The sequence below is a fragment of the Pararge aegeria genome, chromosome 1, assembly GCF_905163445.1.
Source record: "Pararge aegeria chromosome 1, ilParAegt1.1, whole genome shotgun sequence".
Classification (NCBI taxonomy): domain Eukaryota; kingdom Metazoa; phylum Arthropoda; class Insecta; order Lepidoptera; family Nymphalidae; genus Pararge; species Pararge aegeria.
Genome location: NC_053180.1, coordinates 19,384,507 through 19,528,685, shown reverse-complemented (window position 1 = coordinate 19,528,685; position 144,179 = coordinate 19,384,507). Strand labels below are relative to the sequence as shown.

The 144,179-nt window shown below is 36.4% G+C and overlaps 4 protein-coding genes across 7 annotated transcripts; 3 read left to right on the top strand and 1 right to left on the bottom strand.

The window, feature by feature from the left end:
* Positions 1-102,995: 102,995 nt before the first annotated feature.
* Positions 102,996-112,505, top strand: LOC120637249. 2 transcript variants are annotated; one of them, XM_039908984.1, is made up of 5 exons: positions 102,996-103,185; positions 104,292-104,415; positions 108,488-109,208; positions 111,053-111,372; positions 111,953-112,505. In XM_039908984.1, exons 2-5 carry the CDS (start codon positions 104,299-104,301, stop codon positions 112,067-112,069), a joined length of 1,275 nt encoding a protein of 424 aa, XP_039764918.1. In that variant the 5' UTR covers positions 102,996-103,185; positions 104,292-104,298; the 3' UTR covers positions 112,070-112,505. The 2 variants fall into 2 exon arrangements, with proteins under 2 accessions (XP_039764918.1, XP_039764928.1); XM_039908994.1 differs by lacking the exon at positions 102,996-103,185 and adding an exon at positions 103,528-103,586.
* A 3,865-nt stretch (positions 112,506-116,370) lies between these two features.
* Positions 116,371-126,288, top strand: LOC120637259. Of its 2 annotated transcripts, none has more exons than XM_039909006.1 (5): positions 116,371-116,581; positions 117,737-117,860; positions 120,385-121,093; positions 123,007-123,326; positions 124,053-126,288. In XM_039909006.1, exons 2-5 carry the CDS (start codon positions 117,744-117,746, stop codon positions 124,167-124,169), a joined length of 1,263 nt encoding a protein of 420 aa, XP_039764940.1. In that variant the 5' UTR covers positions 116,371-116,581; positions 117,737-117,743; the 3' UTR covers positions 124,170-126,288. The 2 variants fall into 2 exon arrangements, with proteins under 2 accessions (XP_039764940.1, XP_039764950.1); XM_039909016.1 differs by lacking the exon at positions 116,371-116,581 and adding an exon at positions 116,861-116,893.
* A 400-nt stretch (positions 126,289-126,688) lies between these two features.
* Positions 126,689-130,359, bottom strand: LOC120637557 (mediator of RNA polymerase II transcription subunit 20). 2 transcript variants are annotated; one of them, XM_039909395.1, is made up of 5 exons: positions 130,058-130,359; positions 129,734-129,876; positions 128,722-128,981; positions 128,056-128,181; positions 126,689-127,519 (listed from the first exon to the last, which is right to left on the bottom strand). In XM_039909395.1, exons 1-5 carry the CDS (start codon positions 130,069-130,071, stop codon positions 127,307-127,309), a joined length of 756 nt encoding a protein of 251 aa, XP_039765329.1. In that variant the 5' UTR covers positions 130,072-130,359; the 3' UTR covers positions 126,689-127,306. The 2 variants fall into 2 exon arrangements, with proteins under 2 accessions (XP_039765329.1, XP_039765334.1); XM_039909400.1 differs by lacking the exon at positions 128,056-128,181 and having other exon boundaries at positions 130,058-130,357.
* Positions 130,360-130,525: 166 nt separating this feature from the next.
* On the top strand, positions 130,526-143,844 carry LOC120637552 (homocysteine-responsive endoplasmic reticulum-resident ubiquitin-like domain member 2 protein). The gene is made up of 4 exons (XM_039909380.1): positions 130,526-131,182; positions 137,008-137,447; positions 138,946-139,167; positions 142,499-143,844. Exons 1-4 carry the CDS (start codon positions 131,048-131,050, stop codon positions 142,749-142,751), a joined length of 1,050 nt encoding a protein of 349 aa, XP_039765314.1. The 5' UTR covers positions 130,526-131,047; the 3' UTR covers positions 142,752-143,844.
* The last annotated feature ends 335 nt before the right edge of the window (positions 143,845-144,179 follow it).

Sequence of the window (144,179 nt, the reverse complement as noted above, 5' to 3'; positions counted from 1 at the left end):
AATTATTTCGGGAAGTTGGATATTTGTGTCGATTATCTCTCTGTTATTGATTTTAAACCGGATTCAAAATTGAGGACATTCATTTGATTGTTTGGTAATAAGGATTTTATTGTAATGACTGTATGCAGAAAAATCCAATATCTATCAAATTGAACCGTTATTGTTTTTACCTCTATATATTTTACCTTTCATCTCATTTCTGCTCGCACTTTCGTTTGCATGGACTTAATTGAATTAAGTGATAAATAAAGAGTATGACAGCGATATAAAAAATGGCTTGTAATTTTATCTACTCCCATGTTTTAAATCACCCAAATTGTACGTTCTACCTTATTGTGCTGTTGTATTTGTATCTCTGTAAATTTTCTCTGTGTTGTACAATAAAAGTGTGTTCATTCATTCACCCGTAAAAGATCCTGGAACATTAAGCTCATTGCCAATATTAAGACACCCAATGCAAATCCTAATAACCATTAAAACATCCAAGCAGATGATATAATGCTGCACTGTATTTCATACTATCACTCCTTTGTTTTTTTTTCAATTATTTCGGCGCAGAAGGTTTACTCAACAGACAGCCGAATTAATGTATAAATATCAAAAAAAGAACATTGCCGTTCACGCGCTTTTCAATACCAGAACGCCACGCTCCTTAAAAAAAAGTAGGTTATTCCATATTCGAATCCCCGCCATTTTTCTGTGATATACCTATTTGTTGTTTTCAGAATCTTTTATATAGGATTCATATTATGGGTGTAGATAATGTCTATATTTGATATGTGTTGATAATGAAGTATTAACAACACTCTCATTTGATAATATTCCCACATTCGTGTTTTAGTACACCTTGGTATACAATAGTTGCATGAATAACCATTATATATTAAAAGAACAGCCGTTTACAGCTCTGATACACTGTCGATTTAAAAAACGAGAGCTGAGATAGATCATACTTTACTAAGCGAACGAAAGAGTTTTCGTTCGTTCATTAAAGAAAAAAAAAAAAATTAGCACTCCACAAGCAAAGTCCACACGCAATGTCTTTAAAAATATTTAACCATCTGCCAGATTTTATGAGGAACACTAAAAATGACAATGAAATTAATAAAATATTTAATAATTTAAAAAAATAACTCACGAGCAATGCTTTTATTCCACAAATAATTTTCTGATTTTGAAGCATCCCCAATAAAATCGTTGTCCCTACTATACAATGTTTTATTAATGTTTTTAAAATTCATAACATTATTTAATTTAAAAAAAAATGGCTGATCCCAAACTGGGTGTACATACGTGACATTGTATAATTAGATTTATTTTAAATATTGTATTAAATGTAACATGTATTGTGCTGAAGAAATTGAATTTGAAAAAGGCAACAGTAAAATTCAATTTTCCGTTGACATTGAAAAGCAAAGTTTCCAAACTCTGCAGCACCTTTGGTTCAGTACAGTTCGCAAGTGCCATATTATCTGCGCACCCAGTTTCCGCGCTGGAATATTCATAATTTCCGAGCAAATAGAACCAATTATCAGAACAATGGCTCTATGAATGAATTATTTCAGTTTGGGCACTCCCGCCGCGCCCAACTTAGGTGCTATGTTATAATTATATTTGTGCTTACTCTTTGTTTTGTGAAAGTGTGCGAAAATGGCTGCATATAGGCAACAAAATGCATCACAAATGTCATACTGTGTTAAATGCGATTCCGAAAATTTTAACCGAAAAATGGAATCTGAAGTGGATCATTTTAAGTGTCATTTTAATTATTTATGTATTTCATATAAATTGAGGATGTTATATGTTATATATTTATATAGGTATTTATGTTATATATTTTTTTGTATTTATATGTAAAATATTTATATATATATATATATATTATGGTTATATTTATAAATATATTTTATTTATATATTTGTATAATTTTAAATCTTATTTATTGCACCACCTACCTCTTTTCTATGTTTTTTTTTCTTTTACGCCATTGGTTGCCTGGAAGAAATCACTATGTAGCGATAAGGCCACCAAATTGTACTCTCTTTTTATGTATTTATATCTTTGTAACTACTTTTTTTTCTTTGGTGTACAATAAAAGTGTATTCATTCATTCATTCATTCATCGAAAAATGGAATTCTCAAAGGATTCCCTTTTTGCCGGTCAGTTCGTCAGTCACAGCCTATTTGTATTTTGCATCGCCCTTTCTTTGCATTTTGACGGCCGACTGGCGCAGTGGGCGCGACCCTGCTTTCTGAGTCCATGGCCGTGGGTTCGATTCCCACAACTGGAACATGTTTGTGTGATGAACATGAATGTTTTTCAGTGTCTGGGTGTATATCTGTATGTTATAAGTATTTATGTACCCATATTATTCATAAAATTATTCATCAGTCATCTGCTGCACCCATAACACAAGCTACGCTTACTTTGGGGCTAGATGGCGATGTGTGTATTGTCGTAGTATCGTAGTATATTTTGCATTCCCTGCGAGGAGTGTCGTAAGTAAGGCGTGGCCCTCTGTGGTAGCGTAGCCCACAAATTAAGAAGAAACTTAGAAACTTTCTTACCGGCTCTTCTCGCTAGAATTTGCTTTCGAACCGGTGGTAGAGTCACTATAGGAAGACACACTTGTCGTTTCAAAAGTGCTTATAACGTAGGCCTACTTGAAATAAATGAATTTTTAAATTTTATTTTATTTTTTAAATCATCAACTCATTTTTTATTTTGCATAAGGGTCATACGTGAAGAAAATTGGGAGCAGCCAAAGCCTTAATGCCTAATTGTTAATGTTGATGTCGGAACAGATCAACTTCTGAGTTTATTGCCGGCTCTTCCCGGTTGAATCTGCGTTCCGAAGCGATGGTAGAGTTACTATAAAACAGACATACTTGACGATTCAAAAGTGCTTATAAAGTAGTCTTTTTGAAATAAATTCATTTAGAATATTTGAATTTTGGAGTATCGTACCGGTTGCTCAAGGCTACAGAATAATGACGTCATAACTCTGAAATACCTACTCTAAGCTATTCATAGCCTTTGTTTTTACGGCTCTCGGAGGAAGGAGGCCTCGTCGATATTTTGTGTGGTGCAATTTGTTAGAGTCTCAGAAGAACAAGGCGCTGAACAGCGGGGCTTGTAAATAGAATGTCCTGGGTAATATAATAGAATATTTCAAAACATTTCCTGAGGAGAAAGACAGGGAGGGGGGAATTTTCACTGACCTTAGTAGTAGGTAGTAATATATTTTAATCTGTGCTATGAAACTGGTAATTTTCCTTCAATGGATGCGCGGTAGGTAACGTTAATTTGAGCCGCTCTGCAATTATTAATTAGTCTGTGCGAACCGTTCCGCCCTTCAGTCAAGTCCACAGAGTAATGACGTCATAATTCTGAAATACCTGCTCTCAGCTATTCATGGCCTCTGTTTTACTGCTCTGTGTAGGTTTGTGAGAAGTATATATTGCCAGCTGGTATTTTATTATAAGAATATTTGAGAAGTAAGTACTTTTAAATCATAACGCATTTATATTTGATTTCACGTTTAATATTGACAGAGGTATTTTTAAAGTACCTATATTAAATTGCACAAACATTAGTTATGATTAGTAAAGTTTAAAGTTTCAAAAACACAGATGGCCAAACCTCAACAATCTAACGACTCAACTCCCGAAAATGTGGCAGCCGAACTAAGATGATAAAATTTAGTATAATATATAAATTTTAAGCTTAAAAAACCCCTGACTTTATTGTATTAGTTCTATTCTACTAAACAAATTCTAATTCAAATTTAAAAATGTTTTATTCATGTAGACATCACTGGCACACAGGAAGAGTAACACTAATGTTAGGTGATGGTGATAACTGCATAAAGCTAGGAGGGTTCCACACGTGCCCTGGTCTAAGAGCCCTTAACAAACACACAAACACACACCCACATACACAGCAGATATGCTAAATGATATGGAAATGAGCTGAACATGTCATAAGAAGGAAAAGTCAGATCGCCGAAGAGCGTTTTCCTGGAGCAGCAACTATTAAGGAACCTGCACAGCGGCTCATTGCAGCTAAAGATCTACCTTCTACGCCTTTGGTTGCCTGGAAGAGATCGCTACATACCAGCAATAAGGCCGCAAAATCATACCTTCTGATTTCCTTTATTTCTAATGCGCTATTATTATTTTCTCTGTGGTGCACAATAAAAGTGTTAATTCATTAATTCAATACCTACAATTAAGACCACAGCCACTCGAAAGTTGCTACCGAATTGTCGGTCAGTTTACGGCGTCAAGTGTCATTAAATACAACCACATACGCATTTTTTAGTTGGACAAAAAAGAGCTACCTTTATATAAATGCAGTGCAACAAAGAGGGACGAATACTCGTGTATCGTTCCTCTGTCGATTTGGGATTATAATTTAATTTATACGAATTTACTCTTTCTAGCTATTCAGGCTAGGAACAATTGTTAGCAAATCTGCCTTTGTATGTACACTTGGTTAAAGATAAAAAAGGTATCTTCGTTCAAACTGCTAAAAGTTTTGCATAATCTGTGGTCGGTATAAGTTGGAGTAGGAATTCAAAATGACAGGAACCCAGATCAAAAAGGAAGGTCGTATAAAATGGCAAGAAAATAGAGATACGGAGGAGTACAGATAGGAGTGTCAAGGGAAGATGGAAGAAGATAACTCTTTGTAGTTAATTAACAGTGTGCTATAAGTTAAGATAGAGTGATGCTTTAGTTTATAATGTGCTATGTTTTAATTAGAGATACTAAAACGATTAAACATTGTAATAAATTAATATGTGGTTTCTTTTAAAATTAATAAGATTTCAAGAGCCGTGACATTCTCCTAAGGCTAAGATAGTTGTGGCATGAAATCCAGCTGTTTATGCGATTAAAAAAAATCTCCTATAAATTAAGATCTCGATTCCGTACCTTAAATAACATATCTAAATCCGACATCCAGGCAAAAACCAGCTATACTAGACGAGAACCGAAAGCTTCCTCCAAGTATATATAAAACATTAGGATTTACTATGAAAGCTTAATTTGCTATACTCCGCTAAAAGCAGGAGAACCTTTATGGTTTAATTTATAATTTCTTCAATCCTTATACTTCACACCAAACAGATCTTCGGCAATGTACCCTCTACGCACGTTTCGCTTCAAAACCGGAGCATATCTATCCAATACTAGGAATAATATTTTAAAAACTGTTGCTATTAAGTAAGTGAAAAGATGTTGTTTTCCTGAAACATACTTTGAGTGCAAATTCATCTATTTCCCTCTGATTCCCGGAGCGTTTAGTAAAACGTTTTTATTTCGTCGAAGAGAGCGATGTCGTAATGTAACGGGCGGAGAGATTGGAAAGGAAATGACGCTAAAGAGCAACATTGTAACTGCCGTTTTACGTTTTATTGCTATACAAGATTCCAGCCCCCGTCTCACCGTAAAATTCTGACTTTTGTGTTATCCTTTATTAGTCCTTATATTTAGCACTACTAAATTACATGACGATATCGTTGCCTTCGTCGAAATAATACTAATTAATAATTAGGAAGGAAAATTCCTCATAGACATCCGCCTGGATAGTGTCGGACTCTAAATACCCTTCCTGCCTTTTTTGCTTTTTTTAAGCGTACCTGTTGTTTGACCTACCACTAACGCCGCTGTCCACGAAATGACATTCACTTACTTAGTTATAACAGTTTTTAATGGACTGTTGGCATATATCATAACACGTAAAAATACACATTTTATTTTTAAGCAATAAAAATATCACCTGCGTCTACGGTGATAAAAAACATATTGAGAAAACCTGCATGCCTCAGAGTTCTCGATAGTGTTCTCAATGGTGTATGGAGTCAACCAATCCGCATCGGGCCAGCGTGGTGGACTACGGCCTTAACCCCTTCTCATTGTGGGAGGACCCGTGCTCTGTAGTGTGCCGGTAATGGGTTGATATCATGATAATGAATACCATCATTATTACATTAGAATACATTAGAATTATAACACGTAAAAATACACCGTGTTAATTCATACTTCGTGTTTGGATGTTTGATGTCTTTTCTTCACTTCCTAAATTAACTTAACCTTCTTAATCTGATTGTTGGCATTTTAGGAATACATTTTATCTCAGCAAACGAACGGTTCCCTGGGATTTGTAAAAAACTGTAATAAACGCAAGCGAATAACGCAGGCTACAAAGCTAGTATTTTTATAATTTTGCAACTGAACTCAGAGTCATTTGCGTAAACGTTTTGTTAACTAATTATATCTCAAAATAAGTTCGACGGGAACTCTTTGTCAACTGTCAATACTTTACCCAATAATGAAATTCTTTGAACGAGCAAACTGTTTGATCGAGGGATCGACGTCAAAGGGTAATAATAAGGTAATAAGGTTTCTGTAACTTTTGCCTGCGACCAAAACTCGGGTGTAAGTTTGCGTAAACTAAGTAAACAAAATTCGTCATCGGGGGTTGTAATTAGATGAAAATAAAACCTCTGCGAAACATTACAAGATTTGATATTATACTACATCTTTCTTTTTATATAAAAATAATACTTGGAAAAACCTTAGTGACTGATATCAAACCTCCGTGGATTTTTCGATGCCTTTTTAAATACAGCATAATTTTGCGAAATTGATAAATACATAAAAAAAAACCCCACTTAACCGGGTGCGCCAAAGCCACGATGGTGACTGAGAGCTTGCGCAGGTTTGTCTGTCGAGCCTGTCGATTTTGCACAGGTTAAAACTGACGAGCACAACCTAGCGTGTGTGGCTAGCCTTATATATAATATACGTACCCCAGTAAATAGTAATTACGCTTAAACAAGCCGTCCCGTTGGAAGCACAATTGTTTTCACGTCAAAGTAAACACGCCTGTCTCAGCTTTGACAGTTCGCACCGCAAAATTCAGCGAATGAAACAGTTCAATATTTATTTAATAAATATTCCAGACGGCAATCAGACGGGGAGGCGACCGAGTGCGCCCGAACCTCGCGGAAACCAAATCAAATTGGATGTGGCTCTGTGTCGAACAATTTTAGATGTTACCTACCGTCTATTCCTGTAGATTTGTTTTATTTATTTATTCGTTTAATTTTTCCAATTTATGTGCGTTTTAAGCAATAAAAATATCACTTGCTTCAGGGGTGAAGGAAAATATCGTGAGAAAACCTGCATGCCTGAGAGTTCTCCATAATGCCAACATTTATATTTCATGAAAATACAATTCGATTTTTGATTTTTACAAGATTTATACCGATGGATCAAAGTGTAAATCTGGTGTGGGTGCCGCTATATACGATCCAAATCTTAATAATCATAAAATATTTAAAGTTAGTAATGAGCATATCTCAATATTGACAGCTGAATTAATAGCAATTTTAGAAGCCTTAAAATATATTTTAGGTATTTCCGTCAGAAAAGTAGTTATATTAACAGACAGTAAGAGTGCTCTTCAACATATTATAAGATGCACTACGGGTTGTAATGGGGTATCTGTAGCATATTCTATTTTGAGAATAATCAAAGATTATCAAGAAAAAGGAATTTCTTTAAAGTTTCAGTGGATTCCATCCCATATCGGTCTGAAAGGTAATGAGGAGGCGGATAGACTGGCAAACTTGGCGCACACAAACGGAAAAGATTTCAAGATTAAACCTCACTATACCGAAATGTTGCCCAAATACAAGAGTATTTGTTTCGAACATTGGAATGAATATTTTAATGAGAGATCGCTCGATAAAGGTATATGGTACAGGACCATTCAATCTGAGCCTCCTCATATACCCTGGTTTATGAATAGTAATATTAGTAGGAATAATTTAATTCTAGCATTTAGACTTAGATCTGGGCACATGCCTTTAGGCAAGTTCAAATACCTAATGAGGAAAGTTGATTCTCCCAATTGTGATTTATGTGGTGAGGTAGATGATCTTTTACACCTACTAATGGCGTGTGTTCGGAATCACAGCTTGAGAGAAACACTAACCTACGAACTGAATATTAATTTTATGAACATTGGCATTTTTAATTCTATTATTAGCGAACCGTTGAGCACTTCGGCAATGAAACTTTATAGATTCGTTGGTGATTCTCTCAAATTGTTGTAGTTTAAGATTTAAGTTTATTTAGGATTCATATTGTGTGTAACGATGGGGCTGACGTATAGGTAACCTATAAAAGTCCCTTAAAAAAATAGATTAAAAAAAAAAAAAAAAAAAAAAATACAATTCGTACAATCAATCATGTGTAAATGCATGTCTGTGGGTCTGTACATGCGTGCTTGAGTGCGTTTGAGTTAAAGTGGTTATTGGCTACCTCTTTAGTCTGGTGGTGAGCATGTTCGAATGAGCACAAGGTCCTAGGTTCGTTCCCCGGGTCGGGCCAATAAATATGTAGTTTTCGATAAATAAATTATTAGCTCCAACCCGGAATTTGGAATTTGAAACCCGTGCCTCGGAGAGAGCACGTTAAGCTGTCGATCCAGATCCTGATCTCTTTCCGGTCGTGTCGGGTCTGCCGTACCATCGGATTATGAGGGTGAGAAAATAGAGAGTGTGAGTTGTGAGTGTGACCTGTATTTGCGCACACACTCGTGCACTATAATATCTCCCGCGTAATAAGAAAATCTCTCCGGAGTTTGACCACCACGCTGGCCCAGTGCGGGCTGGTGGACTCCACAGATAATGGATATCTCTCAGGCAAGCAGCTTTCCTCAAATTATTTTTCTTCACCATTGACATTTGAGTTGTTTAAAATGCAAATACTTGCTGGGATTCGACCTCGGCTCTCCGTAAGTGTAGCCGACTTCCTAACCACGAGGCCGTCAGAATTACTTCTTAACAGTTGAAATTTTACAATGAAAAATACCGCATCCATCCAATAAAGCTTACGCAGTTCATACATCCCGTTAGAGGGGGGAGTGAAGTCAAATTAGCTGAATGCGAAATACTTGCTAAATCAACTGGCGCTTTGACGTCTTCCGTCTGCAAAGACCTTTGCCAAATTTTCCTTTTCCTCGCTACTTAATAAATATATTTGTTTTCGTCCCTTTTGCACCATTGCCAGTTGTACGAAGTTTCTCACAAATATTTTGCTGATACCAATAAACATTATACTATATGCAGTAAGTGAAGCTAAGTGTGTCAGGCATAGGCTCTCTTGTCTGGGGGACTGAGTTCAATTTCCGGTACGCAACTCTTACTTTTCAGAGTTTTGATATAATAATAAATATATATATATAATATATATAATAATAATAAATATACTACGACAATTCAAAATTCAAAATTCATTTATTTCAAGTAGGCCTAATATAAGCACTTTCGAAACGTAAAGTCTGTCTGTTTGTAGTGATTCTACCACCGGTTCGGAAGGTAGATTCTACCGAGAAGAAGCCGGCAAGAAACTCAGCAGTTGCTCTTTTCCAATATCTATATCATATCAATACACACATGGCTATCTTGCCCCAAAGTAAGCGTAGCTTGTGTTATAGGTACTAAGTTGACTGATGAATATTTTTTATTTTTTAATGAATAATAGTGGTACACTGAAAAACATTCATGTTCATCACACAAACATTTTCCAGTTGTGGGAATCTAACCCACGGCCTTGGATTCAGATAGTAGGGTCACTGCCCACTGCGTCAATTGGCCGTCAAACACAAAAAATTGTACAACAATGAAATACCAGGAACTTTACAATGAAATATAAACAATATCACAATTTATAACAAACAGGCAAAACTAGCGGCATTATCGTTAAAAAAGAATTCCGCCCGGCATCCCAACAAAGTTAAAGAAAAAACCGTTTATAGGGTAAGGTAATATGGAATACACAGATTAAATGATTATATCATAAAAGTATAAGCCAAACAAGGACGTCCGATTGGTGCAATTTGCAGCGATCCTGCTTTCTGAGACCAAGGCTGTGGGTTCGATTCCCACAACTGGAAAATGTAGCACAAGCTACGCTTACTGCGGGGCTATATGGCGATGTGTGTATTGTTGTAGTATATTTATTTATTTATTTTAATTGTAAAGCATTTACCGGCCCACTGCTGGGCTATTCCGACAATGAGGAGAGAGTTAATGCCTTAGTCCATTACGCTGGCACAGTGCGGATACGTGAACTTGACACGCCTTTGAGAAAAGTTTATCAGTGTCTGGGTGTGTATCTGTATATTAAAAGTATATATGTATATTAATCATGAAAATATTCATCAGTCGTCTTAGTACCTATAACACAAGCTTCGTTTTCTTTGGGGCTAGATGGCGATGTGTGTATTGTCGTAGAATATTTATTTTATTTATATTTACATTACATAAATACATATTTGCACCGGGCGGAGGATACACCCCGGCGGGGGAGACCGGGCAGTTTAATATTACTATATTATTTTCTATCATTCGACGTCCTTTTCCATTTTTTTTATGTTAAATTCTTAACAATGCTTAAAAATATATTTATAAAATAACATCCACCCTCCACTTGCGGGGCTCTTGAATGCCCAAGCAACCGGCGGTCGGGGCTCCAGAGTGAGGAACCTCCTCACAATACGCGCCGTTTCAAGCACGCACTGCCTTCTGTATGTATTACTATGTTATTATTATAACTCTTGTTTTGTACAACACAGCAAAAATATGTACAAGAAAAAAAAAAAGAAACGCGAAGAAGAAGTCAATTAATACAAAAAAAAAATTGCTTTGTGCTTTTTGAAAACTAGGACTAAGCTACACCTGATCTGGACAGCAAAAGACAACTAGTCCAGAGAGCCAGACCCAACTGTGAGGTATACATTTAATTATTAAAGTAATCAGCGCCGTTTTCATCTTCTAGAAGATTAAAAAAAATTATAACCTAAAATAAACTATTTAAAACTAAATAAAATCTAAAACGTCCTCGAAACCACGGCAGCGAGGCACAGTTCCTAAGATGCTGGCTGCATTGCCCTTTGTAACTGCCCGCTCTAGGATCACCGGTAGACTTTAGAACCCTTTCCGATAATTCTTTGAAAAGGGCTCTTGCCTCCGGACCCCACGGTCCCAAAGTCTCTACCCCAAAGGCACAAAAATGAAGCTGCTATCCAGGTTTGAAGATTAAAATATATTTATGTTAAACTGTCAAATGTTTATGTGATTGCAAATGATATGCAAATGATGATTTCTTGCCGGCCTCTACAAGGTATTGCTTATGAAATATTAATTTGATTTAAATAAGATAAAGATAAATACCGCCTTCTCGTGGGAACTCAAACGAAACCACTATAAACTATTGCTGGATAAAAAGAAACGAAAAAGATATCAGATTGGTGAAAATCCACGACTTAAAAACTCAGTTTTCGGCAACAAACGTACCAAAAAACGCATGTTTTTGTTATTTTTCCGTAATCAAAGCTAGATTTAGGAGCGATAAATACATTTTCCAATCTCCTTTGACCGCTTTGTTTAAGCCACTATTCACTTCGCACTGTTTTTCCGAAACGGTGGGTTGAATCGTGTATTCCCGTACCTAACTTTAGTATTCGATTTAGAACTTTATTAACAAACGAATAGGGGTGATGGTTTAAAAATAATTCTCAAATTTTTCTGTCGTGTAATAGGATCTCGGTCTAATGAATTTTTGATGAACAAAGGACTGGGCATTCGGTCTATTAAACAATATGTGTTTGAAAGAGATTGGGAAAATCTTTTCCCATAATAAACATCGGGAAAAATAAGGAAATAATAAACATACCCTTTTTTAAAATAGAATCAATTTGTTCTGCCGTCTTTCACCGTAATCATGGCCCAGTGCGGTAAACTTCCCACGCCTTCTAGAACTCTCTGGCACTCTCAAGTTACTTTACCATAAAGCCAAGAATTTCGCGTTGACGACGAGGGCCCGAAGTCCTAGCCAGTAGCCTATCACCACTCCACCATCATCGCTTCGCTTCAGACGTCGCTTGGCCAAAATTATTATCGTTAATCCATATTATTAATTCAGAGACACACAGCGGACGATGGAGAGAGCAATGTATGAGTATCTCTACGTGATTAAATAAGGAATTAGGAGATAACATGTTGCGGACATAGCTAGACGAGTCACGATACTGGGTGGGACACATAGCTCAGTGAACCGATGGACATCGGGCTCTCAAGGTGCTGGAATGGCGACCTCGCACCGGTAACCGCAGCGTAGATCCCCGACCAGTGGCGTGCATAGAGGGTATGCACAGGGTATGCAGATCATATAAAATGAAGAAATCTCCAGTAAGAGTTATAAAAAACTTATGCATATGCATATAACAAAAAGCATAATATAATAAAGCATATATTTATAACTCATACTTGTGATTTTCTTCATTTTATATCATCTGCATACCGTGCGCATACCCTCCATGCACGCCACTGCCCCCGACGATGTGGAAGGGCTAGCAGGGAGCCGCTGGATCCAAGCGCCACAAGACTGTGGTACTCACAAGAAAAAGACTTGGAAGTCCCTACGAAAGACATAGGTCTTTTAGGTACTACTGCAACTGCACTGGACGTGAATCGGTTGATATGACGAGGATGATATTATAAATTCTATCTAGTCATTCTATTGTATAGTTATGTGCGTTTTAAGTAATTAAAATATCACTTGCTTCAACGGTGAAGGAAAACATCGTGAGGAGGTATCCCCACATCAAAGGGAGTCCACCGATACGCACTGGGCCAGCGTGGTGGACTGAGGCCTTACCCCTTCTCACTGTGGGAGGCGATGTTGTTGATGATGATAATTCCACTGCCTTAGTACAGGATTCCTCCCTCGTATGAGTTGACAAGCTTAAAAAATATGCTTCCAAGGTTTTTACCAATACCTAAAACCTTACAAATACTTACTTGTATTATTAGTGAACAATGTATTTGGCGGCTTAATGTTTTAATAGTGAGAGTGATAACAATTAATTTAATTCAGCATGTTATTTTAGCACCGTCAGAATATTAAATTGCAGTATGTACTATTTTGTAATGGAAATAACATTCCGTATCATTTCAACGATGATGCTAAATTTAAATTGGATTATAGTTTTAGTTACTTGATACATCCTTATCTGGTAATAAATAAAACTTAAATGCCACCAAATTTAACGTTCACTCCGTTTATATGTGTTATCGCTACGAAAATGGGCTTGCTTATTCTACTAGAAAAAATTGATTCACCATTTTGTGTTGGCGGCCATCTTGGACTTGTTTACCATATGTAATCCGTAATTTTATGACATAGCAAAGAAACCTTCAAACTAATTCACCTTTCAAAAACACACTAACACGCACACACAGACCCGTTAAACTTACAACACCCGTCTTTTTTGCGTCGGGGGTTAAGAATAAAAGTAATCAATGTCTCAGGTTGACTTAAAAACTTTGTAATGCACTTAGAAATAAGAAATACAGCCACGCAGAATCACAGACAAACAAAAAAGCAGCTAAACATATAAAACTCCACTTATTTTCCGTGTGTCAAAAAGTTAGAAATAATTAAGTACATAAGTGTGATAACTTTTACAATATTGGAATGTTCTACCTTTGTTAGCTGTAAAATACAGCGGCTGTAATCTAGATGCTGTATTCTGTAAGTTATTGGCTCCGGGCCACGCGCTCCTAAATGCCGATATAGTTAAAATTCAATAGAGAGCAGCGAAATATGCGCAACCGTAACTAGGGGTTATTCTGACGTGCGATATTTTAACGCTAAGGCGAAAATAGTTTCGACTATTTATACATACAATGGTCAATATTATAAAAGCAAAAGCATGTATTTAAGTGTGTTGGTCATAAGCTCATAGGAAACTCCTCTTATAGTATAAAGGACTACGTAATCGATAAAAAAGCTTGGGTGTGAATTATTGCTCTAACCAGGCTGCTCTTCTAATAATTTTAAATAGCAATGTGATATGGTGATATAAAAAAAACCCCGGCTAAGTTTATTGTTGGCTTATTGTTTATTGTGGGCCAAACGCGTCCTGGTAAAGAAGACTTTACCAGGACGCGTTTGGAACCCACGTAGCTTTACGTAGCTTTAGCCACGTACGTAGGAATACAATGGAAAACGGGCAGAAGCATCCTCTGTACTACTACTACGCCAATCACCATCACGCCTGCCCAGCGTGGCGATTATGGGCAAACCCTCCCAGTGCAAGAGAAAGAGAGAGAGAGACAGAAGATGGGAGAGAGAGAGAGAGAGAGAGAGAGAGAGTCAAGCAGTGAACTGATGAGCTATAACTATAAGTTTAATTTGCTATAACAAACACAAGCTCACTTCCACTAAATCAAATTTATACTAGCTGCGTCCCGCGGTGTTACGCGTACCTACGGTGAATAAGTCCGTGCTAGGCTTAGGCCGTAGTCCAGCACGCAATATAGACTTTACACGCTAAAGAAAACCTTAAGAAGAACTCTGAGAGGTGCAGGTGTCCTCATAATTTCCCTTACCGTCTAAAATCAGACGAAACACACGAAACTAGCTGCCTGTATGAATACCTAACCTGTAATAACTGTGAAGAAGAACTTAGAAAGTCAAAAAAGTGTTAATGTACATTAGATTTTAAAATATCCTAATGGAAAAACTTTTAACTATTTTTGCATACTGAATTAAAAAGCTAATTACCGAATATTCATATTGTATATTTAATAGCGAATTTTTTAGGGTCGTTCACAGAATAGTGCCCGGTCATCAATATTCCTCGTGCAGTTTATGCAGAGCGCGGCCAGTCGGAGGCGCTCAAACTTTGCCGCCGTGATCAAGCTATTTAGTCTATCCCTTTTGTGCTGTCAGTATGTAAATACCTTCAAAACGTGATACCTTACTAGCCTTAACAGGTATAAAGGTAGTGTTGAGTGGAGTTTGCGAAAATCATGAAAGATAAATTTTACACTGCATTTTTATTGGCTGTTATCAAAATTGGACCAACCAGCACAACCAACCAAAAATGGTTGGTTGAGCTGGTTGGGTGATGATGATCAAAATTAACGTTGTAAATTCGACCTATGTACAGTCGCGGAATAAAAAGGTTCGTCACCTTAGTGTCGGTTTTCGCTTGCACTAGTACTGCTAGAGTACATTATGCCAACATACCAGTCCAAGAAACAGTGCTGCTAACATTTAAATAAATATTTCGTTTGCTATCCAAAAAGGTTTTGCTTTTTCTATCCCATCAATGCAATGTTAGAAAATGTATTAAAATGGCAAGTATAAATAACAAGCAAAAGTTAATGAAAACTACAAATAAGTTTAAGAGAAATTATGATATTTTGCAATGATGGACATTAACCGATTGACAATAGTTTAAACAAAAATAATAATTGTTGAATCAACAAGAAAGTTGTAGTTTATCAAACAATAATCTCGTTGACAATATAAATATTCAAACGATCTAAACAATTTTGAACTTTACTAACGAACAGTTAAACATTATCTTCTCTACTCGAGTCTATTCTGTAACATGGTTTCAAAAAGTAAAATGTGTACTTTCTAGCCCAAAAAAAGGTGTTTGGAACTCCCTCCAAAAGACCTATGTTCAGCAATGGCCGTCTATTCGTTTACGTTATGATGATAATGGTGATCAAAACTAACGTTTATTACGTTGAGAAATGAGACATTGTTTGTTACTTTTTACGGCGCAACAACTGCACCGATCTTAGTATTATGTTTCGCACAGCTTACATCCTGGAGGCAGACATAGGACACCTTCTAATAAAATCAGCCCAATAAAATAAACGATTTTGACAGTATTTTCAAAAACCCGTAACAATTTTTTTTATAGTAATAGGTAAAGGGCGACCAAGTTGATGGCCCACCAGATGCTAAGTTGAAAAACCGAGCAACAATACGTAGGGCATGCAATGAACTTTTTTTTTAGTAATAGGTAAATGGCGTACCAAGCTGATGGCCCACCTGATGCTAAGTTGAAAAACCGAGCAACAATACGTAGGGCATGCAATCAGTGGCGTGCATAGAGGGTATGCACAGGGTATGCAGATGATATAAAATGAAGAAAATCTCCCGTATGCGTTATAAATACTTCATGGTAGGCTTTTTATAACTCTTACAAAGCCTCTACTTAAGTTTTTTATAACACGTATTGGATATTTTCCTCATTTTATATCATCTGCATACCCTCTATGCACGCCACTGCATGCAATGAACTCGTCCTTCAACGTGTCCCGCTGTGTCCATCAACCTCTGGCGTAGGTGTAAAGCCTCATGTGCCCGTTATTACACCGGCGCCCACGCTTCAGACCGGAACCCAGCATTGGAACAATTCTGCTATGCGCCAGTAATAAACATGGTGGTAGTATTTTCTATTTACCAGTTATCTCCTACCGCAAGCAGCGCTCAAGATCTTTCTGGCAAAAATATAATATCTTTATAGGTACGTGGATATTAAATCAGCATTGCCTAAACTGACATGCTATGAGTAACATGGTGGTAGTACATTCTATTTACCAGTTATCTCCTACCGCAAGCAGCGCTAAAGATCTTGGTTGCAAAAATATAATATCTTTGTAGGTACGTGGATATAAATCGGTATTGCCTAAACTGACACGCCATAAGTAATGTGGTGGGAAATAAGTCGAAACTCGCATTTGTCAGAATACACGCGAGCCTCGCGGGCCGCTATGAGCTCGCCCAGTGGGTTTGAACTCGTTTCGCATAGTCGAAGAGCAAACCGTTAGTATCACATTTGTGCACCCAAAAGTGAGAATACCTTAAGTCTTCGAGCTTTTTTGAATTTTGAAATTCGAATGAATATACTTCTTATACACCAAGGAGAAGAAAAACAGTAAGAAAACATAGAACAAGTTAGATAGAGCGAACAGTTCGGTGATCTTAAAGTTACATAGTGATTCCTAATAATACCAATGAACAGAAACGATTTTATTCTTTGGTTGTACATATTTATAGTTTTTCATGTAAATTAGGTTGTACAGAATAAATAAATACAGATGAAAGAAAAGCAAATAAAATGAAATACTGTTAATATGGTAACAAAGTAATCGAGTTGAAAAACATATTCATTACGTGGAATTCTTAGAAGAACGATTCCTGTTTTGGAATAAAAATGATATATTTTCAGGTATTCTTTGTCAATCTTCGGGATTCATGCTACTAAACTGACAAATTTATACGATATATCAATAAAGTATCAATCAGTATATCAATAATCAATAGTTTAAATTAGGTAAGTATGAATATATCAAGTTTCAAAGAAATTAAAGTTACACACAAACTATTATAACAACCAAGTAGGCTCATTTATATTAATGTTATTCATATGAATAATATTATTAAGTTCTAGTCAATTCCGGGTTAATAATAATTTACATTTGGTTGTCCACATTGCTTTGTTTTGTTAGCTGAGTGTTTGAGTTCATTAGCTGCGTTCAATATTTGTTTAGGTCAAATTACCTTTAAAAATCAGGGTGATTACACTTATATATGATGACTTCTGAAACAATCAATGTTATTTTAAGCCAACACGATCGAATTAAACTGAATGATATAAATAGTTTCGTCGACGCCATGAATCATAATTCATTCTTCCGGAAACTATTTATGACTAACTGATAATGAACAAAGCCTAAACCGGTCGGAAACATGATTTTTTTCACATGAGTTCCGAGGAGAAATGCATCAAAGACTGTGAAATATACTATACACAGGTGATGTGGTCTACTTGCGACGGCTTAATTAAAAATGGTAACAAAATATATATTACATTTGAGTATGAGTAGAACCAAACGAAAGTTAAAAAAGAGTGCATGAACTTTATTAATCAGTTCGTTACAATACCTGAACCTAGTAGCTTTAAATAATTTTATGTTTATACTTTTAAAGGTTTATAGGGTTTATATTAACAGACTAATAATTAACTGTAAATCATTTATAGGAATGACTTTTTACATTTTAATGCATGCTGCGATAACCTTTACTATTGACAACTTTTACTATGTGACTCATTCCAAAAAAAGAGCATGTAATAATGTATCTACAGTTGGTTGTCCATAAATAAATAAATAAAAATAAATAAACTGCGTTTGAGTTTACGTTTTATTTCAGGACCCTAAAAATTTAAACAGACAGAATAGTCAAAGTCAAAGTCAAAAATATCTTTATTCAAGTAGGCCCATATGTGGCACTTTTGATGCGTACATAAGAATTACACGGTAGTGAGATGATGGCGATAACCACATTCGTAAACTTAAAACTAAAGCTACGAGGGTTCCAAACGCGTCCTGGTCTAAGAAGAAGCCCACAACAAACTTAGCCGGGTGTTTTTTTTTGTTATCACCATCTCACGTCATTTTAAATTATTAGAAGAGCAACCTGGTTAGAGCAATAATTTACACCCAAGCTTTCTTATCGATTACGTAGTCCTTTATAGGACTTTTCTATAAGCTTTCGTTTAATACAAACTTTTAAAATTTTTAAGAGACATCTCCAAGATGTCAATTGGTAGTTTATTGTATAGAAAGATAGAAAGAAGAAACAACAGTGACGCGAACATATAACTGCTTAGCTCTTAGCCTATATTCTCAAAGCTTTTCAACAGTAACAAATTGGTAAAAATTCTTACACATGCTCCTCTCAGTCGTTAAGTTGGCGGGGCGTAAGACTCGTACGGCTCGGTGGTCGGCATGATGTATTTCCACACATTCATCAGAATATATACATCGGAACAGTGCAGCTTTATATTTAAATATATTTATTTTCTTAACAAAACAAATGAATGAGCACAGTTACAGTAGTAGTAGAGTAGTAGTGTAGCAATAAGGCTGCAAATTATACATGCAGCCTTATTGCTACACTTGCAATTGATGTGCATTAATAAACGTGACGTTATGTCGGAATAGTTATTAGTAGTTTTTTGTGACTGAGAGCAACTATAAAATGTCAGAGCGTGATAAATAAAACACGGCGCGCGGCGTTACTATTCCGACGTTAATCCACGTTTATTAACAAGGCCTTAAACCTCTTACTAATAATCGCGACACAACGTTGGAACAGTTATGCAGTGCTATGTTACTAACGAGAGAGACTAACCCCTTTATTAATAAGTGGGGTTTACAGTTGTAATATTTATGCACACATTCAGTTGTTCGATAAAACTATTCCGACGTTACACCACTGCGTAAAAGTGCATTTATGTAGTACATATTTATATTATGTAGGATAAGATTGAATAGTTTAGAAATATTATGAAAATTAACAATGAATAATTGTTGACTTAACAATTATTCATTGTTAATTTAACATAGTAAGGTCAACATCTCCTTAGGATGCAACGGTTTCGGAGCGAAGCGTGCGTAGAGGGTACATTGCCGAAGATCTGTTTTGTGTGAAGAATGAGGATTGAAGAAATTATACATTCATACAGATTCTCCTGCTTTTCGAGGAGTATAGCAAATTCAGACTAATTTTCATAATATATCATGGATTTCCGCAACTCGCCTGGTTCTATTCAATATTTTAAAATAATGTTCTCGCACCACATCATATGGGGTATTTATTTAAAGAAGGTGTTTGTGAATATACCTTATCAAGGTATATTCTTCAATCAAATATTTAATCTGATTCAACACATGCTGAGATCTTTATTGAGGAATCCATATAATAAAAGCACAGAAGATATAAATCAATACAAGCCACCAATCAACCCAATGTTTCAGTCAACAACATATTGGCTGGTCAAATTTCGAGGCATCGTGTACTGATACAGTTTGACCTGCCTATTGTACGCACCGCCATGCACTATACAGGTCATTATAAAATGGGGCTGAGCAAACATACAGTTTGACCTGCCTTTTGTACACGCCGCTATACACTAAAGAGGTCATAATGAAATGGGCGACACGGCCCAACGGATATATTACTTGGTTGAACGATGCCCAGTTATAAATCAAATCGGCAGCTATACGCTATCTATGTCCCAATAATAAGCGATAACACTCGATGACATCTGCGAGTAGAATTTGGAACAATGGGAAAATGACGAAACCGCAATCTGTTATTGGAATGCTTTCATATCATGGTACAACCACTGATACTTAAACAGACAGCTTTCTGTCATAGGTGTCACCGACAGGCGACAGCCTTCTGTGAAGGAATGGATAGAGGTGGACGAAGCACCATCGTAGCTTTATATTTCTGGAAGTCCCTAGGAACCTGGACAGACTGCTAGTTCTCTGGAATGAGTTTGGATGGCTGGAGTAGGAAGTTCAGCTGGAAAAAGCTCGACTCTGCCCCAATTACTACACGTGTATATACTATTAGTAGTACACGTGAGATTGGCTGCAATCTCACGTGGGTGTAAGCGATGATGCAGTCTAAGATGGTACCGCGCTAACCTCTCGTATGGCAAATATATTAAATCTACACTTCTAATAGGTATCTAGGCAGCATCGTACCACAACGCTTAATCGCTTGGCCGCACGTCTTTAAACACTATACAACGTAAGAAGAATTGCTAAGTTTACTTGAATCACACTGTAAAAATATTAAATCAAAAAAAGCATATTTATTTTTCTATACAAACTAATTAAAAACATTCGCAGAGTTTACTTACGACAACGCTATTAAAAATAAAAGACCGACACGTGCATAGTACCTACGCTATACGACGCGTACCTAATAAAGTGACAGGAGTCACTTGATTTTACTTATGCATCTGATTTTTTCAGTAAAAATTATGGAAAAGGTTTACATAAAACTATTAGCGTTGCGGTTTCACAGATGAGTCTTGGAGACAGTAAATAATGCACCTAAAGCCGCTGAAGTATTATTTCGGTTTTCATTTACACGTTGTATACAACGGCCGAAGCCTCCCACCAGTCCAGATCAGAGGAAAACCAAGAACTCAAAACTTTTAAATTGCACCCCCTCTGGGATCGTATCTGGGACCTCCCACTCATAAAATCACAGCACTCACAACTGCGCTATGGAGTACATCTTTATTCCCCAATCCCCTTCATCTAAAACCGGTGTTACATTTCTGAACCAAGCTTTCACCTTTCACCCAACAAACGGTACCTATTAGAGTTCTTATATTACTAAATATCAAATTTCCTCACTGTTCGAACCTCTTACGAGGGGAAGCAAAAAGCAATTTTCCTACTTAATAGAAAAACAAAGGTGAACTTTGAGAAAATCTCTGTTTCCCTTTGTGCGGAAAAACATTATATTTCAAGTAATGTAATGTTAAGAAAGTAATTTGAATAGAATGGTCTGAATAGTTCTTATTGACTAAGGTAATTTTTATCTGATAAGATTTTTTTACAAATGTGGTAATCTCAGTTCAACCTAACCTATATTTTAATCGAATTTTATTGTTAGTAATATTATTAAACCAATGATAGTCGTCTTTGGGTAAGACTTTAGTCTTTCTTATGGTGAAAAAAAGCGTCGCATAAACCTGCGTGTCTGAGCGTATTGCATCAGCCATCATGGACTACGGCTTAAACTCTTCTTATTCTGTTTGTAGACTTATGCTCTGCAATTGGCTGGGAAATGCCGTAAAAATATACTACGATAACACACATCGCCATCTAGCCCCAAAGTAAGCGTAGCTTAAGTTATGCGTCCTAAGATAGCTGATGAATATTTTTATAATTATTTGTCAAAGTCAAAGTCATATATTCCTTTATTCAAATAGGCACATAGATGGCACTTTTGATGCGTACATTACATGTAAAATATGACATAGTAGTGAGTTGATGGCGATAACTAAATTCGTCAACTTAAAACTAAAGCTACAAGGGTTCCAAACGCGCCCTGGTCTAGGAAGAAGCCCACAACAAACTTAGCTGGTTGGCATATTGACATTTAAAACTATTAAAGAAGCAACCTGGTTGGATCAATAAATTACACCAAATCGTTGCGTTTTTATCGTTGACGTAGTCCTTAATGCTATAATAGGAATTTTCTACAAGCTTACGTTCAAAGTTTGAACTTTTTCAGAGACATCTCCAAGATATCAACTGGTAGCTTTTTGTAAAATTGTATACAATTTCCTTTAAGTTAATTACTTATTTTATGTAGTCCAGTATTTTGCACTTCATATATAAATACTTATAATATGCATATAAACAACATTCCCACAAACATTTCCAAGCTGTGGGAATCGAACCCACGGACTGGACTCCGAAAGCAGGGTCGCTGCCCACTGCGCCAATCGGCTGTCTTAGCTTATAATCTAGAAGGATTCATTTGAATGAATCCTTCTAGATTGATGAAACAACGATTGTGATAATTCAAAATACCTGATCCTCGAAATAGCAATGCTTCAAATGCAATTGGGACTGTCATCGATCCACGGCCTATTTTTGGGCAAACCCGTCGGCTTTGTATATCGGGATATGCACAAATATAATTACAAGCCGAGCAGCGAGTGCCCAGTGCCTTTGTTCGTATATGTGCCACAATAATTATATTAAGTCAACACGTTTGCCATTGTAAATAAGTATTTTATGGTAAAAACATTTGTTTTTTCGATAATGTTTGATCAGTATTCAGTTACTTTTTCGTTGTTGTAATATAATATTTTTTTATTATAGCTCTGCACTGTGGTACAGCGTATAATATTTTAAGTTAAAAATTCTATATTGCGCAGTCAATCATTTTTGGGTGAACAAAAATCATGGAACTCACATCATCGTCAACGAAAGCTTCCCATGAGCTATATGTATACAGTGTATAAACAATAATAAATAAATAAATATACTGCGGATTTTTCACACGTTATAGATATCTAACAGAGTGCTGTTACGACTTACGAGTTCATACAAGCAACCAATTCTTCAAAATGTAATATAGTCGTATGTTACAGTTACCTTTTAATGTCTTTTATAATGTCTTCTTCTAAACGAAAACATTTACCTACTTATAAGTAGGTAAAAGTTTTCGTTTTAGGTTCCGATGAGGGTCAATTTCGATTTTTAACCTATAAACACACCTATACATACACATATACACACACCTGAATATATCTTCTAACCTATCATATATATATACACACATTTCTTACACAATCACACGCCTGCACATATATACACACCTATCAAATACATATACACAACCATACATACACCAAACACATATTTAATTTAATTTTTATTATTTTATTTGATTGGGATAGAACACAATGACATATTAATCAACCGGTTCGAAAGGCAGATTCTACCGAGAAGAAGCCAGCAAGAAACTCAGCAGTTGCTCTTTTCCAACATAAACAATTTACATTTTACATTTTAACATTCATTTTTCTATCTTGTGAGAGATGAAAGCAACAACACTATCCACATAATATTGTAAGGAGCAGTATGGTTACGACACACACACACCGACACACAGTTTTTCATTGTACAACAAAAATAAACCATATTCAGCCTCACAAAAAAAGCATAAACGGTGCGGAAATGCTCTCAAAATGTTTCGACAGTACATAGCTTGATGCCATCAATCAATCAGGAATGCGCGGCGTGCGACCATCGTTCATACTAATACATCCGGATTGTGTTACTGAGGGTGACGACATTCCACCGGACACTACGTACACTGCCGATAGCGGTCGATTGATTTACAACAAGCACCAATCAAGTGCGTCTACCGTGATATTGTTGTGTCTATCGGATCGCTGTGCGCCGAATACAGGGTACTCTGCATAACGATGCAATGGATTATATTGCCTGTTTCCGTTGCACCTAAGGTTCCGTTATATAAATAACCTATAAAGTCCACAGCTGGAATAAAGCCCTCTCTAGTTTGCTCATAATCACCACGCTGGGCAGACGGGTTGGTGATCGCAGTAGGTGGTAGTAGTAGCTCGGAGGACGCTGCTGCCCGTTTCCCTTTATATTAACTTAGTCGCGTCATACTACACCTGTTGGAAAAATTTAGAAGGATTTAGTTTATTTTTAACCCCCCTACGGGGGGTAAAAAATTAACGTGTCTGTGTATAGTCCTATTACAAGATTAACGTGTCTGTGTGTGTATAGTCTGTGTCATCGTATTTCCCAAACGGATGAACCGATTTCGATTATTTTTTTTTGTTTGAAAGGATTGTATTTCAAAAAAAAAATTGTGAGTGTTATTATAGCTATGTTTGATAAAAGTCGGTATCGGATGGCCGCCGCCACAAAATGGCAGATTACATATTTTTTTACTGTATCAAATGCAAGTGCTTGAGTAGTAAAATACTACTAAGTAATGAGTAATTTTAGTAAAATTTAAAGTGTTCAGTATCGCTAAGCCTTAAATGAGGGGTATGCTGCTGTCCGCTGAGGAGTTCTGTCCTCTATCTCCAACCACAGTTTGGGCAAAATTAAACTCATATCATAACCTCTTTAGTACAAAAACAATTGCTTAAATCGGTTATAATTTGTCGGAGTGATGGTGTAAAATCGTCAAACACTTTCACGCGACGTGACGCGTACGCGACGCGTAGCCTAGTAAAGTGACACGAGTCACTTCATTTTAATTTTGCTTGTGATGTTAGCGGGTATCTGTGTATCGCGTGGCTTACTCAAAAAATGTTAGCGTTTCGGTTTCACATAATACAGTAAATAATACATCTCTAAAGCATGTGAAGTAATATTTCGTTGTATAATACACCATGCAGTTAATAATATATCACCAACTACGAGACCAGAACAAGATGAAACGCATTTCCTGTTGGTGACAGTCAATAAAGCAGCTCAATTTATCGTCCCTATCAACATGTAACCCCGCAACCGTGTTCACTGCCAGTGCACCTTACGTCACTACACCATTATATTATATGCAATTCTCTCACCCATTTATAGCCAAATACATATATATGTCATCATCGTCATATCATATCGACCCACATCCGGCCCACTACACGGCACGGGTCTCCTCCAACAATGAAAAGAAAAAGAAAAGAAAACTTTATTTGGATATACACACACTAGAATTAAAATACAACTTAATAGTATACACAACAGTTATAGGAACGGTGTGATCCCAGAATGGTCTCCACTCAGCATCTTTGCAGTGCCTGTTAAAGACACAGCGCTGATCTTCCGTGAAGCCAGATGTGATGTTTGGACGGTAGGAACTGTCAGAGCGACGCTTAAAAACTATGGGTAAAATGATACAATTTAAAAGTATTATATAATTAAAAAATAAGAGAAAAATGTGTAATAATAAATAAAAATAATATAAAAGATTTGTATACATATATAATATTTTGTTACGATCGAACCGATAAAAATAAAATAAAAAGAAAAAACACACGTAGGCACCCTTTTTCAAATGTTTTGTTGTTGGAAAAGATATTCTCTTAATTTCTTTTTAAAAGAGAGCTTAGACATGCTGATAATGAGAAGGGGTTAAGGCCGTAGTCCACCACGCTGGCCCAGTGCGGATTGGTGCAATCCATTCTGTTATTATCTGTCATTATCTTAACATCTTTAAATTTATCTCTCAAAGACTATTTACGTGTAAACACTTAATAGATCGCACGAACAGCCCTCTTCTGCAGCACGAATATAGTACCAATATCAACAACATTAACCTACAGTAAAATTCCATATGACATAATACTGTGAAAGTAACTAAAATACACTAGCCTAGCAGTTTCTATGTCCGTCATGTGGCGTATCTTCTTCACTGCATGAGTGGTAGTCTCGATATCAAGAAGCTTTGCCTCATAATAAGATCTAGTAGAACATCACACTATAAAAGTAAACAAAATAAACAACTAGGCTTGTTTATTTTGTGTACTTTCATAGTTCTATTTCTTCGCAGTAATCTCAACGAATCAATTCTTGACGAACTCAGAATCAAACAGCGCCTTTCTTCTGCAGTTCAAGTGCGAATTCTTAGTTTCTTCGGTCACGTGTCCAGGCGTAATGACGTGTCCATTGAGCGACTTGTGGTTCAAGGTAAAGTAGAAGGTACCAGAGCACGCGGAAGATCACCGATGAGATGGACGGACCAAGTGAAGGCCACAATCGAGGCTCCTCTACATGAATGCGCAAGAAAGGCAACCGTTAGAGTGGCGAAGTATTGTCAAGCGAGCCACAAAACCCAGATGACGACCACGACCAGTCTGTCAAGACTGAAACGACTAAGAAGAAGAATCTATCTAATTTTTCTGACTGGACACCCCACTGTAGCTTATTATTTAAGGTCATGCCCAGAAAAACTTTTCCAATCAAGAGCTAAATTGTAATGGAATAAAAAACAGGTCGAGGTCGAGTGACGAGTCTAGTCTTGAACTATATCATATTAGGTTCCAATATTTTATAATATTACCTACGCTACGACCTTTTACTATATATATAAAAGAAAGTTGTGCTAGTTACACCATTTATAACTTAAGAACGACTGGAACAGTTTTTATGATATTCGATTTTTTGATTCCTCTTAGACCGGAATAGGATATTAAGTATTAAAATAAAACATTCATCAAAAAAAAAATGATCCCCGGTACGAAGTTCGCCGGGACAGCTAGTAATACATAAAATATGGAATATTTTTACACATACAACATAGAAAAGTTAGAGGTGCATGCTGAAAATCGAACTCAGACCTTCGAAAGTGAAGTCGAGCTTATAACCACTGCGCTATCACAGCTTTGCTCAAACAATTAAAAATATCACTTGCTTCCACGGTGAAGGAAAACATCGTGAGGAAACCTGCATGCATGGGAGTTCTACATAATGTTTTCCAAGGTGTGTGGAGTCCGACAATCCGCACTGGGCCAGCGTGGTGGACTACGGCCTTAACCCTTTCTCATTGTGGGAGGAGACCCGTGTCCTGTAGTGGGCCAGTAATGCGTTAATATGATGATGATAATGACATAATACATGGAATAATGCAATATTATTTTACTTCTTAGTTTTAAATTAATTAATTCAATGGTATATAAAAGATTAAAGCAAACAATTACACTGTGTGGCTAATTGCTTAACCAAGCCCGACGTGGGTTGACATTGCTTAATCAGCCAAATAATTTAGTATTCACAGTACGTTAATCCGCTGTGTATAATAAACTTAAGTGCGGCTATTCAATACATAAAACTACATAGCCAGTCATATTTTTTATCTATCATCATCAACCCGTTACCGAAGAGAAGGGAAGGGTGGGAATGAGAAGGGTTTAGGCAGTAGCCCACCACGCTGGCCAAGTGCGGATTGGTGGACTCAACATACCTTTGAGAACATTATGTAGAACTCCCAGGCATGCAGGTTTCCTCACGATGTTTTCCTTCACCGTCGACGCAAGTGTTATTTTTAATTATTTAAGCGAAGCTGTGATAGCGCAGTGGGGGAAGCTCGACTTCACTTTCGAGGGGCCTTTGACTTTGACAACATTTTAGTATTAGATGTCAATTGTTTTAACGGTGAAAGAAAACATCGTAAGGAATCCTGCATCCCTGAAAGTGCTTTTACTCATATCTTATTTTTATCAAAAAAACAAACAAAAACCGGCACCCTGAAGCTATCTGTCAATTGTCAAAGTTGGTGATTTAACTGATTCAATTTTACAAAAAAATTTCAATTTTTTATGTTCAGTGAAACTAGATAATACGTTATAATAAAACTTTCAATGTATTTAATACCTTTTTTTCTATTGTTGGTATCGTTTTTTCTACAAACGTAGAATAAGGCGTAAAATAAAATTTTTGAAAAGACTTTTGTCTTGTTACGCCAATGAAGTATAACTTCTAATGCGTGGACATAAGTACACACACGCTTTTTGAAGTCCTCAACTATCATTAATTGAACCTAGTTACAGCACATAGCGTAAGGATGGCAGATAATATTTTAGTATCACAAAATACAGAATGTAGTGAGGCAAACAACAAAGTTAGTGTCAAAAGGCAGCAAGCAGGTCGTTAGCTCCCGCCCCCGGCTGTTGGCGTGCTTGTTACTCCGCAAACTATAAATGAAATGCGCCATTTTAATACGACTGAAACACACAAGTTCTCGGCTGGGTTTGCATAGGCGCTGTGTCATACATGATTGTGCGGTTTGCAACACCAACGAATTATTGAATACTAGCGTTTCCCAGCGACTTCGTTTTCGTAAAGCTTCTATTCTATTAGATTTCGCTATTATAAAATCGACAAACCGCGTCGCTTCATCATTGCCTCTTGGCTATTAAAAGCTACAATTTTCAATCAGTTTTAAAAATTTTACCTTTAAACAGAAGAAAAAGTTTGTAAGAAATTTTCACATTAAAAATATGTTATAAATATATAGATTCGTGGACTATAATTTATTTTTAATAAAATTGGAAATCCTTAAGAAAATTTCAATTAGGTAACACAAAGCAGCATAAGTTTTCCTATTTAATTCATTACTTGGCGTGCGCTGAGAAAACTATGTATGATACATTAAAATGATGTACTACATAATTGAAGTACTCATTATTACCTACAAAAAAGTGTCGGAGGGAACATATCTAACTATCATGGTTAAGTCGCAACAGCAGCTTTTGTGTTCTAAAATTTTAAAAAATCGCCGGTAGAAACAAAAACGGGTTACATTAGTATCGCAGTATTAATTCTTATTCATATCAATAGTTTTATCATCAAGGGCAAAATATATTGCAGTAAGATACTTCGGCGAACAGAAGCGGTGATAGCGCAGTGGGTTCGACCTTACTTTCGGGGGGTTCGAAGCCCAGCACGCACCTCTAACTTTTTTAAGTTATGTGCGTTTTAACTAATTAAAAATATCGCTTTCTTGGACGGTAAAGGAAAACATCGCGAGGAAACCTACGTGCCTGATAGTTCTAAATAATGTTCTCAAAGGTATGTGGAGTCCACTAATCCGCACTGGGCCAGCGTGGTGGGCTACGGCCTTAACCCCTTCTTATTGTGGGAGGAGACCCGTGCCCTGTAGTGGACCGGTAATGGGTCGATGTTATGAAGATACTTTATAATTTATTCATCTTTTTTATTCATTTAATGTAGAAGTTATCGCGAGTTTAAAATATTCAAGGGCTACGCCTAAACTAAACTTAATTTAAAAAGTTGTTTTTGAAAACACAACTTTAAAAAAATGCGGACGAAGTCGCGGGCAACAGCTAGCTATAATATAATAAAAGCATATTATACAGTTAACCCCACCACCACGAACTTTTCGTGTGCCAATGTCAGGAAATCGCCATTCGCCCCGCCTTTAAAAACACTCCACTGACATAAAATTTTTGCATACTTCCAGCATAACACAGAATACAAACACGGTTCATTAAAATGAAAACTTTTAGTTTGTTTTGCGCTGAAATTCAAAATACATTTGATTTAAAGTTGGAAACTAACAGCTAGATTCAAGTATACGCCCTGCCTGCGTGCGGTTTTGCTACAAATAATGCCCTGAAGATACTGAGCATAAACACAATTTTCATTTAAAACTTTTTTCAATTATTATAGCTTCACAAGTAGTGAAAAAAAATCCATAGAGCTGGAAGTGTTTTGACTCTTTGTGACGGAACTCTTCCTTAATAATTGATTATTTTTAATTTAACTAGCTGTCCCGCGCAACTTCGTCTGCACCTAGAAAAAAACCTAGAAACTGATTGCAGCCCTACCCACCAGGTGGCCCTGTTTTATTTCCAAACTATGTTATTCGCGGCCGTACGTGTTATTCGTTACCCGTCGCAACTTCTAAGCGATAGGTTCAACTTGAATATTTTAAAACTGAATTTGCAGGTATATAATCAAACTTAATATTCATATTACTTTATTCCTTTCGCATTTATAATATTAGTATTTAGTAGGATGATTCGATCGTTGTCCTATATCCCTCGCGAGTTGCTGTTATCTGTGTAGAGTTATGTCCTTTATCTCTGATAACATTTATCAGATCTTCATTAAAATTAGACAGAACATGTTTGATAGTATACACTTTCAAATAAATAAAGAATTATAAAAATTGGGCGAAATTTAACGGAGCTATGAAGTAAAATTGATAAAAAATTTCATCCCATTTCCCGGAGGAAAAATATTGTTTATCGGGATAAAATGTATTTTATATGTTGACCCGGTATATCAGCTACAACTATACCAAGTTTTATTTAAATCCGTTCATTAGTTTTCACGGGATGCCCGGACAGACAAAAATTAAATAAAAATCTATTTTGGACTCAGTGTCGATTATAAAGCATCCCCCGGTCAAAATTTTTAAAATATATTAAATGTACAGAAATCTTGCAGTTACAGTATTATTAAAAGCATAGATATTGGATAGAAGCAGGCGATACTTCGCGGGATTCCGTGATATATTTTGAAAATTAAGCTTAATTTGCTGTACTCCGCGAAAAGCAAGATAATGTGTATGATGTTATTTAAAATTTCTTCAATCCTTATACTGCACACCAAACAGACCTTTGGCAATATACCCTCTCCGCACGTTTCGCTCCGAAACCGTTGCATCCTCAGGACTAGGAGAGGTTGCCTTTATAATGAATAATTGTCAAGTCACAATTATTAATTGTAAAGTCGAAGCGTACGTAGATTAGTAAGTTTTTCAACCTTCTTTATTCGTTGCTTATATTCAACCTTAATTCCAATGTGTCAGGCGTAAAAGCAAGACGAACCGCGGTATCTAACCTGTTTACGCTGCGTAAGCAAGACTCTTGTTTTTTTTATTTGTAACAATTGACCGACTAAACAGGTATCTAACCTGATGTTAACTGGAAATAAGAAACACGTCCTACAAAGTGTGGAAAAAAAACCCCACTGTGGCTTTCAACCTGAGGCGTAAGTCTTCAGACCGGAAACAAGGCAATGCGGCTTAGCGGCAGAAATAAGCATGGAAGTAGTACTTCCTGGGACAAGCTCTGTCACAATAAGCTTTCTTCTAGCAAGCTTCCATTAATCTTGGGGTTGGACGCCTTGGTGTCTTCGTTTTAATACGAAAACCACACGTTTTTATGTTTGTAGGTTAAAAAAGCGATTTATCCAGATATTCATATAGCGAAACGTCCAGGGTGTGCCTACATGAGTAATGTAAGGGAGAATAATAAATCTCGCGCGACGTCACGGCGACGTCGACGAATATTGATGAGCTTGTACGGATAGCAAATAAGATGAGCAAAAATTGTTTTTATTTATTATTCAAATTAGCCCGCCCCGTGGTTTTATGGCGCTATCTTAGTGTGGTTTTAGCATAATATTATCAACTTTACTTAACGCAAACTCGCCTCCCATACGTATTAAATATTTTCATTATCGCCAAAGCTATGCTTTCAAATATTTAAAACATTCTGTTGAACTTCATCGAAAACCAAGCCTGGGACTCGAGGCTTAGCACTGCACCAAAAATGATCTCAAAATCTTACAAAGTTTGCCCATTTATGTAGTCCTGGTCTAAGAAGAAGCCCACAACAAACTTAGCCGGGTGTTTTTTTTTCTTATCACCATCTCACAATGTCATTTAAAATTTATTAGAAGAGCAACCTAGTTAGAGCAATAATTAATGTGAATGATAAAAATTGGGTTCCTTGGATAACCCCTCCACCGAAACGGGAACGGAGGAACCCAATTATTATCATACAAATAATTGGGTTCCTCCGACCACAATCTTACCACGAGGTGAGATTGCAGTCAAGGGCTAACTTGTAGTGGATTAATAAAAAAAAAATCACTACTGCCAGAGTCATACGCGGCAACTCGGCAACTAAGGGAATTAAACAGTGAGCGGGCAGCAGCGTACTCTGTGTGCTACCTCCTGCGATCACCAACCCGTCTACCCAGCGTGGTGGTTAAGGATAAGCCGCCTTGGGAGAAGCGTTCATTCCTGCAGGGCTAGCACGGGCAGGAGACAACGATTATACCCCCTGACAAGGGATATAAATAACGTGTCCACCTGATAAAACACGGGAACATAGAATAGAAGAATTCTACCTCCGTTTATTCCGTTTATTCGGCATCGACGGTAGGAGAGCCGTAGCTTAATTGGAGAAAGCGCTCAGGCCGCGATTGCCAGAGAGTCGCAGGTTCAAATCCTGTCGGTTCCGAAATTTTTTATATGCAGGGTAAACCTGAATTTTGGCGTGGCGACACAGGCCGTGGCGACGCATCGCCACGCTATATGATTGAATTTTTGTATTTCGTATGTAACAAAAAAGAATGAATATTAATTTGATAATAAAACAGTCTTAATAACCAACTTAGAAAAGGAGAGGTTATCCATTCAGTTGTATTTTTTTTATTTGTGGAAAAAATTTGTAATGCTTCATTTTGTACTTTTCATTATGCAATATCTGATTCCTGTCGTAACTTGTTCATATATCATATAGAAAACAATTTCGATGTTTCACATCTGCCACGCGTCCCGTGACGGCTCATACATTTTTTAACAGTGCTTTGCTGCACGGCTAGCATGGGAAGGTGACAATTATATCCCCGCGAAAGAATACAAATATATGTTCTCCCACAGCTTTATCAACTTTCAGAGCACTCGCGAACACATTTAACTAATATCCACATAATATATGGGAAATTTGAACCTGGCGGGCAGGACAGGATTTGAACCTGCGACTCTCTGGCAATCGCGGCCTGAGCGCTTTCTCCAATTAAGCTACGGCTCTCCTACCGTCGATGCCGAAATTAGTATATGCCTTTCACATCAGTCTTATAGCGACTGTAGCGTCATCTAGTACGAAACGTTGTAGTTTCGATCTACTCACTTCGCTCCTTCGCTTACCTCCTCCTATAGATGTTTCACATCAAAAACAGAGGTGGCTATGACGTTAACAGGCGGATTATATAACAAAATGGTATTGCTATTAAGTCCCATCGTTTTTGTCTGACGCTACAGCTCGCGAGCGGTATTAGGCAGACTTTTCCGTCCGCGACACTGATTAGTGCGACTCGATACCCACATCCCGGCACGTGCAGTCGGATGGACCGGTAATTGGCACGAGCAGAAGGGTACACGGTGTAACATTATGTTACTAAAGGAACAATGTTTTTCGATTGAACCACAGAATTAAGAACATCCAGAACGGAAAATACTTTGATTTGACGGCCGATTGGTGCAGTTTGCAGCGACCCTGCTGTCTGAGTCCAAGGCCGTGGGTTCGATTCCCACAACTGGAAAATGTTTGTGTAATGAGCATGAAATTTTTTCAGTGTCTGGGTGTTCATATGTATATAATAAGTATTAATGTATTATATTCATAAAAATATTCAACAGCTATCTTAGTACCCATAACACAAGCTACGCTTACTTTGGGGCGAGATGGCGACGTGTGTATTGTCGTAGTATATTTATTTATTAATATATTATACGAGATTTTGTCTGTCGAGAGGCTTTGGCGGTGGTAAATATATCACCTAGTGGTAAGTAATAATGCAGTATGATATGGTAGTGAGTTTTCACGATACTGAAAGTAGCGATTGACAGCCGAAGGCTTCGATTTCCACAACTGGAAAACGTTTGTGTGATGAACATGAATGTTTTTCAGTGTCTGGGTGTTTATCTGTATTTATGTAAATTATTCATTAAAAAATCATCAGTCATCTTAGTACCCATAAGCTACGCTTGCTTAAGGGCTAGATTGTATTGTTTTAGTCAATATATATATATATATATATATATATATATATATATATATATATATAGTGAAACGAAATGTAATTGGGGTCCCCGCTCTCCTCCGTATCTATCTTAACATAGAAAAACAAAGTACCTATAATCTAACATGCTACTAATGGTGTGTGTGTTTGTGTGTGTGTGTGTGTGTGTGGAGGTGTATAGTGGATAAGTTGTAGCACGTTTGTGCCTAAAATTACACCGGCTGATCACGCCCACGCCCTTCAGACTGGAAAACAGCATTGCAACAATGTCTCTGTTAAAAAATCTCTACTATTAATTTCTCTTCTGTTTAATGAAACTGATTAAAAAAGTGCATTTCACGTTAAAAACGTTCTAAGAAAATCGGATTTATATCGAGAACAATGACTCTCGTGCGCTACACCTGGCCCTCAGAGGCCCTTATAGGCTATTGTAGGGCAACGTACCGTCAAGGGCCTTTGGTCTACGGAGTAGCCCTGAAACTTAACTATGGAAGGAATAAAAAAAAAATGCAGAAATTGAATAACGTCCTTTGAACTTAACGGTTTCTTTTCATTTGAAAAGGTGTACCAGTTATTCCCATTTAAATTTTCTGTGGATTTATTTCAAATCTAAGGATAAGACCTTCACAATGTCTTGTAGTGATATTGTGATTTTTTAGTAGTTAAAAATTATTTTAGCTTGTATTTGTATGCTTTGTCTTAATAACTGCTTCAACGTTGATCGAAATCATAGTGAGGGAACCTGCATGCCTGAGAATTCTAGATAATGTTCTGATAGGTGTGAGTCCACCAATCCGCACTGGTGGTGGTGCGTGCGTAAGGGCCAGCGTGGTGGACTACGGCCTTAACCTTTTCTTGTTGTGGGAGGAGACCCGTGCCTTAGTGGGCCTTATAATTTCGGCATCGACGGTAGGAGAGCCATAGCTCAATTGGTTAAAACGCTCACGCCGTAATTGCCAGAGAGTCGCAGGTTCAAATCTTGTCAGTTCTGAAATGTTTTATATGCATTTTAAATTCTCAAAATTAATAATTATAACTAACCGCGATAAATGTAAAGCATTTATGATTAATGCATCGTATTACTCAGTCAGAATTTTCGGAATTCACCCAATTTCACGTGCATCAACTAATGGAGTTCATTTGAATTTAAATTCGCTCACGCCAATCGTATTGAGTTTGTATATTGGATAACAAACACGTTGCCAAAATGGTAATCGTGGAATGTAGTTCGGTTTATTATTGCATAGATAATATTGGCCGATCATAATGCCTAAAAGCGTTGATTGCATATTGGGTAAGACTAATTTGTCCTTTGCCCTTTGGGGCAGAAAAGAAATCCATACAAAATTAAAAAATAAAATTTGACAGAGGTATAATATTTAACCATCTGCCAGATTTTTTTAGGAACACTGAAAATGAAAATGAATTTAATAAAATATTTATAAACAACCTCATAGAGCAATGTTTTTATTCCGTAAGACATTTTTTTGATTTTGAGCATCCCCAATAATCGGTTTCCATACTATATGATGTGTTACTTATGTTTTGAAATTCATAACATTATTTATTTTAAAAAAATGGCTGCGCCCAAACTGGGTGTACATACATAACATTATATAATTAGATTTATTTTAAATATTGTATTACAAATGTAACATTATCTATTGTTCTGAATAAATTGAAATTGAAGTCAATCCCCCCGCACGCAGCTTTAACATCAACTTTAGGTTAATAAATTAAATACCACTTGAGTTAACGGTGAAGGATAACTGGATGCCTGATAGTTTTCCATAATGTTCTAAATGGAGTGTTAAATCTACAATTCCGCACTGAGGAGGCTTTAATCCTTAGTCCACCAAGCTGGCCAGCTTGGTGGACTAAGGATTAAAGCCTCCTCGTTCTGAGAGGAGACCCGTATCCGCCAGGGCTGGTAGTACGTTCATGATGAGGATAATATCGAAGACATTATGTACTATACAACTGCAAGGCATCGTAAGGAGTTACGTAGCTTCCGTCTTCCCCGATACCTATAATACGGGTTCCTTTGAATCTAAATTCAAGTTCAAATTCAATTTCATTTATTTGCTTAAAACATGACAAAATATTATACATGTTTAGTCGCAGTCTACGACATGCAAATCTAGAGTGAATAGGTATCTCCTAGGTAAGGTCGCTCCATCTTAGGCCGAATCATCACTTATTTACGGATGTGATTGCGGTCAAGCGCTAGTCTAGTCTATTATTTCTGATAAGCAAATCTACTTGGGGATATTCTTGGAGACATTGCCTTCTTACCCGAGACTCAGTGGCGTACATAGCGGGTATGCACAGGATATGCAGATGGTGTAAAATGAAGAAAATCTCCAGTACAAGTTATCAAAACTTTAAGGTTTATAACTCTTTCAATTTCTAATCTTTTGTTTTTCATAGCCTTTACTGAAGAATGTTTAATTTTATATCATCTTAGCTGGCTTAGTGCATACCCTGTGCATGTATGCACGACACTGCCGGGAAAAATGAATGAAGAATGCTAAATGCATGCACAGTCAATGACTAAAAAGCAATACTTTCCCGGTGATGTGTTTAGATAAAATTCGCGGCAAATCAATCCCAGAAATCCCGATTAATAAAATTAACTAGTGCTATCGACATCGCTATGACATATATTTGTCCAGAATTGGTTCAGAATATTTAAGGAAAAGAAGGAATCTCAATGAAGATCATCTATACCATCATAGATTTTTGTTACTTTCACAGCATTATATCCTAACGCATATGTACATGTTTATGGAGTAATAATGCTGCTGATATTGATTCTATTTTGTACTGCGGAAGGGGGCTGTTCGCGTGTATAAAATGGGTCCAAGAGATAAATTTAAAAAAGCTAAAATTATGACGGTGCATTATCAATAAATATTTGAAATTTTATTTATGTACATAAAAATGTAACATAATTTAAAAAGAAAGTGGACTGTAACAATAATAATATTAAAAGTAAAAATAAACTTGTATTGCAGTTCACTAGGCAGCGTAAAATTAGTAATTCATTCAAGAGTAATTGTATATCATTTTATAACAAATTACCAGATGGAATCCTTAAGATTTAGACGGCCGATTGGCGCAGTTTGCAGCGACCCTGCTTTCTAAGTCCAAGGCCGTGGGTTCGATTCCCACAACTGGAAAATGTATGTGTGATGAGCATGAATGTTTTTCAGTGTCTGGGTGTTTATATGTATATTATAAGTATTTATGTATTATATTCATAAAAGTATTCAACAGCTATCTTAGTACCCATAACACAAGCTACGCTTACTTTCGGGCTAGGTGGCGATGTGTGTATTGTCGTAGTATATTTATTTATTTATTTATTTATTTATTTAAGAGGCCTGTCAATAAGTTCAAAGTTTATATAAAACGTAAGCTTATAGAAAAATCCTATTATAATATTAAGGATAGATAACATGTATGATAAAAAAGATTGGGTATGAGTTGCTCTCACTTCATAGCTGAATATTAACTCTACTGTGTAATGGTGATAAGAAAAACCAACTTGGCTAAGTTTGTTGTGGGCTCTTCTTAGACATGGGCGCGTTTCGAACCCTCCTATCTATAGTTTGAAGTTAACGAATGCATATATCACCATCACTAACATTAGTGGTGACATGATAAATGTATGAACGCTTCATAAGTGCCTGTGATAAGGTCTACATGAATAAAACCTTTTAGAATTTTACAGTCTGCTGGACTGAATGCTTGGGAGGCAACGGTAGGGTTTGCCTATAATCACCACGTTGTCCAGATCGGTTGGTAAGCGCAGTAAATGATAAAAGTAACACAGAGGGCGCTGCTGTTCTCCGTTATATTCCCTTTAGTCGCCTCTTACAACAACCACGAGAAGAAGTGGGGTGGTGACAACTGTATTCTGATCTGCCGTCAGCACACAGCAGAAAATAATGAGTTGGTTTACAGTTTTGTGTGTAATTGGCAGTATCGAGTCGCGAAGTACGCATGTTCGCGTACAAATTAAAATAAATTCCGACTGGATTCACGTGAGAACGGCGAAATTCAAAATGTCGAGCGGACTGCCGCGATTAACTAACGAATTATGTAATAGGCTAAGAGCAAAGACAGCGTTTAGAGCTGGTCGTAGGTACTCCGAAAAAATCGCATTTTTTTTTGCGAGGTATTCCCAGTGTAGTAGTCCCTGTTCTGTGTAGTACTGCATTATTTGAGAATCAGGATAATAGTAGTAATCCTAATCCTAACTAATATTATAAATGCGACAGTGTGATTTTGACGTCCTATGATTCGATGGAGCCGACTGCACGCACGAAAAAACTTGACGTATGCGGCGTTACCTCGCTCTGAGGCGTTCCATGCAAGGCTTGAAGTGCAAGCGAGAGCGCGGAACGAGCGACAAAGAGGCACAGTCGGCCTCCGCGTTCGACATCTGTCTCTCTCCTACTTGAGTGAGCGATGCGTCCGCGTGGACAGCTTCTATACAATAATACATTTACATGTTTTCGGCAAGGATGAAGTGCAGTGAAAATCGAATGTGGTGTCTGTGTGTGTTGCGAATTGTTTATAGCAACGATAATATCTATCAAACAAATAAAATTAAAATTTTCTTTTGAAAAATGCAACCATTCCATCAGTATTTTCTTACGACGTTGTCACGTTAAACTATCGTCAGTAAGCCGACTTTACAGACAACCAATTTTTTGTTTGTTTATCCGTCCTTGGCCCCAAAGTAAGTAACCAATAGACTTGGTTGATATTTGGCATTGAGTTAGTTGGAAGGACGGAGAGTGACATAGGCTACTTTTGATCCTGAAAAAACACAAAATTTCCAACCATGGTTTGTAGGGATGTTCGCATTTTTACATTAACAACCTAATCCAGCGTTTTTTTTTGTGTGAACAAGGTCTACGTATACCTAATAATAGTGGATTGACTTCAAAGTTGTATACATCGTTACTGTTCAGTTTATTAGTTATTATACATTATCTTTATTGTTTATTTAAATTGTCTGTGACATTATATATACTATGTAGTTTATCTTTTATCTTTTCGCTGCCCACCATTTATAATCTTTATCATACCAACATAACAACAGCCAATCGGGTGTGAATAAAGTGCGCGCGAACTGTTACCGCGGCGATTACAAGTTTAAGTGACTAATACAATAATTACTATGTGAAGGGAAATATCTTCCTCACAATTTTAAATTCTTTAATACTCTTGTCTTTTTCAACCAAGACGATCTCCCTCGCGCTGTGAATTAAGGAGGAGACGTAGGAGATCCCAGGTTCGATTCCTGGTAGGGACAATTAGAGAATTTTTTATTTCTGAATTTTCGGTTGTCTAATCTGGTGGGAGACTTTGGTCGTGGCTTGTCATAGCCCTACCGACAAAAACGTGCCGCTAAGCAATTTAGTGTTCCGGTACGATGTCGCGCAAAAACTGATTAGGAGTATGACTAACATACTCCCTAACAGGTTAGCCCGCTATCATCTTAGACTGCAGCATCACTTACCACCAGGTAAGATTGCGGTCAAGGGACTAACTTGTAAAAAAAATGTGTGTCGTTTGTCTTTGTGAACAATTAATTAAAAGTAAGTGCCGTCATTTCTGTTAGTAAAATATTATTTATTAATCGAGTCTCTAACGTAAATAGGTCACTAGCTCTTGCATTAGTAACATGATTACACCTCGCTATGTAATTGGCAAATTACTATGTCGTTTTGGATCAAATTATGTTAAATTATTTATTAATGTGCCGTGAGTACCTTGTCATGTCGTATTGAGCTACGCAATTGGGATAGCGATAGCGATTGGCGTGCACAGAGGCTATGCGCAAATGGTATAAAATGAAGCAAATCTCTAGTACGAGATATAAATACTTTGGCAATAGGGCAGGCTTTTTATAACTTTTACAATGACTATTCTTAAGTTTTTTATAACTCTTACTATAACCACTTTTTGTTTTAAATGTTCCATCACATTGACAGCATGTCAGTACTCCTCCAAGCACGCTATCTATATATAAGTAAGTAAGTATGTATGTTTTTGAAAAGTATATTTCTTACATACTATCTATATATGAGTAAGTATGTAAGTAACATACTTTTCGAACACATACACACACACACACACACACACACCACAATTTAATATATAAAAAATAAAAAATACTCAAATCATTGTAATTACTTTAATATGTATATTTTTGTTTTATCTATTATTTATCGCGATTACTTTATTTTCCTAATTTCACGTTGTTGTCGAACTCATTAGTTTGAAGGAAGGTGGCGACACTCGTAACACAAGTTACCTTAGTGCGACTTTTTAAGCACTCCTTTGTGTACAAATCAATTGAGTATCACTGTGTTCATAAGGAGATTCCTGCTGTATACATTTTTCTATATGAAATAAATAAATTATTATTATGATTATTAAAAGGCAAAGCTGACTGACTGACTGACTGACTGACTGATCTATCAACGCACAGCTCTAACCACGGGCTGAAGTTTTGCACAAAGATAGTTACAACAACGTAGGCATCCGCTAAGAAAGGATTTCTGAAAATTCCAACCCTAAGCGGATAAAAGGGGAGATTAAAGATTGTATAAAATCATTCATTTGCCAATTTATTTTTAAAGTTACATCCACGAAACTTTGATTATAGGTTTTCGATTTAATGTAAAGAAATTCGTGTTTAAAAATTCCACCTCCAAAGACATTAAATAGGCGATGGAAATTTATATGAAAGTTTCTGATTTTATTAAGTAATTTTTATAATAATGTCAAATCTTGGTATATCTATACAGGCTGACTGACTCATCTATCAACCTAGGAGCCTGTAATTGTGATGAATATTGACCTGAGACTGGATGGTCCTTTTAAAGATTCCGTACCCAGAGGATAAAACGGGACCCTTTCACTAAGACTCTGTCTGTCTGTCTATCTGCCCGCCTGGCCACCCGCCAGCCTGGCCGCCTGCCTGCCCGCCTGTCTACCCGCCTACCTGCCCGCGTGGCTTTCCGCCTGCTTAACCGCCTGCCTCCCGCCTGCCCTCCTCTCTGCTCGCCTGTCTACCTGCCTGTCTGTCCGCCTGACTACCCGCCTTTCTACCCGCCTGTCTACCCGCCTGTCTACCCGCCTGCCTGCCCGCCTGGCCACCCGCCTACCTGCCCGCCTGCCTACCCGCCTGACTGCCAGCCTGTCTGTCCGCCTGTTTACCCGCCTGTCTACCCGCCTGCTTGCCCGCCTGACTGCCCGCCTGTCTACCTGCCTGCCTATTAACAAATATTAACGTTGTACTAGAATAACTTCTGTACAACGTTATATCGATTGGTTCTTCATCTGGGTAGAATGGTTCTTACGAACTGATGGTAGAGTCGCTCTAATTAACATTTAAAATAAATACTCAGAAAAAGAAATCTCACTTTGCCAATCCACTATCTACATAAATGATAACGCTAATGTAATTAGTGATTAACACGTCGATTTAGATCAAATTCTGCTAATTTATTATGATCTGTAATCGCTGGCATGTCCTTTGTCTCCGCTGCCGGCATGTCACGATACAAAAGCCTAATTAAATTAATTGCCTACTGATACGTTTGATGTCAATATCACCAGACTACAGAGTAAGGATTGTTATACTGAGGTCCTAAAAAGCTGTCTACACAGAGCAATCGTGCGGTAAGCTCGATGCGAGGAAAAGATTCCTACTACCATCAACATGCCGTCGTGACATTGTTTAAACAAAGTCGGCATTTACCACGAGATCAAAGGCGTCGAACTATTGTATCCTTTTTTTTATATCGTGTTATTACCACGTAAATGTTGTTTAGTTAAAGTGGTATTGACATAGTCTTTGGTAGTCTGAAATGGTGGTCACATAAATTGGCAGCATTTGTACACGGGTGGCAGCGGCGGACAGATTGAAGCGGCGAGAGTGTATTGGGTAGGAGCTCGCCTTCACTTTCGGGGGCCGAGTTCGAATTCTTGCACCTCTAATTTTTCAGTGTTATGTGCGTTTTAAATAATTAAAATATCACATACTTCAACGGTGAAGGAAAACATCGTGAGGAAACCTGCATACCTGAGAGTCCGACATAATGTTCTCAAAGGTGAGTGGTGTTTTTTTTTAGGTTGTTATACTTATGTTTCTTATAACTGAGCGTCAGTTTTAAGATTCAAAACACGGTGCGATGGGACCCAGATCGCATTGTCGGTGATTGTGAAAATTTACCAGACTTTTCGAGATTCCACTTCACGTGAATCTTCTTGAGTTAAACCTTCATCGTCTCCATGTAGACCGGAATCATCCTAAAGCGCACTAAAGACTCTACCAAATTGCTACTACCTCCCCTGTTTTCTGTCCGTACTATACGTCATAGAAACAAATTTCATCCCCACTTCCCGCCGTAGTCGGCTGATATTCCTTGATTGCGAACATATAAACAATAATATAAACAACATATAAACTATATATTAAAACACATTTAACAAATCGTGGTTACTACATGATTGATGAATTCCTTAACGACAAGGTTGCTTGGAAGCACTCCAACTCCTGCTACTCCGCTCTCATCTCTCAAAAAACACAATAATTCTAAAGATTGTTAAACAATAAAATGATGTTGGAAAAGAGCAATCTGCTGAGTATCTTGCTGGCTCAGTGGAATCTGCCTTCCAAACCGGTAGTAGAGTCGCAACAAACAGACTGACTTGACGTTTCAAAAGTGCTTATATAATAGGCCTACTTGAAATAAATGAATTTTTCTTTTTTGAGTATGTTTTCCACGCACATTTTTTTTTCCACAGATTATTTAAGGCGTTTTCGGTTCCTCTGAAAAGTATATAGGTCACGTTGATGACTTAGTATCAGGTGGCCCGCGTGCTGACTTGCTCGCTATATATTTATTTATAAAAAGGCCTAGCTGGGCTTATTATTTTAATTTAAAGTAAAGCTAATTTTACCTGCCTTTGTCCGAGTTGAATTCATCGAAATCGATTGTAAAATGATTACGGTATATTGTTTGAAATTCGGAGTAAATTTCTAACAAGAGCGACCCCTACCACTGTTCTGGAAACAAAAATATTTAAAAAATTAGTTCATGTCCAGTGACCGTAGGGGACTGAGCTTAAGTGCAAAACCTAGGCCAGTTCCGGAAATGCAGCACAGAAAATTGTGTTTTGAATTATTTCGTATTGATAACTGTCTTTTAGAATAACATTGTACCTGTTTTAGATAAAAATTGTAATTCATTATTTATTAATTAAACATTATTATTATAATTGTATAGAATTATTTCATTATTGTAATTAATATTAATGTAATTGCCAATATCTTAGTAGAAATGTCACTTATAATTGAAATACTACCCTGATAACAATTAGCATGCCAATTTGGCGTGGTACAGTTAAGATCAACATATTTTTTTCTGTAACACAAATAAATAAAAATTTTAGTTTGAAAATTTAACAATAATAAAAAAAATTAATACCTAAGAAAGTAGCAAGCTTTCGGCATTGGAGCCATGTTGCCCACCTGTGGGTAATTACTACTAACAGACCATAATGGTGTATTCTGTACTTATAAATAAATTAAAAAAGTAGATTATGACAAAATTACACTACACTCACTAAAAACTGCTTTTCCTAAATCTTATATCTTTAAACGAGCAATTCTTGTATATATAATATATATATATAATTGGAATCTCTGAATCAGCTCCAACGATTTTCATGAAATTTAGTATACAGGGGGTTTCGGGGGCGATAAATCGATCTAGCTAGGATTCATTTTTAGAAAATGTCATTTTATTTGTGTTTTCCGGAAATCGGTTATTGGTGCAACGAAGTTGCACGGGTCATCTAGTAAAACATTAAACGTAAAAAACTATCATTATATTTTTTGACTGTCTGTCTGTCTGCTAGTTCTGGCTAATCATCTAAACAGCTTCACCAATTTTGAAGAGGCGGGTAGACGGTTATACGAGTATTAGTACAAACACCCAATGTACATTACATTGGGCGTTTAAAAATTTAATAAAAGCTATACGTTTTTCGAGTTAGTGTTGTTTCTAAAATGTGCATACTTTTAAATTAAAATTAAGTTTAAAAGAGTTTCTTATGAATAAAGAGTAGGAAAAATATGGCAGAGATTGCTTTTTAGTGAAAAGGCTGAAATTACTTTTATTCAATGAGTATGTAGTTTTAAGTAATTATTGTATTTGCTTATTTGTGTGCAAATAATGTATTTTTTTTTATTTGACTACAGGCTAGCCCTTGACTGCAATCTAACCTGGTGGTAAGTGATGATGCAGTCTAAGATGTTAGCGGACTAACCTGTCAGGGAGTATGGTAGTCATAGATAAAAAAGCTTGGGTGTGAACAATTGCTCTAACCAGGTTGCTTCTTATATATTTTCTAATGACAATGTGAGTTGGTGATATCAAATAGAACGACCGGCTAAGTTTCTTGTGGGCTTCTTCTTAGACCAGGGCGCGTTTGGAACCCTCGTAGCTTTAGTTTTAAGTTTACGATTGTAGTTATCGCCATCACTACTCACTGCTATGTACACATTTTGTATTTAATCAACGCATCAAAAGTGCCATCTATGTGCCTATTTGAATAAAGAAATATTTGACTTTGACTATTTTATTTTATTTTATTGTGCAGGAAAACTTACAGCTTATAACAGAGATAAAATTTACATAGTAAGAAAGGGAAGTGAAAGGTAATGAAATGAAATGAAATTTATATAATATATAAATAGTGCAAAGTTAAAAGATTTATGAATAGTGTAATTCTAAAAGATTAGATAGAAATTACCAACAATGAGAAGTTATAGCTATTTAAAATATAAAATCACTTAATGAAAAATAATGTCAGGGTATTGTATTTGAGTATAATAAAATGGTGCCATAATGGTTAACTTGAAGTAATACGTTTTGAAGTAATGGCTAAATTGACAGTAATACGTAATACGTGATACACATAACAACGTGATACACATAGGTTCGCCACATCAAAGCCCGGAGATGGATATATTCAAATGTAAAAGTTATAAGTGTCAGACGCGTATATAATACCAATAAACCGAACAGTTATCGTACCAAAGCCATCCCTCTTGCGTTCGAACTTGTAGAAAAGAAAAAAAAATCTTGAATCTAAGGAATTACTATGCTTACAAGTAATTCTGATTGAATGCGTATAATAAACTATGTAGCTAAGGCAATATAAAAGTGACATACAAAAACAGTGTTATCTTAATACACTGCAATGAGAAGTTATAGTGAAAAAACAGTTTATTGCCTGCCTAAAGTTTGTACTTCAAAGGCCAAAACCAGACCAGACCAGACCAGAGAAAATTCTGAAATAATATCCCGTTCTCTTGCTGTAAGTCCTGTATCTAAAGGTTGCCTGTAAGAGATTGCTCGCAGCAATAAGGCCACCTTTGTCTACATTGTGTACTGTACACTCCTTACTGTTTCTTTGCCTGTATGTTATACGTGCAATAAAGTGTTTATTCTCCTTCTTTATTAATAATGCTTTATTTCTATCTTTTTTCTAATTCCCTCTGTCTAGTGCCTATTCTTCTTCTTCTTCTACTTTATAATAACACTTTATTTCTTTCTTTTTTTCTAATTCCCTCACTCTATTGCCTAGTAGCATGGTAATAATAGGATGAGAATTGTGATGATGAATAAAGCATTCCATCCTTACTCTCAAGCATCAATGCACGTGCACTATTCAAAACCCATTCGGTCAATACAAAAAATGGTAGGGGAATTAAACTGCGTTTAAGTTGGGAATTCTGAAAATTAGCTTTGATTTTCATCAAAAGCAACTGGGGCAGAATATTTTCATATTCCTATAATAAACACACATTGTATCTCCATTGTATCCGACTCCAATATTGGAATCGGGTCGAAGTGGCACTTTTTAAGCAGAGATTGTATATTTTTTGGAACTTATTTCACACAAAAGGCAAATGGAGTATCTGTTACTATCGATTTATGGACGATAATTGAAAGTGTAATTTGTAGGATATCTTACTGTAAGCCACATATCGTTACCTGAGAAATGAGAAATATAAAACGTAGAAAGAATTCGACGCTCTAAGTCCCTTGCGATTTTTAAAAGTCGTGTAAGGAGGCACTATTTGTCAATATTAATATGTGTATTTATTTATATATATAATATTATATTTTTATATATATTATTACATTTATTCTTTCATTTAATTAATTATGTATATTTTTAGTGTGTGAATCGATGTCATTAAATTTATAGAATTGCTATTTCCCGTCACTCATTCATTGCCTTATTCTTTTAGTTAAGGTAGCCTGGAAGAGATCACTTTTAGTGATAAGGCAGCCTTTTGCACATAATTATGTTTAAGTAAGTGTATATGTGTGTGTTTCCTATATTATGCAATAAGGTGATTTAAAAAAATAAAATAAAGAAATAATAAACAGCGGTATATATTGTCGTGTACAGTATATATATGTTGCATTTCGTAAAATTTTGTATTGATGGAAACAGAGAGACTCATCAGTAGAGTATAACAGTCCACTGCTGAACTGGAGGCCTCTCCCAACGGGAGAGGTTGCACATAATCACCACGCTGGGCAGACATGTTATCGCAGTATATTGTAGTAGTAGCACAGAGGATTTATTTCGGGTGCTGCTCGCTCTTCAAGAGTATTAGCCCACCATTCTTCTCGAATATAGTTTTGTAGGCTTAAATGATTATCAACAGAATATTTTAGTGATAATATTTGTGAGCAAAGACTAAAACTGCTGTATTCTCTGCTAAAAAGCTCTCAAGGGCACGGGAGGGGACAACGCACTGTACTTAGAATATTATCAACTGAACCACCCAATGTTAATTTTAGGGGCGACCCTTAAATCCCGGTAGGGCCTAGCATATGATATAGATAAATATCAACGTAACGTATTGTAACGTATGTTTTTAGAGTACTGAAGGAACAAATATGTAATGCTGATGTGTTACGCCTGGTAAGCCTGCGTGCGCCGGACCGGTATGTTTGGCTGAGGCACCGGCCATCGCTGCTGGCGGTGCCGAACGGGCGCACCAAGCTACTGAAGGAGGCGCCACTGACGCGCGCACTCCGTACCCTCAATGTGATAGCCGAGAAGACGGATTTATTTTGTTGCACTCTGAGTGAACTCACAAATATAGCGATTTGGATTTTATCATATACACTATAGTTATATATATTATTAAAATTTACATAACATGCTGCATTGTCATATTAGGATAACTTTTTCCTTTAATGACAAAAATGTAAGATGGGAATAAATAAATAAATAACTTTCTCGTGGTGCGCATACTAACCCTTCAAGACTTCGTGATACTTAATTTTATATGCTAACCACTATAGGCAGTCGGTCTAACAGTAATGTTATTAACGTTTACTCATATGAAAATATACTAAAATATATATATAGGAATTAATTCCTACAATTTCCAACAGAAGAACACAATTCAGTAGGTATGCGAGTAAGGATGATTACTTGGCCCGTATTCCATTGTATTATTAAAAAGCTGTTTAGACGTCACACACAGACCCAGCGACAGTTGTCTTGCCGATATAAAAGACTGCATTCACTGTAGTGGACCATGCGAGTACGGTTGGCAGGAAAACAAAATCCACATTCATCCATTTTAACCGCGTCGCAAATACGACGGACTATATGTTTGGCGTGTATGTGTGTGTGTGTGTGTGAGAGTGTGTGTCTGTATGTGGCATCGTAATTCCTAAACGGATGAATCAATTTTGATTCTGTTTTCTTTAATGGAGTGAGTGCAGTTAATCGGGAGTGTTCTTAGCTGTTTGATGAAAATAGTTCCAAAGTGGTTTCAAATCCAAGATCGGCCATCTTGGATTTGCAACCACTCCAACGCAAAATGTTGACTAGTATAACGATTCTATAAATTTGGGGTTTTCAAAATAAGATATTTTTAATTTAGGTATTTTTTTTTTGAATAATAGTTCTTAGGATTCCGTCTGGTTTTAAAACCAAATTAATAAAAACACTTTTTGCTATACGTTCAAGGATTCAAACGGTATCCCTGAATCCAGTTTAACGTGTAAACTGTTTTTTTATAATATTAATTTGACGGACCGGAAAAAGCAGATAGTTCACCTGATAATGGAAATGATGATAAGAGGACAACCATCGCCTATATACAAAGCAAACAATTCGCAGGGCATGCACCACCCTGTGCTGTACAACCCGAGGCGTAGGTGTTAAGCCTTTTGAACCTGAAACTTATCCGGCAACCACGCCCTTCAGACCGAAACACATTGCTCTTCTTATAATTTTATATGATAATGTGAGATGGTGATAACAAAATAAATAACACCCGGCTAAGTTTGTTGTTGGCTTCTTCTTAGACCAGAACGCGTTTGAAACCCTCATGGCTTTAGTTTTAAGTTTACGAATATGGTTACCGCCATCATCTCACCACTGCACCGTGTAATACTCATGTACGCATCAAAAGGGCCACCTATGCGACTGTTTGAATAAAGATATTTTTTACTTTGACTTTGACATAATGGTTGTTCTTCCCCGGACCATCTCTGCCAAAAAAAAAGCTCTTACTACCATACTACCTTATGCTTAACAGTTTCTTTAAATATTTTAAACTCCACATTGGCGTATCGTTCGTACCATATTTTTAAAGAGAGCACGAAGCCACTTATTTTTACAGAAATACACCTACTGGTAAAGTACTAGTAACTGCTTTCTGAGTCCAAGGTCGTGGGTTCGATTCCCACAACTGGAAAATGTTTGTTTGAAGAACATGAATGTTTTTCAGTGTCATGGTTGTTTATATGTATATTATAAGTATTTATGTATATTATTCATAAAAATATTCATCAGTTATCCTACCCATAACACAAGCTACGCTTACTTTGGGACTAGATGGCGGTGTGTGTATTTTCGTAGTATATTTATTTATTAATTATTTGTTGGTGTGCTCGTGTGGTATTGTGCTGAACTATCCCTTTTTGGTAAGTCTAAGTAATATTATATTATCTACACGTACGAGCGAATTCGACGAAGTTTGGACAGAATTTACAATAAAACCCAGCGACCTAAAATTCCTACATCCTATCTTAACGATATTCAACACTTATAATGCTGATAATTCAAGTTTTCATTGAATTATGTTGGGCATAATAAAATGAAAACTTACAATTAATTTATGAAGGCAAAAGAGAAATTCTAAGCTCATTGTATAATAAGCATATAATTCTTTTATTTCTTTATGCCAACCGTACAATGGAAAACTAGAAGAGTGCATGCGGACTCAATAAGCGTTTTCTAGTAAAATCATAATGCGACCGTAGAGAAACATGTGTGGTGTAAACCATAAGAGAAACTCATTGTGGGGTTCTGTGCTGTATAAACATCCACGACTCTTCCTATAGCGCAGTGTTCCCTATCAAGGTTACTGTAGATGAAATGAGGCTAAAACAGTGACTTTAAATATTTAATACATAAAATTAATAATATAATTCAAGGGCAATTGTATTTTATTTTTGTAAAATTACTGAATAAAATCTTTGAGATGTCTCTCAATATGTTCAAAGTTTATTTAAAACGCAAGCTATCATAAAAATCCTATTATAATGTTAAGGATTACCTAAACGATAAAAAAAGCTTGGGTGCGAATTGCTCTAACTTCATAGCTTAATATTAATTTACTGTGAGATGGTGATAACAAAAAAAACCCCGGCTATGTTTATTGTGGGCTCTTCTTAGGCCAGGGTGCTTTTGGAACCCTCGTAGCTTTAGGTTTAAGTTGGCGAACGAAGTTATCACCATCCCCTTATAATCATGTTAAAATATATATGTATGAACGTTTCATAAGTGCCTGTTTTAAACTATGGTTATTAAGATAGCTGATATACCCTTGGATTCAAAAAGTAAGGTGTGCAGTGGACGCGGCCCACTGCGCCAACTGGCTGTCATAATAATGCCTTTAAGAACATCATGCGGAATTCGCAGGCATGCAGGCAGAGCAAACGATATTCAAATGCTTAAAAAGCACATAACTCCGCAAAAAGTAAAAGGTGCGGATTGAACTTCTAGGCAATCACCCCTTTACCTCTAGGGAATAAATATTTAGTATATGAACAAGAAATTATCGTTCCGATCGCTTGTACCTTGTTCCATTACTCCGGGATATATTTTATAAGTGGTGATATCTAGACTATAGATAAGGTCAGGCTGGAGTTCAGTCGCATGCGTACGGCTAGTTGGGATCAAATCTGCATATAGTTTTAATAAAGAAAATAGATAGCATTATTATAGATGTCCACTTTGGACACTGATCTCTTGTCTTCTGCTATATATATGGATATCAGGACATAGAGGAACACAGTACTTCACTGCAGTTAAAGCCCACAAGGCTTCAATTTTGGCTATCATCAATAGCCTATAACAGTCCACAGCTGGACTAAAAGGTAGGTTTGCTCATTATCAGCACGATAGGTAGACGGGAGCACGTACTCTGTTAAATTGCGCCTCAAAGTGGCTATCAAATTCAAATTCAAAAATGTTTTATTCCTGTAACCCTTATCACAGGCACTTATAAAGCGTTCATACATTTTACATGTTACACTAATGTTAGTGATTGTGATAACTGCATTCGTTAACTCAAAACTCTACGAGGGTTCCAAACGCGCCCTGGCCTAAGAAGAGCCCACAACAGACTTAGCCAGGGGCAAGTTACCTTATGCCCGGTTCGTTTTCTGCGGACAAACAGAGGGACGGACACACAGACGATTTGAGCGGCTTAATAAAAGGTTTCTGTTGGCATCATCACAAAGGTACTCTAATAACCTAGTGGTTAGAAGTTCGACCTTTCTTGCGAGGGAACCGAGTTTATTCCCCGTTCTAAGCATTTCAACCTGAGAATTCTCTGAGCCAAATACGGATTGAGAGATAGAAAAAAAAAATTAAACAAAACAAAGGTAAATAAATAAATATGTAAGCGCAAATGCGGCCTTATCACTTGAGGCGATCTGCAACAGACTTTACATGCACTTGAGAACATTATGGAGACCTTGTGCAGATTGCCTTACGATGTTTTCCTTTACCTTTAAAGTATGTTATATTTAATTTGTTAAATAAAAACGCACATCACTCCGAAACGATGGATTTGTTTGCCGGGGATCGTACTTGGTCCCCTGGAAGGGCAGCCATAGGGTTACCCACCAGGCTGGCGCTACTTGAGACTACTGTAATTTACTGGTAATAGGTTGATAAAGATGACGATAAATGCGGGGTAAAGTAGTAATTTGTCCTACAGCGGTTTCTTTTCAGGAAAGCTTCCTAAAGGTTCTAGAAGTGTTATAACTACGGAAACTAATTGTACGCTTTACGCTTTTTATATTAAAAGCAACACCATTTAGTCTCCTCGTTTTCTCGGGCTCCATAATTGATTTTGTTTTAAGTGAAATGGGATATCCTGCGCGGTTATTTCGTCCTCATCAATAGTGATGAGCGAGTGCTTTGAATATATTTATCGATATTTATAACTTTGACGACCTTCCTGGCGCAACGGTGAGCGCCTTTAATTTAAGTAGGAGGTCCCGAGGTGGGAGGCTTTGGCCGTGGCTAGTTACCACCCTACCAACAAAGACGTGCCGCTAAGCGATTTAGTATTCCGTTGCGATGTCGCGTAGAAACCGATTAGGGGTATGTCAACCATAATCCCTAACAGATTAGCCCGCTACCATTTTAGACTGCACCATCAAGTGAGATTGCAGTCAAGGGCTAACTTGTAATGGAATAAAATTTAAAAACCTTGTGTGCACTTATGTACACGCGTTAGAAGTTTTACTTCTTGGGCGTAACAAGATAAAAATCTTCTTATATAGTCCTTAGAGTGTAATGGTGGAAATACATACAATAACAGTTCCTTTGTATAACTCAGAAAGTATTAAAGAAGTATTTAAAAGAGTACTTAAATCGCAAGACGGGAATACAATACAATTTGTTATACGTGCAAATCGAATGTATTGTAAAAAGTTCCTCTGAAGTCTGATAAGATGCGCAATATAAGTTGTTTTCGAATCCAATGCAATAGGAATTGAGTTTCCCCGAAGGCACGTACGTTATGTTTTCAATTCTATGCAAGGCTCTCCACACTATAAAGTTATGTCGCGTGGGTTTAAGGCACGGCTACACTCTCCTAGCATTTATCTGGAATATTAAAAAATGTACTACCTCTCCGGTTTCACCGTAGAATAGCTGTAGCCCAAAATGCTACTTAAGCTGGTAAATTAAGAGACTGACTTTTGCCTAATTTTCAGACTATCATTTTTAGAGTCCCAAAGGGTAAAACGAGACCATATTACTAAACCTCCGTTGTCCGTCCTCCTGTCTCTCTGTGCGTCTGTCGCCAGACTATATCTCATGAACTGTGATAATAAGACAGTTAAGATTTTAACAGATGGTGTCGAAAAAGAATAAAAAAATAATAAAGCTTCCATACAACAGACATGGCTTTTTTTCCCCGTTTTTATACATAATTGTACGGGATCATGTACTTGACCGGCACGGGTCTCCGCAATGAGAAGGGGTTAAGGCCTCAGTCCACCACGCTGGCCCAGTGCGTATTGGTGGACTTCACACACCTTTTTGAGAACTTGTTTTTTGAGACCTTGTTTTATGAAGAACTCTCGGGCATGCAGGTTTCCTCACGATGTTTTCCTTCACCGCAGCAAGTGATATTTTTTATTACTTAAAACGCACATAACTTAGAAAAGTTAGAGGTGCGTGCTGGGATTAGAACTCGGCCCTCTGAAAGAGCAGTCGAAGTCCTTCCCACTGGGCTATCACCGTTAGTAATGTCACATAATGTGATAAATTTTATTTTGACCATTGTGATGCTCTTTTCCTAAGGATTTAACTAAATCCACAGAAAATTTTAGCATGGGGGCAGAAATATTTCCCGGGGCGAGTTAGTTAGAGTTTTACAACTAATATAATTTAAATGCCCACAAAAATATTGCAATATGTTTCCTGTTATAAATTTTATATTGACGTAAACCGTGTAGACATGGCATTACTTGATAACACAGCAATATAAAGCCGTTCTTGCATTGAATTTGTTTAGGAAATTTCTCGAAGCTCCAGTTCTTCAAGATGCGAACTTATTTCAATATAACTAGAACATAACTATATTTCCTCTGACCATAATCAATATGAGGACTTCCCGATGCAGTTCCCAATCTCGGTCTCTTATAAATGTTAGCACCTTTTTTCATATCAATAATTGACGGATAGATTGACGGACGGACGATCTTAAAACAGAGCATTCGCTACGCAGGGTATGCGATGGACACGCTCAACTAAATATTCCCCTGTGACCATAAATCTGAGGATATATATATATATATATAGATATATATAGAAAAGTCTTATTATAATATTAAGGACTACGTCAACGATAAAAATCCTTGGGTGTAAATTATTGCTCTAACAAGGTTGCTTTTTAAATAGTTTTTAAATGACATGTGAGATGGTGATAACGAAAAAAAAAATAACAACCGGCTAAGTTTGTTGTGGGCTTCTTCTTAGACCAGGGCGCGTTTGGAACCCTCGTAGCTTTAGTTTTAAGTTGACGAATTTATTTATCGCCATCAACTCACTCCTGTGTCACATTTTAAATGTTATGTACGCATCAAAAGTGCCATCTATGTGCCTATTTGAATAAAGAAATATTTGACTTTGACTTTGACTTTGACTTATGAGGCGTAGGTGCCACTTTGCACCGACAACCTCGCCTTTCAGACCAGAACACAGCGATGCTGCTTGGCAACAGCAATGTTACTACAGAAATAATAAATCCTACCACCCACCGCGTCTCATCTTCGCAGCACGTAGCTTTTTACAAAAATTAGGCTACCCACCCAGAAGATTTTTTTAATTCGTGCAGTGGTTGCAAAGATGACAAAGAAATCGGCCAAGTGCGAGACGGACTCGTGCACAAAGGGTTCCGTATCATTATCTTTAAACACAGTATAAAAATCACGTTGGTTGTATGAAAGCCCCCTTGATTATTTCTTGTTTTTAATTTTATTTATTTATTTTTAAAGTGAACATCTTTATTATATATATTTATATATATATATATATATATATATATGCGTGTGTATGACACTGAACTCCTCCTTAACGGCTGGACCGATTTGAATGATTTTTTTGGAATGCGTTTGGGTGGCAGCCTGGATGGTTTAGTTTCACAAATTAGCCCGACAGATGTTACTGGGGTCCGCTAGTATAACAATATAATCTGTGCGTATTTCAAGCGTCTACCTGTTTCCGCTTTCAATATCGAGCAAAAACAAGCGAAAACATTCTCTTGCTGTATTTTTCGACATCATTTGTGAACATTTTAACTGTCTTACTATCACAGTTCATGAGAGACAGCCTAGTGACAGACGAAGAGACAAACAGACAGACGGATAGACAGCGGAGTCTTAGTAATGAGGTCCCGTTTTACCCTTTGGGGACGGAACCCTAAAAACAAACAATAACACAATTTCCAGCTTATAATCAGTAGGTACCTATAGATACAGACAGATGGATCTCTAGATAGGTAGGTAGATACATACGTTATGTAACTTGTTCAAAAGTTTAACATATGGGACTGAAAAAATCGATGTAAGCATGCCCTCGGCGAAACATCGTTAACGTCAACTATCGGATGCTTGCAGCCCTAATGACACGGGGCCAGGGATGTCACTCGTACTGCTTTCTCTTTTCTTGGAGCTTTACCCGACCGCGAACCGAACCCAGGACCGCGATGATTCGTAGTCAAACATGCTTACCACTAGATCAACACAATTGCAGTAAACAGTTGTATAGATGACATAAACGATAAAAAAGTTTGGCGATGAATTCATTATTCACTGTCATCATCATCAACATCAAAGCTCTACAGCCCTGGGTAGGCCTTGGCTTGGTCAAGCATATTTCGACATTTGAGGCGGTCAGAAGCAGCTTCTTTCCAGCTTCGAACTCCAAGAACCCTCATATCCCTCTCAACTCCATCACTCCACCGACCCCTAGGTCGTCCTCGGCTTCTACGCCCCTCCAAAGCGCCCTCCATCAACCTCTTTGGCGCTCTCGTGCCTTCCATGCGTTGCACATGCCCTGCCCATTGCATTCTTAACAGTTTGATAGTTTTGACGACATTCGGTTCTTTAAATAGTTCTTTAAATAGTCATTATTCACTGGGTTGCTCCTTAATTGCCGATTAGACTGCACGATAAATGGAGCACTAATTCAGTTATGGCCAGACTAGCCAATAAGTTAACTGTAATTACACTTCACTTTATTTTCATTAGCACTTTATTTTTTTGAATGAGGAATTTGTGAAATTCAGTTGCTTAGGTTCATCATCTATATATAAATTCAAAATTCAAATTCAAAAAGTAGCTTTATTCATGTAGACCTTATCACAAACACTTCTGAAGCGTTCATACATTTAACATGTTAACACTTATGTTAGTGTTGGTGTTAACTGCATTCGTTAGCTTAAAATTAAACCAGGGTGCGTTTGGGACCCTCCTAGGGTTCCAAACGCGCCCTGGTCTAAAACGAACCCAAAAAACTTAGCCAGGTTAAAGTAGTATATACATCTTCATCATCTATATACACATACCTATTTATATATGCATTTGCTTTTCTTCTCTATAGTTTATAGCTTATCATAATATATCTTAGTTTATTATTTTTATATTTATTTCATCTATTTCATCTATTTTTTTTAATTTGTGTAATTTTTGTTTATGTATTCGTATGTAGTTTTTTGAATGTAGGTATATTATAATTTTACACCACCTATTTGTTCTCGCTCTTGTTGTCCTAATCCTAAGATTGCCTGGCAGAGATCGCTTCTAAGCGATAAGGCCGCCTTTTGTATTCTACTCCAGTCTTTGTGTTTCTCTCTATTCGTCCTTCATATTCCTAACTGTGTGTAATTAATATGTGTAATAATAATAATAAATAAGTTAAAATGAATAAATAAAATAAATTATCAGTATCTCAACCACAGATGTCCACTACTAGACAAAGGTCTCTTGTGAGGATTTCCACAAGCTACAGTTTTCGAATTCAATTCAGATAAGCAGCGTTTGGTATCTTCGCGACATCTTCTGTCGTCCAAAGTCTTCGAACACAGCGTTTTCTCAGTGGCTGATGGCTCCGAATTGCTAAATCAGTGCCATCTACTAAGTTGCGCTTAGACTTATGCTGCTAATTAAAAAATTCTCTAACTTCTAGATTTGAGCTGAAGTTGACTATCCCATGCAACGGTGGACGTAACTGGGGCACGTCAACCGCGAGCATGTTCGACAAAGTATAACAAGTGAAAGTCAATAATTGACCTGTAGCAGCAATTTTCGAAAATCGTTAACGTTCTCTATCGGAAGCTTTCAGCCCTAATGACTCGGAACTGCAGGGTTGGCACTGATTGAGTGCGGGAACTCGATATACTTTCTCAGTACGTTGACTTAGTACTTATCTGTTTTTAATCTAAACAATTAAATATCACTTGCTTTAACTGTGAACATCGTGAGGAAACCTGCATGCCTGAGAGTTATTAGCTAGGAATTTGGTGAATCTGTGGAGGTTCTGGTACGAAAACCAAACCAACTATGTAAAGTGGGGCGACGCACACTCTAGTGAATACAGGTTAGAATGTGGTGTACGTCAAGGAGGGTTAACCTCTCCGGACTTGTTTAATCTTTATATCAATGGCCTTATTGGGAGGCTGAGAACCTCCAAAATCGGTTGTCATGTTGGTAAGGGGTGCGTTAACAATATAAGCTATGCGGATGATATGGTGCTTCTCAACCCCTCAATAAATGGACTCAGAAAACTGCTGAATATTTGTGAACAGTTCTCTAAAGAACATGGACTCAAATACAATGTGGCGAAAACTGAAATGCTTGTCTTTAGAGCCGGTAAAAGTCCGGAGGTGGTTCTGCAAACACCACATTTCGGGTTGTTAAAAGTTTTAAATACTTAGGACATATATTGACTGATAACTTGAAAGATAACGGAGATATGGAGAGGGAGCGCAGGGCTCTTGCTGTGAGAGCTAACATGATAGCACGCAGATTCACCCGCTGCACTGATGACGTGAAGGTGACCTTGTTTAAAGCATTTTGCCAATGTTTTTACACGTGTCAGCTATGGACAAGGTTTACCAAGCGAAGCTATAACGCGCTAAGGATACAATATAATAACGCTATCCGCATCCTAACGCAGCTGCCTCGTTTCTGTAGTGCTAAATCAATGTTTGCTGCAGCGAGGGTTCCCGATTTCTTTGCCATTCTCAGAACAAGAACGGCTTCCTTCTGAGAGAGACTTAGACGCACCACCATTATTTGCACTTTAAATGAGGACTTTAAAAATCCGTTTGTCAAGTATTGGTCTTGCGTGCGCCGGTGCGAGAATAATAATTTTAGGTTTTAAGATAATTCTTTTTTTTTTTTACATCTGCATTAGCTTTATTTATTATTATTGTTATTATTGTACTATAAAAAAAATCTATTCTATGGGACTATTGCCTGAAAATAAAGAATTATTGTTATTATTATTCATCACTTCACCTGCATGGTGGACTAATGCCTGAGCCCATCTTAATCTAATTGGAGACCTTAGCTCTGTATTGCGCTGGCAATGGGTTGATAATAACGATGACGATGTGTTTTTAGCACCAATACTTTTTACATCTTATTTTTTATAAGGTTGGTAATATTAACGCTTTGTTGGTATGTCTATCCGTGTCATCGTAGCCTCGAACGAATATACTGATTTGCATTGCGTACACTGCTGGTCAGATTCTCTGATAGATTTAACATAGCCTATCTTTATTTTTAACACTGTTTTTACAAAATCACTTGGTCAATTTTGATGCAGTTGTATTTATTACAAAGTTACCGTTATATACTACTACACTGCTCATGTCTCATTACTCTGAGATGCTAACTGTTTTAGGACAATTAACTGTATCAAAAATCAGTTTTCAGGAAAAAATACGTTTTCAGCACGTCAACCGCGAGCATGTTCGACAAAGTATAACAAGTGAAAGTCAATAATTGACCTGTAGCAGCAATTTTCGAAAATCGTTAACGTTCTCTATCGGAAGCTTTCAGCCCTAATGACTCGGAACTGCAGGGTTGGCACTGATTGAGTGCGGGAACTCGATATACTTTCTCAGTACGTTGACTTAGTACTTATCTGTTTTTAATCTAAACAATTAAATATCACTTGCTTTAACTGTGAACATCGTGAGGAAACCTGCATGCCTGAGAGTTATTAGCTAGGAATTTGGTGAATCTGTGGAGGTTCTGGTACGAAAACCAAACCAACTATGTAAAGTGGGGCGACGCACACTCTAGTGAATACAGGTTAGAATGTGGTGTACGTCAAGGAGGGTTAACCTCTCCGGACTTGTTTAATCTTTATATCAATGGCCTTATTGGGAGGCTGAGAACCTCCAAAATCGGTTGTCATGTTGGTAAGGGGTGCGTTAACAATATAAGCTATGCGGATGATATGGTGCTTCTCAACCCCTCAATAAATGGACTCAGAAAACTGCTGAATATTTGTGAACAGTTCTCTAAAGAACATGGACTCAAATACAATGTGGCGAAAACTGAAATGCTTGTCTTTAGAGCCGGTAAAAGTCCGGAGGTGGTTCTGCAAACACCACATTTCGGGTTGTTAAAAGTTTTAAATACTTAGGACATATATTGACTGATAACTTGAAAGATAACGGAGATATGGAGAGGGAGCGCAGGGCTCTTGCTGTGAGAGCTAACATGATAGCACGCAGATTCACCCGCTGCACTGATGACGTGAAGGTGACCTTGTTTAAAGCATTTTGCCAATGTTTTTACACGTGTCAGCTATGGACAAGGTTTACCAAGCGAAGCTATAACGCGCTAAGGATACAATATAATAACGCTATCCGCATCCTAACGCAGCTGCCTCGTTTCTGTAGTGCTAAATCAATGTTTGCTGCAGCGAGGGTTCCCGATTTCTTTGCCATTCTCAGAACAAGAACGGCTTCCTTCTGAGAGAGACTTAGACGCACCACCATTATTTGCACTTTAAATGAGGACTTTAAAAATCCGTTTGTCAAGTATTGGTCTTGCGTGCGCCGGTGCGAGAATAATAATTTTAGGTTTTAAGATAATTCTTTTTTTTTTTTACATCTGCATTAGCTTTATTTATTATTATTGTTATTATTGTACTATAAAAAAAATCTATTCTATGGGACTATTGCCTGAAAATAAAGAATTATTGTTATTATTATTCATCACTTCACCTGCATGGTGGACTAATGCCTGAGCCCATCTTAATCTAATTGGAGACCTTAGCTCTGTATTGCGCTGGCAATGGGTTGATAATAACGATGACGATGTGTTTTTAGCACCAATACTTTTTACATCTTATTTTTTATAAGGTTGGTAATATTAACGCTTTGTTGGTATGTCTATCCGTGTCATCGTAGCCTCGAACGAATATACTGATTTGCATTGCGTACACTGCTGGTCAGATTCTCTGATAGATTTAACATAGCCTATCTTTATTTTTAACACTGTTTTTACAAAATCACTTGGTCAATTTTGATGCAGTTGTATTTATTACAAAGTTACCGTTATATACTACTACACTGCTCATGTCTCATTACTCTGAGATGCTAACTGTTTTAGGACAATTAACTGTATCAAAAATCAGTTTTCAGGAAAAAATATAACAAACAAACGTCAAACACAAGTGCGAAACCTGCTAGTGCATAGTATGACGCTTGTTTGTTTATCCTTATTTCACGCCCTCATTAAGCCACCAATTGAATTCATTTTTACCAAAGAGTTAGTTGCAAGGAAGGAGAGTTACATTAGCTACTTTTATCGAAAATGAAACAGTTTCTACGAGATTTGTAAAGCTTTAATAAAAACGGTCGAAAAACGCAGGCATTTATTAATGAACAAATGTTATTTTAAAAATCAAATTTGCATAAGTATTAATTTTATGATTGCATGCATCGCGCAGCCCTGCGCTCAGTTGGCTTCGTTTACGCAGCGACAGTTTGGAAAACACTCAGACGCTGCTCCCCGCCTTGTTATAAAACTCTTTGACGAACACTGTCTATACACTTCACATGCACTCTATGATACTTAGCATAAGGGTGAAATTGCAATAACGCTTCACATACGCTTTAGAAAATAAAACTCTGTTTGCTAGAGTTTAATGAATTAAAATAAACTCTATCGACATCTAAACAAGGTTGCAATTCCAATGCGGAGATGATATGCGGAAAACTTTAGAGTTCTGACTTCACAGTTACATCAAAACTAAATATCATACTTAGGAAGTAGAAACAGTATTCTCGCTTTTCACTTCTATACTCATAATAATTTATCAAATATTAACTCGTCAGGTGTTCCTAGGTACCTACCTACTGTATATACATTTGTACCCGAATACACCAGGGTAATAAGTAAAACAGTCTATGTAAGTATGTATTTTTTGTTGTTCCAGTTTTTGGAACTCCCTCTTGGACTGATTTTAATAATTTGGGTGTCGTTGGCTCCTAACGACACTCAAATGATTAAAATCAGTCCAAGTCCAGTCTTAGCGACCCAAGTGTTCGTAGCTAAGTGACGTCGCAACAAATCTCATATGGTGGACCAAAATACGCAAAGAAAATTGAAAGACAGATGTTAGTATCAAATAAAATCTTAACGTGTAGATTCGAAGTTTTTAACTAATACCTATGTTATATAAAAAAATTAAATGATTTGTCTGTCGCAAGCCATGAATTCTGCTTTTTTTTAATTCGATTTTTTTTTGTTTTTTTTATAGTAATATTTGGCGAACGAAGCAGTTGGCTGACCTGGCCCGCCCAGTGCGGATTGGTGGATTTAACACACCTTAAAGAACATCAATAGAAAACTCTCAGGTTTGCAGGTTTCCTCACGATGTTTTCCTTCACCGCCAAAGCAAAAATTTTAATTGCTTAAAACGCACATAACTTAGAGAAGTTAGAGGTGTTCCACACACCTTTGAGAACAATATGTAGAACGCCCAGGCTCGCACGATTCCTCACGATGTTTTTCTTCACCGTCGGAGCAAGTGACATTTTAATAACTTAAAACGCAAATAACTTCGAAAGTGAAGTCGAGGTCCTACCCAATGCGCTATAAACAAACTTATGTTAAGTATGTTAACTTTAAAAAATCTTTAAAAAACTCCCTAGTGATGCGGAGAGCGTTGTGGTTTTAAGTTCAGGTACCCGGTTTGATTCCAGGCAGGGGCAGTTGGGGAATTCATAATTACTGAATTTTATTTGGTCTGGTCTGGTGGGAGGCTTCGGACGTGACTAGTCACCTACCGACAAAGACGTACCGCTAAGCGGTATAGCGTTCCGGTGCGATGTCGTGTAGAAACCGATGTGGTTATTAGAGGTATAGTACAGCCCGCTTCCATCTTAGACTGCATCATCTTACCATGTGATATTTCAGTCATGGGAAAAATTATAGCAGAATAAAAAAAAAAGTAGCAGTAAGAGTTTTCTTTGGAAACGAATTTCATAGCACTTTTCATATTATCTCTGAGGAGAACAAATCTGTGTTCTTCAAACAACGAGCGCACTTGATTGGTTGAATGTTATCATTAATCTGGGACGTGCTGCGACGGAGCCACGGCATCTGATAAGTCCGTCTGCACGCTCCCTCTTAACCGATAAACTAGTTAAACAAGAAAGAAAGTTGCTACCGGAAGTGTATAATATTTATATGAAGGGCAACTTCACCTAGATCAGAAATGAATACAATTGACATAGTAACATTATTTTTCTGCGAATTCAAAATACAGCTTCTAGCAATATATAACGTTAATTCATTATAATTTATTATTACAAATTAAGAATTCAGAAATTGATTATTGGTATTCATTTAGTAGCAATTATTTATTATATCACATAACATATGTATAATCATAATTTATTTATTATTCTTTCAAGAATGTATTTTTATTATTTAATCATTAGTAAAATTATTCAAAATACCTAACAGTGACATTAAATACCTAACATTGACATACAACGATTTCATAAATGACAAACTAAAATAACAAAAAAAAAATTAAGATAGTTTATGATTGTAAAAATTTGACATAAACACACTGGCTGAAATTATAATAAATAAATTTATTAATTATTATGTACGACTGAAAATTATGTATAAACACGAATCGGAATGTTTTACAGTTGGAAGTAAAGGCTTTTTTTTTATTTAACAAAATTTATAGCAAATATTTGCACGCCTAATTTCTAGCGAAACACATGTTTTGCTTAGTAACCCGTACATACGGGTCTTCATGACTAAATTCTATGTTATTATTACCCATTTTTGACATATAAACATTCTATTCTATTCTTAACATGTATTTCTGGGTGTTTATCTGTATTTATGTAGATTATGCAAAATTATTCAACAGTTATCTTACGAGTACTATCCATAACATAAGCTACGCTTAATTTGGGGTAAATGGCGATTAGTCGTTATATATTTTTTATTCTAATAACTCACACAAATAAATGATTTTGATTCACGAATCTAGCTTATATATCTGTCCTTTTACTTCCACGAGTATTTACAGGTTTTTCTTAATCTCTCAGAAACTTTATCCGGATATCTATTGCGGGATAATAAATAGATATACATATCCTATTTATATACAATCCTATGTCCTTCTCCACCGTGATAGCTATATATTATACCGCCGGACATATGTAAAAAACAAATACACAGACAGCCTGTTACTTCTTCATAATTTAGCTTTCATTTGGTCAGAAAACTCTTTCCTCTTTATAATTTTGTACAGTAAATAATGTAGGCCGATTGGCGCAGTGGCCGTGGGTTCGATTCCCACAACTTGAAAATATTTCTGTGATGTACATGAATGTTTCTCAGAGTCTGGGTTACTGTTGTTCTGTTTATCTATTTTCCATAAGTATTTATGTGTTATTGATTATATATATGTTGTGTTCTGTTTATCTATTTTCCATAAGTATTTATGTGTTATGTATTATTCATAAAAATATTCATCAGTCGTCCAAAACACAACCTACGCTAACTTTAGGGCTAGATTGCGACGTGTCTATTGTCGTAGTATATACATAAAATTTTTTTTTGGTTGTTTATAAAAAATAAGAACTTGCCGTAACAGATATTCATAACTAACTATTAAAAGAACCGTTATTTCTTATCTTAGAGCTTAGTTGTCGTAATTTTTAGTATCACTAAAAATTACGAGCATAATTCTTATTATTCTCAAACATCATTATAAATTATTTAACCATTCTTCACTCTTTTTTTTTGGTCCTATTCCAATCTGGATTTCTGCCATTTTGAATTTCTACTAGAACTTATAACGATCACAGATATTGCATAATTTAGGCCATTCTGATTCTGAGATCAGTATTTTTTCTAAATACAATTGCAGGCAGAGGTAGTTTTACAAACAGTACCTATACAGAAAACGGCAAGTCTACCTTGCACGGACATTTAACGATATTTTCAACCGACATTAATCCAATAACAGGTTTTGTGTGTTTACAAGTCTGTTTGTTTGCAAATAAAACATGGCGTTTAATTCATAACTTCGTGTTGATATACGCAGTTCAATATTTGCAAGCGCTGTTGTCTGACGTTCATCAAACAGCGCAAATACGTTATGAAGCTTATTTGATTTCACTTAAGTACCTGCAGTGAAATGTAACATTGTTCTAAATGGCCATTAATGTAATTGTATTTTTAAAATTCTTAAAAAAACTTGACTTTGATCCTGATTAAAGCTTTAAAAGTATTGAAATTCATTGGAATTTTTACGTCAGTCATTGGATTCCTTGGATTTTTTAAAGGTAATTTCCACCAACATAACATCAAGTGTACACCCACGGCAAGAAAATAGATATTTATAGGGATTTATTGGCAACTAGCTGTTGCCCACGTTCTTCGTCCGCGTTTATCTTGTTTTTTTTTTTTAATACCGTTGGATTTCCTGGAATTAAAAGTAACCTATGTTACTCTCCGTCATACCAACTAATTCCATGCCAAAGATCAAGTTGTATAGTTGCTTTGTTAGGGCGTTAAGGAAGGACAAAACAACAAACACTTCCGCATTTATAATATCAGTAAGGATATTGTTATTAATATCAAGGTTGCTTAGAAGCAGGACGCTTTCCTTTGATCTCAACTTAAATTGTAAATTATACTATAAAAATTAAGCTTAATTTGCTATACTCCGCGAAAAGCAGAAGAGTCTGGACTGTGTAATTTATAAATCTTCAATCTTTATACTCCACATTATACAGATCTTTGGCAATGTACTCTCCACGGACGTTTCGCTCCAAAACCGGAGGATCCTCAGGAGATGTTGACGTTACAATATTGGATAGAAGCAGGCGTTAATTTGCGGAGTTCCATGATATACTATGAAAATTAAGCTTGATTTGCTATGCTCCGTGAAAAGCAGGAGAAATTATTTCGGAAAAGGGCAACTGCTGAGCGGCTTTTTCTTGGTGGAATCAGCTTTCTGAACCGGTGGTACCGAATCTTTATGCAACGTAAATTTAAACATAGCTAGTGATCATGAGATCCCAATGTTATGAGTTCTACTCCAAGCCGTCAAAGGAGATTTTCCGGGCCGATCCGACCGGCCGGATGAATATAAAAGTACTCTGCTCTGGCATCCACCATTTCCGCTGGCCATATTTGGGTCGAACCAAAATTATGTGGTCAGACAGCGTGAAAGCGGTCCACAAAGCGGTCTCAATTCCAGGAACTTGGGAACCCAGCTTCCCTCGGTTCTTCGTGCTACATACCAAATCCATTGAATGACAGAGGAGGCCTAAAACCCTCTCTCCTATCAGAAGCTTAATTGGCTTAGGTCCTGTAGGTAGGTATAAATATGACAAATGTATATTTAAGAAGGTATATATTTATAGGTAAACGGCTGACGATGATGATGACATAGCATATGTAACTCGCTTTATATTTTTATTTTAAATCATATTACTGTGTCAAAAACAAAACAATTATTATTCATTGTGGCGCCAATTCATTTCCCTCTCGGGTTTGCGCGATGAAAACAAAAGCTGTGGATGCAAATAAAGTCGATGCCGTTTTAAATTGCATTATTTATTTCCGCAAGTTTTCACCTTTTTATGTAGATATTTGATTTTGCCCGTAACTAAGGTCGCATTTGTTTCTAACCTTTCCTTTTCTTGAATATATAAATATCCTATATATTTGTCTCAATGCTGCAACCTAAGTAGGGTTTTCTAAAGTAATGGTAAAGCGCTTTGTGACAGAGCTTGTCCGGGTAAGTATTATCGCTATTTTTATTTCTGCAGCTAAGGAGCATTGTTGCAATTCTGTCCGGTCTGAAGGTCAGGGTAGTTGCTGGTCTAATTACAAGGCTTAACACCTTTTTTTTTTTTTGTCGTGGTGGAAAAGCAGAGGTAGCCAACCTCTGTCCTTTTGGGCAGGACAGAGGTTATGTGGGACTCGTTTACCCGAACTAAAAACCACCACGGCATGTCCCTCTCGTTGGCTTTATTGGACGTCCGGGGAGTACACTTCCCAGAAGCCTACGCCTCTTAAGCGTTTTAAGCAATTAAAATATCACTTGCTCCGACGGGGAAGGAAAACATCGCGAGGAAACCTGCATGTCTGAGAGTTCTCTTTAATGTTCTGGCCAGCGTGGTGGCCTTAACCCCTACTCATTGTGGGTGGAGACCCGTGCCCCACTGTGGGCCAGTAAAGGGTTTATGTGATTGTGATGCTAGGATTTTCAAGCACATATTTTTTTATAATTAGTCAGTTATTAAGAAATTTTAGTAGTAGTAATAATGGAAAAGTCGCAGAAAGAGATGGCCCCGAGTTCCTGGCGTCCCTTAGATGGGACAGGGGTGCTATGAATCCCCAGGAGGCAAACCTAGAAAGTTAAGTTAGGAACATGGAACGTGAGAAGTTCTGCGACGCGTCAACCAACGGCGTGAACTTTTGCACACCATCAAGATCGGAAAAGTTGCATATCTGGGGCACGTGCTAAGGCAAGAGAGATATGAGCTCCTTCAACTTATTATGATGGGAAAAGTTGCAGGAAGAAGAGGCGTTGGTCGCAGAAAAAAGTCATGGCTTTGTAACATCAGAGAGTGGCTATAAGACTGATGTGAAAGGCATATACTAATTTCGCAATCGACGGTAGGAGAGCCGTAGCTCAATTAGTGAAAGCGCTCAGGCCGCGATTGCCCGAGAGTCGCAGGTTGAAATCCTGTCGATTCCGAAATTTTTTATATGCATTTTAAATTTATAAAATTGATAATTCCTCCAAGTGTAGGTAAAAACACTAATAAAAATTATAAAATATCAGAGAGTGGACTGGAATCGCGAGTGCAGCAGAATTATTTCGCCTCGCGAAAAATAGACAAGAATTTACGAAGCTGACTGCCAACCTCCGTTAGTCGGAGAGGCACCGCAAGAAGAAGACATTTTAAGTTTCTGATTAAAATCGTTGCTAATAATAAAAATATTATTCAAGATATTAATAAGCCGCAGTTATTTGAAGTGGCCGACCCACGCAATAGAACGTTGCTACGCCCGCCGCGCGCACTGTGTGGGAGTGACAAGTCCTCTACGAGCGTCGTGTACGAGGGCTACGCTAGAATAAATGACTATCGCTGGCTTGGGACGCTTTATTATAAGACGCGTGAGTTTTTTTTTTATTCAACAACAGAGTAACTCTTGACTGTTATCTCACCCGGTAGTAAATGTTAAAAACTCATCATGTTGTGAAAATAAGCTTAATTTACTATACTCCGCGAAAAGCAGGAGAATCAACAGGAGAAATTTGAAATTGTAAAGTCAACATCTCCTGAGATGCTCCGGTAGTCACTGATCGGTTTCACACCGGAACACTAAATCGCTTAGCGGCACGTCTTCGTCAGAAATGTGTTAACTAGCCACGGCCAAAGCCTCCCACCAGACCATACCAGAGAAAATTCAGTCATAATAATTTCCCAAATTGCGTTTGCTGAATATCAAACCTGGGATCTTCTACTTAAATTCACAGCGTGCTCCGTTGAACCAGGGAGGTCTTCAGGGAGTTACTACAAAAATAATTCGAAAGACGTATAGTACGTTCAACTCAACTTAACGCGCTGCTACATTAAAGGCCATAATCACTGCGCTGGGTAGACGGGTTCGCTATCACAGTAGATGGTAGCAATAATATAACAGACGACGCTGCTGTCCGTGCTCTTTTATATTCCCTTAATCGCCTCGCACGACACCCGCGTGAAGAGCAGGGGAGGTGACAACTGTGTTCTGATCAGTACAAAATACAGCCCAAAAACTACTTATTTGCTGTGGAGTTAACGAGGTAATCCGTAGACTGTCCTGGTAATAGCGTCAGATCAAAGTTTCAATATTGCAGTTCAGGATTACATAAAGGATTACTCATTGTGAAATTGTCGAAAACTCATTGATCCACAACAGTGGGCTTACGAATACAGTAACATTTTAAATCCATGGATCCATGTCACTGAGTGTGCTTTAATGAAGCTGACTTTACTGCCGCGTTGCTCTAGCGTTTAGCATGCTTGACTGCTGATCACGAGGCCCTGGGAACGACCTAGTGATCGGGACAATGAATAGTATTAGGGATTTCTATCAAAGAATTATTTTTAGGTAGCCGCCCGGAGTAGCGTACAAACTCATACTTGTACACTATAATATGACTGTTATTTAGTGTAACTAAATCGCAGTTCTCGTAAATTTACAACTAAAGTGTTGTAGTGCTAAGTTAAAACCATGTGACTCCTGTCACTTTATTAGGTACGCGTCGCGTAACGTAGGTACTATGCGCGTGTCGGTCTTTTATCTTCAATAGGGTGGTCATAAGCACTTCGAATGTTTTGAATTCGTTTGTATGGATAAAGAAATATGCTTCTATTTTTATATTTTACAAGGTGATTCCTTATGAAATATACTTATGCATCCTTCAACATTATTTCGTATTTCGGTTACACATTGTATATAATAGTACATCTCTTGATATTTCATGAAATGGAGACATTCAACTAAAGATTGTACAAATATAATACGACTACAACTTGTAAAACCGTAATATACGGCCTTTATAACGCTGTTAAAAACACCCAAGATAGATTGACATCTACTATTATGATTCACGCCATTTTGGCGCTGCAAGTTGTGAAGCTGTAATACGAGTGTCTTTGGAACTAAAATTTTACTAAAACACTTTATTATTAGTTCCCGAGAACTCCGTATGTCAAATGTGGCACTTCTAGTCGGGGCTAGATTTCAGCTGTCATTTGTATAATTGACTGATCAACCAAGTTAATCGTGTCATCCCACGTTTGCAATGTAAGTACTCAGTCGAAACTGCGAGCCTTCAAACCACAATTGAATTGAATTAGAACATCAAGTCTAGTGGTAATAATGTCGCTGCAAAGATGTCATTTGACTATTTCACTTCTGTACCATATGATTTGCTCGCTAACTATTGACGAGTCGTTTTTTTTTTTATAGTAACAATTGACGGACCAAGCAGTACGTTAAAAACCATCGCCTGTAAACAGAGAAACACTTCACAGGGCATGAAACATCACGCCCTGTGTGTATCAATCGAACATTAGAAGTAAGAATAAACTTACAGTGCAATTATATACTACTTTACATAAAATTCATAATTCGTTTAAAGGAAATTGCATACAATTCTACAATAAACTACCCATTTACAACTGGGAGATGTCTCTTAAAAAGTTCAAAGTTTGTATTAAACGTAAGCTTATAGAAAAGTCCTATTATAGTATAAAGAACTACGTAATCGATAAAAAAGCTTAGGTGCTTGCTCTAACCAGGTTGCTCTTCTAATAATTTTAAATGACATTTTGAGATGGTGTTAACAAAAAAAACACCCGGCTATATTTGTTTGGCTTCTTCTTAGACCAGGACGCGTTTGGAACCCTCGTAGCTTTAGTTTTAAGTTTACGAATGTGGTTATCGCCATCATCTCACTACTGCGTAATTCTTATGTACGCATCAAAAGTGCCACCTATGGGCCTACTTGAATAAATATATTTTTGACTTTGACTTTGACTTCAATTGCAAGCGAGGAAATCTTGTACTAAGGCTACTTTTTTTTTGTATAATTTTCGCTTGGTAGGTACTTATTCCTAAGCAATTGTGTTTAATGTTATCTTATATGTATAACTAAGTGGTGGAAACTTAATTGGTTTATGTGATATAAAAATACGGCATTACTTTTATGTGTAACTAGCTGTTGCCCGCGACTTCGTCTGCGTTTGATTTTGTTTTTCAGTGTAAAATCGTCAAGCACTTTCATACCCTCTCACAAAGGAACCGAGCTTAATGTCGGGATATAAAATATCCTATATAACATCTAACACTTTCAAGTATATGTGTACAAAGTTTCATGAGGATCGGTTTAGTAGTTTTTGCGTGAAAGCGTAACAAAAAAAATTACATTGACATTTATAATATTAGTAGGGAAGTAGGGATAGGGATAGAGATAATAGTATCGTTTGTTTCCCCTGAAAAGCTAATAAAGAAATAAATAAATTTTTAGGGTTACGATTGACGTGTGATTGGAAGTACTTTGTGAAACCTTGTACTGAACAGCTAATTTAAGTAACAAAAGAATCATCAGGTGCTCTTTATCCAAATCCTTCAACACCAGAACGTAACAATAACAAGAATTTGTGCAAACTTCATACAGTTGCAATTATCATGTACCTACTATCTCGTAGACCCGTGATACAATATATAATTAATCGCGCAGCACACGGATCAGCTTCCCATCTATCAACGCCAGCATCTGACGGTTGGCGGAAATGTACGTACGGATGTAGAAACAGACGATTTCTAAACGTTGCTTTATAGCTGTTTAAAAATAATCCGCTCTTTTCAGTGTGTTGGTTTGCAATTATATCCAAATTATATTAGCCAAATGTCAACTACTCATAACCTATTACAAAATCTTGCTTTTCCCGAAGCCGAAGTTAATATCTGAGGAGTTCTCCCGGCGCTACACCATCTATAAACACAACTACTAATTGGTTATCTCCTATAGAACAATAAGGAAGCGTAACCGTATAAGGCCGCCCTTTGTATTCTGCTTCTATTTTTGTTTCTTTTTTCTTGTATAATTCTTTTACTTTATGTGGTGTACAAATAAAGAGTAATTATGATGATAATAATACGATTATCACTGACAGGTATATTACAGCTAATAGCCCTGATATAGTGCTAGTCGATCGATCAATGCGCCGTGCAATAATTGTTGACATTACTATTCCACATGACGATAATCTGGTGAATGCTGAAAAGGAAAAAGTATCTAAATACTTGGACCTTGCTCACGAGATTACCGCCCTGTGGAATGTTGAGTCGACCGTTATTGTTCCGATCGTCGTTTCAGTCAATGGTCTTTTCGCGAGAAGCTTCGATCTACTTCTTAAGAAGCTTTCGCTTGGTTGTTGGATCAAAGGTCGGATACAGAAGGCAGTAGTCCTTGAAACGGCGCGTATTGTGAGAAGCTTCCTCACTCTGGAGCCCTGACCGCCGATTGCTTGGGCATTCAAAATCCCCGCAAGCGGAGGGTGGATGTTTTTTTTTATACATTTTTAATCGTGTTTTTTTTTTAACAATGTTAAAAATTTAAAAAGATTAAATGATATGGTAAAAATAAAAATAATACGTCAAACTGAGAACCTCCTCCTTTTCTCAAATCTGTTAAAAATAGGGCAACAAGAAAGTTAGGTAGTATGGACGATACTTTGTAAAGGCATGATGATGCAATATTATTGATAAGCCCAAATGCATCGTAAGCTGACATGCAAATATTAATCGCTAATTAAGCATCCTACGAGTATGATCAGTATTAATTTGCTAGTTATTTCATATTATATCGCCAAATTATTACCTACTCTAAATCCATACATATAACAGGTACCTACAAATAATAAAAATTTAAAGGTCTGACTGTGATATCACATAAAATGTCCCTTTTTAAGCTTTGACCCTTAGGTTGAGATAGCGTAGTGGTTAGAAATTCAGCCTCCCTTTCAAAGGGGGACCAAGTTCCCTACACGCACCTCTGACTTTTCAGAAGTATTTTAGGCGTTTTAAGAATAACAAAATCTTGATTTTTGAATCGGTGATAGACGGAGGGTAGATAGTGGGTAAGGCTTCGGCATTTCTTTGGTTGGTTTGATAAACTTCGTAGATAATACTGGATGAAAGGTGTTTATCTTTTAATTTCAATGACAAGTTTGAAGTGGTGAATCGTCTATTCTATATTTATATTTATCTTTATCTAATTTTGATTCGATGAACTTCGTAGATAAAAGACAGAATTCTCAATCAGTACAATAGTATAACAGTAGAAGAAAAGATATACTTCTAAAGCATTGCTTTTATAATTATTTTAAGTGGGTATAGATATATTACAGTGACGTCAGTTTTAAGTAGAATAAAAAATGAAAAGTTTATTTCTTAAATATAGTTCAACGGGTACATACTACGATAATTCATATTTCGGGGGACTCCCGTCCTGAAAACGATTTATGCAACTCGACAATAGATCGAAACATCGACAAATCCCAAAATATTATCGTGGTATGTGCCCGTTGAACTATATTTAAAAAATCTTATATCTTTAAACGAGCAATTCTTGTATATATATAATATCGAAATCGGCTCCAACGATTTTCATGAAATTTAGTATAAGGTTTAGTTTTAGTTTCGGGGACGATAAATCGATCTAGCTAGGATTCATTTTAAGAAAATGTCATTTTATTCGTGTTTTCCGGTAATAACCGATCCGATGCAGACGGAGTTGCACCGGTCAGCTAGTGTTGATAAACCACGTAAATCTTAGTTTAAAAAGTTTATTGTTTAAAAAAACATTATTACAATATTAAATCCATCTCACAATGATAAACAACTACATAAAGCGTGTTCATTGAAAATATATTAACATGTACATCGAGCCTCCCGCCGAAAACTACGGCGGCCGCGGACATTACAAAGTTATTTACATCGCAATGCGTTTTAATTTACAGATTTAACGCCGATATGTCCACCGCCGGCGTCCGGGAGGTCAGGAAACCGCGGGTGTACGCGATGGTCCCACCCCACGGTAACTTTGTCACATATATTCGTAAAATCCGACGGTAAATCAATCCAAGTGCGTATATCTCTGTGTGGAATATGGTAAATGAAACGAACATTTAAGAAAATTCAAAAAAATAAATTCAAAATTAATTTAGGTATTTCAAGTAGGCTTATATACACAAAGTTAGCGCGGGAGCCCCAGCAATCGGTTGGGGTGGTTGGTAGACGTCCGGGAGGTAAACGACGCACTCCCCGGGCGTCTAACAAAGTCAATCAAAGGGGCATGCCGCGGTGGTTTTTAGTTTAGGTATATAGGGGGGAGTCCCACATAACCAAGAATCGGAGGCAGCAATTAAACTTTTCCACCACACCAAAAAAAATGGCTTATACAACCTGTAAACGAATTATGAAATACTGTTGAATGGTGCATAGTAAAAATATTACATCAAATATAGCATATTTTTTTTTCCATGCAAACGAATTCAAAATATTCTAAATGTTTATGACAACCCTATATAAGATAAAAGACCGACACGCGCCTAGTAACTACGCTACGCGATGCGTTAGGTACGCATCGCGTAGCGTAGTTACTTAACTTATAAAGTTACAGGAGTCACTTCATAATTATTTTGCAGTTTTGATGAAAGGGCTGTGTCTGATTTCTTTCAGTAAAAACTATGGCAGTGGTTTACTCAAAAACAATTAGCGTTTCGATTCTGAGTCTCTGAGAATGTAAATAATGTACCTCTCAAGTTTTCACACGTTTCATTTACACGTTCTAAAAAGCACTTTAGAAACATCATGTCGATCTTTTTGTGGTGATTCTACAGGGCATGGGTCTCCTTCCACAATGAGAAGGGGTTAAGGCCGTAATCCACCACACTGGCCCAGTGCGGATTGGTCAATCAGCATTACCTACTCTTAAGTCTAAAAACATAATATTACTTTAATATATTATTTTAAGAAAACAAGTGATTTATTAAACCAAGAATGCATAAAATATTATTCATAGAATAAGTTACATTTAAACTTAACGTTATTTATCTTTCATAAAAAGTATTTGCCGTATAGCAATAAATAATTGGAAGGTTAACACTTTAACGGATCTTATAAGGAAATCTACAGGCTACAGATCACCTAGTTAATACAAACATAAACAATCGTCGAATAAAATAAAATTTATTAATATACAATATAAATGCTTTCAAAGCGTTCTTAAAGTCGCAGTCGACGGTTTTTGCTCTAACCCTAAGCCCATTAATGCTGGCGTTCCGCAGGGTTCAGTGTTATCGCCCACACTGTTTATTTTGTATATCAAGGACATGCTGGACAATAATGGTTTCTATTGTTATGCAGATGATAGCACGGGTGATGCTCTCTATGGAGGGCCTGCACAGCGCTCTCCTTTTCAGCTGGTGGAGTGCAGAAGTAAGCTTGTGTCTGAAATTGAGGGTCTCTTGGACAAAGCGTCCGAATGGGGTGCACAAAACATTGTTCAGTTTAACCCCACCAAGACCCAAGTCTGCGCGTTTACAGCTAAAAAAACCGCGTTCACCGCGTCACCTCAGTTCCAGAACACTCCTCACTATTTCCAATAGCATTGGGATCCTCGGTGTCAACATCTCGAACGAAGTCCAGTTCCGCGCTCACTTGGAAGTTAAAGCTAAATTAGCTTCCAAAAAGCTTGTGTGCTCAACAGAGCAAAACGTTACTTTGCGTCAAAGCATAGACTCCAGCTCTATAAAGCGCAAGTAAGACCTCACATGGAGTACTGCTCGCATCTCTGGGCTGGGGCACCTCTTTACCAACTCCTTCAATTTGATCGGATACAAAAGCGGGCAGTTCGACTTGTTGACAATCCCAAATTGACTTGCAGTTTGGAGTCCCTGGGGCACCGAAGAGATGTTAGCTCCCTTTGTATGTTCTATCGACTCTATAATGGAGAGTGTTCCGAAGAGTTGTTTGCGTTGATACCTCCTTCCCTGTTCTCTAACCGCACCTCACGTCGTAGAAATAAATTCCACCCTCATCATCTGGATGCCTCGTATTCTTCTACTGTTCGAAATACCAAATCATTTCTACCGCGCACTTGCAAACTATGGAACAATGTCCCATCTGATGTGTTGCCTCAAAAATACAATCTAGGGTTATTCAAGGGGCGGATAAACAAATTCCTTAAAAGCCGGCAACGCATCGGTGGCACCTCTGGTGCTGCAGATGTTCACTTACCATCAGGTGACACACTTGCTGGTTTGCCCGCTATTAATATAAAAAAAAAAGAAAAAAAAAAGCGTCACATTTATTCCTTTTTGATTATTTAGCGTTAGATTTGGCCACTGGAAAAAACCGTAAAAGTTCTCTTATAAAAATACGCAAGATGTTATACCTTGACCAAGGACAATGCAGTATGTACTACAGACGCTCAGAAGTAGGTGATTTATATGTGTTAAAAATCTGTAATTAGCGTCCATCAACATCATCACCAACCTATTACCGGGCCACTACAAAGCATGTATATTTCTATTGCTTTAATTTAAAACGCGCATAACTCTGAAAAGTTATAGATGCGTGCCTTGGATCGATTTCTCATCGTTTTTTTTCTTTATTAAATGTCATCTCGATGACAGTCTAAGATGACAGCGGGCTAACCTGTTCGGGAGTATGGTAGTCATACCCCTAATCGGTTTCTACGCGACATCGCACCGGAACACTAAATCACTTAGGTGGTATCTATCTAGGGCTAAAGCCTCCTACCAGACCAGACCAGAGAAAATTCAGAAATAATAAATTCCCAAATTGCCCCTCGAACCCGTAACCGCCTACTTAAATTTGCGCTCACCACTGCACTTGGGAAGCAGTCAAGGTCTTGGACATTTCTCTGATTCTGAAAACAAACAGCTACTTGTTATTCAATAAAATAAAATGAAGAACTTCTGTGTTAGCTAACATATCCTAAGCGGCGTGCCTTGAAAAATATGTCAAGGTAGCTCGGAGCCACTTAAGAACATCACTCAATATTCATGAGTTCATTTTCTTAACGAGAATTAGTTAATAGATTAATCAGTAGAAGTGTGTTAGTGAGTTAGTAAGTTATGTCCATCGCTTAAAACTACTAGGGCCTTAAAAATGAACTCGTTAGAATGATTATATTATATTAAACGAACGGCCGACTGGCGCAGTGGGCAGCGAACCTGCTTTCTGAGTCCTAGGCCGTGGGTTCGATTCCCGCAACTGGAAAATGTTTGTGTGATGAACATGATTGTTTTTCAGTGTCTGGTGTTTATCTGTATATTATAAGTATTTATGTGTATTATATTAATCAAAATATTCAACAGCTATCTTAGTACCCATAACACAAGCTACGCTTACTTTGGGACTAAATGGCGATGTGTGTATTGTCGTAGTATATTTATTTATTATTATTTATTATTTATTACTAGCTGTTGCCTACGTTCATCGTCCACGTTTGAAACGGATTATACAAATACTGCGGCGATAGCGCATTTGGTAGCTCGATCACACTTTCGGGGGGCCGAGTTCGAATCCCAGCACGCCCCTCTAACTTTTCTAAGTTGTGTGCGGGTTGCTTCAAAGGCGAAGGAAAACGTCGTGAGGAAACCTGATGCATGACTGAGGACTTATCTCATTGTGGGAAAAGACCCGTGTTCTGTAGTGTGGGAACCTATCGGATCCAGAATATTTGTAATAAAGTATGCTTAATTTACACGTTTAGTATATTCCTACACTAAAATACAAAAAGTGTTTTAACCACTGCAAAATTTATAGTTAAACCTGTAATAAATTTTTTGTTACTTGTCGTGTAAATCATCTTTTCATTACTTTTTAAAAAATGTTTTACAAGATTAAAAAATAATAAAACAAATGAATAACCCACATTTCTTAAATATAGTTCAACGGGTACATACAAGGATAATATGTTTGAACTATATTTAAGAAATGTTTATTAACCGCGAAAATTTTCCAGAGCCAGTTTCCTTACCTTACCTAGAACAAGAACAAATTATGGTAAAAAATCCCTTACCTTTGAAGGCGCCAAATTTTATAATAAAATACCTATACTTATAAAAAATGAAAAGTCATTCAATGTATTCAAAACTAAATTAGCTTCTTATATATTAAGTAATACCAATAAATTTAAAGACGAATACATTGAATGAGTAGATAATAGTAAAATTGAATTTAGTTTAGTCTAATGTTCGCCATTATTTTGTATTTATTTGTTATAGAAAACTAAGTTTCGTATGTAAGTGACTTAGGTCTTTTTATAGGAATAAATGTCTTTAAACCTAAACCTAAACCTAAATCTTAGTTAAAAATCTTTAATTAGTAACCCACTTGTTTTTATAGTATTTTTAATATATTTATATTTAAGTGTAAAGATTATTTCAAGGAAAAAAATTGTTTGTATAGGATCCATGATTACATTAATGAATATATGTTTCCATAGAGTTATGTTGAAGAAGTTAGTACCACATATTATGTAGGTTAGCGGGATATCTCATAATATACCGATGGTGGGATGTTTTTTTTTCTCTGTACGAAATCGCTATGTGTTGATAAGAGCTCGATATTGTAGTTACTTTTTTTATATAAAGTAATAGGTGATGGACCAAGCAGATGGCCCATCTGATGTTAAGTGGAAACTCAAGGCCAAAAAGCGGAGCAACACTTCTAAGGGTATGCGGTATATATAGAATTGTAAAGTACAACATACAGATTCTCCTGCTTTTCGCGGAGTATAGCAAATTAAGCTTAATTTTCGTAATACGTCCACTTTCTAGAGACTTCTAAGTTCACGATCGTTTCTAGTCTTATAAAATAAATATAACATTCTAGCTCTAAAGGTTAAATGTAAAAACTTTAAGAAAATACCACTAAACCGTAGCTTACTCGCTTAACTTGATAGGGCCGCAAGTTCTTGTACAAACTTGCTCTCAACAACGCCAATAACAATCTACATAATATTTTCATTTTTGTTTTTATGATATTTTTTCATAAGAGCTTACTTTATTGAAGTTGTTAATCAATTGTTATGTGTGTTATCTTAAACTAGTTGTGGCTTGCGACTTCACCCGCGTTTCTTGGGTTTTTTTTAAATCCCGCGGGAAACCTATATTTTGGTATTCAGTTATCTTAGAAAATTGCTCATCAGAAGAATTACACACGTATATTTTACGTTACTTCTTGGTTTTGTCAACTCTTTACAGTTTTCAGTAGTGGACGCTCGCTGGCTGATGATAATATTATTATTATTATTATTAAACTCTATATTTGTATACCTACCACAACATTAACATAAACAAAATATAATAAAAACAGAAACATATAGAAAGAAGTAGAATACAAAAGGCGGCCTTATCGCTTAATAGCGATCTCTGCCAGGCAACCTTTGAACTAGGAAAAAAAGAAGAGGAGAATAGACTGCTGGTGGTACAAATTTTAAAATACATACACGCGAATAACAATACTAATACATAAACTTGTGTACACAAATAGATCAAAAGTACATAATATAATTAATAAATAAATATAATAATAAACTAATCCCTAGTAATATTATAAATGTCAATGTAAGTTTGTTTGTTACGCTTTCACGCAAAAACTACTTAACCGATCATCATGAAAGTTTGTACACATATTTTAGGAAGTGTTAGAAGTAATATAGGATACTTTTAACCCGACATTGAGCTCGGTTACTTAGGGAGAGGGGATGAAAGTGTTTGACGATTTAAAACCTTAACTCCAACAAATTATAACCGATTTGAATAATTATTTTTGTACTATAGAGGTATATATGTGTTTAATTTTGCCCAAACTTTGTGTAGATCTGATGAATGTGGTTGGAGATAGAGGACAGAACTCCTCAGCGGACAGCAGCAAACCCCTCATTTAAGGCTTAGCTATATCTACTGAATACTTTAAATTTTTTTAGAACTACGTCTAAATTGAATGCCACATTAAAAAACAAAATCAAAGGCAACGAAGTCGCGAGCAATAGCTAGTATATTATATAATAACAACACTTACATATTTAAATACTTTAACATACAATAAATGAGTAAGTATATACATGCTATTAAATAAATATTATGTTGTTTATTACATTACCGTAGGTAATTATTTTTGTGATAAGTTTTGGATACAGTGAGTAGTATACACATAGCTAGGTTATATGTTCAAAGTTGATAACTTAACACTTAATCATCATCATCATCCGCAGCCTATTAACATCCCACAGCAGGGCAAAGGCCTCGTCTGTCATAGGAGAGACTGTTATAAAGCATAGACCCACCACGCTGCTCCAATGCACGTTGGTGGGTAATAACAACTAGTGTCACAATAGAATAGAATAATATACGGGCCGACAGCTTAATGTGTCCGCCGGGTCACAGTAACATTTAATGCTTTAAGATTTTTATCAACCAATGCCAATGCTTTAAACTAAGTTTTCCTCTGATTTTCATGAACATTTTATCCAGATTGGCGAAAAAAACTGCTTAAACTTGGTTGAATAAAACGTAGACTACTTGGCTTTGTCGCTAAAGCTATTCTGCTTATAATAGTGATGCCTGATTTATATCGATAACTTAGTTTTTTGTTTAACTTAACTCTGAGTTCATGATGCATTACCTTACATTCATTTCGAAATAAACGTTATTATTATTTATGCTCTATAATTTATTGATTTTCATTTTTTTTTTTATTCTTAAAAATGGTATTACAAATACACTATTAAAAAACATTATTACTAACATACATATCTTACTATGAAGGCACAGTAGGAATCACTATAAAACACACACTTTCAAGTCCTCCACTCATTACCGGCGCACTACAGAGGACGGGAAACCCTTCTCCTTTCAGAATGAGAAGGGTTTTGACCGTAGCCCATCTGGAATTTTGAAAACATTACAGTGAACATTCAGGCGTACAGGTTTTCTAACTATACTTTTTTTCGTCGCTTAAGCAAGTGTTATTTAATTACTTTACATCCTTTTCAATCCGAAAAAATACTACCGAAAGGGAGCCTGAAATACTAAGATCTAGGCTATCATTGTTGGGCCATAAATGAATGTCATAGAAAACGTTATTAAAACAGGTGATCTAATCGCAATGTGAATAAGGATTAAAAAACATAGAAACATTTATAGGCAAAATAAAGGTTTGGCGACTGTTTATGTGTTACGACTGTCCGACTTGGATTCTTAAAAATCAAAGCCTACCACTAGACGGCAACAAACACAAAAATAGAAACTATAAATTCCAAAATTTGCCAGCTCTGGCAAACGAACCCAAAAATTCCAACTGAAATTTCTACAACGCATCTCTGTGGCAGTAAGTTATTCAAACTTGCACAGGAATATTCGCAGGAAGCGACGGTCCATAGATTTTCTAGCTCAGTGGCTTGGATTTGAGGTACCGTTGTCCGGTACCGTATCATAACTACAGACGAAATGCAAATGTTTCAGCTTAACTTCTTAAAAGATTTATCGATCTTTTTTTGTCGATAGCTTAACGTACAACCCTATATCAAAGGTTAAACCTGAAGTGGGGACATTTCCAATAGATTAGTTCCATTCTCAAACGGTTCTAGTTAGGGGAGCTCTTAAAGATTCCAACAAATAATAATCAGCGAGGTAATGGTTGAAGCACTTTTACGCCGGTGCAAATTTTTCGCTCCATGCAGTTTTCACTTCGTCTTATGAACCAAACTGAATGATGCTAGAGGGGTCCATGTAAGATGATGATAGAATTAGAACGTGACTCGTTCCAATCGTAGACTAACCTGACTAATAGTTCTAAGTTAAGAAGTATTTTAGAGGTTAAGCTAGAAATAATTACCAAAAATAACAGGAGAAAAGCGGAGTAGATGTCGGATTGCAGAAATGTTTAAATACGACGTCTCATCAAGCTTTTTCAAGCAAATTGTACTCTACTAGCTAGTATAATACAGCGTTTGTATCCTCATTGGGTAGTATATGAAATTAACTCATAAACTAAAAAAAAAAATATGTCTAAACTCTATAAAAGAATATTTAGGACCGTTTGAATAAAGAAGCATGGTCTTCCAAACCTTCAGACCATGCAGTTTAGTTTTAATTATTTTCGAAAAACCAACTACGCGCTGCAGCACAATGTCGTTATTTGTACCGGGCATAGAGAACAGTGTTAAATTAACAAACGGTTTTGTGAATATATTTTTTATTGAAACGAGTTTTCTTGCATATCCGAAGCTTTTGTACAAAATTAGTTAGGTTACACACTAAAATATAATAAAAAAGGCGAGCCAGCTTTTTAGGCATTCTATTAGATTACAATGATTCGATGCTATTCAACAGTGACCACTAATCTTCTATACAATAATACGTGAAACAAAAACTTTGTACCCCTTTTTACGAAAATTGCGCAGACGAAGGAGTATCAAATTCCCCACACATTTAGTTTTTATTAGAAGTAGTGCAGAATGCTAATGCTTAGTCAATAAAAAAAAACATAACATACACTACAATTTAGAACACACCCGCATATAAACTCTTGTTTAATAATTTTTTGGATTTTAATTTGTTTGTAATAAAAGGCAAATTAACAGTGTAGCCTTTGAGAAATGTGAGAGTCTTTGGCAATAAAAACTTGATAATTAAATGTATAATAATGGTCGTATTTCGAGCAGTAGGCGTCAATAGTATACTTTAATATGGTATAAAAATATAAATACAAGTGAAAACTTCAAGATATACAACTATAAGTGAGCATATGACGTGTCTGTTACGCTGTTTTACCTGCTGGGGGGGTGAGAAATATGAACATAGTTCCACAGCGGGCCGCATTAATCTGGCTTATCGGTTCCACGGTGTCCAACAGTTCCAATACAGATATTTTACAATTACAGCTACCTCCTGCTCTTTGTATAACCGATCGATGCTGTTTTATTATAGTTATGTATGGTCCTTCTGTCTTACGAAGACCTTAAACGACGGTTTATTTTTGTAAACCTTACTCTCTAATATCTCTAATGTATTTCAAGTACGCCTCCATTTTTAAAGCACTTTTGAAACGTGTCGTCTGTCTGTGTGTAGTGACTTGATCACCGCTTCAGAAGGCAGATGTTTTTTATGTATACCTAAGGACGAGCGCTTGACTGCAATCACGCCTAATGGTAAGTGATGATGCAGCCTAAGGTGGAGCGCGCCTGCCTAGAAGATGGTAATAAACTTATGAATTACGATGTTTTACTTCACCGTTAAAACAAGTGAAAATAAATTGGTTAAATTAAAAACGCACATAATTCCGAAAAGTCAGAGGTGCGTGGTGCTGGGATTCATTTCGACACCCGAAAATTAAAATATATCGTAATTTTTTTAGTAACCACGATTAAGTAGATAATTGCGTTTTAAAACATTGTTTTAAGTTAGGCAAAGGTAAATCAAATATTCCGTTCGGTATCATGTTATAGCATACACCCATCCCCACGAAGTTTTTAATCTGTGTCTATTGTTTGCTTTCTGCATCTGTGATCATCATTAGCTCGCAATCGAGCGCAATTGCTGGGCAAAGGTCTTTTATTAGAGCGCACCTCCACATACAGTCCTCCGCCTTTGTTATCAAGCCGCTTTAGGTACCAATTGGCCGCGAGCCGTCCCACACTGGGTTTATGTTTTTTTTCACGACAAGTTAGCCAATGTAAGTAATGATGCAGTGTAAGATGGAAGCGGGCTAGCCTGTTAGTGAGTATGATAGTCATACCCCTAATCGGTTTCTACGCGACATCGAACCTACACACTAAATAGCTTAGCGGCACGTCTATGTCGGCAGGGTAACTAGCCAAGGCCAAAGCCTTCCAGCCCAGACCAGACAGAATTCAGAAATCATAAATTACGCCTTCCGGGAATCGAACCCGGGACCTCCTACTTAAATTCACAGCGCTCACCATTGCGTCACAAACGCGTTTATAGGACCACGGCCTCCATTCCAGAATACGTCTGCCCCAACGGCCATCGGTTCTGTGACAGCCTGTTTATTAATTGAGCCCAACAGAACAGCCTATAAAAGTCCACTGCTGGCCTCCCCCAACGACGACGGGACGGTTTGCTCATAATCCCACCTCTGGGCAGACGGGTTGGTAGTTAAATGTCAGTTAAATGGAGTAGCAAGAAACACGCTGCTGCCCGTGCTCCGTTATATTTCCTTAGTCGTCTCGTACCACACCCGCGAGAAGAGAATGTGGTGACAACTGTATTCTGATCTACCGTCACCGTATATTAATATTGTTAAGTACAAAGCACATATTACTTCTACTACTTTATTATCCACTAAAAATAGAGACTTCCACAGTTTTTCTGGGCGTGACCTTGGATAATAAGCTACAGTGGGGTGCCCATATAGATTCACTAGCGGGTAAACTAAGCTCGGCTGCCTACGCAGTCAGAAAAATTAGACAGATTACTGACGTTGAAATAGCTAGGCTAGTTTATTTTGCGTACTTTCATAGTGTTATGTCCTATGGAATCTTGTTATGGGGTAAAGCAGCTGATATCGAAACTATATTTATATTGCAGAAAAGAGCTGTACGGTCAATATATAAACTTAAATCACGCGAATCCCTCCGTGAGAAGTTTAAAGAAATAGGCATACTTACTGTAGCTTCACAATATATTTATAACAATATAGTATTTGTAAGACAACATATTAGTCTTTATACACAAAAAGTGGACATAAACAGTCGACTTACAAGAAATGGTCATAAATTAGTGTCATCTGCATATCGTCTGCGTAAGGTACAGGGATCATTTGTGGGATTGAGTATACGCTTTTATAATATGATTCCTAAGGTGATTTTGGACCTGCCAATGCACAAGTTTAAAGAATTTGTTAAAACACATTTATTAGAGCGAGGTTACTATACAATTGATGAATTTTTTAATGACAAGGTTGCTTGGAAGCATCCGGCTCCGCTTTCAGCTCTCACAAGATAGAAAAATGAATGTTAAAATACAAAATGTAAATTGTTGATGTTGGAAAAGAGCAACTGCTGAGTTTCTTGCCGGCTTCTTCTCGGTAGAATCTGCCTTCCGAACCGGTGGTAGAATCACTACAAACAGACAGACTTGACGTTTCAAAAGTGCTTATATTATGCCTACTTGAAATAAATGAATTTTGAATTTTGAATTTGAATTTGAAAAATTATCTGGACGGCCGATTGGCGCAGTTTGCAGCGACCCTGCTTTCTGAGTCCAAGGCCGTGGGTTTGATTCCCACAGCTGGAAAATGTTTGTGTGATGAGCATGAATATTTTCCAGTGTCTGGATGTTTACATGTATATTCTAAGTATTTAGGTATATTATTTATAAAAATATTCATCAGTCATCGTAGTACCCATAACACAAGCTACGCTTACTTTGGGGCTATATGGCGATGTTTGTATTGTCGTAGTATATTTATTATTATTTATTATCTAGTAGGTAAGTATCATAGATTCGAAACCCCAAAATAAAGATAAATGTAGAGGCGTTATGGGACCTTTGCGTTTAACGTTCACGTATCCATTTTGTGCAATGAATAAAGATATTTAACGATTAATTACAGCGAAACACCGATACATAAATTAAAAACGCATTAACGCGAACCTTTGTCGGCTGTGAAATATTACATTTTGCCCATTCGCATTCGTGCTTATGATATTTTGTTCTACACAAACAAACGGAGACTTATATGCGTTTTTTTTTGTTAAGCGTTAAGCGTGATAGCCTAGTGGGTAAGGCTTCGGCTTTCCTTTCGTGGAGACAGAGTTCGATCCCCGCACGCACCAATGACTTTTCGGAGATATATGGGTTTTTTATTTAAGCTATTTAAATAACACTTGCTTTAATAGTGAAAGAAAACATAGTTCTAAAAATTCAATATTCATTTATGTCAAGTAGGCCTAATATAAGCACTTTTGAAACGTCAAGTCTGTCTGTTTGTAGTGACTCTACCATCGGTTCGGAAGGCAAATTCTACCGCCTTCCGAACCGGTGGTAGAGTCACTACAAACATACTGAGGAAACCTGAATAAATAAATAAATAAATAAATATACTATGACAATTCACACATCGCCCCAATCTAGCCCCAAAGTAAGCGTAGCTTGTGTTATGGGTACTGAGATAGCTGATGAGTATTTTTTTATGAATATAATACACATAAATACTTATAATATACAGATAAACACCCAGACACTGAAAAACATTCATGTTCATCACACAAACACTCTCCAGTTGTGGGAATCGAACCCACGGCCTTGGACTCATAAAGCAGGGTCGCTGCCCACTGCGCCACTCGGCCGTGAATGGCTGAGAGTTCTTCGTAATGTTCTCAACGCAATCCCAATCCTCACTTGACGAGCGTGGTACGGCTGATACCCTTCTCATTCTGCGAGGAGACCCGTGTGGGCCGGTAATATGTTGATAGTGATGATGCTTCCCGAAAACAGTAATTTTTTTTTAATATTTTATAGCGTTGCGCTTCACCATTAGCATCTTAATGTCATGCGTTAACCACGGGGCAGAGGCTATTCTGAATAATGCCAGCTCGACATCGAAGCTCACTCAAGTGAGAGAGATCACTTCGAAACAGTGGCGTGCACTTCATACATTAACAAAAGCACTGCATATCCTAAACTTGATATATGACTCGTATAGGAGGAGAATTTTTGCCGTTTTATGCAATTTCCCTGCTGTATGCATACCCCGGTAAGAAACCCGGTGCACGCCACTGCTTCGAAACTATCTCACATAACCTTGATATGATATTCTCTAAACACGTGGCACGCACTTGCGAAGTTAACTGAGTTTCAAATTCGAAGCTCGAACAAATAAGAGATGGCCTTAGTTTTAATAAACGAATCAGTAAAATATTATATCCTTCTTTTATAAAAACACGCAGACATTTCCTATTAATTCAATGATTTAGTGTTTTATTAGTTTGAAATGTAGGCTATAAAAAATTAATCAGAACTTTTGATGATTAAAATACTGAAATAGCACTTATATAGGTTGTATGACGAAATATCTTTGCCTTACATTAAAAAGTGACAGTTAATGTTTCAATTTTACTGGGCGAAGCGTGACAGTTAGCAGCGACTCTATCTTTATGCCTAACGTTCAAACGTAAGCATAAGCGTGGCGTAAGCATCAAAGGCAGTATCCACTATCCATATAACAATCTTCACATCAACTCTTTTCAAAAAAATCATTTAACGAGTAGGCTTTAGCAATCAGCCAACTTTTCATAACTCTTCGAAATTTGTACATATACAGATTACAGGTGAGATTTAAATCGATGCTCAAGGGCTATCTTTTAGTGAATAAAAAAATCCATTGGCAGCCAAGTTTCAGTACCTTTTACTTTAGGCACGCCAATTCGCTTAAAAAAACGTTGTATCAGCTCCATAATACCTTCCTCCTCGAAGGCCCTAGAGCCTAAGCCCTCATAATGAGAATTTACATTAAATAAGTGTTACAGTAATATTGTAAATTGGTAAATAAATAAACTTATGATAACTATAAATTTATATTGGCCAGATATTTTATTAAATAGGTTTTTTTACAAATACGCTAATAATTATTATGTAATTAATAAATAGTTTTCAAGAAACAATTAAAATTATTTTTGATTGACAACCAATGATCATGACATTGAGTTGGTGGGTATTTCAATATAAATACGACTGCATTAGCTCTTATTCCAACAGCAGGAGGCCGAGAGCCCCGATTTCTGATGTCATCCGGACGTGGACCCTTACCACGGTCACGGGGGAGTTCGGACTAAATAATTATTAGTCCAAAAGTCAACCAACAATCAGATTAACGTAAAACCGAGCCGAGTCCTCGAGTCGACGGCTCCCACCTTCCCTGGGGCTCTTCTCATGGCGAGCGCGAGACGCAACCCCTCAGGTGGTTATCGGCAAGTGTCAATCCGAAAAAGGAAGATACACTGAAGTGTATGTCCTGTATGGACTCAAACGATGCAAAGATCCCGGTGTCTTAGTCGTTATCATAACTCAGTGTAGTGTACGACTGTATTCAAAACATTTACGTACGGTCGTCTTACTTTTAAAATAGGTGGGAAGCGATACAATAAATAAAGATGGCATCCCCCAATGTGTCGACATTAATCAGGCTTATCGGCTCCGCAGTGTATACAGATATTTCACAATTACACCTGGTTACTACTCCGTAGATATTGGGTACGATAGACCGGCGGAAGCCTAGCTTTATATTTTCTACCTACGAGTACATTTACTTATTTAATCGCATGAACGTTAACTAAGACTTGTATGAAATCAAATAGTGACATCTAGTGTCACAGGATGTCGCTCTTGCTATAGCAAATACAGGCGATCTGTCTTTACAGTATACAGTTATTTTTTTTTAGATCGCACACTTAATCCTTACCTATTAGTAGTAGTTGCAGAGCTTTTTGAGTAAAAGCTCGAGAAAAATAAACATGGTGTTACTACCCCGGGGTAGTAACGCCGTGTTTATTTTTCTCGATTGCTGTGTTCCGGTCTGAAAAACGTGTTTTGCTGGCGAATTGCAATCACTGCTCTCCTGTATAATGTTTCCTGTATAATGAGTCAAATTCCAAATTAATTTATTATAATAATAATAAAAAAAATTATTTCAGGCATTACCCATATACTGTGCACTTAACAGTTTTTAAAAATAACATAAAAAGAATCACAAATTAAATTAACAATAATAATAATAATAAGAATAAAAATAATTAAAATTATAGGCCAGGATAGGCCTTATAGGCATTTAAAACGTCTAGTCTATCTGTTCATAGTGACTCTACCACCATTCATTTCATCATTCAATGTACAAGACGACGATGGGCGGCGTCAATTTTAATCAACGTAATAGGCACCTCGCCAGTACAAGCGGCTATCTCAATTACATTAACTCAAAACAGCTCCGTTTTGGTCCAGTTATGGCAGAAGATGTAGCGGCCATATTTGTGAATAATTGAGGACAGTAAATTCTTGTCTACGTTTCGGAAATGGTTACTTAATTTGGGGTTCCAGAAGTGTTTTTAATAGTAGTGGAGCTAAGTAACAGAGCTCGTCTCGAGAAGCACTACTGCACTTCTGCCGCCAAGCAGCATTGTTATGTACGGGTCTGATGAGCGGGGGTTGTTTGTGAAGTTGTGAACTGGAGTCTTAACAACTACCCCTCAGTCTGATGATCACAGGGGTGGCACTCTGTAGGACGTGTTTCTTGCAAACCCTGCGAAGTGTTGCTATATTTATAGGAGATGGTTTTCCACTTACCATCAGGCCATCTGCTTGGTTCTACAATTATTATTATCATCACATCAACCCATTGCCAGCCCACTAGAGTATATATATAGCCCAACACGCTGGCCCAGTGGGGTTTGGTGGACTCCACACACATTTGACAACATTACTGAGAACTCACAGGCATGCAGGTTTCCTCACGATGTTTTCCTTCACCGTTGAAGCAAGTGATATTTTAATTACATTAAGAAGAAGAAGAACTAACACTTTATTGCACGTATAACATACAGGAAAAGAAACAGTAAAAGCTGTAAGTCCTATCTACAAAGGTTGTCTTACAGGCAACCTTTGTAGATTTGACTTACAGCAAGAGAACGGGATAGTGCCAAGAGTGTTGATAGATATGCAAAAATACCAAAATATACCCTTTAAAGGCACATATTTTAGAAAAGTTAGAGGTGGGTGATTCGAACTCGGCCCACCGAAAGTGAAGTCGATCTTCTACTCACTGGGCTGTCACCGCGTCGGAGGTATGAACGAGATAATGCATATTACAGTATGTGACGGATTGACAAATACACTTGACGGATTTGCGCTGTAACAATAGGCTACCTCGCCCATAAAACATTGCCAATACCCAGATAATTCTCCGACAATAAATCAAATTTCAAACGTTTCGAAGGACCAATTCCAATATTCCCGTTAATCAACACATTGTGGTCTCCCCAACAATAGCCAACATTACGTAGGTCGTGTTAGGTAATCGGATAATAGCACCAAACAATGCCTGGCATGGCTTTGTGCTATCAAGTTTTGAATCTTACTTGGTATCTATTGTTTAAAGTATTGAGATGTTTAGCCAGCGTGTTATGGACGCTACGACTAAAACAAAAATGGTACTTACTCGTAAAAGTTGTTTTTAAATATCGAATCGAAATATCGTCCAATAGGCATGATGACAACAAACAAAGAAACGCTAAAATATTGAATGCATCTATTGTTCTATGAAGCATATTACGACAAACGTATTTTTATTCATTTTCGAAGTGATATTGGTATTTATTTTTAGCAGTTAAAACTGAAAATCTACCAATCTGCCATGATAGGCGAAACGAAAAAAAAAATAAAAATTATGACGTCACGTCTATACAACGTGTAAATGAAAACCGAAATAATACTTCACAGGCTTGAGAGGTACATTATTTACTGTCTCTGTAAGTTATCTGTGAAACCGAAAACGTTATAGTTTATGAGTAAACCACTGATGGTTCTTACTGAAATAAATCAGAAACAGCCATAACATCACATGCAAAATTAAAATCATGAGCCTTCTGTCACTTATTAGCTACCTGCGCATCGCGTAGCGTAGGTAGTATGCGTGTCGGTCTTTTATCTTTAATGGTGTTGTCATAAGTAAACACTAAGAATGTTTCGAATTCGTTTTGTATGGAAAAATTCAAATTCAAATTCATTTATTTCAAGTAGGCCTACTTTATAAGCACTTTTGAAACGTCAAGCATGTATGTTTGTGTGACTCTACCACCGGTTCGGAAAGCAGATTCTACCGAGAAGAGCCGGCAAGAAACTCAGTAGTTGCTCTTTGCTAAATTAAAAAGCTTCTTTTAATTTAATATTTTTACAGGGTGATTCTTAATGAAATATACTTATGCATTATTCAACATTATTGCCTAATTAGGTTACACGTACAAACTTCATTTTAAACCGTTTGAACATCTAAAATCGCTCTCATTGTTTAAGCTTTGTCGAAAAAATCATTAATGTAGGAATAGTAACACGTTTTAGGATTTATAAATTGGGCAACCCACAGGGGGGTTAAATAAGGGAAGAAATTATTAAACCCAAGAGAAATCCATCCAAATAAAAAAACTTTTTCGCATTTGATAGCTCAATTCTCGAGGAGGGCAGGCGGGCGAATATACGCGGTGAGTCGGGAGTGCAGGAAAGCGAAAAAAGTTTGTATGGGACACTCATCAGAAGTTCCATTTTGGACTCTTTACGCGCACAAAGGCGCACGATTGCTAGTTCTAAATATTGTGTTCAGGACAGTCTTTGTACTTAGCTTTGTTGTTAGAGTGCCATGGAATTCCGCAAATAGCTCATGCTTCTATCAGCGTAATACAATTAGGAGCTGTGTTTAAGCAAGATTGGGTCAAACAAAGCAACGGACCTTGCAATTTGCAATATCTGGATTGTGGAAATGCGCTGAGACCTGAATCAATTGTGTTACACTATAACTGAGTAATAGCTCAGTGCAAAGTTAAGACACGTTGGTATAGTGACTGCCTCGATGGTGTAATGGTAAGCATGTTTAACTACGGATCACAAGTTCCTGTATTCGAATCCCGGGTAGAGCCGTTAGTAATTGTTAGGTATCGTCTTTTTTCTGTTAAAGAATTTTCAGTACCAGCCCGGAGTTAGGAATTTGGGGGTCCCCCCCGTGTCTCGGAGAGCATGCTAAGCCATAGTTGTGCTTTTAATAGTTAAAGCCCACCAACCCTCATTGGAGTGGCGTGGTGGGTCTATGCTCTAAAACCGTCACTCCTATGTGCCTCTACTTTATCTGATAGGGTAGAGACACCGTTCGACATCTTAAATCTCCTTGTAAATGTAGACATAGTTAGGACAGTGTCGAGAAAGTATAATCGTTAATCAACAGCCTATAAAAGTCCACAGCTGGACTAAAGACCTCCCCCAACCGGAGGTTTGCCCATAATCACCACGCTAGGCAGACAGGTTTGTGATCGCAGGAGGTTGAGATGCAAAGAGGACGATAAAAAAGCTTGGGTGTGAACAATTGCTCTTACCAGGTTGCTTCTTAAATATTTTCAAATGACAGTGTAAGATGGTGATAACAAGAAGAACTCCCGGCTAAGTTAGTTGTGGGCTTCTTCTTAGACCAGCAGGGCAGGAGACAAAAATAATATCTCCCGAGTATATCCCCTGACAGGAGATATAATTAACGTGTCCACCTTCTAAATCACGGGAACATGGAACAGAAGAAGTTTATTATAACACATATATTATTTGGATATTATTTCTACTTGCGCTTCAGTGCTTTGAAAGTTGATAAAGCTGTGTAAGAAGATACATTTTTATCCTGGGATATAATTGTCTCCCGCCCATGCCAGACCGTGTTTGGAGTACTCGTAGCTTTAGTTTTAATTTTACAAAAGTATTTATCGCCATCATTAATCACTGCTATACACATTTTGTATATAATCTTAAATAAACGCATCAAAAGTGCCATCAATGTGCCTATTTGAATAACGAAATATTTGACTTTGACTTTGACGCTGCTGCCCGTTCTCAGTTATAATCCCTGAGTCGCCTCGTACGACACACTTGGTAAGGAGAGGGGTAGTGACAGCTGTATTCTGATCTGCCATCATCACAAAGCAAAACTCTACCCATACCTGAGTAGCACAGCATAAAATAGGGAAACAGTTCGACATTTTTGATCTCGTATTAAATACCGACATTGCATCGTCTATACAAAGGCAGTATTTATAATTGTTACTACTAAGGCCAGTAAAGCAAGCGGTGATAGCCGACTGAGTAGGAGCTCGACTTCACTTTCGGGGGGCCGAGTTCGCATCCCAGCACGCACCTCTAACTTTTCTTAGTTATGTGCGTTTTAAGTTAACAAAATATCACTTGCTTCAACGGTAAAGGAAAACAAGGTCAAAGGTGTGTGAAGTCCACAAATCCGTACTGGGCCAGGAGTCGAACCCGCGACCTCCTGCTTAAATTAACAGCGCTCACCGTTGCGCCAGAGAGGTCGTCAAAAACCGTATCACCTGTTTTATAACAAAACTGCTGAGAAAAAATATGATTGTACTTGAAATTGAAGAGGTACAATAAAAAAGAACTTAACCCCAAACAATATTATCAAATAAAAATAAACAACCGATCTTCTAAGTCCTAATGACCCAAAGGAATTCGATATCCGCTCGCTAAAATTATCAATTTCAACTTTCCCGTCTCTAATTTTGTACAAAAGCCATACAAAAGCCAGTTTACTCTGCCCCCGATGTTGTTAGATAGACACTTATTGCTGCAGACATAAAGCTCGATAGCGCGGCAACTTTAAATTTGTACGTACTAAGTTCAGTGTAACGCAATGTTGCCAACCCTGTTTTATTAATTCCCGTTTGCACTGAAAAATACTTATAATTGAAGCGTATTTCTATATCTTCAGCATAGTTGAATAGGCAATTTTGAAAATGGCACATTTCTGATCTGAAATAAGAATAACAATTATTTTCAACAGTTCCTACACTAAAATTTATATAATTGATGTTTAAGCTACATTTTAGGATCTTTGAGCAAACGAAAATAACAGAAATATTTGATGAGGTTATAAATAAATATTAATTATTTAATGTTTCGGTAGTCAGCAACATCACAAACAAATGTTCAGACAGTGATAACAAAGTTTTGTCCTAAGATTTTTAGGAGTTTTTTTATGTAGGTATTCATTCAAAGCCTGTAACAGCCCACTGCTGGACTAAAGGGCTCTAAATGATAACCTTAAATTCAAATTTGAAATTCAAAATTCAAAATTAATTTATCTCAAGTACCTTCTCTAGCACCGACTTAAATTATAAATCTACTAGCTGACCCGTGCAACTACGTTGCACCAAATCGGTTATTTCCGGAAAACACAAATAAAATGACATTTTCTAAAAATGAATCCTAGCTAGATCGATTCATCGCCCCCGATACTGCCCCCGCCCCCTGCATACGAAATTTCATGAAAATCGTTGGAGCCGATTCCGAGATTCCAATTATATATATACAAGAATTGCTCGTTTAAAGATGTAAGATATGACAAAATATTTTTTTTAGTTTATTTTCTTCTTTAACATTAGAGCTAACCTCTTGTCGGTGTAGCCTTTTTCAACCTTCCCTCCCTTTCACCTTTTCCCTTTATTTTCCCCTAAATTATGATTCATAGTATAAACACGAAAATAATTGAGTTTAATCCATATAGCATCAAAAATCAAAATCACAAGATACCCTTATTTAAGGGAAAAATAGTCTCAAGCTGTGGATACCGTGCAGTGTCCCGGTCCAGACGAATTTGTACGAATCTGTCCCATTTTCACCTGTTCGTTGTCACCTCCGCTCGTTCCGTACGTTCATTTATAATTCATTCACTCTCTCACGCCCCGGAGCCGACATCCGAGTTTGAACCCCATTGGAGGATACGTCTATAATGCTACTAAATTGTAAATGACCATTCCCGACTTTGAGTACTTCGAATTTGGAGGTGTTTAAATTATTCATCTTAAATTGGCTGCGTGCCATACGGCTGTGGTTTCATGAATAATTTAGCGTTAGCAGGCGCTGAGGTGCTGCTTAATAACGTTTAATTTTATTAAAGGTGCTTCTCTTCACTATCATGCAAACGCGGGATAATAACATAAGTCACAAAAAGTGAAACGAGCGAGCGGAAGCAGAACATGTTATTGCTATGGGCAACGTCTATATTATGGTATAGTTTGATGCTTATTACAAATTTATACTTGTCATCATTCATTTAAATCAAATTTGTAGTTGAAATAACATTTTGAAATTTATATAAACTCTCAAGAACCCACGCAATAACGCGTCGATGCCCCGAGGGCTTAACAGGATGAGATATATTACTGAATATGTTATTAGACTAAGTGAGTACGATATAATATTAAACAGAGGTTGCTATGTAACTTGTGAAGATATTAAGATAGATTTATTAAATAAATTATAATGCTAAGAAATGCCGACAAAATTAAAGTAAACGACTTATTTAACTTTAAAAACTAGCTGCTGCCCGCGATTTCATCCGCATTTATTTCGGTTTTTTTTAAACTCCCGCGGAAACTTTTTCTCTTCCCGGGCTAACTTATACTATTTTCATCACCAGTTACCTTGTGAAAGACTGCAACGCTGATTTTCTGTGAAGATCCAAGTTGATACCACAGACTTCGATAAATAAAAGAAAAGTATCTCTTACTTAATTTTCTGGACGCCTCTGTAAATAGATTGTACACTTGTAAGCAACTCAATGAGCACTGTTGTCCAGCAAGGCAATAACTAGTGTTCTGGTACGATGCCTCGTAGGAACTAATCAGCGATATCAAGTTAGTCCTCGCTCGTACCGTAGGATGTAGAGCTTAAAATTGGTTTACCATTATCGCCCTGTCGTCTTCAAACTAAATTTCACAAAATAAACTTAAACTTTAACCCCATTATTAATAAAAGAGTTATATAACACCAGATAACACTTATTAATTGAATCACTTGTTATTTTATTTTATTTTTTTTTATTTTTTCTGTTTATTTTTGTATTGTTGATGTTATCAGTATGTTGTAAGCAAGAATTAAAAGGCTTTTTTATTTTTATTTTATTTATTTTATTTATTATTAATAAAAGTGGCGTACATTCAACATAGTTATGCATGTGTGTAACGCCAATGCAACATATGTAAGTAACGCCTATACAATGAAGATTAGATTTCACTAGAAAACACATATATAGGTTATACTTGTCTATGGTTCTTACTACAAGGTGTGGTATTTTCAGTGCCGGATTAACCAAGTAGAAAGAGTAGCTGTTGCTACGGGGCCCGCGCGAAAGGGGGCCCCGCATATTTAATACCGCTCATCTCTGCCTGCCTGACTGGCTGACAGACAGACAGACAGACAGACAGACACACACGCACACGCACACGCACACAGACATCGCCTATATTACTATAGGCGATGTCTGTGTGCGTGTGCGCTTTACTAAACTATTCATTACCCACAAAATTGTAACCTAAAGATAGAAAATACGTATTGTATTTAAGATACGTATTGAGTATTGAATTGTATTTTTACCACTTTATACTTAAGAGCCCAAAGCCCAGTCGGTTACGGTGGTTAACTTTTGGGTTCCAGGTTAGGTAGATCCATACTCTTCTTGTCTTTCCTCTGTAACTCATAGTATTGATGTGCGAGTGTGCTCATGTACTTAATCTTGCATCATTCTACCATAATGTTGCGAATGGTGGCATCTTTATGTGTTTGTCATTCAGCCAACTTGTACGAAACGCTTTTCCTCCTCGTTTTTGGAACGATCGCCAAGATCTGACGGCATAGGTGTGTCCTGCCACATACTCGTAGATACAACCCGAATGCATTCAAGACAAGAGTGAATAAGCATTTTCTAGGCAATAACTTCCCAACTTAGACCTCATCATTGCTTTCCATCAGGCAAGCCTATTTGTATAAAAAAAATGTTTTAACCAAAGACATCGTTGGTTTAAAAAAATAAACAGCATCTAAAAAGTACAAAACCGTGAATGCTTTAATACGTTGCTTAAAATACTATTTTCAAAAAAAACAGAAGCATAAACAAACTCTAGATGAGTCAGAATTCAATACATTTCCGGGCCGCGCCGTGCCGAACTACAGAGATACCGGGCCGTAATTTGAAAAGGTCGTATTAAACAACAGCCCGTCCAGGCGAGGCTGCGTCCGCAACAGCACAATCACTAGCATTCGTACTCACAATTGGCAGTATAACAGCGAGGCGATTCAATTATTTCGATCCGAACGTTTTGAATTTACTTCTACTCTTGTTAAAGCTAGCTCCTAGTTACCTACCTCTATAATAATAACTAATCTATTAATATTTCGCTGCTAGGAGAAATTAGTTATTCCTTCATTATTATCGTTCTTAGACTCATATGGTACCACTGGGCACAGTCGGTTTCTCTTGGTTTTCCTAATCCTAAGATTGCCTGGAAGAGATCGCTACTAAGCGACAAGGTGTACTTTTGTATCTTTCTTTTTAAGTTTACTCTTGTTGTGTCCATTTTTTTATTTTTGTGGTGACCAAATAAATAAATAAAAAATAAAAAAAGTCCTCTAATTTAATTGGAGTAGGATTTAGATCGCAATCCTAGCAATCTGATCAAATGCAACTTAAGGCTGGCTTATAAACATGTATGTAAGGTATACAGGTCCTGGTTGTCACAATAAATAAAACGCAATACCTAATAATGGGACTGTCGGGTCGAAGTGCAATAATTAAAGCAATTAAATAAGCTTTAGTGGTTAAGGAAAGATCGTGAGCGATCCTGCACACCTCTCTGTTCTTTGTAATGTTCTCAAAGACTTATGAAGTCTACCAATGCGCACTTTGCAACCGCGGTGGACTGCGGCCTCAGTCCCATTATTAATTGGGACTGACGGCTCGACGTGCAATAGGTAATTGAAGCTTAAGAATTAAAAATGCTTTCATGGTTAAGGAAAGATCGTGAACAATTCTTCACACCTCTCCTCGCAACATAACGATCTCTTCCAGGCAACCAAACGCGTTAAACACAGCTCAAGAAGAGAGGTAGGTGGTGCATTTAAATAAACTTTTATATTTGCACATATACCTATATATACATATAATAAACTTACAATAAAATATATAGATAATTATAGTTAATAATTAATATCAATAATATACCTATATAATGAATATCAATAATACATAACTATATACAATATTGTTATACCCATATTGTTGTAACTATGAACGTAATTTTTGCTTCTTCTTTTGCTCTTTGGTGTGCTAAATCAGCACATTGTAAGGCATTGCTCTTTATTCACTTAAAAAGGTTAAAACACAGTTGCGTTCTTGGTGCTCGCATATATAATAATATTAACACAATTCACAAAATACGTACCTTGCCAAGGAAACAATGCAATGCAAATTATTTATTATTATTTATTTATTGTCCATAAATTGTGTTTATGAACATATGATACATGAAGTGTACAAAGGAAAGCTAATCTCTATAAAAGTTCTCTTCCAGCTACCCCTGCATGGCTAGCATGGGCAGGAGACAATTATATCCCCGTCATATATGAAAAAAAATTGTGGATTTGCAACTTCTGGTGTACCGGCGCGGGACAGTCAGAGATATATGATTGAGAAGGTTGTGACTTTTAATTTTGTTTTGTAATATTTTATGTAAAAAACACAGATCAAGAATATCCCGCCTGTTTCGAAGAGATGTCATTTTAAACACTGCCAATCGCTGATTATATGGCGGTCTGTGTGAAAGACCACTGACATAAAAAGCCAGGTGCCGAGTAAAAGCGCGCTGAATACTTTCAAGGCGCTGCGAGTGCACGCTGTAAGCAGGATTCCAGATAGTACTCGCGTATTCGAGGCTGCTTCTCACTAAGGCATTATATTATATAATTTTAGTCTTAATGGAAAACCCCCTCGTATTACGTTTTAAGAACCCCAGAATCTTCGCGGCTTTAGTAACAACATTATTCACATGTGATCTGAAATTAAGCTTGTTGTCAATAGTGACTCCTAAGTCTTGGATCTCCGGTACATCTTGCAGTACAACATTACCAATTGAGTAATTAGAGACAAGTGTTTTTTTTCTTTCTTGTATATTTTACATGATAACATTTTTTAGCATTAAGAGTGAGTGAGACTATTGACCTCACACCATTTAACTATTCTATTCAGGTCATCTTGTATCAAATTAATGTCATCTTCCGATTTTATAGTTTTATAAATTTTCAGGTCATCTGCAAATAATGAGCAAGAACAATTTTTCACTCCAGTTGTTATGTCGTTAATAAAAACCAGAAATAATAGAGGTCCTAAATGAGAACCCTGAGGTACCCCAGATTGGGCTAGGTAACTGATAGATTCATAACCATTTACAACAACAATTTGGGATCTCTGCTCCAGATATGATTTGAACCATTTTATAAGGGAAGAGCCAATACCGTACTGAGAAAGATTGTGGACAAGAAGTTGGTGGTTAACTTTATCAAACGCGCTGCTAAAATCCGTATATATAGCATCGATCTGCTGACCCTTATCCAGTTCTTTGATAAGATCCGATGTAAAATCTGATATGTTCGTTTGTACGGACAGTCCGCTTCTGAACCCATGTTGCGCGCTTGTCAGAAAATTATCTAAGTGTTTGGCAAGCATGGGGTACACAAGACTTTCGAAAAGTGTAGAAAAGCACGAAAGGATAGAGATGGGGCGATAATTTTCGATATCAGTTCGATCACCCTTTTTAAATACGGGTACAATTCGAGCTTTTTTCCACTCTTCAGGAAAGTTGCCTTACTCTAGATATCGATTATAAATGAGTGTCAAAGGTAGAGCAATTCCTGAGCCACAACGCTTAACAAATATGGGAGGAATACCGTCAGGGCCCGCACCCTTTTGGGGATCTAATGATTTAATTTGCTTTAATACATCTGCTTCTAGTAATTTTATCTTAGCCAAATGTGTAAAGTTGCTACTTTGTTGCAATACTATCGAATTGGTGTTAGTTGTATTACTGTAGATAGAAGAAAAATGGTCAGCAAAAAGATTCGCTATATCCGTTCCAGATTTTGCAATTACGTTTCCCAATTTCATAGAATCGGGCAGAGATGATTCACCTTTCTTTTTATTTTTGAAATATTTCCAGAAGTATTTAGGATTTATTAGTATATTTGATTCAACATCATGTTTATATTCATTAAGGCATATATCGTAGAATTTATGACAGCGTCCCCGAATGATTTCAAATTCTAAGTTATCTCTGGGGTTTTTATATTTGCGAAATTTTGCTCGGAGTTTGTCTTTATCAGTTAAGAGTTTAATTAAATTGCGTTTGAAAAAAGTAGGGTACTTAGATGACTTTACTTTACGTTTCGGTACAGAATTTTCGATAATCTCAAACAAGCATTTATGAAATGTCTGAACCATAGCATCGACATCCTTACAGGCAGAAAATTTATGTATCCAATCAATGTTTTTAGTTTTTTTAACAATGTTAGTATAATCAGCTTTAAAGTTATTATAATCGACACGACTTTTAGGGCGCAGGTACGAGACATGTGAGTATTCGATACTTATTAACAAGCTAGGATGGTACAAATCAAGCTTGCTAAGGAGGTTCGAGGGTTGAGTTAAAGTAATGTTAATCATGTTACTTAAATATAATGACGACAGACAAGTCTGTCGTCATTATATAAGTAAATAACGTACTTAAGTAAATAAATAAGTATATAATATAAGTAAATTATATAAGTAAACAAAGCACTTAAGTATATAAAGTACTTTAGTAATAAAACAAGTATATAATGTTAATAAGTAAATAATGTTAGTAATTAAATAATGTACGTAAGTAAATATTGTAAATATATTTACAATTTAAGTAAATAATGTACTTTAGTAAATATTGCAAATAAGTAAATAAAGTAAGTAAGTAATGACATGTTAATTATATCCCTTGTTAGAGGATATAATCGGGGGATATAATTTCGTCTCCTACCTGTGCTACCTGTGCTAGCCCTGCTGACATGATACGTACGTCGTGGTTATAAACTTTGACATTCAACTATTGTGCTTGAGTAAATTATGCAATAATTGATCCGCTCCCAGTGGCATAACTAATGGACTGATCGACTTGTGTAGCTCCCTTGATTGTGCTACTGTCAGTAGAGGCCGTTGTTTTAAATCGGCCCTCGAATTACGGCTGGATCCGGAAATGTATAAATTACGGCCCGCTTATACCTGTAGATATTATTTATTTATTTGTGCCCGTTGAGTAACGCGACTGTTATAATTAATCTTTACGAGATTAATTTATTAAAGCGAAATTAATTCAAGTGCTGAATGCTAGTAACCGAGTTTGAAAGGACTGAACGTTATTCTTGAACATATTTCAGACAAAATGGATGTTCGTTTTACACGTTTCAGTTAAATTTTCTCGTTAGAAAAAAATAACAACAAATAAAAACGCTAATATTGACCATTTTTCTGACAAAATGGTTGTTCGTTTTACACGTTTCAGTTAAATTTTCTCGTTAGAAAAAAATTACCAAGATGACTCAAGTTAAAAATCTATATATGTTTTTAATTTCTTGTGTAGGTAATAAACACAAGAAATTTAGGTAGGTGAGTATATAAAATTTTGCACAGCTTTCTTTGCTTTCTTAGCTTGTAAAGCTAATTTTTAGACACCACTCGTAAACATAATTCCCCTCTCAACCTCTCCAATTTGTATAATATATAAACCTCTCAATATTTTAAAACTTCTTAATAGCAACTGTACTTTGAGAAAGTATAACCTATGTTTAAACAAACAATAACCATTTGCAGATTGCTCATTGCAGGTGTACTATAAAGTGAACGCGGCCATTTGTTTAAAACAACAAGCAAACAATCCAATACAGCTCCAATGCTATTGTACCAATATTCCAATTTGAAATTGGCTGTATCGCCGAGTGCCGATTCAATTATTTCGTTTCGCCCCAGAATATTCCAGTCTACAATCTACAACTAGGTAGCAACTACCTGGTTCTAAACTAGTTTCGTTCTCCAGAGAACAAGTTATCTTTTGTTCTTTCCATTCTTATATGTATATATGTATGCGTACCGATCGAACCGCCGATTCAACCGATTGGTATTATTTTTAACTTTTAGGTTTTTTTACTTTTTTTTTTTTTAGTATTGATTATTCTTGTATTAGACCAATGTTTACCGAAGTAGGTATATATCTGCTTCCAGACGTTAGCAGCGAATATTTTAACACATGAATTTTAATTAAAGAAAGAATTATTAATTGTGGGAAAAAAACGTCTATTTTATTAAGCTGCTGCATATTTTTATCGCGGGCTTAGCGCGCGGCGTCCGAATCAAGTAATTCCATAATGAAAATAAAACCTGACACCCACTTCGTCTACCATGTATCTCGGCCGATCGTTCGCTTAACATAACACGTCAAACTCATACATCGAGACCGCAGCCGGACTACTGTGCTTAGAATGTCGGGCCTCTAAGGGGCAATAATATTTTCGCATACCTACCCTGAACATGAATTCGCTTTATCATGGCTTTGTTTTATATATTAGCGTTTAAACTATACCTATTTAAATCGGGTCAAACTACGCCTTAGCGTGTCAGCTCTCAATTTTTACGACTGAATTTTTTGTCAACCACCCATATGCTATAGGTATGTTGAACTTGGCTCGATTTGTTACATTTTTGTTTTTTGATCGGTTTTATTTTACTAAGATATCGAAAAATTACTTAGAAATTTAATGAATGAATGATTTTGAAATGGATTCTAGGAATGCATTATTATTGGGCACCTACTTATATTATTAGAAAGTACTTAGATAATATTTCCAATGCACTAGGTATTATAACGAAAAAAGTCTTTTATCATGTATCTATAATAATAATAGACATTTACTAAATTTCCAAATAATTATAATTGTAATAGCTTTACCGCAGCAGTCCCGGGGGCCACATGTTTCTTTTTTCAAAGTTATTCGTGTGAATTCGATTTTAAATGCAGGCATTGATTTTTTTAAGAATGACTTGATCTAATCAGCACATTGTGCGGCATTGCTCTTTATTTACCTAAATATGTAGTTGTGTTCTCGGTGCTCGCATGCAAGCATTGTATGCACTTTTCAAATTTATAGAAATTAATAAATATGGCAAATTTTATATAAATTTTTATTAGCGCCTACGGGCTGCGTGACGTCATGTCTGCTTTCAGAACGACAACATTAAAAAAAACTTCTTCAAAACAACTTTACTTTATTATCAATTCTGTATTTCATTGTACATAGGATATTTATTTGAATGTAGAGTAATTTCAACGGCAAAACATACTTGGTTATTTAGTACAAAAGACTGATTGTGAACGGAAACCCCGTGAGGTGTTGCTACTTATTTCTCCATAGTTTGAGTCTTATGTTCTGGTTTGATTATTCTGCTCTATAACAGACCCACAAACGGAGAGCGGCCTAACTCACATTCTTTTCCAAATGGAGTACGTAAGTTATTTTTACTTTTTTTTTGTTATTCATTATTAAACCGTCGAATGGCGCAGTGGGCAGCGACCCTGTTTTATGAGTCCAAGACAGTGCGTTCGATTCCCACAACTGGAAAATGTTTGTGTGATGAGCATGAATGTTTATCAGTGTATATCATAAGTATTTATTTATATTATTCATTAAAATAATCATCAGTCATCTAGTACCCATAACTAAAGCTACGCTTACTTGGGTTTGGATGGCAATGTATTTATTGTCGTAGTATATTAATTTATTATCTATTCCACTACAAGTCAGCCTTGTTGCAGTCTTAGATGTTAGCAGGCTAACCTGCTAAATGTACGACAGTCATATCAAAATAACAAGTCTGGCTTTAAGTTTTAAGACATGTTGTACTGAACCCTTATAACGTAGGTAAATTAAGGGCAAGATGATGAGCTAACCCGCATTGGAGCAGCGTGAAGGGTCTTTGCTCTAAAACCGAGCAGGGTCAGCAGGGCTGTTAATGCTGATGATGATGATGATGATGATGACGAAAATGATTAAAGTCCAACGTTGACTAACCTAAGCCGCGTACGGCGTATCTATTTTGCAAGTTATTGCGTGCAGGCAACACAATATTATATTAGGGTACAAGTGACTTATATTAGAAACATGAGCCGGCAAGCAACTCAAGAGAATCGTAAAAATAATTATTATTCTCTGAATCGCTCACTAATGATTTACCTCGACGGTATCTATTTAGTGAGTGTTTCAATGACGCATGAAGGTCACATTTCGTTACACGAGAGTAAAAAAATGTATAGCGTAATCGCTTACGCTATACATTTTTTTACTCTGAAACGAGAACGAGAGCTACACATAGAATAAATTTGCAGGTCTACAAACAGAATTAGCACCATCGTATAATCCAACGACTGCAATTGTATAACATATTAGCGGTCTTTCGCAAATTCCTCCCAACCCACCTTAAAAAAAAGACATATTATGCTGTCGCGGACTTATTTTAAAACTTTTAAAGCGGAACAACTTTGTCATACGTAATTCATCATGGTCACTGGTCATACTATATATCGTATATTAGAAGTTAATGCTATATAGTTCAAGAAGACGAAGCTATAACACCAAAGCGGATTTCCGCTGCGTTGTCACAAATGACGTGTCAGATCTAGTTAATTATTAAGCATAAAATGGTCTAGTCTATTCTATCGGTCCATTTAGATAAATTCTAATAGCAGCAGCTTTATTTTATGTATTTAAAAAGTTCAAAAATTTACATATTCATCATATTTCAGCCATAACTTTAAGCAAATTTTTAAAAGTTTCTATTTTGGTAGGAACTGTCTTTGGAATGCCTTTAGGTGGATGTTGAACATTGTTGTTATGGAGGGTAGAGGTAAGGAGAGTCATCTTATATGGGAGAAAAGTTGAAAAAGTGTCCAGTTGTTGCGCTAAATAACAGTGCAAAAATCCTCCACAATGGCACTGGTGGATGCACAGGGTATGGTATGAATGTAGCAATCGTAGATGAATTGAAGTATGCCGAGTTAAAAAATTTAATGTCATTATCGACTAAAGTAGTTAATTATTGAGAATTTCAACAACTTACGTTGTACAAAATATTGTGGTAAATATAACCTTACAGATTTATTATAACCAAACGTGCGTTTAGAGTGATTTTATTTCGTAAACAGTAAATAGTACGGTATTTATATTTGGCGCTTCTTTTAAGAGTTACCCTGATGCAAATATGGCGCCATCCTAATTTAATACATTTTGACGACACTTTTTCATATACACAGATGACTCTCCTTACCTCTACCCTCCATAATTGTTGTCAATTATGACGTGTAGATATAACCTAATAAAGTTGAGAAGTCTGTAGAAATGTCAAGTCCCTCGGCAATTTCAGTGTTTAGTAGGGTTTTCTTATTTGCGGTGTGAACCGTGTCATTTTAAATTTGTGCTATTATTTAAATTTTGAATATTTTTTACGCCTAGTTATAAAAGCTAAGCTGAAATTAAGCGTTGAGGTGGTCTATCCAAATATTTACAGGGGCTTACAGTATACTTAGTGTGTTTGCCGGAAATTTATCGAAATACGTACGTATACAATTGAAAACTTTATAATAAAAAGCAAAACACTCATATTTAGTCCGATCACTTGATTAATAAGTGCACTTTAAACAGATTATGATCTTCAATTATTATTTAATATCTTTTAATGATATTGTAGATATGGCAAACACTTAATAAATAAGTAATTTCTTATTAAAAGATATTAAAATATCTTTTAATCATATCTACAATATGATTAAAAGATATTAATGAAAAGTATAATAAAATTTGAATAACATGAACGTAGGTTATACCAATATGTACCTTATCATGTACCTTTAAATATTATTTTCTACGTTGATAAGGAAAATAGTCTATTTAAATTAAAATAAGTGCTTTAAGTAATTCGGTGTTCTGCTTTGTACAGACTTGGCCAAGAGGTGGTGGTAACATAATTGCATATTATCATTACTTTTGATTGTGAACTAAAGTTCTACTATTGTTTTTGGTAAATTTATTAATGGTACAACTAAAGGCTGACCGCATACTCTCAATATTAATGACAATATAAATATTATCAATATTTTTACCAATACTCCATGACGTCTTAAATATGCCCTGCACATGGGCAATATTATTTTCACCATATTTACAAGGTCTAGGTTGGAGCACGCTTGCCTAGAAAAAGCCTATTCACTCTTGCCTTGACTCAAATTATATGTGGCAGGAACCACAGTTACCGAGAGGGTGTTCCACATCTTAGCACCACATATAAGAAACATGGATAAAAAACGTTTTGTGCGTGTTGATGGAATATCAACCACATAAGGTTACTGCTCACTGTGTCTTGCTGTTCTGAGGAAGAACATTGCAAAAAAACATGTGTAAATATTTTAAAGAGATTTTACTATATTTTATAGTTCATTACCTTGGTGTTTATTTGTATATTATAAGTATTTATGTATATTATTCCTAAAAATAGTCATCAGTCATCTACTAAGAGTTGTAGCTACACTTATTTTAGGGCTAGATGGCGATGTTCGTATTTTTGTAGTAAATTTATTTATTTATTTATAAGCTGCCTATTTTATTATATAACCATTGATTGTCAATCTTATTGTTGAAAATTAAATTGATTTTTATTTTTTCAGCGACTAAATGGCTGCAGAAGATTTCAAATCGTTGCTACAAGTATCTCCTGCTCTTACCAATGAGTTACTCAGTGAGGCCCTCACAGCCTGGTTTAAGGACCCAGTCACTTTTACACACTGGGAGGTAATTTAATTTTTATTCATTTATCTATTAATTATTTAGTACTAACTAATCCACTAACACTAATTTACGATTACACTATTATTCTCATTATACTTATGAACTACATGAACAATATGTATTTATTTAAAATTGGGGTACAAAAAATAGAAAAAAAGAAATACTAATATTAATGGTGACAACAATAAAAAGAAAACAGATAAAAAATTTTTAAATATAAAAACCACATAAATAAATTAAATAAAATTAAAGTACTACCTAGTTACATTCTTTCAGAAAACTGAAGTAACTGGCATAGTAATTTATTCCAGTGATCTGCAAATATGTCACAGTTAGGAGACTCCATCAAAAGTTTGTTTGTTTATTGTTTCTAAAATCTTTACTAAATTTATAAATGCAAAAGTGTTTGTTTGTTCGCTCTTCCTTCACACCCTTACTAAGTAACCCATTGGCTTGATTTTTGGCATAGAGTTTGTTGTATGGTGAGTAACAAGGGCTATTTAATATCCCAGAAAAAAAACGGTTCTAGCATCGCATCAGTATATGTAAAAAACTGTAATAAATGCAGATGAACTGTGAGCAACAGCTGGTTTTATTACATAATTATATATACCTCTAGGTAATTTACTCATCCTTCTGACTAAAATATATATTGTTTATGAAAAAGGATGTATATTGTATACATTTGTATGTAATAATAAAAGGCACACTTAAGACCTATAAAGGCCTTAAGTTGATGAACACAGGGTTGCATTTTGTATGATGTGTTCTTTGTTTGCTCTGTTTCATTTAACCTGTCAATTATTCCTTTAAAAAAAGTGTACAAATAACCCAAATTAATCTTGTTTTCAATACATATGCGCCTTGCTATTGACAGAAGTAATGTAAAGTTGCTATTACAGAAGTAAATATATATTTTTATATAATGTATTATGTAGAAGGTCCCTGGGATGGTAATTTTCTATTTATGTATAACCCAACCTTCAATTGTCTTAAAAATGGGTAAGATTTGGAATACTTTCTATGTGGCAAGTAAACTGTTCCGGGATTGTTTCATCATCATCATGAAATAAACCGATTACCAGCCCATGGTGTCCAGCAATGATTAAGGGTTAAGGGCATAGTCCACCACGTTTGCCCAGTGCAGATTTGTGGGCTCCACGCACACCTTTGAGAATATTATGGAGAACTCTCAGGCATGCAGGTTTCCTCACAACATTTTCCTTCACCGTTGAAGCAAGTTCAATTTAATTACTAAAAACGCACATAACTTAGAAAAGTTAGAGGTGCATACTCGGCTCCCGGAAGTAAAGTCGAGCTCCTACCCTGGGCTGTCACCGCTTCATTCTTTAAAAACCTAAATATTTGCAGACAGGGCAGCAATAGCTAGTTTACATAATATATAAGTAAGAGCTACTATATTTTGTTGACTCGGCCCAATAATATGTATAGAATAGAATAGAATAGAAAAACTTTACAACACAACACAATAGGAAAAATACAAGTAAAACAGTAATAGTACTTAGTGCTATGGTGCAAAAGCGGCCTTATCACTAAAAGTGATCTTTTAAAGGCAACCTAAGCGTACGAAGCCGATAAAAAAGAGGAAAGTGAATGGCGCATAAAGTATGTTACAAAAAAATAAAATAAACTTACATGAACATACATACTACATTTACATATTAACTACACAAATACCGATATAAATTTATGTATATTATATGCTTAAACTTCAATGCCTTATATAATAGTCTCTTCAGGTAGTGCTAGGTGCTAGTGGTAGGTGCAAGCTACACGATAGTGTTATGTATTCAATGATTGTACGTATGTTGTTTAAGATAAGTATAATTTAGTATCATTAGGAAAATTTTTACTCGCTGTTAATAATATATTAACTGCCATATCCCTAACAGGTTAAATTTGATAGGAAATGTGGGTTTAGGGTAAACCCACATTTCCTATCAAATTTAATACCTACTGAATACCTGCCTAACCTTTTCGAAAGTACAGACGTGATGTTATGTTATACGATTGTGGAAACAATGTATATCTATGCAATTGCAGCAATCTTGATTTGCTGTCATTTTATGAAGAGATCAGGTTGTCTTTCGGACACTCTTTCTCTTTGATTACCTTCTCCCTTTTAAAGGAATTTCGTCAAAATATACAATGAGTCGGTCAATTTGCTGTCATTTTATGAATTTGCTGTCATTTAATGTCAAGGTTGCTTGGAAGCATCCGGCTCCGCTTTCATATCTCACAAGATAGAAAAATGAATGTTAAAATTTAAAATGTAAATTGTTTATGTTGGAAAAGAGCAACTGCTGAGTTTCTTGCCGGCTTCTTCTCGGTAGAATCGGCCTTCCGAACCGGTGGTAGAGTCACTACACACAGACAGACTTGACGTTTAAAAGTGCTTATATTAGGCCTACTTGAAATAAATGCATTTTAAATATGTTATACGATTGCGTAAAAAATGCATTTTTGTGCAATTGTAATCGCGGTTGATTTGCTGTCCTTTTATGAAGAGATCAGGTTGCCCATCCGAAACTTCTTTTCTTTGATAACCTTCCCCTTTTAAATAAATTCGGTCAAAAAATTCTATGAGTTGATAAATCTTATCAAAAATTTAATCAATTTTCTGATAGGCATTTACGAGTACTTAGGTACTTTATAATAGCTTATCAGTACCTATCGTACAGATTTGATTGCTTGTGATGATTCTTGTTTCCACAGTGATATTCGTTCCTTGCGTGAGGATCAAAGTCAAATGGAGTCAGCAATTATGCAAAGTAGCCAAAACGCTTACCGCGGACCCCTTTGATTATGCCGGACAAAATAAAGGGTTCCTATTCAAATTTCATCCACCTTGAATATACCTCGACTCTCCGCATCGAATCTCCCGCATGCGATATTATGTAGTTTTCTATGGCTTCCAGTGGCGTGCACTGGGTTTCTTACCAGGGTATGCATTCAACAGGAAAATTGCGTAAAATGGCAAAAATCCTCTTATACGGGCAATATTTCAATTTTAGGGTATGCAGTGCTTTTGTGCATGTATGAAGTGCACGCCACTGATGGCTTCGAACCACGATGTTTAATAGCCGATGATATTTTATTATTATCTTATTCTGAGAGGATATTTGTGCTCTGTAGTGGCCCGGTAGTGGGTTAACGATGATAATATATATTTTTATATGCATTCAGTAAAAAGCTGTTGCTGCTGGCATGACAGAACATACACTTCAATTCATTCAGTCTGTAATCTAGAATCGTCGTCATCACCAATTGTCTGAAGAAGTCAATTGTTGAAGTCTATTGCTGGACATAGGTCTTATGTAGGGAGTTCCACAATACACAGTCCTGAGCCGGCTCCAGCGGCTCCCAGCGACAGTATTATAGCTTCACAAATCAATGGCTTACTACACCATTAATCACCCACAAAATTGTAACCTATAGATAGCAAATAGGTACGCATTGTATTTAAGATACGCATTTAATATACGTATTGTGTATTAAATTGTATTTTTATCACTTTATATTTGAATCACTTTATATTAAAGAACGCATAGCAGATTAAGGGTTCTTTAAAATAATTTAGTACGGGCCCTGCGCTTGCTTAATGAGGTACTGAACTGCTGAGTTTCTTGCCGGTTTCTACCTTCCGAACGGGTGGTAGAGTCGCTACAGACAGACTTGACGTTTCAAAAGTGCTTATATTAGGCCTACTTTATGACTTTTGAATTTTGACTTGCCGGATCTCGTCCGTCCACCTCGTTGGGGGTCGACCTACGGTGCGTTTACCTATGCGGGGTCGCCACCGTGGTTAACCACAACGTCCATCGGTTCTCCAAGCTATGTGCCCCGGCCATTGCCTTTTCAGCTTCGCGACTTGCTCAGCTATGTCGATTACTCTAGTTCTTCTACGGATCTCCACATTTCTGAGTTGATCACGTAGAGATACTGCTAAAAGAGCTCTCTCTATCGTCCGCTGAGTGACTGAGCCTTCTTATGAGGCACATAATCAAGAATGGAATTATTTTATTTATAGAATTATTTATTTCATGTTTTTCAGTACGTCGGTGACACAGGAAAAGGTGACTCGTATATGAGCGAAGTTATACGAATCAAAATCAACGGCGATGCCAACGGAACGTCAAAACTTGTACAAGTCGTCCTCAAGAACATACCGAAGAACGTGTGCAGGCGTCTCACATATCGAAGCGAAGAATTCTTCAGAAACGAGATCAACTTCTACCAAAAAGTCATTCCGAAACTACTAGAATTTCAGGCAACCAAAAATATTGCAGACCCTTTTACGGGGTTCACGAAATTGTTCCTAGCGTACAGTGATGGACTGAATGACGTTATTTGCCTTGAAGATGCAAACGTAGAGAGCTTCGGCACCCATACTTTGCGCCAAGAGGGAATAGACTACGATCATTGCAAGGTCATAATTAAAACTTTGGCACAATTTCATGCTATATCCTTCGCAATGAGGGACCAAAACCCCGAATTGCTGAACAGGTTGAGCGACGCAGTGTTCAATACATACTACGATATATACTACGATCCTAGACTCCGGGATTGGTATAAGAGGTTCTGGAAAAGGATTTGTGGTATTGCAATCGACGCTGTAGAAAAGGAATACCCGAATTCCATATATTTGGAGAAAGTCAAAGAGTTCGCTGTACCGGAGCGGTATGAAGACATGATTAGAGCTGTAAGGGATAAAAGCAATGCAGTTATGTGTCATGGCGATTCGTGGACGAACAATTTCCTGTTCAAATATGAAGGTAGTTATTAAAACTATAACCATCTTTAAGTGAGTTGGACCTGCTTCGATTCGTTTAAAGGTGATTCTAACACCGACCTCCATTATAACAGCGGACAGGCCGCTATTAATTTTTTTGTGTTTCCAAAGGCTTTACGTCATTTTAGCGCTGTATGAATGAAACACAGAAAACAAAAGAAGGAAGGTACAATTTTGCGGCCTTATCATAGCGATCTCTTCCAACTAACAAATAGAAGGCATAATTAGAAAAATCTGTAGATGCATGGTAGTAGGTACATTAAATAGATACACTAAAACATATAAATATACTACTAACAATACATAAATAAATACATGCATAGCCGTTGATCCTCTAACATAAAAGGTATACAATGGTATACAAAGGTATACATAACTGATAAATCCTATCAATGCTAGACGGAAATAGACAAATAGTGATTCTTCACTCATTTTTTAAAGGTGACTATAGTGTGTGCCTCACTAAAACCTAGTGGTCGCCGTAATGAGTGTCCAAGAACTAAAATAAGAATAACTAAAAACCACTATAGTAAAAGTTCCCGAGACATTCGTATATCACATGTGCAAAACATAACAATAAATGAATGAATGAATGTGTGAATGAATATACTTTTATTGCACACTACAAAAAATACATAAAAAAAAGTTAACAAAACAACGCACACAATTTGGCAGCCTTATCGCTTCATAGCGATTTCTTCAAGGCGACCAATCGCAAGAAAACAAATACAGAAATTAGTTAGCTGGTGCATATATACATATACCCATGAAATAAATATTTCATTACTTAAATATTTATAATCGTATATATATTTCTTGTGTGCGTGTGTATGTCACTGAACTCCTCCTAAACGGCCGGACCGATTTGAATCAATTTTTGGTATGCGTTTGGGTGACACCCTGGATGGTTTAGATTCACAAATCAGCCCGACAGATGGCGCTGGGGTCCGCTAGTAAATAAATATAATACTACATCATACATAAATGTGTAAAATTTAACGATCCCCCATGACAGGTGAAACGTAGAATTCAAAACTATAACGTAGAATTTTTATACCGCTTGAAATTCGAAAATCTCTGCGTATATCAAATATTTGGTGGTTTCGAAGTATCTCGAAGTATGTTAAAAGTCAATAATCTTTAGCTATATAACATGGACTTATTAAAGCTACGATTTGCGTATATCACGAGTGCGGCCATGACACCCGGCGAGCGTTTTCGCGGGAAATATTTTTTATCTATAATTTGCAGTTTATATCAACAAAACCTTGAATTTCTGCAAAACAAAGATATTTTTGGCTATAGTAGACACATTCACATCACAGGCACTTATGGAGCGTTTATTCATATATGTTTACATAATTTTAAGGGGATTGTGATAACTTCGTTCGTCAACTTAAACCTAAAGCTACGAGGGTTCCAAACGCGTCCAGGTCTAAGAAGAGCGCACAACAAACTTAGCCGGGTTTTTTTTTCATCACCATCTCACAGAAAATTAATATCAAGCTATGAAATTTGAGCCATTTACGCCCAAGCTTTTTTATCATATAAGTGATCATTAACATTATCATATTATACGTAACGTTAACTTACGTTTTATATAAACTTTGAACTTATTGAGAGAATGAATTAGCAATTTTATGTAGCCCAGACATTGTTACAGTCCATTTTCTTTATAAATTTTGTTAAATTTTTATGGACATTAATTAAATTTTCAAATATGTATGCACCGTCATTATTTTAATTTCTTTAAATTTATCACTTCATGAATCCCATTTTATGTGTCGGGGCTTTTTATTTTTAATTTTTTTTTTTTTTATATTCAAGAAAACCGTCCGGTGGACGCTAAGATCATCGACTTCCAGCTAACGAGATACGCTAGTCCGGTATTAGATGTGGTATTGTTCATATACGCTTGCACGGACCAAGTGTTGAGGGAGAAGTACTACGATGAACTCCTCCAGTATTACTACGAGGTACTGTCTGCACGGATAAGGGAGTTGGGAACCGACCCCGACCGGGTGTACTCTCGGGAGACGTTCATGGAGGAAGTTAAGAAGTACTCCTACTTCGGGCTGGCTTTCAGCTTCGAGTCCACGCCGCTTATCGTGCTAGCTCCGGAAGACGCTGTCAATATGAATATGGAGGTTGGTGTTTGTATTCTCAAAGTAAAGCTTGTTTTATTTCTGATTTGGCCTTGCAGTTCCTATCATCAAAACTAACAAATTTTGTTCAAAGACTTTTCAAAATTCAGTATTAATTTATTTACGACTTATTTAAATAAAAAATATTTGACTTTGACTTCGACATTCCCGGACCTCTGCAGAGCACGGAGCTTCTCTCGGAATATAAATAAATAAATATATTACCACAATCTACACATCGCCATCTATCCCCAATGTAAGCGTAGCTAAGATAACTTATGTTTTGGGTACTAAGATGACTAGAATATTTTTTTATAAATAATATACATAAATACTTATAATATACAGATAAACACCCAGACACTGAAAAATGTTTGCTCTCGATGTTTTCCTTCACAGTTGAAGCAAGTGCATTTTAAATGTCTTAAAAAACGCACATAACTCCGAGAAGTTATAGGTGCGTGCCGGCGATCGAACTCGATTTCTGCCGAAGCTGTAACCACTTGACTCTGATCTGTAACCTCTTTATAAACATAAGCCACTGGAATGTTAAAAAAAAACAATGCATTTTTTTTTTGTACAGGGCGATAAAGAGTTGGACATCGAGGACTTCTGGCAAGTACCACCGTTCAAGACCAAGGAGGGTCGGCTGCGGGAGGCCAACAATGTCGTGCATTGCGTAGACCGGGGCTACATATAATAACCCTTGGGCAATAATGTACTATGTGCTAGAGATGTCACAAACCGGCGCAGCGCTTCGTGGCCCATTGGGCTGCAAGTGACAATTGTAAATATGCAGATCGCGGCAAAAGAAACAAATGCGATTTCCTCCCATATAGGTTTTACTTAACTAGCAAAAAAGTTTTTCAGACAGATTTTAATAAATAATCAAGACTTGCAGAAAATTATTAGTAGGGTTACAGACGATATTAATGTTCAATATCATCCAAAATTAGTTTGATTTTAAATCGGGCAAAAACAACTAATTTTTATTCAATAAATTATTGATCAAATCCAATATCTATTGGCGGCTGTCCATAAAGATGGATCTTCTTATATTATTATTTTGCGAACTACAGATATATATAATACTAGCGGACCCCAGCGCCATCTGTCAGGCTAATTTGTGAATCTAAACCATCCAGGGTGCCACTCAAATTATGCCAAAAAATTCATTTAAATCGGTCCAGCGGTCTAGGAGGAGTTCACGCACACAAGAAATATATATATATATATACTAGCTGTGGCCCGCGACTTCGTCTGCGTTTGATTTTGTTTTTAAAGTATTCAGTATAGCTAAGCCTTAAATGAGTATAGTAGTATATATATATATAACATGTGACTGTCAATTAATTATAGACAAATAATAAAATTGCAACTATAATTAAAGATCTAAGCTATCCTATCTCTTAAGTTGGACCAGACTGCTCACGGTGTGCCAATTTAATTTAAAATCGGTTAAGTAGTTTAGGCGTCCATCGCGGACAAACATCGTGACAGGAGATTTATATATATTAAGATATATAAAGATAATAATCAAAAATGTATTGACTTCGAGCAAGCGAATGAACGATGCATCTTTCCCACTGCCCAGGTATTCCCCCTGTATGAGTTACTCCTGACACTGTCGCCAGACGACACGGGGAATTCCCTCGAAGAGGCCTATCATTAGTTTTTTTTTTTTTGTTAAAAGATAATTACTGGCATGTTCTTTAAAGAGAGTAACAAATGGCATTAGATATTACCGCATTACAAAAATGAGTTTGCTAAGTTTCATACCTGCATACTGCAACAGTACTATTATAAATCAAACGGAAATGTAAGTATTCGAAAAACTCAAAACGCCTTCCTTTGTACTCAGTAGTTCTTATATATTATGTGCATAAAATCGAAATTCATTATTCTGCAATGCTTTTGCCAGCCTCGTGGCCATAGCGTGCGCGTGAGTTTACTAGACATGACTGCTCTAGCTTATAGTACATTATTACTCAATGTGACATAGTATGTTTGTCATCATCATCGTATCAACCCATTACCGGTCCACTACAGGGCACGGGTCTCCTCCGACAATGAGGTGTTAGGGCCGTAGTCCACCACGCTGGCCCAGTGGATTTGGATTATGTATGTAGATAGGTAATTTGTTAGCTGAATCCCGTGATTTCAAAAAGCCATAGTATACTGGATATGAAGCAAAAAAAAAATTTTACTGTGGATGTGTGAATTTATCTATATCGTTCTTCTTCTTTTTGGTTTATTGGTTCTGCGCGCTGAGCGATTGAACCATTGTCAAGTGCTTATTCTGTGGTCAAGTGTTCATCTATATCGTTTACTACGTATAATACGCAATATAGATGTTTAGTTCTGTTTTAAAATTTCAATATATGTAGCTTTTTTTTTAATTTTTAATCGCTAGCAGTGGTGTGATTGCAGTCAAGGGCTAACTTGAAATGAAATAAAAAAAAATATATAAACATGTTTTTTACGCAAAGAGACAGGAAAAGGATTATAACACAAGCACCTCTTTATAACCTAAAAAATGTAATCTACGCGAAATAATCACGGGTAAAAGCTAGTATTAGTAGATAATAAATTTTTATTTTTAATTTTAATAGAAGAATTAATTATTATAAATAATTATGTCATTACGTTAATTATGAAGATATTAAAATGTATTACTATGTTTATATTGTATTAATAATTAATCGTTGACTTTATACAAATTTTATTGTCCGGAATCACTATGTGCTGTTTTTAGCATTCTAAAAAAGAGTAAACCCAAGTGTCAACTTCTGGCAAAGGTTTTGTGAGATTTAGTGCACTTTTATGCTCGACCGTGTATATTTACTTTAATGCCGAGGAACAGAGACAAAAGTTAAGACTTTTAAAAGTATAAATAGATAAAACTTTTTTCTAAATTTTTGACAATAATAATGGTAAACAAAAATAGATATTGATACGAGTCTTCTGTTTTAATAATATTTTAAACATACTTAAGGAATGCCCCGCATATTTCCACTTTGTCAGTTATTTGAAGTTTAGGTCAATATATTCTACCCAATCCGATCTATTAAATATATGTGCCCGGCGTATTTTTTTAATTTAGAATAAGATTGAAATACACTATATAATAAACTATAATCACAATAAAAATGTATTTTTTAACGTTTGTTGTTTTAATATAACATACTTACACGTAACTTTGCGTATCAGAACACGCATAGGGTAGTGTAATGAGTCAAAATGCCTCTATTAGAGATTAATTATATGTACTATTATAAATTCAATTATTTCTTATTTATCTTTCCGTTAGCTTTCATATATTTCTTAAACGAATTTTCCCTAAATCTTAATCAATCTTCAATTTTTTTTTTTTTTGTATCCCCAAATTGTAATATGCGGACAACCATTTACCTAGTATAAAATATATCAAGAATAACATAATATCTTTCGCTGTGAATAACCGAAGCAAATATTAATAGTTTAACATAATTTAGCAGCTCTCAGCACCGTAATAAATTTGGAACTACTGCTGGGCATGGAAAATGAACGATCTTTATTCTTCAGTTAAGTTTAGTTCCAAGATTCATGTCGAGTGGACATGAATCTTGGCTTAACTAAAACTAAATAGACAGGCCTAACAGTGCTTGCCTTACCTCGTTGTGTTTCCTGAAAATGATATCACTGTTTTGAACACAAAACATGTACTTACAATAATATGTACTATGTACTTACAATAATATGTACTATTTACTTATTTATTAAACCTGTAGAGTTTCATGTTCTTATGATTTTTTGTCATCATTGTATGAGTGCGGCACCTCATCTCGGTGCCTACAGATAATATTTGTTTTGCTATTATTTAATAGTATAAATCCTTTTGTATACGCATGTTGTATATATGTGCAATACGCTAAGAAACTTACGAACCGAGTATTAACAAATGTTAGAGATGGCAAAGACGTCGCGCCGAGTGGTTCTGGTGACGATTATCGAATGAAAGGCGAATTAAATTATTAAGAAGTTGAAGGCGCACGTCAGTTAAAAATATAAAAAAGGACCTAGCACTACTTACAGAATGAATAGTACAACACCCCCAGCCAGGGGTACTGCGATGTGTCGATGTCTCCCTCCGTCACCCCCAGCTCGTCTATCACATCCAATTCGACTGCAAGCACCTGCAACTCTATGCAACACATATTGTACCTACAGTTCAGTACCTACCTATTGTACAGTTGTACATGTGTCGCGTGGTGACGGCAGATCAGAATACAGTTGTCACCCCTCTGCTTCGCGCAGGTGTCGTACGAGGCGACTAAGGGACGTAATGTAACGGAGAGCGGGCAGCAGCGTCCTCTGTGCTACTACTACCATCTACTGCGATCAACAACTTGTTTGCCCAGCGTGCTGATCATAGACAAACTGTCTTATTAGGAAAGGCCTTTAGTCCAGCGGCAGTGGAATATATTGTTGCAGTATTGAAGATTAATAAAGTAATAACAACCGAAACCTATGCCTTCAAGTGATCTCCAAGACACTGGGGTGGATACAGCCAATTGTTTATCTCCGGGCTTAGGCAATGATAATTTTTGTCATAAAAATACTCACGTTCCGCTCCGACACCAGATCGTATCCTCAGATCTTGACTATATTAGAAGTTCTATATAGTTCAAGTAGACGAAGCTATAAAACCAAAGCGGATTTCCGCTGCGTTGTCACAAATGACGTGTCAGATCTAGTTAATTATTAAGCATAAAATTGTCTAGTCTACTCTATCGGTCTATTTAGATAAATTCTAATAGCAGCAGCTTTATTTTATGTATTTAAAAAGTTCAAAAATGTACATATTAATAATATTTGTACCATAACTTTGAGCAAATTTTTAAAAGTTTCTATTTTGGTAGGAACTGTCTTTGGAATGCCTTTAGGCGGATGTTGAACATTGTTGTCAATTATGACGTGTAGATATAACCTAACAAAGTTGAGAAGTCTGTAGAAATGTCAAGTCCCTTGGCAATTTCAGTGTTTAGTAGGGTTTTCTTATTTGCGGTGTGAACCGTGTCATTTTAAATTTGTGCTATTATTTAAATTTTGAATATTTTTTACGCCTAGTTATAAAAGCTAAGCTTAAATTAAGCGTTGAGGTGTTATATTCAAATATTTACAGTGGCTTACAGTGGTTTTCAGTGCGTTTGCTGGAAATTTATCTAAATACGTACGTATACAATTGAAAACTTTATAATAAAAAACAAAACACTCGTAATATTTAGTCCGATCACTTGATTAATAAGTGCACTTTATACAGATTATGATCTTCAATCATTATTTAATATCTTTTAATCATATCTACCGTATAATAAAGTTTGAATAACATAAACGTAGGTTATACCACTCTGTACCTTATCATATAAAAATTACAAAGGTTTAAAAATTATTTTCTACGTTGATAACAAAAATAATCTATTTAAAATAAAAATAAGCGCTTTAAGTAATTCAGTGTTCTGCTTTGTACAGACTTGGCCAAGAGGTGGTGGTAACATAATTGCAATATTATCATTACTTTCTATTGTGAACTAAAGTTCTAGTATTGTTTTTGGTTAATTTATTAATGGTACAACTAAAGGCTGACCGCATACTCTCAATAATAGTGACAATATAAATATTGACAATATTTTTACCAATACTCCATGACATCTTAAATATGCCCCACACACAGGCAATATTAATTTCACTATATGCAGAATATTTACATGCCATCTAATGGTATGCAAGGTGTCCCAGAGTTGGTATGAATATTGCTGTTATCACACTTTTTTTTTTATAACGCTAGGCTAGCGTTTGATGACAATCATTTTTGTTCGAAAGCAATGACGAGGTCCAGATTGGAGCATGCTTGCCTAGAAAAAACCTATTCATTCTTGCCTTGACGGTACTCAAATTATACATGGCAGGAAACACAGTTGCCAGGAGGGTGTTAAACATCTTACCAGCATGTAACAGAAATGTGGATAAAAAACGTTTTGAGCGTGTTAATGGAATATCAACCACATAAGGATGTCACTGCTCACTGTGTCTTGCTGTTCTGTGGTGGAACATTGCAAAAAACATGTGTAAATATTTTAAAGAGATTTTACTATATGTTATATTTCATTACCTTGGTGTTTATGTGTAAATTATTAGTATTTATGTATATTATTCCTAAAAATAGTCATCAGTCATCTACTAAGAGTTGTAGCTACACTTATTTTAGGGCTAGATGGCGAGGTTCGTATTTTTGTAGTAAATTTATTTATTTATTTATAAGCTGCCTATTTTATTATATAACCATTGTTATTATTGTTGAAAATTAAATTGATTTTTATTTTTTCAGTGACTAAATGGCTGCAGAAGATTTCAAATCGTTGCTACAAGTATCTCCTGCTCTTACCAATGAGTTACTCAGTGAGGCCCTCACAGACTGGTTTAAGGAACCAGTCACTTTTACACACTGGGAGGTAATTTTATTTTATTTATTTATCTATTCATTATTTAGTACTAACTAATCCACTAACACTAATTTACGATTACACTATTATTCTCATTATACTTATGAACTACATGAACAATATGTATTTATTTAAAATTAGGGTACAAAAAATAGAAAAGAAAGAAATACTAATATTAATGGTGACAACAATAAAAAGAAAACAGATAAAAAATTTATAAATATAAAAACCACATAGATAATTTAAATAAAATTAAAGTACTACCTAGTTACATTCTTTCAGAAAACTGAAGTAACTGGCATAGTAATTTATTCCAGTGATCTGCAAATATGTCACAGTTAGGAGACTCCATCAAAAGTTTGTTTGTTTATTGTTTCTAAAATCTTTACTAAATCTATAAATGCAAAAGTGTTTGTTTGTTTGCTCTTCCTTCACACCCTTACTAAGTAACCCATTGGCTTGATTTTTGGCATAGAGTTTGTTGTACGGTGAGTAACAAGGGCTACTTAATATCCCAGAAAAAAAACGGTTCTAGCATCGCATCAGTATATGTAAAAAACTGTAATAAATGCAGATGAACTGTGAGCAACAGCTGGTTTTATTACACAATTATATATACCTCTAGGTAATTTACTCATCCTTCTGACTAAAATATGTATTGTTTATAATTAAGAAATTTGTTAATTTTTTTGTTTTGGCATTTTGTTAATTTTTTATAACCTAAAATATTGTTCACAACCACAACCAACGAACAATTAACCGTCTTTTTTTCATAAGGTTCAAAATTGCATAAATTTCGCTACTTTTCTTTATTTGGTTGCGTCTATGCTCTACCCTACCTATGGAGGGTAGAGGTAAGGAGAGTCATCTTATATGGGAGAAAAGTTGAAAAAGTGTCCAGTTGTTGCGCTAAATAACAGTTCAAAAATCCTCCACAATGGCTCTGGTGGATGCACAGGGTATGGTATGAATGTAGCAATCGTAGATGAATTGAAGTATGCCGAGTTAAAAAATTTAATGTCATTGTCGACTAAAGTAGTTAATTATTGAGAATTTCAACAACTTACGTTGTACAAAATATTGTGGTAAATATAACCTTACTTCCTTGTTTATTTTTCAAGCCTACTCTAACAATATTTATATTTGGCGCTTCTTTTAAGAGTTACTCTGATGCAAATGTGGCGCCATCCTAATTTAATACATTTTGACGACACTTTTTCATATACACAGATGACTCTCCTTACCTCTACCCTCCATAGTCGTACCATAAATTATTGACAAAAAAAGAAAGTGAGAACTGAGAACAATAGCGACACAGACCTTCATCCTTATGAAGCACCTTAACCGTTGTAGTTAAAAATGTCTCAATTGAATATAATAACCTCTAAATCGAAGTATATGAAAGCTCAGCGTGCATGTGAAAGTGAAGATCAAACAGAAAAGAGATTACAAATAGAACAACAGCGGAAGAAGGATTCACGACTTATAAAATCTAAATTTCGTTGGAAAGCCAAATTTAACAGTGGCTTTACATAAAATCCTACAATTGATTACAAACGAGAATCCCAATTAAGACAATGACAAAAATTTGTAGTTATTGTAAAGTATTATGGCTGACTTGTAGTGGAATTGAAAACTATACAGGAACCGACTTCTAAAGAAATGTTATACCGACCAACTACTACTAACTTTGATAGGAAATGTGGGTTTACCCTACCTACTGAAAACATCTGCCTAACCTTTTCAAAGGTACAGACGTGATGTTATGTTATACGATTGCGGAAACAATGTATATTTATGCAATTGCAGCAATCTAGGTTGATTTGCTGTCATTTTATGAAGAGTTCAGGTTGACTTTCGGACACTCTCTTTCTCTTTGATAACCTTCTCCCTTTTAAGGAATTCGGTTAAAATGTACAATGAGTCGGTCAATTTGCTGTCATTTCATGAATTTGCTGTCATTTAATGACAAGGTTGCTTGGAAGCATCCGGCTCCGCTTTCATATCTCACAAGATAGAAAAATGAATGTTAAAATGTAACATGTAAATTGTTTAGGTTGGAAAAGAGCAACTGCTGAGTTTCTTGCTGGCTTCTTCTCGGTAGAATCTGCCTTCCGAACCGGAGGTAGAGTCACTACAGACAGACTTGACGTTTCAAAAGACTTATATTAGGCCTACTTGATGACTTTTGAATTTGAATTGCCGGCTCTAGTCCGTCCACTGCTACGACCTACGCTGCGTACGTCCGTACGCTGCGTTTACCTATGCGGGGTCGCCACCGTCGTTAACCACAACGTCCATCGGTTCTCCAAGCTATGTGCCCCGGCCATTGCCACTTTAGCTTCGCGACTCGCTCAGCTATGTCGATTACTCTAGTTCTCCTACGGATCTCCACATTTCTGAGTTGATCACGTAGAGATACTGCTAAAAGAGCTCTCTCTACCGCCCGCTGAGTGACTGAGCCTTCTTATGAGGCCCATAATCAAGAATGGAATTTTTTTATTTATAGAATTATTTATTTCATGTTCTTCAGTACGTCGGTGACACAGGAAAAGGCGACTCGTATTTGAGCGAAGTTATACGAATCAAAATCTACGGCGATGCCAAAGGAACGTCAAAACTTGTACAAGTCGTCCTCAAGAACATACCCAAGAACGTGTGCAGGCGTCTCACATACCGAAGCGATGAATTCTTCAGAAACGAGATCAACTTCTACCAAAAAGTCATTCCGAAACTACTAGAATTTCAGGCAACCAAAAATATTGCAGACCCTTTTACGGGGTTCACGAAATTGTTCCTAGCGTACAGTGATGGACTGAATGACGTTATATGCCTTGAAGATGCAAACGTAGAGGGTTTCGGCACCCATACTTTGCGCCAAGAGGGAATAGACTACGATCACTGCAAGGTCACAATGAAAACTTTGGCACAATTTCATGCCATATCCTTCGCAATGAGGGACCAAAACCCCAAATTGCTGAACAGGTTGAGCGACGCAGTGTTCGATACATACTACGATCCTAGACTCTGGGATTGGTATAAGAGGTTCTGGAAAAGGATTTGTGGTATTGCAATCGACGCTGTAGAAAAGGAATACCCGAATTCCATATATTTGGAGAAAGTCAAGAAGTTTGCTGTACCGGAGCGGTATGAAGACATGATTAGAGCTGTAAGGGATAAAAGCAATGCAGTTATGTCTCATGGCGATTCGTGGACGAACAATTTCCTGTTTAAATATGAAGGTAGTTATTAAAACTATAACCATCTTTAAGTGAGTTGGACTTGCTTCAATTCTTTCCAAGGTGATTCTAACACCGACCTCCAAGGACCAGCGGACTGGCCGCTATGCATTAGTTTTTGTCTTCAAAGGCTTTAGGTAATTTTGGCGTTGTATGAATGAATTAAACAAACCAGAAAAAAAAACAAAAAAAAATATACAAAAGAAGAAAGGTACAATTTGGCGGCCTTATCGCTACATAGCGATCTCTTCCAACTAACAAACAAAAGGCGTTACAATTAGAAAATCGGTAGATGCATGGTAGTAGGTACATTAATTAGATACAGTAAAACATATAAATATACTACTAACAATACATAAATAAATACATGCATAGCCGTTGATCCTCTAACATAAAAGGTATACAATGGTATACAAAGGTATACATAACTGATAAATCCTATCAATGCTAGACGGAAATAGACAAATAGTGATTCTTCACACGTTTTTTAAAGGTGACTATAGTGTGTGCCTCACTAAAACCTAGTGGTCGCCGTAATGAGTGTCCAAGAACTAAAATAAGAATAACTAAAAACCACTATAATATTAGTCCCCGAGACACTTGTATATACTTTTATTGCACACCACAAAAAGGACATAAAAAAAAAGTATAACAAAACAACGGATACAATTTGGCGGCCTTATCGCCTCATAGCGATTTCTTTCAGGCAACCAATCGCAAGAAAACAAATACAGAAATTAATTAGCTAGTGCATATATACATATACCTATGAAATAAATATTTAATTACTTAAATATTCATACTCGTATATATATTTCTTGTGTGCGTGTGTATGTCACTGAACTCCTAAACGGCTGGACCGATTTGAATGAATTTTTGGTATGCGTTTGGGTGGCACCCTGGATGGTTTAGATCCACAAATCAGCCCGACAGATGGCGCTGGGGTCCGCTAGTAAATTAATATAATACTACATCATATATAAATCTGTAAAATTTAACGATCCCCCATGACAGGTGAAACATAGAATTCAAAACTATAACGTAGAATTTTTATACCGCTTGAACTTCGAAAATATCTGCGTATATCAAATATATGGTGGTTTCGAAGTATCTCGAAGTATAAGTTTTTTGTTATTAATACAAAAGTCAATAATCTTTAGCTATAGAACATGGACTTACTAAGGCTACGATTTGCGTATATCACGAGTGCGGCCATGACACCCGGCGAGCGTTTTCGCGGGAAATATTTTTTTATCTATAATTTGCAGTTTATATCAACAAAACCTTGAATTTCTGCAAAACTAAGAAATTTTTAGTTATAGTAGACACATTCAAATCACAGGCACTTATGAAGCGTTCATACATATATGTTTACATAATTTTATGGGGATGGTGATAACTTCGTTCGCCAACTTAAACCTAAAGCTACGAGGGTTCCAAACGCGTCCTGGTCTAAGAAGAGCCCACAACTAACTTAGCCGGGTTTTTTTTTAATCACCATCTCACAGAAAATTAATATCAAGCTATGAAGTTAGAGCCATTAACGCCTAAGCTTTTTTATCGTTTAAGTGTTCCTTAACACCATAATAGGATTATTCTGTAAGCTTACGTTTTATATAAACTTTGAACTTATTGAGAGAAATCTCAAAGATTTCATTCGGTTATTTGTTATAAAAAAATAAACCATTGCCATTGAATGAATTATCAATTTAATGTAGCCCAGTAAACTGCACAGCCAGTTTACTTTTGCTTCTAATATTTATTTTGTGACAGTGCCTTTTCTTTTTAAATTTTGTTATATTTTTATGGACATACATTAAATTTTCAAATCTGTACTGACTATGCACAGTCATTATTTAAACTTCTTTAAATGTATCCGTTAATTTATTAATTTTTTATCTTTTTTTATATTCAAGGCAATCGTCCGGTGGACGCTAAGATCATCGACTTCCAGCTAACGAGATGCGCTAGTCCGGTATTAGATGTGGTATTCTTCATATACGCTTGCACGGACCAAGTGTTGAGGGAGAAGTACTACGATGAACTCCTCCAGTATTACTACGAGGTACTGTCTGCACGGATAAGGGAGTTGGGAACCGACCCCGACCGGGTGTACTCTCGGGAGACGTTCATGGAGGAAGTTAAGAAGTACTCCTACTTCGGGCTGGCTTTCAGCTTCGAGTCCACGCCGTTTATTGTGCTAGCACCGGAAGACGCTGTCAATATGAATATGGAGGTTGGTGTTTGTGTTCTCAAAGAAATGCTTTTTTTATTTTTGATTTGGCCTTGTAGTTCCTATCATCAAAACGATCAAATTTTGTAGACTTTTCAAAATTCAGTATTAATTTATTTACGACTAAATAAAGAAAAAATTGACTTTGACATCGACATTGCCGGACCTCTGCAGAGCACGGAGCTTCTCTCGGAATATAAATAAATAAATAAATATATTACTACAATCTACACATCGCCATCTATCCCCAATGTAAGCGTAGCTAAGATAACTTATGTTTTGGGTACTAAGATGACTAGAATATTTTTTTATAAATAATATACATAAATACTTATAATACACAGATAAACACCCAGACACTGAAAAATTTTCATGGTCATCACACAAACATTTTCCTGTTGCGGGAATCGAACCCACGGCCTTGGCCTCAGAAAGCAGGAGCGCTACAAACTGCGCCAATCGGCCGTCAAAGAATGATGAGGGTTTAGGTAGTAGACTTCACATAGGTACCTTTGATAACGTTATCAGGAACTCTCAGGCATGCAGGTTTGCTCTCGATGTTTTCCTTCACAGTTGAAGCAAGTGCGTTTTAAATGTCTTAAAGAACGCACATAACTCCGAGATGTTTTAGGTGCGTGCCGGCGATCGAACTCGATCACAAAAGGAGGCCGAAGCTGTAACCACTTGACTCTGAGCTGTAACCTCATGCATTATTTTTTTTTTGTACAGGGCGATAAGAAGTTGAACATCGAGGACTTCTGGCAAATACCACCGTTCAAGACCAAGGAGGGTCGGCTGCGGGAGGCCAACAATGTCGTGCATTGCGTAGACCGGGGCTACATATAATAACCCTTGGGCAATAATGTACTATGTGCTAGAGTCGTCGCAAACCGCCTTGTGGCCCATTGGGCTGCAAGTGACAATTGTAACTATGCAGTTCGCGGCAAAAGAAACAGTGCGATTTCCTTCCATATTATGGTTTTACTTAACTGGCAAAAAAGTTTTACCATCCAGGGTGCCACCCAAACGTATGCCAAAAAATTCATTTAAATCGGTCCAGTGGTCTAGGAGGAGTTCACGCACACAAGAAATATATATATATATATATATAAAGATAATAATCAATAATGTATTGACTTCGAGCAAGCGAATGAACGATGCATCTTTCCCACTGCCCAGGTATTCCCCCTGTATGAGTTACTCCTGACACTGTCGCCAGACGACACGGGGAAATCCCTCGAAGAGGCCTATCATTAGTGTTTTTTAGTTAAAGATTAATACTAGCAGATGTTCTTTAAAGGGAGTATCAAAGGGCATTAGATATTATCACATTACAAAAAAGGGTTTGCTAAGTTTCATACCTGAAACCAGTACTGCTACAGTACAATACCTATAAATCAATCGGATGTATGTTCAATGTATTCGAAAAAGGCCGAAATCATTATTCTGCAATGCTTTTGCCAAACTCGTGGCCATAGCGTGCGCGTGAGTTTACTGGACATGACTGCTCTAGCTTATAGTACATTATTACTCAATGTGACATAGTATGTTTGTCATCATCATCATATCAACCCATTACCGGTCCACTACAGGGCACGGGTCTCCTCCCACAATGAGAAGGTGTTAGGGCCGTAGTCCACCACGCTGGCCCAGTGGATTTGGATTATGTATGTAGAAAGGTAATTTGTTAGCTGAATCCCGTGATTTCAAAAAGCCATAGTATAATACGGATATGAAGCAAAAAAAATAATTTTACTGTGGATGTTTGTAGGTTTGAATTTATCTATATCGTTCTTCTTCTTTTTGGTTTATTGGTTCTGCGCGCTGAGCGATTGAACCATTGTCAAGTGCTTATTCTGTGGTCAAGTGTTCATCTATATCGTTTACTACGTATAATACGCAATATAGATGTTTAGTTCTGTTTTAAAATTTCAATATATCTAGCTTTTTTTTTAATTTTTAATCGATAGCAGTGGTGTGATTGCAGTCAAGGGCTAACTTGTAATGAAATAAAAAAAAAATATATAAACATGTTTTTTACGCAAAGAGACAGGAAAAGGATTATAACACAAGCACCTCTTTATAACCTAAAAAATGTAATCTACGCGAAATAATCACGGGTAAAAGCTAGTATTAGTAGATAATCAATTTTTATTTTTTATTTTAATAGAAGAATTAATTATTATAAAGAATTATGTCATTACGTTAATTATGAAGATATTAAAATGTATTACTATGTTTATATTGTATTAATAATTAATCGTTGACTTTATACAAATTTTATTGTCCGGAATCACTATGTGCTGTTTTTAGCATTCTTAAAAAGAGTAAACCCAAGTGTTAATTTCTGGTAAAAGATATCTTGTGAGATTTAGTGCACTTTTATGCTCGACCGTGTATATTTACTTTAATGCCGAGGAACAGAGACAAAAGTTAAGATTTTTAAAATTTTAAATAGATAAAAAAAATTCTAAATTTTTAACTATAATAATGGTAAACAAAAATAGATATTGATACGAGTCTTCTGTTTTAATAATATTTTAAACATACTTAAGGAATGTCCCGCATATGTCCACTTTGTCAGTTATTTGAAGCATAAACAACAGTTTGTAGGCTGACAGTTAGCTTAAACAAGGACTTTATTAGTATGAGGCTATATAATAATATATATAAGTTTAACTTTCACTGAAATTGAAATGAGTAGAAACTTAACACTATAAATTAAATTTAAAAATAAAGTTATAAAAGAAATCAATTGTACTTTCATAGTAAAGTAACTTTTAAGACTGACTTTTAAAATCCAAATGACTGTTATGACAAAATTGTTTATTATGAATAACCGAGACATAAATGTAAACTTTCAGTTAATGTATAATTAAACATTTTCTTATACTAGCAAGGCAGTCTGATAGAAAGGATGTTGTAATAATCACAAACAAAATAAAACAAAAATTAATTCGAAATGTTTGTATTTAAATTTATCAATACTTTATACTTATCTTTAAAATTTATTTTAGCTAACAAATTATTATTTGGAATATATTATACCTACTTCAATTCACGGCTTACTTAATATATTTTAATAAAAATAAGTAAAATTACAAACATCGTGCCTTTATAATATTTTGAAGTCGGTAGAATATTTTCCTTTCAGTTTGAAATCTTAAGCAAAATATTTATGATTTCCCCACATTTCAAACGTGTTTGTACTTATGTACACCCGTTATAAGTTATACTTCTTTGGCGTAAGAAGATAAAAATCTTTTTTAATATTTTTATCTTTCGCCTAATTCTACGTTGTAGAAAAAAGGTATTTAATACATAAAAGTTTTATTATAACGCATTATCATTTAATAAAGAAATGGACATATTAAACATAATTAAATCTAGAAAGCTAAAAGATTCATTATCGGACAACCAAGTTTCAGTCAACGTAAAATTTGCCATTTTTCTACAATTGAATCAATTAAATCACCGGTATGAGCCCGTAGACATTGCACCTTATAGCTACCTTCAGGGTGTCGGTTTTTTATGAAGGTGTGCGCGCGCATCGTAAAAATTTACTTTCATCATTTTTCCCTAACGCGCCAAAAGAAGTATAACTTCAAAAGAAAAAGGTAATTAACCTAATATAACATAAAATTAACGTATCAGATAATGATCCAGATTTATCGGGACCAAAGCTTAAACATGCTTCGGGAACCAGCTAACCTTATCAACTAAATATAGTTTGAATCAAACTTTACGACTTCCCGTACTTCGTACGTTTCGATGCGCAGAATTCAATATTCGGTATCAGCCAGTCAGCGAGACGCGACGGTGATGTTGTCTGCCTGCGCGAACCTAACTTCCGCGACGACATGTTTGAATCGAACTATACCTTACTTGCAAAAGTTGCTGTCGTATCTAGGTTATGAATAATCTCTTAAGATTTTTCACAATATTCCCAAAAAAAACAACTTATGAATAAGAAACAAACGCACTTAAACCGCACTTCTAAGTCCTGTTGTTTTCCTAAAAGCACTGAAGTGTTCTAGGTATTGGTATATGGTGTCAACGGGCGTGTAGATCTCGTTCATTATACCCAGGAAGTGCTGCGGAGGTTGTACAGGCACCGAGGGCCCCAGCAGACCCTGGAGGAATTCCCGCAGGAGACCCCCCACTGCGTTCGCCATTACGCAAGGTCGATATTCAACCTACAAAGAATTTGTATGTTATAACACCTACACGCATCGATGCTGAATACCATTGACGTCTGCAATCAATTGCTCTTTATAGGCAAAAATGACATTGTACCCATTTGTATAAACTAGTATATCTTGCTTATCAATGCTTTCAATTGAATTTAAGCGTCCCTTACAATTAGGGGTATGGCTTAAATATGACGGTCATTCCCAAAACAGGTTACACCAAAATGTATAAATCTGAATATTTCTTGAAAATGACTGCAAGCAAAAACAATCATGCACGAACGGTATTCTACTTCGACCGCATAGGTGTGATACTGCATGATCGTCCATAAGTAGGTTTAATTAAATACATCAAATGGCAATAAATCGACCTTGCGCTAGTCTATCAATCACACAATCATATACCAATGCTTCCATTGATTCATTGATTTTTATTATAGTAAACACCGCTGCATTTAAACTGCACTTCTAAGTCCGGTTGATTTCCTAAAAGCACTAAAGTGTTCTAGATATTGGTATATTGTGTCTATAGGGGTGTAGACCTCATTCATTCTGCTCAGGAAGTGCTGCGGAGGCTGTACGGGCACAGAGGGTCCTAACAAACCCTGAAGGAATTCACGGAGAAGACCCCATACTGCATTCGCCATAACACAAGGTCGATACTCAACCTACAAAGAATTATAGCGCAACTATAACACTGTCCTTAGTAGTTGTAGCACAAAGTGGTTTGCTAACTTTTAGTTAACAAATCTCTTCTCTTAAAGGTTAATATCACACAGATCAAGCCCAAACAAACATCTAAATATGTTCTCAAAAGCACACGCAGCACAAGCACAGCATTCAATTTTTCCCCTAGTTAACAGTTTGATTCGGTATTGAAGTTCTATTCCTTTTGAAGTATGGAACATACTGAAGTACAATGTAACAAAGTGAGTAAAGTACTACTGTTAAAACTATGAACACATGTTATGAAGATAGCCACCCATATAACCACTTCTTTTGCAATATATAAAAGAGAAAGTGTGTGGGTATGTTCCGTATAGGCTCCTAAACGACTGGACCGATTTCAATGAAACTTTCAGGGAATCTGCGGATTGACCTGGCGAGTAAATCCTGTAAAGTTTAAAAAATTGTTTAAATACAATAAAGCAAAATCTAGCCCGGCCAAGCGGGCCGGGTACGCTAGTAATGTATAATATAGAACTAACCTCAACCAGCACTCCCTTAAAACTCTGGTTCATTGTAACAGAGCCAAGCTTCACACAGAAGTCTCCCAGCTCCAGTCTGGTTCCCTTACTCTCCATCTTAGTCTGCTTCTTGGATGTGTAAATGTTGCTTAGCTTCATCATCAGCAGGTCAAACAAACTGTCTGCTACCACATGGATGTTCTTTGAACCACTCTCTAGTATTGAGAAAACTGATGCAGGTTGTTCCGAGTTGTGTAAGACGTGCACTGTTTTGGTTGGACCTTGACAAAGAAATAACAAGATTCAATTTTAAACTTAACTTTTTTCTTTCTTGATTCCAGTCCTGTTTACCTTGTCAACCTTCAATAGGTGATGGTTTTTATAATTACAGTCAAACCTGGGTAAGTGAGAACTGGATAAGTAAGAAAATTCTATAAGTGAGAGTAATAGCCAGGACCCGTGATTTTAAGCTCCCAAAACCTCTATTAGAAAGAAACAGAAACCTTTGTAAGAGAGAGTCGTTATTCCCTCACGGACCTCTGAAGTGAGACTGCTACTTATCTATACCTCTATAAGCGACAGTTGAGCAAGCAATTTTCGACAAAATTTATGAGTTAGAGAAAAACATTCAAAATAGAAAAACAGAAACCCAAACAAAATTGACGGATTTTTTTAAATGTAAATAAGTTCTAAATAAAATAAAATTACATAGTGCATGAATATGTCTTGTTATTGCTGCGTACCTCTATAAGAGAGAAACGCTACCCATGTACCTGCATTAGCGAGAAACTCGGGTTAGTGAGAAACCTCTATAAGCGAGAATGAGATTGTGCTCCCTTGAACTCTCGCTTATCCAGGTTTGACTGTATTTATTATATAATATAAGTTGGCTTAAACATAGCAGACCAATGAAAGATGGCACTAGAAGAGGATAATGTAATAGGATTTTTTATATCATCTTTTAAAGTAGTGTTATAACTTGTGTATTTGTTAGTTAAGATCAAGAACAGAACTAGTAGGTCTCCAAACTTACCCATTTGAGGAAGCGAGAGGTAGCTCTCACAATCAACTAGAAATTGTCCCTGTTGGGTGGCCCCTAGTGCCAGTAAACGCTTAGTGAGCAAATCAATCACATAAGTTCCCGTTTTATTCTCAGGGACTGGATAATGCTGTAAACTAATACAATACCGTTATAATAAACGTAATAAATTTCTAGAAAAATATTTAAAGACTAAGCTTATTGACGCAGAATGCTTTTGGATTCTACAAGCCGGTTGTAGAGAAACATCATAAGAATTGTGTTATATTGTAAAACGAGTTATATATATTTATTGTATTAAAAAATATATAAACTTACATCGTGACACCCATTTTATAATTAAAATATAGTTAATATCAGTCTTATAATAATCAAAAACAAGATTTGTGCAGGTTAGGTTATATTTGCTGTTTCTCCATTAGATATGTGAATCTGTAATGGATGCAGTAAAATTCATTTTCTTATTTACTACTACTATTACAGCGATTTATCGGTTCTAGTGAGTTTTAAAACAGGTTTTCAAAGAAAATTTAGAAATTCAACAACAAACAACAATCCAAAGGTAATATTTATTTTGACATCACGATTCACGAATCACGAACGATGAAGTGATAACAACCATAGACCAAATAATATATAAAAAAAACAATCAACCAGTTTTAGTTTTAGACAGCTGTCACCACGCTGCAGCTATGTATGAGCCACACTCGCGCGTGAAATAAAGGCACGCGACGACGGACGAACGCGGTGCATGCTCGACGAAGCGCGAAGAATACGTGAATCGACTCCACACTCGTTTAGCGGCCAGTCTGTGGCTTCTTGCGCGATCCTAGAGCGGCATAACAGAAAAACATATTTCTCAAATTCTCATTTTTAAATATTTTGAGAACGTACTAGCTTCTATAGTCACAGACAACGGCGGTCAACCAATGGCAGTACAGGAATTCATCAGTATTATAAAATACACCAATAGTAGGAAATAATTTAAGACGAAGAAAACAGACATTTTCAAATACACCGACATTGCTGGACCAATAGGCAACGGACAGATATTTTTAATTATTGTATGGCAAATTGACAAGTGCGCGGGGTGTCTGCTATTATTCTATACGTATTTTATGGATTCTATTTATTTACGTTCAATTAGACATTATTCGGCTACTAAAACAGATAGACCTATTAAAAGTATCAGCGAAACATTTGTGAAATTACTTGTGAATAGTGTGCGTCATAATTATAACTGATAAAGATATATAGCTAATATAGTATTATCTAACAGTGTTCTCATATATAATTGGATGATCAAAAATGATAGGAGATAACGTGACATTGATTGTGAAGGCACCAAACCAGCAGATCGAGGACCAAAACATAGAGTGCCAGACGTCCTGGACCGTGAAGCAATTAAAGGGACATCTCTCCGTGGTATACCCAAGCAAACCGGTAAATTTCTAGGATCTTTTCTGAGGGAATGGATCCCTCCCGGTTAGCATGGGCATGAGACATTTTTCATCCCGGGGAAAGGGTAAAATGTTATGCTCTCCCACAGTTTATCAACTCTCCGAGCATTGGCTCGCGTATGGAACTAATATCCAAAATGTAATAAGCAGGGGTAAATTCCTATCGCCTATTGCCATGATTTGGCAGGTGGAAACATTAATTTTATCTCTTGTCACATAGTACTAGTCACCACTCAACACTAGTCTAGGGGACATAATTTATTTCTCCTGCCTATGTAGGCTTGCCGTGTTCGACTGACGCAATTTCGTTTGTTCATTACTATCTTAGCTAGGAGTAGGGGTGAAACAAGGATTTGCTTGATGATGAAGCCATGAGAGTACAGGGTTAAATAAAAAATACCAGAAAGCTCTCAGTCTGTAGTTGTTTACATCAAAACTAACATCTTTTACAACATTTTTCTCTTGATAGTTTGTGAAATATTAAATATTCAATATTTTACATAGATAGCCTACTTTGTAATGTAATATCAGCAACAGTGCCCGTACCATAACTCTATTGTACAGTCACTGTCCCAACTGTGCAACATTGTTAAATCACATGTACTGGTGATTTTATCCTAAATTACATAGAACCACAGATAATAACTTTGGAATGTAGTAAACAGATATAACTAACCATTCTCAAAGGTACAAAAGAAACCTTATAAAGTGTGAGCTGTAAAGCTGACTCTAATTATATTGATTAACTAAGGGTTTCAATTCAATTTCTGTTTTCCTTTTTCCAACTTAACTTCAATTCTCTTCCTTCTTGACCAAATAACTGATTCAATACTTGTTTATGGCTTTTATCTGTACCAACTTGGCACAAGGTACTTGTTCAATGTCTTGTGTGTAAAAAAAAGTAATGGTTACCAAGTTTGTAAGAGGACCCCTCTATCTGCCTGCGAAAACCCAGCAATATTGGTTTAGGTGAAATAGAAAAATTACTATTTAATTAATTTAAAAAGTAAATGTTCTGGTTGTGTTATCATTCAATGGGCATAATAATAATAGGAAGCAGTTATTTTTTAGCATAAATAAATACAAAAGAAAAATATCTTTTATGGTAGATGGTTTATATGTGTGATATATACTGCAAAAGTGAAATTACTATTCCAATTTGATTATTGGGTTCCAAACTATTATGTTATAGTTTTTAAACAAAAAAGTAGTTTTTCATGGCTGGATAATTTGCTTACACAATTTTCGCATCTTGCAAAATAAAGAGACTGTCCATCATTGTTTAATTTATTTGTCATTTACTGATACTTCACGCTTAATGTTGATACAGAAAATCCAAGGCTACTTTTGTGCAATTTGTTAATATCTTAAAATGTTTATTAACCCAATAATCAAAATAGTTTCTGAAAAGTAATTATTACGCAAATTTAAATCAAATTTTTATTTGTTTTTGTTTAGTTTTATTGGATGACCAATGACTGTAACCACTAGGCTAAGCTATCACTTTGTCTTGGTCTTCACTTCTTGGTGGAAGCTACTAGTCGCATATAAGCCTGTCATCATCAATATCCCACAACAGTTCACTCGTAGACTATAGACCTGTCCCAATGAGAGGATTTGCCCATAATCACCTAGCTAGGCAGACAGATTGGTGATCTCAGTGGATATTAGTAGTAGCTCAGGGGATGCTGCTGTCCATTCTCAGTTATTTTCCCTTTGTCGCCTAGTATGGATCCCGTGGGAACAGGTGGGGTGGTGATACTGTATATATATAATCTGTCCTCACCACACGGCATGACATTCACATCAAAGCAGACCAATAAGTAAAGATATTGCAAGATCCCGAATTCACCAAACTCGAAAATCAAAACTGCGATTACAGGCCTATGCCAACGTGTTCACACGGCATAAAGACTAAAAACTGCCCAAATGCGAGTTGTACTCGCGCACGAGGGTTCCGTATAATTATTTACAAAAACTGCAAAAAAAATATGTCTGTTGTATGTGAGCCCCTCTTAAATATTTATTTTGTTCTGTTTTTTTCGTTGCGGCAACAGAAAAGATCATCAAAGCAAAGCATCTCTGAAAATTTCAAACGTCTTAACTGTCACGGTTTGATGAGAAACAGCCTGGTCAGTCCGGCAGAGGCGCAGCAAATATATTTTGGAGAGTATGCTCAAGAACTGTATGATCTAGTTCCCCACTCACCTTTTTACCATCGAACCGCGAGGCACCGTAAAGATCTGCATCCCTACGTGGTTGATATACCACGGACGCGTACGAAGCGCTTTGCTTCTTCTGATTTGGAATGCCCTTCCAGCTTCCATTTTCCCCAGTACCTTCAAATCAAGAGGGAATAGGCAATTTAAGCAAGCGCGCACCGCCTTAGGCTGCATAATCACTTCGCATGAGGTGTGATTGCAGTCAAGCGCAAGTTGGTGCGGAACCCTAAAACTTAGGCTAATTTTTGAAGTCTCATGCACTATATTTTAAGTTACCGCATTCAAATGGGCTTAGAGATGTCCAGGAATATAGAACTAATAAAAACTAATCTCACGCCAAACGCATGTAGTTATACAGTTTAAACAGTTTAAAATTGTAAGTTTTGAATAAAAAATCTAAAATATCACCTAAACTATTAATGGTAAAATCAGGTAATGATAACTTTGCCCGTAAAACAAAAAACGCAAAATTTGCAATAAATTACATTTAGTTCATGTATCTCATTGAATATTAAAATGTCAATAACAACATCTGTATAAATATGCTGGTACCGTTATCAGCGTGTTATTCGTACTTAAAAATCAAAAGTTATTTAATGTTCATTATCACCAGCCTAGTTAATGTTTATTGGGTACAAGCCGACGTCTCTTGAATGAGAGTAAAACAGGGCATTAACTAAGTAAACAGGCTGAGAAACTTCAATTGTTATTTGATAATGACTTAGAGGATACTAATAATAGCTCAGATTTTGTTATTTGTTGCCTTTTTGCTTCCTAGTAGGATATTCCAGGTGTTAGATTTATTTATTATTATTAAACTCTTTATTTGTATACCACAACATTAACATATTTAAAATATAACAAAAACAGAAACATATCGAAAGAAGTAGTAATACAAAAGGCGGCCTTATCGCTTAATAGCGATCTCTGCCAGGCAACCTTAGAATTAGAAAAAAAAAAAAAAAAAAGAAGAGGAGAATAGACTGCTGGTGGTACAATTAATATTAAAATACATACATGCGAATAACTACATGCTAATACATAAACTAGTGTACACAAAAAGATAAAAATTAAATAGTATAATTAATAAATACAAATAATATATATAATTAATAAATAAAAATAATATTTAATAAATAGATGAACTAAATAAATAAATATATTACAACAATCACCAACTAGCCCCAAAGTAAGCGTAGCTTGTGTTATGGGTAACATAACTGATGAATAATTTTACGAATAATATACATAAATACTTATAATATATAGATAAACACCCAGACATTGAAAAACATTCATGTCATCACCCAAACATTGTCCAATTGGGAGAATCGAACCCACAGCCTTGGACTCAGAAAGCAGGGTCGCTGCCCACTGCGCCAATGGGCCGTCCAAAGTAATTATAACTGTATCTTGATATGATGACAGAAAAGACCTCCTTTGCTTACTTATGTTTTTAAAAAAATATTATTGTATCTCATTTGTGTTTGTGATGAATTTCTGTGCAATAGTGTTCATCTATCAATCTATATTTTGTGTTAATAATTCTTATTTTATTAATTTCAAGAAATTATTAAAATTATATTTGATTCACAGTCAATCTTCATGACATATAGACAATCTTCATGACTTCATGACATATGAGTGCATTTTCGATGCAACACAGTCTTGTATGTGACATGGACGATGCAAAGACATATCTTAGTTGTTATCACGACACGGCTTTCTCCGATGGGTCACTTCGGAACCCGGACAATCGGCTCGAGCTATTGCCTTTTGTTTGTTAAGCCGAAAAACTGGTCTTCTACGGATCCTTTCATATCTGATTTATTAATTACATAGACATATTCCCTGGGATACGACACGCTAAATCTATAAATTAAGTTCTAAATACTAAATTAAATAGTAACATGTTTACTTTTAGGAGTAGCAGAGGTTTATAGTGACAGAGCAAGTCCGGGAAAGTAATAACGTTATGCTTATTTCTGCCGTCAAGCAGCATTGCTGTGCGGCCAGGTGCCGGTGTAGTTTCAGACACGTGAAGCTTAACACCTACGCCTCAGGCTAAAGGGCACAGGGAGGCATTGGTGGGACGTGCTCCTTACATGACTTGCGAACTGGTCCGTCAATTATTACTAAAAAAACTAATAGTTACCTACAAAGAACTATAAAATTGCTATCGTAGGGTGTTATAGTTGGATGAAAACTGATTAATTAATTAGTTCGTACCATTGTTATTTCATGCCTAGAACACTCAGAACTATAACCGCTGATATGGAATTGTTGAAATAAATCGCATACAGCCGTAAAATGTATTGTTAAATTTAATGAACCTCCGCGTTACACAACTGGAAACAGGTAATATTGTAGAGGTCATGTGATGAGGAAATATATAAAAAATACTTGACAAATAAATATTTACAATAGTAATTGCTTTGTCTTCTAATTTTGTAGGAACATCATCAAAATGAAACAAAATAACAACAATAATTTTTATGGGGTTTAGGTTAAATTATATTATCCTAGGTATACAACGTGTAAATGAAAACCGAATTCATACTTCGGAGGCTTTAGAGGTTCATTATTCACTGTCCTTGAAACTTATCTGTGTAACCGAAACGCTAATAGTCGTAGTAAGCCATTGCCTTAGTTTTTACTGAAATAAATCAGATAAAGCCCTGACATCACATGCAAAAGTAAAAGGTACGCGTCGCGTAGCGTAGGTACAATACACGTGTCGGTCTTTTTCCTTCAATAGGGATGTCATAAGTAAGCGCTAAGAATATTTGAATTAGTTTGTAGGGAAAAATAAATACGCGTCTTTTGATTTAATATTTTTACAGGGCGATTCCTTATGAAATATACTTATGCACCCTTGAACAGTATATCGTAATTCCGTTACACGTTGTATATGTGAGAGAGATCATAACATGCCTACTGATTAAACTTGACTCGTCGTCACACGTGTTACATCAATCTAGAACACTCGGAACTATAATTTAGTACCATCCGTTCGTAAACCGATTGGGGTCTTCAACGTTTAGATCAAAGGTCACCCAGCTAGGTAGCAGTCATGTCATAAAATAATTTCTTATATATTTATTCTTCATTTGATTGGGTTGGAGAACAAAAAGTGACGGTAGTAATTTTTAAATCATTTTTCATTGATAATTGATTAAATATTATTTTACATATAAATAAATATACAAAATAAAGGTAAAGGGGAAAATTAATGTTTCATTGTTAATTATTTGGGCATGAACAGTTGAACCAAATTGTTGCCGTTATCCCACGATAAGGGCAAGAATTTGATTCAGCGGATTCAACAGTTTGGTTTTATGTAGAGTCCGCACAATATTTTTCTTCCAAGAAAAACTTCTTTCGTTATGTGGTTTTCACATATTTTTTATAAGCAACCACCGATCATGATCCTTATTACCGTACACATAAGTTACTTTTTAGCACGTAAAAACACCTCTGTACCGCGGGGAAACAGAAGTACGAAATCGAAAAAGAGTGTTCTTTGAAAATTTCCTTGTACTTGCAAAAACAAATACCTTGATAAAATTAATTTTGATCGTTCCAGAAAGAAGATGAACAGAAAATAATATACTCCGGACAACTTTTAGACGACAAAACAATACTCAAGGATGTTCTGAGGGACTACGATAATCAGATCGCGCATACTATGCACCTAGTTTGCTCCAACAAGAAGATGATGGAACAAAAGCAAGAACTACCTAAAACTGACGGCTTACGCCAAAGACACGTCACTGAGAACGTCCCACCTCCAGCGGAAACGCCGACGTCACGGCCAGAGACGAGGCAAAATGACCAGAACCACACAGTTGAAATGCAGAATTACCTTAATTCATACTTGAATAACTACGGGAGGGTACCCCCATATCCAAACTACAATCTTGGAGAGGCGTACCTTCCAGTACCAAATGACCCAGCTTCCATGGCAAATCACGTGCTTATGGTGCAGCAGGCATATATCCAGTATATGCAACAGTATAATAATATGTAAGTAACGTTTCGATTACATTTAAATATTTTCACATACCGTAACGTTGACGTTGAATGTTGATACAAAGTTCACACATTCGCCGATAAGATTACTTCATTATTTCATACATAATATTCATAATACATTCTTGTGAATGTTATGTTAAGGCACTTAAATGTTCTAGAAAAATGCCATCTGCTGACGAACATAATAGTCTTATGTTTATTTAACATTGAACATATGAACACCTACTCGAATTCGACCTGCTTTTGTAAAACTCCTCTCCTCAGGTCATCGTTTTCGATTTTTTATTTTTCACTCGACTGTACCTAATTATTACTGTTTTAAACCAAGGATAAGATTCCATTTGCATTTCTATAGTAGGTACTCAAACGACTTGATAGCGTATATCTCGGAAGCGTCATGTTTATGTGTTTTTGTCTCAAGGAATACTTATTTTTGCACTTGGTGTTATTATGTTATCTTAAGTATACTATAACCACAGTTATACTTTTATTTTTAAATAGGATACTAATCTGACAGGCATTTAGAGCAGTTGTCTTAGTGTAACCGAAAAAAAGGTTTCTTTAATTAAAAAAGTGATGGTCTTTTTTTGTGCCTATCTGCCTAACTCGCTAGTTAAGGCAACTAAGCTAGGTTAAGGCGTGGGCGCCGTGACCAATATATAAAGTTGTGAGTGTGCCTTTAGTTTTAACATTTTGGGAACCCCTTCATTATCCTGCTTTCTTAATAATATTATAAATGCGAAAGTTTGTAAGGCTGGATGGATGGGTGAATGTTTGTTACTCTTCACGTAAAAACTACTCGACCAATTTGACTGAATTTTGGAACGATTAGTTTTTATATAACGTAATCCCTAACGATTAGTTTTTATAAAAAGTAGCCTTAGTTTTTATAAAACGTAATCCCTAACGTTATAAAATCCTATTATAACGTTAAGGATTACTTAAATGATAAAAAAGCTTGGAGTGAATTGCTATAACATATAAATTTACTGTGAGATGGCAATAACAAAAAAAAAAAATTACCCGGCTAAGTTTGTTGTGAGCTCTTCTTAGACCAGGGCGCGTTTCGAACCCTCGTAGCTTTTGTTTAAGTTGGCGAACGAAGTTATCACCTTCCCCTAACAATTATGTTAACATATACATATGTATGAACGCTTCATAAGTGCATGTGATAGGCCTACATGACTAAAGAAATTTCTTCTTTGTTTTGGTTTATTGGTTCTGCGCGCTGAGCGATTGAACCAATTGTCAAGTGCTTATTCTGTGGTCAAGTGTTACTCTTATTTATACATTTTGTTTTTTAAACGAGGAAACTTTTTACATTGAAAGATTTTTATAAAACGAAACGTAATTTTGATAATAAAGAAATTTTGAATTTGCCCTGGATTAACACACAGGCTGCTTTTTATCCCGGGAAAATGTACCGTTACCGCAGGAAGCATGCAAAAACAGAACAGCGGGTGGAATAATAGAGTAACCTCAAACGCAGGCGCCAGACCCTGGCGGAGACGCAGCCGACCCCGCCCCCCGCGGCGGCGCCCCCGCCCCCGGCCGCCGCGCCCGAGGCCGAGCCGGAGGACGGGCCGGCGCACGACTGGCTCGACATCCTGTACTTGGCCTCCCGCTGCGGCATACTGCTGTCGCTGTTCTGGCTCTACGGCAGCCCGGCGCGCCTGCTGCTCGTCGTGCTGCTAGCCGCGGCCGGCTACTTGTGAGCACACGCTTGTTTATACTACACTTTTACAGCACTTCGACCGATTGCCGCCCGCTGCATGACATAGGCCTATAGACTAGCGCTTGAATCGCACCCGCAATATACCCAACCCTCGTAGCTTTAGGTTTAAGTTGGCGAACGAAGTTATCACAATTATTATTACCCCTTACAATTATGAAAACATATGAAAACTACACTATAGTTACCCGTGAAAAATGTATAGTAATAATTAATAATGTCTTTGCACTCGGAATTGTTCTTAATGTTCAAAATTGTAACCGACTCGAAAAAATACTGACTCATTACCAGCAACTGAACTAAAACGAACATTGTCAAATGTCACTTATTATGATCATTGTCTTGTCACTATTGTCAGTATGATGCCATCTAGCGTCGAGTGTGATGAACGGCGTGAACATGCCGCCCGCCAAGAACTCTGTTCTTTAAGATAAAACACCTTCAGTTGGCAACGAGACCAACTTTGTTAGTGGTTTCAGTTTAGATGTCTTTGTTCTTATTGTCGCCACGCGGACAATGTCATCCTGTCCAGGGTGTAGTTGCACTATCCTTGCCATTGGCCACTTAGCTGGTGGCGTGTCCTACTCTTTAATTATAACAAGATTTCCTGGCTTGGGTGGATCGCTCTTTGTGTAACATTTGTGACGCTGTTGAAGAGTGTGTAAATATTCTGCAGACCAACGTTTCCAGAAGTGCTATGTCATTCTTTGTACCAGGTGCGATTTGTGACGACAATGTACTCATTTGTTCGAAAGTTAAGGTTGAACTTCCAATTATTTTGGCCAAATGTGTTTTGACAGATTTAATACCTGCCTCCCAAAGACCTCCAAAGTTTGGAGCCCGAGGTGGAAAAAATGCCAAGAAGTTCCATCATTGGCTAACAATTCTGCAACTTCTCGACCGAAATCACTCTTGGCTTGATTCAGCATGAGTCTACTAGCTCTCTGGCAGCTCCTACAAAGTTTCACCGTTGTCGCTCCAGATTTCAGCGCACTTTCCCCGTCGAGACATGAATCTTCTGAAAGCTGACAGGAAACCTGAAGACGTCAAGTCACTCACCGCTTCTAAATGAAATGCTTTTGTCTTCATGCATATGAAAAAGCAAATATAGCCTTTTTACGGCCTATGTTCTCTTCCTTTAGACGTCCGAATTTGGATTCGACCTGCATAATCGACCCCAGAGCATTTAAAGGGTCGTCCTGGGTTGACTCGCACCTCAGGTAAGTTTCCCATCTGAGGTGAGGATTCCCAGATGAGTTGTGTCGAATGCAAGTGATACATTGGCGAACACATTTCTTCACCAATTGTTTTAACCCCACAATCCAATACCGTGATCTCAAATAGTTCATCATCATAGCATATCCTCCATGCAGAGTTGGGCAAAATGTATTCGAATGACGAATAACGAATGAATAATTTGTTACGTTCTTTATTCATGAATAATAAATAATTTCATTTATTCGAAGAAAAATCATTCGAATAACGAATAAATAATTTCATTCGTTATTCGATTAATGAATAAAAATAAAACAAGGAATAATTTGTTAAAATCAAATATGTGTTTGCTTTCAATTAGCAGGTATTTACAGCTTTATGATTCTTACGTCCTTATATTAGTTCATCACTACTCTTTCTCCTAACATATTGTCAGTGTCTGCTTGACTTTCGCAAATTTATCATTGTGGCGTCAGAAAAAACGCGTTCTACCGATGCGGATATTGGTGTGTTATATTTACAGAATATTGTTTTTTTTTCGTGATAACGATCTAGAACTTCAAAAGTTCGATCTTCTTCAGCAAAATATTGAGATACTATTACATCGGCTCTGGTTTTCGGTGTTTGCCTTTGTAAGTCAGCTTCGCTTCCTGAGTCTGATTCGAAGTCAAAAAACGAGTTTTCTGGTAAAACGAACACTGCCAATAGCATCTGTCAGATATCATATGTCAAATGTCACTTATTATGATCATTGTTTTGTCACTATAGTCCGTATGACGCCATCTAGCGTCGAGTGTGATGAACGGCGTGAACAACATATATGTATGAACATGTTCATAAAGTGCCTGTGACAGGCCTATATGAATAAAGAAAATTTGAATTTGAAAAAGTTATGATGCGGCGCTTGCTTGCTTGCTAAGATGGAGCGCGCTTGTCTAGGATATTCACTCTTGATTTAAAGGTACACAAATTATAGGTAGCGGACGGCAGCCGGAAAGGCGTTCCAGATCTTTGCGGTGCGAATTAGGAACTAGGAAGCAAAACGCTTTGTACGAGTCCAAGGGACATCAACGGTGCAGATCTTTACGATGCTATGCAGTTCCAAACTACGAGATTCTGAGTCGCTTGTTTCCAACGGCTCCCCCCGACTGGTTTGACGTATGTCCACCTGGTTGGGGGTCGACACCTTGGGACCCTAACGTCCATCGGTTCGTCGAGCTATGTGCCCCGCCCATTGCCACTTCAGCTTCGCGACTCATTCTGTTCATATATTTTTTTTAAATTCCACTACACGTTAGCCCTTGACTGCAATCACAGCTTATGGTAAGCGATTATAAAGTCTAATGTGGTGACGGGCTAACCTTTTAGGTTAGGTAAGGGGTATGACAGTTTTACAACGTGTAGCCGAATTACGAGATACTATTGAATAAGTTCGGGTGCATAAGTATATTTCATAAGAAAACGCTGTAAATGTATTAAATCAAAAGAAGATCATTTTTTTTCTATACAAACTAATTCAAAACAGTCAAAGTGTTTACTTATGAAAACTCTACTGAAGATAAAAGGCCAACACGCGCACAGTCCTTAGCTACGCGACGCGTACCTAATAAAGTGACAATAGTCACTTGATTTTAATTTTGCTAGTGTTGTTAGGGCTGTATCTGATGTCTTTAAGTAAAAAGTCAGTGGTTTACTAAAAAAACTATTAGCGTTACGGTGTAACGTTAGTCAGTAGATAACGTACTAGAGGTACGTTATCTACTGTCTCTAAAGTAATATTTCTATGTATAATCGGATTCTACGCGATATTATACCGTAACGCTAAAACGCTTAGCGGTGGGTATTTGTCGGTAAGGTGGTAACTAGCCACGACATCACCAGAAAAAAAAATTACTTGTAGGTATTGCCATTTCTACCATTTTCCTGCACTATGCGTACTCTGTTTAAAAACTGCTCTGCCACTGCTAACGGGTTAGCTGGCTAGCATCTACGACTGTATCATCACTTACCCGGTGAGATTGCAGTAAAGTAACTTGTACTCAAAATGTCAATAGGTTCGTTAAGACTCTTTCATAATAAAACAATTCCTTCACAGACACCAGATCGGTTTCTTCCGCGACCTGCACTTGAACCCGAGGAACAACCAACCGAACCAACCGAACCAGCCAAACCAGCCGGGTCGCAACCAGCAACCCCAGAATAACGAGAACCAGAACCGCGAACCAACCGCTCGTCCCAACAACGAACCGCCAAATAACGCTCAAGGCAACCAGCAATCGTTACTCGCTGTCACCTGGATGATATTCACGACGTTCTTTTCTTCGTTAGTACCCGAAGCCAATAACTGAATTCCTTTATTATAAGTGTGAGTTAGACCAGGTTAGTATTTTACTAAGAGGCTCATAATAGGCTTGTAGATAAAATAGTGATGTGTTCGATATTTAAAAAAAATTACGATATCTTTTTCGCGATTTTTATATATCCCGTAAAAAATCTAAGTATCCAAAACTATACCACCAGTGACACCATTATTGCCACTTACATAAATCACTGGAATTCCGAGTCATAGACAGTTTATATTGTCTATGAATTTGCTTACCGATATCTATATTCTTTTGTATAAAGTATTGAAATCGATTCCAGTATTTAATACGATATAATATATCAACTATCACTATTGGCTCTTGTTGCATGTCTAGCTCAAAAAGCGGCTATAAAAAATGCCGCATCTCTCGCATAAAACGGCGACATGACAGCTACAGACTTGCGCCTGAAACCGTTAAAAAAAATTGCTCATTGATTCCATTTGTAAAAAGACGTTTTCTTGGTTTTTTTCAATAACGAAATGTTCATAGTTTCGATAAGAGACTGTTAACATATAGTATTTTTTATGTGCATGCATCTCAAACTGTAGAGTATTTTAATAAGAAGCTCATAAAACATCTTATAAAAATCGGCTATAAAAATTGTTCATTCACTAAGTCACAAGTCTATAAAATATAGTCTAATAAGAGAAAATCCTAAAGTTTAGGGGACTCGTAAACTTACACTTGACAGTTTAAAAAAAATTAAAATAAAAAATAAATACAAACACAACACACCACACCTTGTGGCAAGAACCATAGACAAGCGAGATTATAATATCTAAGTTCGTAAAATCGATTGGTGAAAGGTAGATGTATCCCTAGGAATCTTCTTTGCATTCTTTGAATAGGCGTTACTTAGGCATTACCTTGCCCGTCGTTAGTGAAAACGGATTGTAATGTCCGATTTTTATTATACGTCAAAAAAAATTTAAAAGTGTTAGAATGCACTTTGCTTGCTTTAATATTGGGTCTCTAAATTGCCTGAAATCTTTATAAATAGGATTTATGGGCAGCCATTGATTTTGGTGTCACCTTTAGTGCGTGCTCATTTATAACTAGACAGCTACTATTTCTATCCACGCATGCATAATCTCACCACGTTCAAGTATGAGATTGCTCATCTCTCGGTATCGATGGTTTTCATTTCTAAAGTTACGTAATGTGGGCATAAATGTTTCCCTTGTAAAATATTACCAGTTTATAAAAATCCAGTGTTTATGGAATATTTTAATGTAGCGACACTGTAAATATTAACACTATATTAAAAATATATTTAAAAAAGTAAAAAATGATGTTCACTTATATATAAAAGATGTGCAAAAAGATTCTGAACGCTCAAACATTGTAATAGGCTTTTTGAGTCACAGATAATCGTTTTAAAAAAAAAAATAACAAATTGCACTGTGATGA

Coding starts and splice junctions, on each gene's coding strand:
- LOC120637552 (XM_039909380.1), top strand. CDS start 131,048: ATGATAGGAGATAACGTGACATTGATTGTGAAGGCACCAAACCAGCAG. Junction 131,183..137,007: donor TGGTATACCCAAGCAAACCG/GTAAATTTCTAG, acceptor TGATCGTTCCAG/AAAGAAGATGAACAGAAAAT. Junction 139,168..142,498: donor CTAGCCGCGGCCGGCTACTT/GTGAGCACACGC, acceptor ATTCCTTCACAG/ACACCAGATCGGTTTCTTCC.
- LOC120637259 (XM_039909006.1), top strand. CDS start 117,744: ATGGCTGCAGAAGATTTCAAATCGTTGCTACAAGTATCTCCTGCTCTT. Junction 117,861..120,384: donor TCACTTTTACACACTGGGAG/GTAATTTTATTT, acceptor CATGTTCTTCAG/TACGTCGGTGACACAGGAAA. Junction 121,094..123,006: donor TTTCCTGTTTAAATATGAAG/GTAGTTATTAAA, acceptor TTTATATTCAAG/GCAATCGTCCGGTGGACGCT.
- LOC120637249 (XM_039908984.1), top strand. CDS start 104,299: ATGGCTGCAGAAGATTTCAAATCGTTGCTACAAGTATCTCCTGCTCTT. Junction 104,416..108,487: donor TCACTTTTACACACTGGGAG/GTAATTTAATTT, acceptor CATGTTTTTCAG/TACGTCGGTGACACAGGAAA. Junction 111,373..111,952: donor CTGTCAATATGAATATGGAG/GTTGGTGTTTGT, acceptor TTTTTTGTACAG/GGCGATAAAGAGTTGGACAT.
- LOC120637557 (XM_039909395.1), bottom strand. Junction 128,982..129,733: donor CCTCTCGCTTCCTCAAATGG/GTAAGTTTGGAG, acceptor TTCTTTGTCAAG/GTCCAACCAAAACAGTGCAC. Junction 128,182..128,721: donor TTAAGGGAGTGCTGGTTGAG/GTTAGTTCTATA, acceptor AATTCTTTGTAG/GTTGAGTATCGACCTTGTGT.